Below are 115,415 nucleotides of genomic sequence, written 5' to 3'. Positions count from 1 at the left end.
AACTCATTCCTTTCACGATCGGCAGCGTAGCTTGAGTCCAGACGAGCGCCGTCATGATCTTGCAGGAAGGAACAGAGCGCGTTACAACATTGAGGATGATCGCGAGAATCGTCGGCGAGGTAACGGGTATTATTCACGTTCCAATTCATGCTATCGTTTTAATCGATTTTCTTCTGGTTATGGCCGTGACAATCTGGAACCTTGTAAGCGCTCTGCATCGGCTGTTTCTCGGAGAAAGAAGGAACGTAACGCACGCAGGTTCTCGACGAGGCGGAAGGATGAAAGGGAGTTTAGCAGTGGACGTTTTTGCGATCAACGGAAGGAGTTTCATGGTGCTGCACCTGCTGGTAGGTGTAAGGAGCAGGGAGGTTATGTTGATGGAGGAAACTTGATTCATAAGGATGGGAGGGAGAGGAACTTTGGCTATAATCGTATGCATAGGAAGGAGGACATGGATGCTATGGGTTATGGCCAAGAAAAGCAGCAAAGTAATAGTGGTTATGGTGGAAAATTGAACGTCCAACGGTATGTATCATTTTATTTCACAAATTTTCCGCCTTTGCTTTCGAATTTTTTCCTTAGAAAGGGTTTTGAGGTATGCGGGATGTTGGAGGACGTGTATGTAGCTAAAAAGAAGAATAAGTACGGCGAACCCTATGGATTTGTAAGATTTTCCAATGTTAAAAATGTGCCTAAATTGACAAAAGCCTTGAATGATGTCTGGTTCGGACACTATCGGGTCCGAGCTAGTGTGGCTTTATTTAATCGTTATAACTCTGGAGAGGACGATAGTCTTGTATATAACAAGGGTGGTCAGTCAAAGGGCATGGATCAAATCCCAACGAAGGATGGTTCCAAAGTGTTAGGGCAGCCAGCTATGCTGAAAGGTAGTGAGGATCTTTTGGTTGAGCAAAAGATACTTCCTGAGAAGGAGGACTATGGCCCTATGGATTGTGTGCAGGTGGGGGATGTAGTCGTAAAGGTTGGGGCTGGACAGAAACGAGTAGCTCGAAATGACGCTCAGAAGAATGGGGGGGGAATGAAAAGCATCGAAGTGGTGAAGCCTAAACTAGTTGCTCAAGCAAATGAGCGCGGTGTTTTCTTAAGCAAGAATCGATCATTGTCAGACGATGTGGAATGGGTTCAAAAGGGCTTGGTGGCAACAGTCCTTAATGGAGAGGCCATTCCCGTGGTGCAGAATAGATTATCAGACGCAGGCTTTAGTGATTTGATACTTATTCCCATGGGGGCTGACAAAGTTTTTGTTAGGAGTTTGGAGGTGGTGGATGCGTTGTTAATTGTGAATGGCGCAAAGGAGTTTTTTAAACTCGTTTTTTCACACTGGGTACGATGGGACCAAGATGTGACGCCTTACCGGAGAGGGGCTTGGGTTCGTCTGTATGGTGTTCCGTTGAATGCTTGGAATATCAACTTCTTCAAGCTATGTGTCCTTGACTGTGGAAGCTACTTACGCACGGATAAGTGTACTGCTGATAAGGATAGATTGGATTTTGCTCGGGTTCTTGTTGCTACGCCCGACTTAGGTACCATTAAAAGTGTGGTGACTATACTGGTGGACGGGGCACATGTAGAGATTCAGGTTGTGGAGGAATGGGGGTATGCTTTGGGAGAGGACACTTGCCTTTTTGAGGAGGAGAGCGAGGCTGAAGATTACTATTCCGATCTTGGAGAGGGGCCTGTTGATATGGAAGCTCGTCGCAATGTTGACGGTTTGTTTGAGAGCCTTGTGGAGGGGCTGAGGAACGAGGATGGCGACGGTCATCAAGATCAGGGGGACGTTGAGTTGGCAGATAAGAAAGAGGTTAGTCAGGACGCCGAGATAGTTGTTGAGAAGGAGTTTGAACGGGTTGCGGAAACCGTTAACTCTGAAGGGAACTGTGTGGAGTCTTCTTTAAAGCACTCTAGTTCTCCTAAAGCGGGTACTATTTTTGGACGTGAAGAACACAAAACGCTCCATCGTAAGAGATCTGAATCTTGTCCACCAAAAGTGAGTCGCTCTATTATCTCGGGGCCATGGAGTCTGGAATGGCTACATGATCACAATTATGGGGATGCGGGGGTTATTTTTTCGGCACGTAAGAGACCTACCTCGAAGGAACATAGTGGAGTGAGGAAACAGAAAGGCAGTCAAATTGACTCTAGGAGAAGGAAAGAAAGAGGGTTGCTTAGTCATCCACTCCATAGTATAAAAAAGGTGGCTAGAATGCCAAGTAAGGATCGTGGAGAGGTTCTAAAAGTTTTAAAGAAGAATGTGAGGCGTCGTCGGGGTGGGGATGAGGTGAATCGTTCTTGTTCGATGAGTCGACGGATTTCTTCTGAGGAGTCTTCTTCATCGCTCTCTGTAAACAACGATTGGCAGAATTGGGTGGCTATGCAAGGTACTGCACAAATGGCAGTGGATGACGTGTGGGGGATAGGAAAATCTATTGGGGTAAAGTTCAATGGTGATAATGTGAATATGTTTCGAGTTTTATCTAGGGCAGGAAAAGGTAAGAAGACGGCATCATGTTCGAGACTGGAGGGGGGAACACATCATGACTCGGAGTGCTAGGTCTGCGAGGTTTTGTGAAGCGAGGGGGGAGTGTGTTTGATGAAGATTATATCTTGGAATATTAGAGGCTTGGGTGGGTTTGAAAAGAGGAAGGAAGTGCGTAAGTTGGTGGGGGACCAGAAACCTTTCATCCTCTGTCTTCAGGAGACTAAGTTATCACAATGCGACGTTTTTATGTGCTCGGCCCTTTGGGGTAGCTCGCAACATGCGTTTTCATATCGGCCTTCAGTTGGGGCATCGGGGGGTTTGCTAACACTTTGGGATACATCTGAGGTGGAGGTGTGGACGTCTGAGACTAGCAACCATGTCTTGTGGTGTCGGGGCAGGTTTGTTAAATCTGGAGATGAGTTTCTACTGGCCAATGTCCATGCGCCATGTGATGATGGTGCTAAGCAAGGGCTTTGGGACTCTTTATCGGCTCGGATTCAATTGATGGGGAGAGAGAGGGTGTGTATTTGCGGTGATTTTAATGCAGTTAGACAACCTGAGGAAAGGCGCTCCTCTAGAGGGAGCCATCGCAGTGTGGATATTGCTCCTTTTAATCGGTTTATTGATGAGAATAATCTTATTGATCTTCCCCTTATTGGTCGCAAATTTACGTGGTTTAAAGGGGATGGCCTCGCAATGAGCCGTTTAGATAGGTTTTTGCTTTCTGAGGAATGGTGCTTGACTTGGCCCAATTGCAAGCAGGTGACTAATTTGAGAGGGCTTTCTGATCACTGTCCCCTAGTTCTTTCTGCAAGTGAGGAAGATTGGGGACCCCGTCCTTCAAGGATGCTTAAATGTTGGACAGATGTTCCTGGTTACAATTCTTTTGTTAAAGAGAAATGGAATTATTTTCATGTCGATGGCTGGGGTGGGTTTGTGCTTAAGGAGAAGCTTAAGATGATAAAGGTAGCTTTGAAAGGTTGGCACCAAGCTCACGTTCAGAATTTGCCTAGCAGAATTGAATCCTTGAAAGAGCGCTTGTCGGTTTTAGATCAGAAGGGGGAGGAGGAAGAGTTGACGGAAGTAGAGTTAACTGAGCTTCATGGGGTCACTGCTGGTATTCACTCGATGTCTCGCTTGCATGCTAGTATTAGTTGGCAACAGTCGCGTTCGCTGTGGCTCAAGGAGGGTGACGCTAATACTAAGTACTTCCATTCAGTCTTGGCGGAACGCAGACGACGGAATGCTATCTCGGTAATTCAAGTGGGTGGGGTTAATTTGGAGGGTGTAACTCCGATCAGGCAGGCTGTGTTCTCGCATTTTGCGTCTCACTTCAAGAATCCAAATATGGAAAGACCCGGAGTGGATAATCTTCAGTTTAAGAAGTTGAACCATATTGAGTGTAGTAGCCTTATCAAACCTTTTACGGAAGCAGAGGTGAAAGCAGCTGTGTGGGATTGTGATAGTTTTAAAAGTCCTGGGCCTGATGGGATAAACTTTGGTTTCTTTAAGGATTTTTGGACGGAGTTGAGTGGAGATGTCATGCGTTTTATTATAGATTTTCATCGAAATGGAAAACTGACAAAAGGTATTAATTCTACTTTTATTGCTTTGATCCCAAAGGTTGATAGCCCTCAACGGCTGAATGATTTTCGACCGATTTCGTTAGTTGGTAGTATTTATAAAATCTTGGCGAAGGTCCTCGCGAATCGGTTACGTCTTGTTATTGGAAGTGTGATATCGGAGTCTCAGACGGCGTTCGTTAAAGATAGGCAGATTCTGGATGGAATTCTTATAGCTAATGAGGTTGTGGATGAGGCTCGGAAGTCTAAGAAGGAACTTATGCTTTTCAAGGTGGATTTCGAGAAAGCCTATGATTCGGTGGATTGGAGTTATTTGGACAAGGTTATGGAGAGTATGTCGTTTCCTACTTTGTGGAGGAAGTGGATTAGGGAGTGTGTGGGTACGGCTACGGCATCTATTCTGGTTAATGGTAGCCCAACTGATGAGTTTACTCTCGAGAGAGGCCTTAGACAAGGAGATCCATTGTCTCCTTTTCTTTTCCTCTTGGCCGCGGAGGGGTTAAATGTGTTGATGGAGGCTATGGTAGCGCGTAATTTATTTGTGGGATATAGTTTAGGGGAGTCGGATCCTATTTCGGTGTCGCACTTGCAGTTTGCTGATGACACTCTTCTAATGGGGGAGAAGAGTTGGGCTAATGTACGGGCACTGAGAGCGTTACTAGTGTTGTTTGAGACTATGTCAGGTTTAAAGGTCAATTTTAACAAAAGTATGCTTGTTGGGGTGAATATTCCCGAATCCTGGTTAGGCGAAGCTGCGTCTGCTTTATGTTGTAAAGTGGGAAAAATACCTTTTCTTTATCTGGGCCTTCCTATTGGGGGTGACTCGAGGCGTTTGGACTTTTGGAAATCGGTGTTGGAACGTTTAAAGAATAGATTATCTGGGTGGAAGAGTCGCTTTCTTTCTTTTGGTGGTCGTCTGGTTTTGATTAAGTCTGTCTTGACATCTCTACCTGTCTATGCTCTATCCTTCTTCAAAGCTTCTTCAGGTATCATTTCCTCTATTGAATCTCTTTTAATTAAATTTTTTTGGGGGGGGGGGGGGGTGTGAGGATTTTAGGAAAACAGCTTGGGTAAATTGGAAAACTATTTGCTTACGGAAAGAGTATGGAGGTTTGGGGGTACGACAGTTGCGGGAGTTTAATTTGGCACTGTTAGGTAAATGGTGTTGGAGGATGTTAGTGGATCGAGAGGGGTTGTGGTTTCGTGTGTTGGCAGCTCGTTATGGGGTGGAGCGAGGGAGATTGAGAGATGGAGGGCGGCGAGGATCTTTGTGGTGGCGAGAGATAGTGAGCATTCGGGATGGTGTTGGAGAGCCGGGGGGAGGTTGGTTCAGGGAGAATGTTGTTAGGATGGTGGGGGATGGTTCAGATACTCTTTTTTGGACTGACCCCTGGGTGGATGAGTCTCCTTTATGTGAGCGATTTGGCCGTCTGTTTGCTTTATCAGAGACCAAATTGCGTACGGTGGCTGAGATGTTCTCGTTAGGGTGGGGGATGGATGGGGCGGCTTGGGTTTGGCGGAGGCAGTTGAGGGCGTGGGAGGAGGACATGTTGAGGGAGTGTCAGTCTTTACTTGCTAACATTTCTTTACAGGCACAGTTCTCAGATAGGTGGCGGTGGCAGCCAGATCCTGACACAGGTTACACTATTCGAGGAGTTTACCAGCTTTTGACTACTCGTGATTCGGTTACTATGGATGATGCAGATCATCTTATTTGGCATCCTCAGGTTCCTCTGAAGGTATCCATCTTTGCGTGGCGACTACTTCGTGACAGGTTACCTACAAAGACAAACCTGGTTATTCGAGGCATCATATCTTCTTCAGCACAGGTGTGTGTAGCTGGTTGTGGGGAGGCAGAGTCGGCTCATCATTTATTCATCTCTTGTAGTTTCTTTGGTTCTCTTTGGGCTTTGGTATGCACGTGGATTGACATTTCTTTGACGGACTCCAGTACTATCCGGGACCACTTCGTCCATTTCACATCATCTTTGGGTGGATCTCGGGCACGCCGGTCTTTTTTGCAGCTTATTTGGCTTGTCAGCGTATGGGTCATATGGACGGAAAGAAATCATATATTGTTCAGAGGCTCAACTAGCACTTCCTTTCAGTTATTGGATAAGATCAAGTTATTTTCGTATAGGTGGCTGAAGTCAAAGAATATTACTTTGGCTTTAAACTACCATAGATGGTGGTCGAGTCCTTTGTTATGTTTGGGCCTTGTATGATTTTGATCTTTATATTTTTCTTTTTGTCTCTTTGTAAACTCTGGTAGCTCATCTAGGCACACCTTGTGCTGAGGTGACTATTTTTGGTTAATATATATATCTCATTTTAGCTTCTTCAAAAAAAAAACATCATTTTATATGCTAATATTTATTTTTATTTATTTGTCAAAAATACGACCAAGACGATATATGTAAATGGTGTATTTGGTCAAACTAATTCATTTTTTTGTACAAACTAGATCATTAAAAACGAGACGGGAGGAGTAGTAATTTGGTACTCACTTATGTGTAAAAAAAAAAAATTAATATGAAACGGTATCTCACTCCATCAAAGGAGAAATCCTATCAGTCACTCTTAATGTGCTGCTCAGCACATCCCATTAAGGGAACCTTTGGCCCAGCGCTGGGAGCAGCTATAGAAACCCTCCTCTACAAAAAGATCATGTTTTCTATTTTCATTCTAGCCTAACTCTCATATTTGTTCAACGAAGGTTTTACTAGCCATCAACTTTCTCTGATCATCAGGTAAGATCAGGCGGTAATATGGATTATGGTGTTTATGGTGTTATTTGAGTATATGAATATTTGGAAAAAAATTACATCAATAATGCAAAAAAAATATGGTCATTTTTCTCTAGATATCATTCCAATATGGTCCAAAAAAAAATTCAATTCGAGTAATAAACTTATGTTTTCAAGAATACAATTTAGTTGATAAGGATATTGCATGTAATATGCATGGATTGAAGTTAGAACATTAATATTTCCACTTATTCATATTAAAAAGTGATATTTTAGTCATTGAGCCACTTATTTCGATCATATTTTCACTAAATTTTGCTTCAATCATTAACAAGGAATTTTAAAGCTTGTGCATTGCATGCGAGAGAAGACACTTGTATCTTAAGCTCGAATATTTGAAAGAGAGAGACAAAAAAAAAAAAAAAAAAAGGAGAGTTAATTGTATAATAAGGGAGTATGTATGGTTTGGAATGCTTTTCTATAATCAAACTTGAAGATTAAACATTGAAATGCTTGGGAAAGGGATAAAGTGTCAAAACTACTACAACCTTCGTCATTAAATAAAACACTTTGTTGAGAGATTTTTTTGTTTCCCTTGTCTCTTTTTATACGGTTTCTTTTAAATTTTAAAAACATTAATTGTTTTTTTACGAATATATCCTAATTATAGTATATATTTTCTTATAATTTGTAATAAATACTCTAAAAGAACATACTCATTCTCTCTTTCAAAAGATAAAATTATAAAAAATAATATTAATTGTCGATAAATTTAATATCACATTTAACTTTCTTAAAATCTATGATTTTCTCCAAGACGGTCTTATATTTAGGAAAAAGGTACTACTATTGCTACTACCAATAATAATAATAATAAGTGTTGCCTATTTTATTTTTTTAAATGTTGCCTATGTTTTTGTTTCCTATTAATATACCAATTTTTGTCTATACCTCTAACTTTTCTGTTTTCAATTTTAGTCCATGTATTTTTATAAATATGTATGCATCATATTTTAAATGACTTTTTTCTTAAGGGTGATGCTAACCGGTGCCCCCGGGGCACTGGTTAAGGAAATCAAAATTAGAAAGTTTTGAAAAGAAAATAACACTTTTTAAACTTTCGAGAAGTTGACTGCACAAATTCCAATGCCAAATTACTATTTTTGCATCCTTAACTAGTGCCCCGGGGGCACTGTTTAGCATTTTCCTTTTCTTAAAACATGTAATTATTAAAATCTTAAAATATTATTAGTTTAATAATTTAACCCTTAATTTTTGTTAATTTATCTATAACTTCAAATTAAAAATTTAATTTGGTAAACTAAAGAATAAATTGTTAAATAATTAAAATAATATTCTAAAGTCTTAATAATAGTAACTGAAAATTTAGAGTTACCGAAATTTGAAGAAAATTTCTGAAGAGATTAAAATTAAATTTTGATATATTTAAAAAGATAAAAAAAAAAAAAAAATTTAGCACGATCGAGTAATACAAAAATTACTAATACTAATGTTGACTTTTTATCTCTCTTGGTTGAAACACGGAACCTATATTTTTGCGGATTGAAGTAAAAGTTAGTGTTATTTCTCAAGATTTTTCCATAAACCATTTATAGATTTTTATCAAGAGCATATTATGTTTTTTTTTTGTCAAATAAGCTAGTGACTATAATTTTTTTTTTTTTAAGGTACAATAGTGAGAGTATCATGATTCGAACTTCAGTCATGTATTTTACATGTAATATTTCAATCAACTGAGTTATGTTCACGGGGACTATCAAAAGCATATTTACCCATCCATCACAAGATCTTCTTCCAAGAATGTAATGACCGTTCTCATTTATGATCTTCTTCCATCTTGTATGTTTTTCTTCCATCTTTAATTGTTAAATTATTTTCCTTCAATTTCTAAGTCAACTACACTTAGGTCAAACATCTTGTATAGTGAAATCATCTAGGATCTACATCAAATGGTGTTAGGTTTTACTTAGTTAAAGTGTTGTTGATTTTAAAATATCAAATTCTATTTGTCATTATAGTTGAACGGTTAATTTTAGATGAGCTATCAAACACCTTACGCATAAGGATCATGGTGTAGCTATGGGTGGTAAAATGGGTCGGATTATATGGTCCAACTATTTAACTTTCCATTTTTTAGAGACTAAGGTAGAGATTTTAAGTGCGATACTTTAAGCTGATTTGTTCAACCTAACTCGCTTTAAAAATGAGGCAAGAGAGTGTTGGCCCCCATACATTTTTTTTTTAAAAAAAAAACAAAACTAATTAGTAAATTCATTTATGATTAGATTCGTAATACAATTCAGAACTTCATCACACTTTTGGAGAATAGTAATATATGCAAGTCACTCATACTAGAGTGTAAGCCACTACATGAACTTTTATCCTTAAAAACTCTATCGAAGAGTTGTGAAAATAAGATGATTAAATACTCATAAAATTTAATTGAATAGGCTTGTATTCATATTGTTGCTCCTAATGGGACTCTTTTCCCTCCGCACTTCAATGTGACATGAACTTGCTTTAGTTGGTCCTGACTCAGTTGTCCAATGAATAACATACAGGGGACTTAGGGCTTCCACTTCAAGCAATTGGAGTATAGGAGAGTGACAACAAAATTTAACTTTGAAAAAAAATGTCCTTTCTTCTCGAGCAAACTATTACCATGAACGATTAGCAGTGCATCCGATTTTTGTGCAATCTGCAGCAAAAATTCAATGTTTTGCCCGCAGTTTTTCACCGCTTTATTTGATTGAATTAAAATTCTTGTACATTTATGAAAGATATCTTATATATTTGGACGAAGAGAGTATTATCATATGCCCTCACATGATAAGGTAACTAAAATAGCTTTTAATGATACTCCCTCCGTACCAACAATATATGTCACTTTAAGGAAAAAATTTGTACCAATGAAACATTTAATGCTATTTTCTTATTATACTATTAACTATTTATTACTCTATCTTTTTAATTCTTCAATTTATTTTTTCCATACCACAAATGAAGGACAATTCTGTAAATCAACTCATAATTTCTCCTTTCCCTACAACATTAATTACATTTCTTAATATGCGTAAAAGTGTCAAAGTGACATATATTGTGGTACGAAGAGAGTATAAGATATTTAATGTTTATAAAGTTGAATACACAATTTTTAAGAGAATATTTTCATATTTATCTCCTTAACACGTGCAATAGGGAGTTAAGATCATCTCCATTTTATATTTTATCTATTTCCTCGATTCCTACGTAGTTTTGGAAATATAAATGAAAAAGTGTGATATTAAATGAATCAAAATCTCTCTCTCTCTCTCTTTTTTTTTTTTGGTATATGAATCAAAATCTCTTTTATATCCCCAAAATATTTAAAAACTTTATTAATGGAAGAAATAAAAATCATAAAAAATGGAGAAGGTCCTTAATCACTACTATATGATACCAGGGCTATATTTGAGCGAGGGCGAAAAAGGCGACCGCTCTAGGTCCATAAAAATAAGTCTAAAATTTGGGGCCCAAAATAATTTTTTCAAAGGGACTAATAGGCCCAACAAAAAATATATACGAAATTCTTAGTTTTATCTGTCGCATCTTATTCTCTTTCGGTAAAAATATGATTGTATCAAGTATCAATTGTGAATTATGAATTTTGGTACAATGATATTGGGCCTGTTTGTTTAAGGTTTAAAAAAATGATTTTTTTTTTGTTGAGATTTTGAAAAAAATTTAAAGCTATTTTTCGTTTGTATACAATCATAAAAATCTATTTTTTTTAGAAAATGGTTTTCAAAAAAATAGATTTTTGAAGAAAGCTATTGAAAATAGTTTTTCATTTTGAAGAAAAGATGAATATTTTTTTTACTAAAATGATTTTCGAAAAAATCTGAAATAAACACAAGTAAAATAAAAAAATTGATTTTATTTGAAAAAACTCTGAAACAAACGGGGTCATTATGCTTGATAATTGATGAATTATCTATGCATATACAATATATCTTTTACTCATATCAAGGATAAATTCCCAGTCAAACCACATTCGTACTACTTTTTCATCATTACACGTATGCAAAATCTTTTTTTTTCCGCAACCTCGCTGCATATCAACACACACCCATCGTCTTGATCTATTTTTCTCTCACAATTCTACAACTCATCAGTCATCCCTAGTTTTCTCTTAGACCATTTACAATGGTTTCAACATTCAACACCAATTTTTTCAATTCCCAACACTCCACATCATTTTCTCTTTCTTCCACCTAATAATTCAACATTCATTCAATTTTTTCCCTCTCCAATGGTTTTTCATTCAACACTCTACCCCACCACTTTTTATTTCATATTCTTATTTAAATTTAAATTTTTGTTTTTATGATTACATAAAACTACAATTATTGATTAAAATTAAATTAAAATAATAAACACTTAACAATTGATAATTGTTGGGATAATTAGAATATTTTTGGGTGTTTAAATGATTATTGAGATCCATTTCACTAAAAAAAGACCAAAACTTCAAAATAAACACTAATAGAAAGATAATAATAAGATTAAGATAGTGAAAAACTTGATTTTTTTCCTGTGTTCAAATCAAATGAACCAAGTCTCTATTTATAGACAAAACAAAATTATGAATTTTGGTAAAAAAAAATAAAAAATTAATTTGCAATAAAATAATTGATTTCAAAGTATTAATGTGATAAAAATTCAGACAGTCAATCAAAATCAAACACGTGGCGCATTCAACTATGTTGAATTCTTTCAACACCCCTCTCCTCCACATCATTCAACACCCATTTTCAACACCCCATTTCCAATGGTTTTGCTACCTTCAACACTCATTCAATACCCATTTTCAACGCCATTGTAAATAGTTATATAACATATTAATGTAAATACAATTATTAGTGAATTTGTCTGATTGCATTTATAAATGGTGGTATGAATTGCTTTGTAAGAGTATTTTGATATCAAATAAAAAATTTAATGTTTTTTGAGAATTCAATTTTTTTATACTACAATTATTAATTAGGGCCAAATTGTAAATTCGCCCTTAGACCATCAAAATCTTAAAAATGGTCTTATATGACACATGTAATAGAGCAAATTTTTTTTTTTTTTTTTATAAGCAGAGCAAATTTTTTTGAAGCAACTAGGTTTGATCTAGTGGTGATGAATTTGGGTAGTATGAATGAGGTCCTAGGTTCATCCTCATGGATCTGGATTGCCTACAATAAAAATATCACACGATTAGCCGCTGTTTTAAATCATGACCGATGATCTTTAATCAGACGACTGTAATTGTGCAGCACAAATTTCTATGATTTTTCACAGTTTAAGATCATAACCACTCAGTTTTGATCGAATGGTCCTAATCAACTACTGCGTGAAAACTATCTGATAATGGACAGCAACCCATCCTCATTGTCAACGTCGTACAAAAATTCCAAAATTTGCCACTTGGTGTTTGATAGGTGACGTGACATAATGTCTCCTCCATGTCATCACAAAAGTAGCCGTTGTCCAACTTGGACCCCCCATATTCACAAACCTCCCGTCATTCACGGAGTCATTCCCAATCTCTCACGCGTTTACCTTTCGCAACATCCGTCCACAACGCCGTTTGCCTCCTTCCCTCAAAACCTGTGCCGCCACTCCTCTTACATTACCCCACCTCATCACCACAAGCGGGACCCAACTTTCACGCGCAGCAATTAAATATTCACTTAATAATTCATTAATTTACCTTTTTAGTTTTTTCCATTAATAAAAATCAGATTTGGAGTATAAAAAAGCGTTCTTTATTAAACAAAGTACTGTACTCCTAAATAAAAAGTTTTTCATCTTTTTCTCTCCATTGGGAAACACGCGCTTTATTATTTATTATTTATGGGAAAGGAAAATGTAACAGCTGGAAACGGTACCGTTTGAGGCTATTTTTATTGAGCGCATTTTAGAAGTTGCACGTATGGAATTACTAACATACGCGGAAAGTGAAGACTAGTGTTTAGGGGACATAATTTATAGGGATGGGGAAAAGGGTTCTTGAATGACACGGATGACGGGATGGTGGATCCCAAGGTGCATAGTAGTACTAGTATAGGTGATGATGATGATGATGCAGACGTTGTATTCGGTGCATGACATGCACGTGAGTGAGTTTTGGTTGAAATCTCGAGAGTAACCATCTTAGAATCTCTGCCGTTCATTTTTCACTAGGATAATTTATCAATGGCTTTCTTGCCATGGGGCGATATTGCTTGTTGTTGGATTAAGTAGGTGAGGTGAACTTGTTACATATATTGAAGACACTGATTAGTGATTACTAACATGAGCTCTCTCAATGTTGAAAATGCATGACCCAAGTTCACTCTAATCCATCAATCACGGCGGATTCTAGTGTGGGTGAGTGCTTCATATAGCTCATCGGTGCATACTAAAATAATAAATCAGGACCGTTCTTTTACGAGGGTACACCATAAAGTGTATGTATTTTATAATTTTTCATTATTCACATTCTCTTCCCTTCCTTTGATGTCTGTCAAGCTTTTCAAGCAAACAAACCATTGCAGAAAAACGTTGAATCAATAATAAGTTTCAAAAATTAAAATCAAAAGCTAACAAAGCACAGAGAACATAGTAATTTGGAAAGGGTTGAAGAAAAAGATAAATGGGTATGTGAAAAAATTCTGGTATTAAAAAATTCTTGTAAATAAAATGATACCCATATTTATTCACCTCATTATCCACACTTTTTGAAGAAAAATATGTTCTTAAATATATGAAATTCTATTTATGAAAATTTCGTAAACCACAACCCAGATCTGGATGAATTGGTGTCATTGTAGAAATTACTGTTCACAATCTTCTTCAACTTTGGAAAAATTCGATATTTAAAAAACAAAAGGAGTATGCTACGGCTCCAATATAACTTTAATATTGTTATTAGAATTATTTTCATGTACTTGATTGACACTAAGATTCATCTTGTTCAACTGCAATTTTGGGGTATTTTATATTTTTTCACTCAATTTTGGAAACTCTGATGTTATATAGCAGTTTCGGTGAGTTTAATTGGCAATAAGATTTCTTTTGCAAAATTTTGGCAATGAGATTTTAGATCTAATTTACTTGATTTTGTTCATAAATCATAACCCCTCTAGTACTTTTTGTTTTTCAATCAAACTTTTGGTGGAAATATTGGGACTTGGGAGTAATCAATCATCCAAATTGGATAATGTTAATTGATACTATTAGGAAAATGCTAACTAGTGCCCCTGGGGCACTGGTTAAGGAGCTAAATAAGGTATGAATGTATTGGAAATTGTGTAATCTACTTTTTATAAGTATAAAAAATGCTCTTTTCAATGCAAAAATTACTCTTTTTGGTATCCTTAACTAGTGCCCCGGGGGCACTGGTTAGCATGACCCATACTATTATGAAGGATGAACTCAGAATTTCTTGGACCCATAAAAAGTGTTACGTGTATATGGTGAACTCATACTGAAGAGAGAGAAAGGTGAACATTAAAATATGACAAGCTTTGCTTTGGTATGAAATCTTCATGATAGTTAATGTGGACATTCTAATCTAATGGTTAAAGTAACTGATGCACCGGTGCACTATATGACCAGGTTGCTCACGCTAGACTGAGCCATCAATCACTAGTAGTAGTACAGTATATATATGCACGGGGAGGGTGAAGTGTGAACTATAAAGAGGTAGTGCTACACTGCTATTGCTAACTGCTAATGTTAAGGGGAATTGAGATTATAATTAAAAAGCATAAAGTTTTCATACAATTTTTAATCTTGGTTGTTAATTACGGAGTATTGATAAAACAGTTTAGATTTATAAAGTTAAAAAATAACATAAAACAATCTTAACCATATATTTAAAGTGATCTACAACATAAAACTTTTATGATTTTCTTCTGATTTCTTTCTTTGACTCGTTGTAAATTTTGGTAGTCTACTTCGATACATCTTATGTCGAGGAGACTGTTTTTGTTAATATATGTATTATTTTGGCTTGTTAAAAAAAAAGTAAAAAATAAAAACTATGTGAAAAAAATCACTTAAAATGATTTTAATCGAGAATAAAAAAATACTCCATTCGTCCCAAATCTTTAGTTCTTTTACCTTTTTAGTTTTGTCCCAAAAACTTTAGTCCTTTTAAGAAACCAATGCACATTTAGTGATATTTTACCATTTGTACACCTTACTAAAGTTAAAACATTAATTAAATATATTTTCTCTTTCTTAATAAAGTAAGGGTAAAAATGATTTTACTTATCATTTTTTATCATTTCTAAATCTCTGTGCAAAACTCCAAAAAAACTAAAATTTTAGGACGGAGTGAGTAATACTTCCTTCTGTTCTAAATATAAGAGAAACTTTATTTTTAGATTTCTTTTTTGAAAATCTAATATATTTAATTCATATTATAGATTAGATACGTTAGATGTTCAATAAATATAAAAAAATAAAATTTCTCTTATATTAATAACTGTAACTTAAAATGAATAATACACACATTATTAATGAACTAATGCAATTTAAAAATGCTAACAAATGTCATAAAAATATTTATTAAGAGGCAAAACCTTAACCTTAACCTATGATGCACAAGTCACGAGTCTTCTACTCCAATTAAGTCTTGAGACTTACCAATTTAATGATCAAAACAAGCATGTATTTATTAAGACTTGTGACTTGTGCATCATAGGTTAAGGTTAAGGTTAAGCATGTATATAATACTTTAAGGGTGCATTTGATTTGTTAAATAACAGAGGACTGGACATGACAACTTTTGTTGTACTCTGTTTGATTTGAAATTGGTTATGAGACTGGACAAATTAGGTAACAAGGGACAGAACAAAAACAAGATTTTTTGTCCCTCGCCAAACCACGGGACAACTTTTTGTCCACAGTACAACTATAAAAAATACGAAAATACTCATTTTATTTTCGAATATAAAAATATTATCGTCCTATATCTTTCCGGTACAGGTTTATCCTGTCCTGTATTATCTTGTTTTGTCCTGGACTGTTCTGTCCAGTCCTTACTGTTTTACGAATCAAACGCACCCCAAAATGACTTGTGACTCCTAGTTCATTCTTTAAATGGCAGCATGCTTTATTCTTTTCTGACTCAGCTGGATTCAGTCCAGGTCCAGCCATTCGCTTCAGGTTTTCATTTGTGGTTTTGGTTGCATTCAATTTTATCCATTTCATATTAATTAAAAATAAAAAATAAAGATGAGTAGGTTTATCCATTTCATATGTTGACAGCCATTACACAAGCAAGGATAGTGTATCCCGCCACCTGCCCACCTTAAGTTAGAAAACTTTTTTTATTAAGTTAGAAAACTTTTTTTATTTTAAATATCTACATATTTAAAATTATTTATATGGTTAAAAAAGTTATGGTTTACTTTTAACGAAATTATATATATTTTTGAAGGGTCAATATCAAATGACACCAACTAGTTTGACACTAAATGTTACACATCTCAATAATGTTTTAACCGATATAAATTTTATAAAATTCACCGTTGGATTGAAAGATTATATCATATAGATCATTTATGTAAAACTTCAGACAAATCCAAAATCATTTGATATGTTATTGAGATATATCAAAATTAACGGTTTGCGTCTTTTTTTATATGTCATTAATCTTTATGTGTCGCAATAGCATATCAAATGATTTTGGATTTGTCTGAAATTTTACACAAATGATCTATATGATATAAACTTTCAATCCAACGTTGAATTTTATAAAATTTATATATATTGGTTAAAACGTTATTGAGAGGTGTAACATTTGGTGTCAAACTAATTGGTGTCATTTGATCCTGACCCATTTTTGAAATAGCCAATCTATATATTAATGTTAGTAGTTAGTATTGTTAATTTTGATCGAAAATGAAAATCGAATCTTTGACCTCTTTCATCGAGTTATCCTTATAAATGCCTTTAAAGAAATTATATTATTAATACCAAAAAACAAAATTATATTGTTTTCCCTTTATTACCGATTCAATATATATTTAGGTTTAAGACAAACTTAAAATGAGGTTTTTGAAGGTATTAACAATGTTTTAGGAAAAAAATTATTTAATTCATTTTGGATCAAGAATCAATATTTTTTTTTTGAGGTGAATGAATATACAAGAATCAATATCATTTTATTTTTTGATAATGAAGAATCAATTAATATCATTGTAGCTATCCTTCGTCACATCATTTTATTGAGGACATGTAAAATGCATTCGAGATACCTCCAACTCATAAGCCAGGTCAGTGCCTTGTGAGCTGTCTTGGTTTGTAGTTTGTGGCCCATTATTCCTTGCTTATATCCCAAGTTAAATGATTGATTGAGCATATACATATATGGAGCTAAATTCATAAATTTAATATCACAAGATTTTTTATTTTTTTTGGATGGAAAATATCACAAGAAAGTTGATGGGTGGTTTTCTTGTCTAACATGAAGACAGATGAAACAGTTTAGACAACTAAAACTTTTGAAAAATGGATCCTTTGGTAGGGCTATATGATCATGCAAGAAGAATGGCATTTTTGCACTAATTTTGTGGGGTTAAAGGTGTGATAATTAATAAAATATAATAATACTATAGGTCTACCTTGATTGGGTTGGGTCCATCCGAGCAAGGGTCTTATCCAGTTGTGTAGACATATTGTAGTTTCCATCTAAAAAAAATTTTGTAATTTTTTTTTGGCGCTTTATGTGTTTCTGAAACATTATTTGCGGACGGTATTTTTTTCTCAAAATTTTTATTATATAACATCCGCTACTTAAATAGTAAATGCGTAAAAATAAGGTGCGCGAGAAACTCATAGGACAAAAACAACTTTAAAAAATGCTAATGACAAAAGGGTCTTATTTACATTATGTATTTTTCTATTAACTTAATTAAAAATATTCATTTTATGAAAATAAGTTTGTTTCTTTTGTTAAATATAATTGAAAAAATTATAATGAGGCTTCCATTGCATCCATGTACTGGTACATTTTATTGACGTGCATTACAAGTTAATTTGTGTACTAAGCGAAACCTAGATCCAATAGTAAATTTACCTAAAAGCAATTTTCAAGACATTATAAAATTCTCATAATATTAGAATATGGCACAAATTTATAACATAATTATAAATTATTAGTAGAAGCAAGATTTGAAGCAATGTATCAATCACAACAACATCGTGTTGTATATGATAATAACTATTACTTCATCCAATCTCACAAAATATAAGTAAAAGTAACTACATGTTGTCTAGCAGTAAAAAATAAAAACAAATCTTATATTTGGATGTTTTGGGTTCCAGCCCCAAAAGCATAGTTGCAATGATTTAAATATGATTTTCTTTGTAAGTGTTATTAAGTTTAATTTCTTTATTTTTTATTTTGTATTAAAGACATCTTTCTCTTACCTTAAATTTTTTATAAAGAACTTACGTTGATACTTATTAAAAAAAAAAAATACTCTGACTTAATATTATAAAATTACTAATACTCATTCAGTTCTAAAACAAATGACTTCACTCAATTTTTAATACAATAGTATTATTTATTTTTTTAATTGTATTTTCTAATTAATACTACTTTATCACTCTCAATTTTATATGAATTGCAAAGTGTGATGTTTTAAGGATATGATATTGCATACCTCGGATTGTTGGAGGAGAACATTTTTTTTATAAATGGAGGGATGAAATTGTTGAAGCATCGAAGAGTAGCCCTTACAGGACGACCCTCATCGATGCCGAGCTCAAATGGCATTAAACACTGCATAGGTGATACAATATAGGAGAATCCTATGATAGCCGTTGAGACTTAGGTTGTGGGGGTCCTTTGGAATTGCTAGGTGCTTATATGACTAAGCGTTCATACTTTTGGGCTAGGCACGGAGCTCGAATCTTGGTTCAGTTCAAAACATGTACTGTATTTTAGTGTTATGTAAAGGGTGTGTGATGGGTAAGGGTTAAAAAAAGTTGGAGGTCCAGAGATAAAGTTTTGACAATGTGTAAAAAAACAAACATAACAAACAATTAATATACTAACAATTTTCTATTATAAAAAAAAAAGTGTTATGTAAAATTTAAATTTTATGAAAAACAAGTGTGTGTAACAAAATAATTTGTCTATAAAAAAAGTAAAGTACCTTTTACAGAGTAAAAATACAACATTTAAGACCATTTTAATGCATTTTAATTTTTGTGGGGGGTGGAAAGATTAGATGTAGGTGTATAAAAAAAAGTATCCTCTACAGAAGCGTAGTAGTCAGATAATGCGGTCCTCTTTTCATTGGTTTAGAAACAAACAAATAAAGCCCAAAAGTTACTAACACCACACCTATCTTAATCCATCCCAATTTTTTATTTTTTTTAAACAACAAAGGATTTAGTCCAACTTTTATTTACTTATATATATATATATATATATATATATATATATATATATATATATATATATATATATATATATATATTCAAGATAAGAGGAGTGCTAGCAACACACTCTTTAACAAACACACTCAAACACACTCTATTTTATTGGTTGAAATTCACATGGGTCCCATAAAAAAATGTGGACCCATATAACTTTTATGGGACTCATATAAATTTTAACCAATAGAAGAGAGTGTGTTAGAGTGTGTTTGTTAAAGAGTGTGTTGCTAGCACTCCTCTTACCTCTATCCGCTAAGTAGCGGACACCTTCCAAAAATACCATACATTTATAACTTCTGCTACTTAAATAGCGGACGACATTTTTTAAAGAATAGTATTTTTATAATGTTCACTACTTAAATAGCGGAAGAGTAAAATGAAAAATACGTAGGACGCGCAAAAAACTGATGCAATTCAAACACTCACCTTAAAGCCTTTCTCTAAGGTATGACAAAGAAAAAGTTAAAACAATGTTATGTCATATCAGATTTTTTTCTTTTTAAAATGTCATCTAAATTGCTGAAAAAAAAAGCAAAGTTTTACTTCATACTAGAATAAAATGAGACAGATAAAATTAAAACTACTATTGCATTAAAATGCAAGAGCTAAAGTTGCATCTTGGATCCCCATTCTGAACTTGTCTTCTCTTTTTCTTTGATTCCTTTTGCCTTTAAAGCCAACTATTTATTCTACGGTGAGGATTCACATGTCACATCACATACAAATGTTAATTTCACACCCATCATTCTTTTTGTTGGCTTATCTTTTATGTTTATACAGAAAATGTAATAAAAATGATGAGCTAGCATTGCCAAATTTGCCTTTAGAGAGTTAGTATTTAATTGGAATGCATATGGCACTCTTAGCCCTCTTGATATGGGAATGAAAACTGATAATCTTGAGTTCGGCTAAGAGATAAACAAAATGTAGCTAATGATTGTTTCAGCCATATTTTGAATTAGAATATTTCTAATCATTTGTCCTTAAGTGAAGCTTATCATTCACTTAAACTCAATAAATTGTTTAACATATGACACATTTAATAGTATGCTCAATTTATTTTAATATTCTTATGTTAATTTAGTTTAAATGTGACATTGCCACACGATTTTATCCAAAACTACGAATTGGAGTTGTGTGCTATCAAAAAATTGTGATTGCAGTGCAGTCACATATATGAACCTTCAAATCAAGATCAAACAACCTAAATTTAAAGTCCGAGATATTTATATTTTTAAACAATTAAAATACAACCTTAAAATCTAAACTGTCTGATCTTGATCGGTTGATTCAGAACTGCGTATGACTGTCCAAATCCCAAAACCTCATGACCTATATTGTGGAAGGCTCTCTGACAATGTATTTAAGCATATAACATGTTTTATAAGATACCAATCCCAGTGCAAAAAGTATAAAAAGAATACATAATATATGTTGTAGACAAATTAAAACATATAAATTTAACATTACATAAGAATATATACTTTAGATACAGCCACATCATTGGTTTATTTTATTTTATTTTAGGACAAAGATGCTTACTAAAGATCAAAGTTTCTTCTTCATTCAAAATTCCAAAACCAAGAGATCAAGCAATTCTCTCTTTTATGAACTTTATCAAAAGCAAGACCCTTATAAGACAGAACCACAGAAGAATAACACCACTCAGAAGCACCAAAATATTTTGTGTCATAATAAGTTCCTTAAGATGCCTTCTTATAGTACCTCAGTTTTGGCTCACTTGTTTGGCATTATTGCCCTCATTCTCATGCTTGTTTGGTTGTTGCATTACCAAGGGGGGATTGAATATGATTCTGATAATGCATTTCGTGTTTTCAATGTAAAACATTATCTTTCTTGTGTTTTTCTTTAATTAATTTTTCTTATCAGCATCTTTAATTAATTAGTTGTTTATACACAACAATTAATCACATTTTACTTGATCTGAGTTTTTCACCATCCTGCAGGTTCACCCTTTTCTGATGTTCTTTGGCTTCATTTTCCTTGTTGGTCAAGGTATATACCGCAAGTTCTACTATAAGTGGTCCATTGTGTACCAATATTTAAAAATTGTATAAAACACCAATGACGATGATTGATGTCCTCTAGAAATAGAAGTTTACGATCCTCTTCGCTCATACGAGTGAAACGGTGAGCTGATTGGTGTTAGTCTGACAAAATTGAAGACAAATTAGTTGCGTTTTGAGGCACACATGTATGTTTTATCTTGTTTTTCCGAACTCACACCGATCAAACCATTGTCTCAGACGTTATAGTAACGAAAACCATGAACTTCTAATTTTGAAGACCGTGTACTATTAAAATTTTAGACGATTTTTAAATATTAGTTGACTATAGATCACCAAAGTGGTCCACCGTAGAACTTGTAGATATTTTACTATCATGTCTTTTATGTTTTATAGCAATTAAAAAAAATCTTTTTCTTTTAATATTTAATTAAGATGGTTTTGTTTGAGAAAACATTTTTGAATATTATTTCCCTACTTTTACTTGTGATTACAAAATTGTCTTGTCTACTCTGTTTTTTTGTTTTCAATTTTTTGTACTTATGCTTTGTTTCATGTATAAATATTTAAAAATATGAAACAAAGTAAAATTATGGAATGTTATTTTTTGCAATTAAAATTAAAAAGGGATAATGTTTTCTCACACCAAATATTTTGCAAACAGAAATGCTAGCCTCAAAACAAATATTTCTTCACTAATTAAATTGTTGTTTTTTTTTTCTTTGAGCAGCAATAATGTCTTACCACACAGTACCAGGCTCACATGAAACACAGAAGACTATTCACATGGCTCTTCATTTCATTGCTATAGTTCTTGGAATTGTTGGTATATGTGCCGTTTTCAAGTACCATGATATGGTGAACTTGGTTGATGTTTACAGCCTCCACTCATGGATTGGCCTTGGCACCTTTTGCCTGTTTGGCTTGCAGGTATAAATATTTAATCACATTTTATAGTATAATCAGGGCCGGCCCAACATAATTAGAAGCCTATGTTGCGAGGCTTTATAAAATAAAAAATATTACGCAAAGTTGTATGAGTTGGGACGTTAAAAAATCTACATAAATGTACTCTCTCTCAAAGGTGTAGTCCAGTCATATGAGTTGGGACGTTAAAAAAGTTTAAAATTCCACTACTAACATTTTCTTATTAAAAAAATGCGCTACTATAATATATCTGATTTTTACAAAATGTTTCTAAGGTAACGCGTGTCGCTCTTTATAAACTATTTTTGCAGTGGCTTTTTGGATTGACATTCATGTTTCAAGGAACTAGACAATCAAGGGCTGCAATGGCTCCATGGCACATAGCTGGTGGTAGAGCACTATTTTTCATGGCAATTTGTGCTGCACTAACAGGCTTGATGGAGAGGACTGCTATGTTAAAATTATTTCCACACCAAAGAGAATCTCATTTGATCAATTTCACTGGTCTAGCAATTCTCTTGTTTGGAGTTTTTGTGGATATGACAGTTGGTTTGGCCCATGCATACACATACACTTGAAGAATCATCATAGATTGGATTGGTCCAATATTCTTTTTATATGTATACATATATATATATATATATTGTGGATTTTGTAATTGTGTTGTTCATTAACATGAAATGGTTTGTATAATATTCCTATTCTCTTAATTAATTTATTGACTTGTGTGAGATATAAGTTGATTAATTCATGCGTTTTGCTTTCAATTCATATCCTCTACAATTAATGTAGAGGATTCGTAGATTAATACAAATATGTATGGATGAACCGCACAATGTAGATCTATTAGATTCGATGAGAAATTAATTTATATTTCTCTACCTTAATCTAATGGATTTACAATGTGTTGCAACGGGCAATTGCAACAAAGAATCCAAATCAAACAATTAATGTCAAAATTAGAGTTAAAGATAATTAAAAGAATAGTTGATTGTTAATTATGAATTAATCAAAATAAAATGGTAGAAATAACAAACATTTTGGAGAGGAATTCTTTTGAAAGAGATTGATGATCACCTTCTTTTTCTTTTGCATCTTTAACTTAAAGTGGTCCCCTTAATTACTTGATCAATTTATTGTCTTATATTTATATCAAACACTTTGCATATTGATTGAACTTTACTAATTTCTCAATATTCTCTAACTACCTACTCCTCATTTCTTCTGCTATGGTATAGTGGTTGCAATAAAGACAAAATTGGTTGCTCCTGCCACATTAGTTGCTTAATCATGTATCTCTTCGATTCCAAAGGCATATAGCAGGTTAGGGGAGTACGGGAGTCGGGGAGCTCGTGAGAAACTGTGGGTCAAATATTCCAGGACTATAAGATAGGGACAATCTTCTTGCAAGTGTGATTTCCCATATCCTACAGTTGATTCAATACTAGGATCCACTCTCGCTCCCCATCAAGCCAAACCAGCCACTTGTTGGAGAGTTCGGAGGAGCTCGAGAGAAACAACTGTCAAATGTTTCAGGACCACAAAAGAGGGAGACGTCACATCTCCACAAAAAACCTTAAGACATTAGGTTAATGAGTTACCATTTTTATAAATCTAACATTCTTTTCATCTATAATCGATCTGAAATTTAATTACTCACATTTGAAACCTTACATGATCAAATGCCTAAACACTGCATTTAGTAAAGTGACTCTAAATAAAGGTGAAAATAACATGTCATATATACTGAGTTTTATATGATGAGTTTGTCTTAAAAAGTTATGGATCTTATGCTTACTAAGATCAAATATTTCAAATCCATTAATCATCATCACCTTGTGTGAGGTTTCAATCTGAGATGTACACTCGTGGTTGAGTCATTGGGCATGATAAAAATAATAAAAAGAATGATAGAATCAAAAGAGTATGATAACATTTCTCGAGCACGATGAAGTTGGGTTCTACTTTACTATGATGGCAAATTGAAACTTTCTTGGTTCCATAAATAATCAAATGTTTGGTAAAATTCACTATTAAGAATTCATCTCACGGAAGATCTCTAATGGAAGAAATTCAGTTTAGTGGTCAGAATTTCATCCTTTAAAATGAATAAATAAAAAATTCAGAATTCAAATTCCGACCCATTAAACTACTAATATGTTCCTAGTGACACATTTTTTAGTAACAAAAATTCATTATTATATTTAATAACCATATTTTGTACGTAGACATCGATGCTTTTAGTTGTCCAATATAAACAAAAAGGCACATTGCTCAAAATGAAACCATGAAAAGATTCATATTCCCTTTCATCATCATCACTTTGGTGAACTAGTTCCAATGTGAACAAATAAACAATTCCCAGAAATACAATCTCTAACCAAAGTGCTTCAGCATTATCCTTTTATGCTCCATCCACCAAAAAGAGTATACCAATAATTTTGAACCAAAATTATTCCTGTCCAACAGTTTCTCAAATGCTCAGAGAGCATTTTTTTGTTCAAAAGTATATCAGGAAGGACCACTCAGTTTCACATTTTTATCAAGTCCTCTCAAATTATGCAAAATATATGACAGAAACATTAAACAGACAAATAAGTCCGACGAAAATACTGTCTTTTAGTGTATTTTCGCAATCCATATACTATGTGGTATACGATGAAAAAGTAAGCGAGAGATAGAGATATACAAGACTGCATGGTATCTAAAATTGTGTTTAAATAACACAGCTCAGTTACTGAGCATCGGTATATAAACAATGAAACACAAAAATCTTGAATCTATAAATTGAAAATCGAAAATTGAAAATCATCCATTCTGGAAACAACCAGAATACCACAGCAGAACTTCAATAAGTTACACATGTTTTAGCAGTATCCTGAGTAAGAAAAACAAATAATAATAATAATAATATTAAAAGAAAGTTAAACCCAATGCTGCTTTGTTGCCTCCATTCTCTGCAACAAACCATCAATCTCATCTTGCATTCTCTTTTTCATTTTAAAGTAATCAATATAGGAATTTTCCACAACTTTCAGCTCATCCAATTTCCTCCTCTGCGATTCCTCGGTCTCATTCAGACATAGTTTCGAAAGCTTTGTCGCATACTCCTCTTCCATCTGTGCAGTCTTTGTTCTGACCATCTTTTGGAACCCTTCAGCCTCTCTCCTCGCTTCATCTGCCTTGGTTTGGAACATTTTGGCTTCTGCCTCCTTTATCCGAACAATGCTCTCCAAACTTTCAATTCCACCTTTGCTTAGTAAAGCCGCCAATTGAAGATCAGCGTCATTTTTTAGTTCACTTAAGATGGAAGCTTTGAGGTCTTTTTGATGAAGATCTTTTGACGGGGCATTGGAATGTGGCCTAGAATAGCTCGAGTCGTAAGCGTATTTTGGTATTGAAGAACTAGATTTCGGAAGAGATAGTATGTCCTTTGGATGGTTGGCTTGAGAGGCTATCAATTCCTTTGAAGAAAAACCAGAGGCTGGAACCGGAAAGTTTGCCATGTTTTCAGCATCTATTCATCAGAAAATTATTCCTCAACAGTTAGATCTCAGATAACACTTTAAGTAATTTAAAGTAATCAAACAAGCCCTCATCACAAAAAGCTTATCAATAATCAACAATTAAAGCTAAAGCAGGAAAAGTCTTTCTACGCAAGAGGATACACTAAAAAAAATCACAGGGTCACATGTAGTTTGAATTGTTTCATCAACACATCCAATAGCACCAGAAAGTAAAACACAATTTCAAGCTCCCCCGTCACTCCTCTCCAAAAATAACAAAATGAATGAAATTAATAATAACTAAAGCTGAGACTCATGTAGTACCGGCAATTTCAGATTGAAGGCGTGTCCAGTGTTCAACACGTGTTGGTATCCGACATCGACACATTTGATTACATTTAACCACTTTATTTTCTCAAATTATTATTGGTGTCTACGACTACGTGCCAGTGTCCGTGTTTGTGTTTTAGTCGGTGATTCATAGGCTACAATTAAGGAACTAACAACATTTCAACGCTTCCTATCTCAATGCAAAATACCAAAGCTAGGACATAAATAGCTTGATCAGGGAGGACAGAATGTGCAAATAGTGTCATACCAAGTTTGTAACATAACACCTATACCATATTAGGCATAAATATTCAATGCAACACATAATTTATGACAATAACTTATTAAACTCGATAAGAAATTTAATATCGAAGCTGAATACTGAAAGTGAATCTAGAGAATAAGTTTTATTAATTCTCAATCAAACAAAATAAAGGTTAATAAAACATCTTATAGAGACTAAAATCACTTCAAACATAACATTCAAATGGATTTCCTTTTGTTTTTGAAAAGTTCATAATCAAAATGTTCAAGAGAGAGATTTTGGCCGTTTCTTTTACTAAAATAATTTAAACCAAATATGCTCATAATCCACTTTAACAGCAACATCAACAAACTTCAATTATCATTCTTAGAATCCACATCCATCCTCGTCTTTGTTTGATTTTCGCCCTTGAACAACCAAACACTAGTTCAATTTACATTTTATCTAGTCTCCTTTACTTCTGAATTGTCTGTTATTTATTTCAGCAATGACTCAATGGACAATTTCTACGACGTGGAAACGTTTAAAGAGCATGATGTATTGAACTTGTTAATTAAAATTAATGTTTTTCTACATTCCTATCAATTTTTTGTCCTCCTCTATTCACAATCATACCAAATCAAACGCTAATAATAGCATAAATTTAAACGTGAAAAAGAAGTCCATATACTTACAGTTGAAAAATTGCACGATGTAATTGCAGGCATCTGAAGGAGATACTATTTTAGTTTGAAGCTTTAATAGCAAGTCATCGGTTTTAAAATGCAATTCCTTCCCTTTGCGATCTTCACTTCCCATGAAAATCCTCCTCACACAGTCAAGCTCTTTCAACAAGGTTTCAACTCCCCAATCCTTTGCACAACACATGAACACATCTTTGACAAATCCAAACATCTCCGAGGCATGTCCACATCCAATACAATGAAACTGCATTTCCGAGGTACCAGAAGGACCCTTCAAACTTGGTCCTGGCTTGATGAGCTTCTTCTGGATGCCACAAACAGCGTGGCACCAGTGTGAACAAACATCGCATCCAATCCAACTACAAGTGTTGTTTGCACAATCAAAGTTCAAACAAATAGGACACATACAAGAACTACAAAACCCTTTATTTCCCAAGCAAATCTTACAGTCACAGTCATCAACAGGAAGCAAACTCTTACAAGTAACATTCCTACATCTCCTATACAAGTAAACCTCTACCATCTCAGATAATTGAAGATTACCGTATAAGAAGCTCGACAGTCCCATCTTGACAGCAACTAAAATCTCTAGCTGAACTTTATTACACTTCGAAAGAGTCTCCTCGGTAAGATCAGACCTTCTCTCAAGCCGGTTTTGAAGGCCGACCAATTCTTCTTTCTTATTCTCAATCAGATTCTTCAAATATTCCTTCATTGAAGCTACAACTTCATCGGTAAGCTCTTGAATTGTCATTGAAACAATAGGGATAGATTCGGAAACAATCTCCCTAACAATTCTCTCTGCTCTTGAAACATTCCTCATCTTACCACCATCTAAACCTTCAAACACTCTCATATTCTCAGAATTCCTTCCCCTAGAATCCCCTGAATGAGCTTCAAATCTAGGTCTAGCAGGCAATTCAGAAGGAAAAAAAGAATGATTTTCTGAACTAGTATTATTACCTTGCTGCATGAATGAACTAAGACTAGTTCCACCACCACCATGATTTGACAAAGCAACAACACCATCTCCAATTGGTTTAAACCTGCTATGAACAGAACCATTAGTCCCTTCACCACAATTCCAAATTTGATCATCTTTGCTAACAGAATAATCAAAATTATCGGTCGAATTGCGAGTTAATGAACAACTTGGATTATGTGAAAATTGGTGTGAATAAGAATAAGACAAAGAAGGTGCTGTATAATCATTTGAATATGAAGTGTGTGTAGTTGAAGGCCTGTTAGATTTTGCTCTAACTACTTGATGTTGTTGATCACCATTGTTGTGTACAGCGTTTGAAGCAGTAAGAGAAAGAGAAACATCAGGTAAAGCAAGAGAGAGATTCAAAGTCTCAAGCTTTGGTTTTTTATCTCTAATATTTTCTCTTTCAACATCTTCTTCAACAGATCTCTTTGAAGAATCCTCTCTTGTTTCACTCAAACTAAGAAAATCTCTTTCAACCCATTTTCCATCTTGATTTGAATTCTCAGAAACCATAACCTCTTTACCCTTTTGACTCATCAGAAAGCTTTCACCATGAATCTCTTTTTCAGCAAGATTCAATTTTTGGTTTCCACAGAGATAGCTGAGGGTTAGTTCTTGGCCACCAAAAGCAGAAGCACCAGCACCCATATGTGAATCTCTGAGAAAAACAACATCTTTGTCATCTGGGTAACGTTTGTTAGGCTCAAAATTGGGTCTTGAAAACTTGTTCCTGGAGGTTTCACCATCAGAGTCAGCAACACCATTACGAAGATCTTTATTTGCAATCATGGCCAAAGGAACAAGAGAGACAGAGAGAGAGAAACAAAGACAACTTCAACTGAGAAAATAAAAGGAAGAATATAACAAAAAACAAAGTTTATTTATGTTATGTTATGGCTATGCTTGGTTTCGGTTTTTCAGCACAACATAGGTAAACAGATAGTAAAAGGGAAATGTTAATGAGGGAATTGGATCTGGTGCAGTCACTTTTTCATATAGCCGTCTGATCGTAATCGGACAGTTTAAACAAATGCAGTCAATAAATAAGTTTTTAAATCATAACCGTCTGATCTTGATCAGATGGTTGTAGATCGTCTGAATGCATGACTGCACCAAAAAGGTGACTGTACGGAATCCAGGTCCGTTAATGAGTGATACTTCTTTAAACATCTTATTTTAAGTAATTTTTATGGAAATAAGTGAAGTCAACATATTAAAAATTAAAATATTTTATTTTTTGAATAGATAATTTTTTTAAATAGAATCATTAATGTCAAGGAACACTTATTAATCGTGGATAAAAAAATTTGATTTCATCAATTGTTAGTTGGTTTAGTCGTAATTAAGGCTAAATTTGATAGGGAAGATTATGGTTCAACCCCCCTATTGCAACTACAATTGAAAGATGATTAAAACCACTTGATTAAACTGAAAAGCTAAAAAACAAAAAAGTTTGATTTCAACCGTTCACACTGACTAATGTACTCTCTCCATTTTTGTGAGATTATGGAAAAGGAAACTGATTTTAAGGCAAAAATTAGTTGTCAAATTGATGTTTATGTAATTTGTGTCTATTTTTAAAATATGTGTAAATATAGTAGATAAGAAGTAGGAAATACCGAGACAAACATATACTATTGATTTTAGCGGAAGACAAATATACGATGAAATATATATTGTTCAAACAACAAAACTTAACAACGGTATATGTCCTATAAATTATTAATTATGTTTATTTTTACGATTTAAATAATGATTTGACTGATTTTGGTTTAATTTAAACAATATAAAATTAAAAAGTAATTGTTTTTGTGAGCTTAAATCAATTGATAGAGACATCGTATATATTAGGTAACAGTTGAAGTTCGAATCTTGGACACATCATTTATCCATCTTTAAAATGTAATTTCTGGCCAATCTAGACAAAAAAAAAAACTCATATTAAACTGACACTAATTATGTCATTGTTTTAACGGTAAAGATAATCAAAGCGTCCTAATTTTTTTATTTAAAAAAAAATTATTGATAATGATTTGAATATTTGATAATTTTGAACACTAAATTCATGACGATGTCCTAATCTTTTATTTTAAAAATATATTCTCAGTCTCAGTTTTTTGATTTCACATCTTATTTCAATCTTACCTCTTAGCCGTAGAAAATTTTGCGTCAAAAAGGAAATAAAAGAACTTAGAAAATTTGGATTTCAACTTTTATCTTTTAACGGTTGACGGAGTCACAGTCACGGGTGTAAGTGTAAGTAACGGCAACAAGAAGCATGACTTTTTCTTCTTTTATGCCAACCTCATCTTCTGCGTTGCTTCTTTCTTTACATTTTTCATTTTTTTTTATTTTTTAATTTTAAATACCATATTGGTTAGTTTTCATTTTCTATTCTACCAAAGTATGAACAGTTCATTATAGGAGGAGAGAATATCTCATTTCACAAACATCATTAGAGTTGACTAATAAGGAGTTAGCATAATTTTCTTTTAAGCAGCTAAATTAGTATCTTAGAATTTAAAAATTTAATTAATTTAACATTGATAATGAAAAAAATATATTTATGCAATCAATTTGCTATAATCATTACATTTTCAGGAAGACCACTCAATCAATCTGTTATTGGGTTTGACGTTGAATTTGGTAGGGAGAATCACGATTCGATTCTCGTAACATCGATTGAGAGGGAGCTAAAACATGATGCCAGAACTGACTCCAAATCTGCATAAATTGGTGGTGAAAGCCAAAAAAATAATAATTCAACATAGTATAAATATATAATATGATAAATTAGTCGTATATATTTTCCCAGCTTATAAGTTGGAATATGATAAATTAGTTGTATATATTTTCCCAGCTTAATTGTTTTTTTTTTTTTTTTGTGAATAAAATCGGCCTAAGCCCTAAGCTGAAAAACTTTATTAAAAATACATCAGCCAAATAAGAATTTGTCTAGCTTATAGTTGTTTAGGATGCATTAGGATGGTAACGGATAGGGCCGGATGCAGGTTTTACACTTTCTAAACCCACATCCGAAATCATCACCCGAACTCGAACCCAAATCCAAAGGTTGTTTGGGTGGCAAAATAAAATCAACACACACACACCCGTTGGGTTGGGGTTTTTCCACCCAAACCCGCAACAAGAACACACATAATTAATTATCTATCCAAACCCGACCCGAATTCTGTTTGATAAAATGTAAAATGTAGCATAGTTTGGTAACATAGTTTGCAATTGTCAATAGAGTAATAACATAGTTCGCAAATGACAACACAATAACAACACAGTCTTCAACATAGGGGTAATTAGGTAATTTAACATTTAATCGGGTGTGTTTTCAATCACCCGAACCCAAACCCAGTTAACTCGGGTTTGAGTTTGGGTGGGCTCGCGGGTTTGAGTTTTCCTACCATCCCTAGATGTATAAGAGTTCTCAATTAATCTTCCTTGATCAAGATTCATTCCCTAAATTTGTACATATATTACAACAACTAAAAGTAGTAATTTTTTTTGTTAAAAAACAACAATTATTTATTAAAAAGTTATGCATTTAATATAAAATGCACAAGTTTCAATGACAACTTACTATTTTTTTTTAACAATATAAAAACTTATTATTTTGAATTTCTTAACATATACAAATTTGCACACAATAGAAAAACTCTTTTTATAATCTCATATATTTTTTAAAGATCTCTCTAAATACATAGTTTTACGCCTCTATATACCAGTCGATTTCTGGCATTTACGATATTCAAAAAGGCTAAATTATAAAGAAAACACCCTTTCTCCAAAAAAGAGCATCTTATTGAGTTTTGACCCGTTTTAAATTAATTTATTTTTGAGTTTATGCAAATACATAAATTTTTATGTATTATTCATAAGTTCATTAATAAGGTAGTTTATGAAAATATAATTTTTATTAACGAGAATTTATAAATTAGATTTTTTTACACAACTCCAAAATAATTTAGAGGTATTTTTCTAACAATCAACGAGAACAAGCCATATTCCCGTAAAATAAAAATTTGTTGTGGATACCATATGCAAATCTATTTATGTGGCTTGTTCTCATTGTTTTGTTCGATAAATACTCTCAAATTATTAAGAGGCGGTGCAAGTCTCACCATTCACTAATTAACATAAAAACCTATTTGTCTCCGTGTGAGCATATCTCAGATAGTGTAAGCCGAGGTTCGAACCCCAAACATCCACTTGTTCATTTATTTTTTGGGGAAACCCATTTATTCATTTTAAAGATGAAATTTCTAACAATTAAATCATTTAATAAAAAGAACATCAAAATTTATATATTTACATAAATTAAAAATAACCTAATTCAAATGCTTAGTCTCATTGATTGTGTTATCATCATCATCAAGGAAAAAGCCGGCTGGTTTTTGATATGCATGAATGGAAACTAGCATGTTAGTTCCTTCCCTCATTCAAAGTCAACATGTTGTCCAACTCTCTCTATCTATCTCTATTCTCTAACACGTTTTTTTGTAAGCATGCCAAAATACGTGACTTGACTACATTCAAGTACATCAAACAAAAAGTCAATCACATGATTGTGTAATCAATGCTCACTCATTTAATTTTTCATCCATTTTTCTTTTCTTTTTTTAGTAAAAGAGGGCTAACGCCCAAAAAGAAAAGAACTATAGAGTTATATGAAAATTTCTAGACATGCAAGTCCCAGAAAAATCATCAAAAAGAAGACTCGAAACCTCATTTGGAGGAGTCTCCATAACATGGATATTAAAAGAATTCAGAGAAAAGCTAAAATTAGCTAGCCAATCAGCACTTCTATTTCCCTCTCGCCAAGTATGATTGAATTGCACCTGCCAATTCAACTTTAAAAGCTCTTGTATACGACGCACCAAGGTAGGCGGATTACCATTGAATTTAACTTTCCCCGTGATCATATCAACCAGACTTTTTGAGTCACTTTCCACCTGAAGATGGCAGAAATCTTGTCTCCAACCAAGTTGATTTCCAAGTACATTCCCCACAAGTTCCTATTTTGCTCGAGTATCCTTTAATCCATCTGTCATATGAATTTCGAAAGAGTCCACCACAACCAGCTAAACCCAAAGAATCCTTGTAGGCTCCATCACAGTTAAGCTTAATCCACCCGATAACTAATAGGCTCCATCACAGTCTTCATCCATTTTTCTAAATAGAGGTGAAATTTGGAAGAAGAAAAGGATAAAAAAGGATTTGTAAATTTTGTACATGTAATATATAGGAGACTTTACGGTAGTTAAGAATTTGATCGTTAGTAAGGAATTATAGATTAATAATTGTTAAATACAGTCCTTCCGTAACTATTTTGTAGTTAAGTTAGATTAAATCGACCAAAATTGAGTTTGAGTGTTGTGGAAGAAAAACATTATATTGCACTGAGCTCGTTTAGATTGATATATTTATGATCGAGGTTATGAAAAATAACTTATATAAATAAATAAAGTTTTATCTTCATTTATAAGTTTTTTTGACTTGATGTTAGTTCATAAGTTATCGCTAACGAAAATTGTATTTTCATCATAAACTAACTTAACAAGCTTATAAATAATACATAAAACTTATTTAATTCCATAAATTATTTTACATAAACTAAAAAACAAAACAATCCAAAGAAACTCAAGTCAAATATTCTATCAACAAGAGTCAACAATAAAATCAGTGAATACTCACACCAATAATATAGTTACAAAATAAATTAACCAAATTGTCAATGCGATGTATTTTTTTTAACCATGTTAATTAATAGTGCAAACTATCTATATTATTTTTTAATCAATCAAAGAGCCAAATATATTAATAAACACTCAACATTAGCACAAAATGTGCACAATGAAAAGTCCAGTCAACAAGCCAAATTACAAAGTGAAACTACAAAAACACATTGCTATTGTGGCTAAAACAAAAACACTTGACGTATAGCTGCCCCAAACAAATTAAAGGGTTCATGTACCACGTATAAATACTACAATCAAATAATTTGAATTTAGTTTTAAACCACCACCAGATATGAAGTTGTTGGAATATTTTATATTATTTAATTATTATATTCCAATAATTATTATGTGAGCATATATATTTATGTTAATTATATTAGCTATTTATCAATTAAGAGTTTAAATTGATTAAGTGATCAAATAAAGTTAAAAAGCTAATAAATTTCTATTTGGAATTAATTAATTATTTAATTAGTTAGATATGAGCTCAAATGAGTGGATGTCGGGATGACTCATTTTAGGATAATGAGAACTCTAATGGGTCATCACCCTATATAAGGCTACGGTCCCCAATACACCGTACATACGCAAAACACTCTCTTCTCCTCATCTGAAGAGACTAAAAGCATTATGGTACCGGTTGAGGAAGAACCAACCCAGCCGCCATCTTTTTGTTTTCCAGGATCACTGCAAATGACTTTTCACTATGAATCAAGGTATTCCTAAAGATCATCTTGTCGATCCTATATATGATTTTATACATGCTTCCATGACTATTTTGTTTCCGCACTAAAATATATGTCATAATATGTTGAGCATGTATATGAATTTAATGTTTAGTAGTTTAATTCTTACAGAAGTTTTATATTATGAATCACGAAAATTGCTTAAAAATAATTTCTGATTAGATAGTGCAAACTATCTATTGGCTTTGCTGATCTCTTTATTATAAAGTTTGGTTGAGTGCAACTTCTCCGTCATCCAAATTTTTTCTCATTCACAAAGCTCAATATATATTTGACAAAACACAAAGCTCAAATTTGAAAACTGGTTTAAGATATTCAAATTCATTTACCTTGAAAAAAATGTAGTAGTTAGTACTACCTCCGTGGCTCCGTCCCTAATTATAAGACCCTGTTTGACAAAAATGTACTATTCATTTACCTTGTTTTGACCGTATTTTTTTAATAATATATAAATATAAATATTAACATATAAGATTTTGTTCAATTTGTTTTGATGAGTATTTTCAAAATATTAAATTTTTATAATTTTTACTAATAGACAATTAAAGATATTAGTGATCAAAATTGTGCATTAGCGTACGTGCAGTGGTCAAACAGAGTCTTATAATTAAGAACGGAGGTAATATATTTTTTTTTGGTATTCAATGCTTAATATATTTTCAATAGTAAATTTAACGATGATTTATTGTGAATAACCTGGAGTTTTAAATTATACATCAAGAATTCAAGACCATATATCCAAACCCGTCTGGTGTTATAATTTCCTATCAATCCCATATAAAGGTAAAGTTGAAAAAACAAAAACCTACACAAGCTTTTTAAGAAATGATGGGGGTGCGAAAAGTATCATCCCCTATACTGATAGTCCAAAGGCCCAGACAGGAAATAAGTTAAATCAGGCTTCTCAGACATCAAAGATAAAATATTTTTTCTTTTCAAGCCCTCAAATCTTGCACGCGCCCTCTAGCCTTTCAATTTTATCCCCTTGTAACGTAGAATGCGAGTGTGTCAATTGTAAACATGTCATGGATCAAACTATGAATAGACTTACTCCCTCCATCCTTAATTATAAACCTTTGACAAAAAATGTTTGTTCCTAAAAATAAAACATTCTACAAATTTTTAGATGCAATTATTACTCGTTTTCTAAATATATCCCTCATTCATATTACTATATAATTTTTTTAATTTTCGCCACAAGTATCCGGCTCACTGGACCGCCTAATTTGATTCAGGGGTCAGTTATGACATAAAGTAGTTCTAGCCCCTAATAATCTCAATTGTGGGGGGATCGAATTAATATTACTCCATACTAATTTGCATTGGAATATAAAAAATCAACATTGAATACATTAAATATAAAGATGGTAACTAGTTCTAAATGTTACCGTTATATTAAAGCATGAATAATCATATTTTGTTGTTGTTTGTTATTTAGTAAATTTAAGCACAAAGTTTAAGTGGCTATATATTTTCAACCTACAATAATAAATAATGGATACAAAATTTGATTAAGGAACTAAGGTAGCCATAACATCAACTACGTGTTTCGAATCAAGCTCAAAAATCACTTTGAAAACTCTAAGGTCTCACGCCAAATTCAAAACAAGTAGCAAACCACACGCCCCGGCCCTCCCTCTCCTTCTTTTACATTAAGAGCACGCGAGAACATGAATAAAACGCCTTCACTACCTAACCTTTATGCTAACGTGTTAAAGGTCGCATCTACATTGCATTTTCTGTTAAATAAGTTGTTTGTCATCTAATCCTAATCTTAATGTAGATTAGAACATAAACGCCCGATGGATCACATGTCTTAATCACACAGTCAGGATGTTGGAGCAAAAACATGCTATGTGTGGTTATGTTTTAATGTTTTTGTATGCTTATATACACTGTCACTCCTTTACCTTTTAATGCAATAGTTAACAAACTTTACATAGATTCATAGTCACATGTGCATCTTCCACCATATGGTCCATAGATTCATTGGCACCCTTTCAAACATTGAAGAGTCTTTGCCAATTTTTTTTTGTTGGAGTTCACTAGATAAACATGGATGAAAAATGAACCTAGGACCACTAGGACTTGATTTGGTAGCAGCATAATTAGCATTTCTGAGGTGAGACTATTATAATGATTCTATATATAAAATTTCATAGATACATTTATTTTAAACATAAAACATAGAACCTGTTTTCCCAAAAAAAAACTTTTTACTAAAAATAATGATATTCATTCTTTTCAAAAATTGATAGAGTATATCAGATGTAAATACAAATTCAACATCGCCAAAAATGAAAATGATGAATCTGCAAACAAACTTACATCATCTGAGTTAATAGCATACAACGGCAAAATGTTTACAAATAATATGATAAAATCAAAGTGACCGGAATATCCATACTTTCGAATCTGTCAAATCATTGATTGAATCTGCAATTGATGTTGATCTTTCAATATGAATTAAACGAACACCGCAACAAGATAAAAAATCAAACAAAAAAACGACAAACAATACAACGCCACACTCACACGACGAACAACATAATGCCGTACTCAGACGACGAAATCACTTCAAAAGAAATTACAAATTAGAAGAAAACATTAATAGTGAAGTTAAAATAAAAAGCTAAAATTGCCATTGGAAATACACATTTCAATCTCATCTCACTATACATACAAATGCAAGCCCTATTAATTAATAATTTCATATCTAAAATAGAACGATATCATAGACAAATAATCTTAAGATAAATGATACAAGCATAAGGCAAAACCTTCATAAATCCATAAACCCATCACAGCAAATATTAATAAATGAGTGATTGAGAAATTTTGGCTTCTTACAACCACCGAAACTCGTTATTTTGTGAAGGGTCTGCCTAATGGTCATTTTACAACTGTTTCCGACTTTCTGATAGTATTTGAACTCCGTCCCTTGAGGTTATATAGTCAAACTGATACCACTGAGCTGACACCTCATAGAAAGGGTTTACCTGTGTTTGTATCATCTCTCAAATCTTATAACTTTAATGTGAGATCAGGAGATGCAGATGCTTGTGGCCGGGGAGGTTCCATCGGAGTAAAACTAGAATTTGAAGTTTGAGGATGCCCTATATTAATACCACCTCCCTGATCCACCTGTCTGAAACTTCCGGGCCAAAAGAATCCTACATCATCGTCTTCCACGTAAACCAACGATCCGAAATGGTTCCTATCAAATTTTGCAGAAGCTCTCATATCAGGAGCCCTCATTGATGATGATGGTTGCACATGACTTCTTTGATGCATTGCAGAATGAGCTTCAACACCAAGGGACCGAAAAGGTGAACCATGAAGAGGAAGAGATGCTAGGCTTGTATACCGCTCAGTGAACATACCCATTCTCATCGCGCGTTTAGCCATCGTTCTCTCCCTTTTGTGAGCATTCTGATGACCTCCTAACGCTTGCGAGCTAAAGAACTTCCTCTTGCAATAATTACAAGAGAAAACCCTTGGAGTTATATTAGGCGCAGCTTGATCTTCGCCAGCTCCTACTTCGCTGCTAGCATCACTTGAACCCTTTAACTCGCTGTCACTAGAACTGAAATTGAGTGTCAAATCAAGGGTCATAGAAGAATCTAGATGATCATTAGGTGCTTCTGACTGATTTTCAGGTTCCAAGTTCAAGTTTGGAGTCATCATTTGTATGAATCTTCTATGAGCTATAACTTCTTTTCTAGAAGGCAATTTGGATAGATCAAATCAAATGTGACACTTTGATTAGCTTATCATGATATTGTCACCTACATTATGATGAAATAATACATTAAATGCTATGTAAAGGTTACTCAATGTCAACAAGTACAACTAAACTGTATAAGGAAGGCCTAAAGTTACATTTTGTTTTGCCAAAAGAGGAAATGGACCTCAAACTATCACATCAGTAGTAATCTGTCTTACCAATGAAGGAAATAGAAACTTAAAGTTGTAACAAATTAGATTTGGTCCTTAAACGAATTCGTGTCGATCGATTAATGCATCCGCGGCAAGGGAATTAGAAAAGTAAGCAAATTGAAAGGGGGATGGAGAGACTTCACACATTTAAATTCAATCTGATTTCTTTGGTTTCATTAAATTATGCAAAAGAGAATATTGGCATGCTTATCGCAGGAACGAAAATCATATTTAACCCTTATTTATATACCGAGACAAAAAGGCTTCAGATGGGGAGTAGAAGTTATTGTCACCCCATAAGTTTGAGAACATTAACACTTCTATGCTTGCAACATCATTCATCAATTGATTTCTTGCAGTGGACTAACTAACCACACTCCTAAATAAAGAAATCAAACATATAATTGAAATATGGAAAGCACTCAAACTCAAGAAGGTACTTATAGTTATGCCTTGGATTGGTTATTGGATTAAGAAGTTGAATAATTATTTAAAATGATTTTTTTTATGCTGTTAACATCAAATTAGACTCCCTATTAATACTCACAATTAGATCTAAATCCCAATACTCAAAACAAGGAAACTTGATTATCTTATCTTTTTTTAGGAAATTTAATTCATGTTGATATAATTAAAAAATATTATAAAAAGCAAGAGAATTATACTTGCAAGGTAAAGTAGAGCTTCAAGAAACATCCAAAACATAATAAAAGAAGAAGAAGAGCAGCACACAACCAATTACAGAAAGAAAGAAAGAAAAAAGTTGGAAACAAAAAAAGCAAACCATAAAGAGTAAAGCATAGTAAGGAGAAGAAATGCATGGAAGAAAGTGTAAATAAAAAAAATGTTAAGGTCATGAAAAGTAGAACTTACATAAGCAAATTAACACAATAGGAAAGAATCTGAAGACAGAGTTATGAAGTGATATGATATAAGCAACTAAGCTAAAGTAGTAGTGTCTGGTATGAGAATTAATCAGCAAGAACAGACTGGTATGGTAGGAAGCTTTTTGTTGTAGTAGTAGTTATTATGATAAAGAAGAGAATGAATGAGTGAGTTGAATTTGATACTTAAAAAGGAGATGATAAGATTACATAAAAAGAGACTTATGGGAAAGCAGAAGAGGGATGGTATTGGTAGTGGTAGGGTTGTCAGATAACATAATTACATAACACAACAAAACATATACAGATGATGAGACTTGTTTTTGTTTCACTAGAGTTTCAGTTAATTTGATGTTGTTTGAGTACGCGCCGAGAACAATAATGAGCTATTAGTCGACGTCTACAGGTAAGAGATCGAGACACCGTATTTTCAATCTAAAATTTTAAGACATTGAAAATATGAGTTCGCTCTCGATCCATTAGTCTATTATTTAATTGACGTACAACTTGTTGTTTTTGTTTTTACACGCTCTGTCCAACAATTCTACTCGTTCACACGGTCAACACTTGATGACTATCATCGAGATTAAATTGGTCAAATTTCAATTTATGATTCATTTTTTTAGCAAAAATTAAAATATCATCTGCTTACAACTTCACTCTTCCACATCCCAAAATCATTGCACGGAATAAACAGAGAAGCCAGAATACGTAGATTTTACGTCAAAGTGAATTTTTATTAGAATTTAATAAAAGCGCAGCAGAATCAAATGAATGGTACATCGTTCAATATTGATTCAACGATCATTTTATAAAAAGGGGAGTTAATTAGCTCAAATGGTTAAAATTATCGAAATTCTTAAGCCACGTCGTGTTTTGACTGGAATTAAAACTCCAACTGTTCCATTTATTGTATGTTAATTTATAATAACTCTGTCATTTCGTTCTGTCTAAAAAAAAAAGTTAACTACGAGATTAGTGAGTGAGTGGTTTGTGTTGTGTGGTTGATTTAATTGTGATTGTGTCCGTGGGATTGTTGTTGTTATCAGAAAAAAGGACGGACGAAACAGAGACAGTAAGAAAAAGCAGTCCCCACTTCATCTTTGCCAACACTTACAATAAAGACGCAACAGTCTCCTACTAAATTAGAAACGTGAGACAAAAATTTATAAAAATATTACTGTGGTTAATAATAATTTTACACAATTTTTAGTATTAAAATTTAATACAAGCAAAAAAAGAACAATCATATTTGATTATATAAATAATTTAGGAAAGACTAAAATAACAAGACAATATGGTGGTATCCCACCTTATAAAAAAATAAATAATGGGGGTATCCCACAACTTTTTCACACTTTTATTCTCATCATATGAGGTTAATTCCAAGTATTTGTGCTCTAGTTTAAAAATACAGACATTAATCTGAATTATTCTTTGTTTAAACCGTGACACTAATCTTCTCTTCCTAAAAAATTCATAGCAAGAGGGAGAGGGGAATGACGGAACTTAAACCAGTACTTGTCTGGCATGACCGGTTTAAGAATTCCTTTTAGAGATAGAGCTAGAAGCATGGTTAAGCTATCATGTTTAGTGACATAAACAAACTCCTTATGAAAGAATCTTTGTCAAACCCGAAAAGAATATATGAAAAAGTAATATTCGATCCAAGAGTGAAGACCTAATTTATAGGTGTGAAGTTTACATTGGTTAGAGGTAATTAATTTTTCTTGAAATAATTGTACAAAAAAAAATTTTGCCAAAAAAATTGTGAAACACATAAGATGAATTATCTTCTACGGTGGTATCAATTGAGTTGTTGTTTTATTTTATTTTTACCACGGTATCCGGCCTACTGAACAGTCTAAGTGTCAGTTCTGCATTAAGTGGTTTCAACCATCTAACCAATAAAATTGAATTTGATTTTTTTTTATCCTAATTGATTACTACATTTACATATACTATAATTTTTCTATCATAAAAAGTATGATGAACTTGATAAAAAGAAAGAAAGAAAAGAAAGATGTATGAACTGTATAGATTTTATTAAAAAAAAGTATGAACTATAGAAGATATTTTTCTTTACCATTTGTTGACCCATCCATTTTGATCATAGTCATATATGGACTCCCATAACTCCCCCATCTTTTTCCCAATTGTGCACTGCATATAGCACTTTTTATTTCTGATTCTTTTCCCTTTTTTGTTGTGGCATCAATAGAGTTGCACTATTAAACTAGTATAAACTTCTATTTGCTTATCATCAAACAATTGTTCATTGAAGTGAGACATGTTAGCATACTCAAGATGAGCCAACAGTTTTATCCAATAATGGTCACTCCAACATGCAAGTTACTTCATTAAAATAATAAATAATGTTCTTGTCAACAGAATTTTTGTATTTATAATATAATCTTACTGTTTGAGCCTTGTACATGAACACCAAAGTTTTCAACGGTATCGTTCAGGGTGATTTTCTGTTTTGAAATTTTAAAAAATCAAAACTAGTTTTTGTTTTGAGTTTTAAATTCAGTTTTAGTTTTTCTTTTTAAGTTAAGTCATTTTCTTGTCAAATAATGTAACAGTTAAAATTTTACTTTTTAAGGTGAATTGGATAAAACGATAAGTGAGTGTATCAGAGTTGGAATCAAACCTCAACCTCTACCTATTATATGCAATATCGATCACCTCACTATGAATTCATTCAATATAAAAAATATTGACAAGTGCTCACCACACTCACTAGTATTTCTAATAATTTTGTAAATAAGTTAATTTGATCCGTTGGATCCAAAATAAATAGCTGAGATTCAAGAATATTGTTTTAAGGGTTATGCTAAACAGTGCTCCTGGGGCACTTGTTAAGCATATAAAAAAAGGAAATAAACAATCACATTTATATTGAAAAGACATTTTTTTTATACTTTTGAGTCTTTGAATGTACATATTTTGAGACAAAATTTCTATTTTAATATGTTTAACCGGTGCTCCGGGGGTGCTGTTTAACATTTTCATTGTATTAAATTTTGTAAAGAAAACTTTAAATATATACAGTATTATATAAACATTTATTTTAGTTTGATACATAAATCTATAGGTACAGGCTGCATTGTCTAAAGCATTGAATATTTTTGGAGTACTCAAACTTTAAATTAATTAACACATGCAGGCTTTTTTCCTTTTGACTTTCATCTAGCAGTAATTTGTAAAAGTTAACTTCATCATGTGGACCTCAGTAATACTACTTTGTTGCTTATTTTGTCCACATATATGATATATATTGTTAATGTCCACATATTCCATAAGAAAAAAGAAAAAAGCTACTCCTGTCTGCCATATATTATATGGTTATTTAATTTGTCATATGGCATTTAATATAATATAATATAATATAATATAAATAATTTAATTTTAATTTTGTTGTGTACTCTATGTATTGAGTTTAATGATTGTTGGCTGCACCCTTTGAATCCAAATGCATGCCAACGTACGATAGATATATTTTTGTTAGTTGTTGACTGATCATTATAGAAAAAGTAGAAGTACCTTCCATATGATCCAACTAACTAGTGAGTGTGATCGAATAATTGAAAGATAATATTTGAATTCCGACCCACAACTAATTAAGTTTGTGTTGCTTTTCTATATCTAGCTATCTTTGCATGGCTGGACCACAAATTGTACATGTGTTTTGGCAAAGGGATATATGATTGTAAACGACAAAAAATGCGGGTTAAATTTTATCATAAGTTAACTATATACTTACAGTAATAAAAATATTTTATATGAATAGTAATGTTGTTCTATGACTTAGAAGAAATTTGGTTTCCCGTAAAAAAATAATAATTTGGTTTTAGGACTGCCTCAAATGCTAGACGCTTGATAGAAAACATGGGGCACTAGAAATTTGGTTTAGTTGGGTCTTCGTAGGTCTGATTGATTGGAGACCTCTTATATCTGTCGCGGATAGGATTGGGAATAGGCCAAGCTTTGACAGGCTTGAGTCTGGCCTACGATTTTTCTTCAAGTCTAAGTCTGGCCTACGACCTATCAAATTCAATTTTTTTGGTCTGGCCTGACCTTATGGCCTATTTAAAAGCATGTGTTTCATAAATGCATCTATATAGTTTTTTTAAATAGGCTAAACATCTTAAAGCCTATTTCACATTTAAATTTTTATAATTTCTACAACATTAAGAAAAAACTATAATAAAATGATTAACACAAGAATTAAAAGCTAATAAAATAACAAATACGATTACGACAAAGTCTATTAAGTATGCCATAATACAATTATTATATTAATAATAATATTATATAAATAATAATTATTAAATATAAACAAGCCGGTCTATCAGGCTTTGTAGGCTTTTTAAAAAGCCCGAGCCTGACCTATTTATGTAAATATACTCTTTTCAAAATCTGAGCCTAGCAATTTTAATAAACAGGCCAGGACAGACTTAAACAGGCCAGATCGAAGGCGCCTGTAAGCTGCATGGCCTATTCCCAAACCCTAGTCGCGGATGAGATTGAGAGGCATGCATGAGAGTGTGGGTGAAATGTGGTGACTAGTTTTGAAATGGAGAAGAGATGGGTTATGGACATATATATGATGCTCTTATCATAGGAGTCCAATAAAAATAGTAATTTTGAGGCTTTTAGGGTTGCAAGAATGTGGAGTTTTTTTGCCACGACAACGACAAGGCTTGCAAGGTTGAAGGTGTGAGTACAATTCATCTCAACATATGAATTTCTTTTTGAGGAATGCGAGGTAAAAACTTAAGCTAAACTAATTGTCGATCTATAATTATATTTGATGGTCTTGCACTAGAATAGAACATGATATGTTAAGAACATTGCATGGTGCATTGGTGATTTGTGGCGGTTTTTAAACCCTACAAATCATTTTTTTTATTTTTTTTTTATTTTTCAAAATGTAGAATTTTGTTTTTATTTGAATTGCTTGTTTGTGGCAACCAAAATGACCATAGATTTGTGTCAACCTACTAAACTTGCCAACAATTACTAAGATACGACTCTCAATTGGGAATAAGTTGAAAAGCCTCAAGTCTCTAATCCCTAAAGTCCTCCCCCCTTTGACTTATAAACATTAGACCACTTGACCTAAGAGACTTCCAAACCTCACCGACATCTTTAGAAAAGAGAGGTAAAATATTGTTAAGGGTTGATTTAGAAGGAATGCTTCATCCCAATATCACATACTTCTATGGCCGAATTCTACATCGTATAGGGCAAATACGTTGCAGGTATTTGCCCTATAGGGAGGCCAAAATACTTGAATAGAATTGTACCGACATTAGGATTAAGAAAACATTTCTCTCACATTCACATAAACGACTTCTCTACATTCACCCTGATCACACTACTTTTAGAGAAATTTGAATACAAAGAATATTCTTAATATATGTGTGTCATTGATGAATAATGTATCATCCACATACTGCAAATGCGATATAACCAACCCATATGCATCTTTACTAATTATTGAAAGAACCCTTAAACAAATTTAAGTGATTTTCCAGCCAAATCACACATATACTAGTATATATCTTGCTCAGCCTTCAACTAACTGAAGGGGCTGATGGAAGAAAATGAGGCAGATATTATAGTTCCTTACTCATGTCCTACATTGTCATCCATCCTTATGGTTAATCACAATATATGCCACCAAATATTGATAGTCACATGTTGCAATTCTAAATATAATATGAAAGAAAATTAATTGAGGCTAGAAAGTCCATGTATTTGATTTGATCTAAAATTGTGGTATATAGATTGATTCAAACACAAAGAAACAGATAGTTCTCGACTTGTCACATATATACATATTATACGTATCGATCGTTTCAATGATCATGCAGATGATTTTAAGAGCACTTACATACACATATTAATGTGTTTGCTTTAATTTGAACCAGAAAAAGAAAGTAATATGTTTTGTTATGCCACCTCCACGTGAAAGCCAGGTGGTTTTGATTTCATATGTTCCCTGACAAAATGACAAATTCATACTGTTCACTTCATACCCCGCCATAACTCTAAAACATGCAGCAGTTGGATCCTCTATACACTCTTATAAATATATCATTATGTCACCATCAAATTATTTCGTTACATTCAAAATTATTATGTTATTTTAAAGACAGAATCATGTGCAGTACTGCAGTTAGTTGTTTTTGTAACTAACGTAATGATCATAATACAAATCATCGCACCGAGAAAAAGTATTTCTTAAATTCAATGTGAATGATTCATCAAGCTTCTCTAATAATTCAACTGTGGTATAGTGTTAATGGTTTGACGAAGGGTTCAACTGATTTCTTGTATTCAAAGTTAGCTTTCTGACAAAGGTGATCAAGACCGCACATTTCCTGTTGAATAAGTGGCAACAACAATGCAAGTATATGGATGACAAGAAAGCTTCCATTTGAGGGGGAGCATACAAATTATTGTCTCACACTTGAAACTTGAAAGAGAGATTGTTGTGACAAATGTAAGACGAGTTATGTCACATGTTACTTGAAAAAGTGGAGGTTGAATACCACGAGTAATGTTATTGGAACAACTCAAATTGAGAGGAGGATAAAGAGTAAAACTATAAAGTGAGAGTAGAAGAGAGAGTAAAAATATAATGAGAGTAACATTTCTCGAATACTTTGTGAGAATACCTACAAACCTAATGTCTTTAGCCTTTGGATAAAGATGTGGTGTCTAACTTACTTATATGTATAGCAGAGCCGATTCAACATGATTAAAGGCCTAAAACAGATTCTATTATGAAGCCTTGTAAAATAAAAACCTTACCAACTAAACTAAAATATTAAAAATTTAATTGTCATATTATATATTTATAACTAAATTAAACTATTTTGAATTTTTTTTTTTTTGTTTAAAATTTTGAGGTCTAAAGCCTTTGTTCGAGCTTAGGCCAGTTATATAGTTGCTCCTTTATGACCCAATAGCAGGACATGAGATTAAACCTTCAATTATCCACTTCTCTGCACTCGGTGGTGTTTTGTGGTTGGTTTGGGGTTTTTTCCTTGGTGAGTGGTTATTGGTTTCTTTTTGGTTTTTGTTTTCTTGGTGGATTTTCTTTTTTAGTTTGTTTCTTTTTAATTTGTTGTTTTAATCTATTGAATACCTTTATATTTTATATATCTCTCTATGTATATTTGTCATTAAAAAATATAAAAAAAATACTAAATTTTTATAAAATATATTTCTTTTTTGTTTATTACAAAAATTGGTAAAGGTTCAATGTTAGAACGTGTTGTGATTTAAATAGAAACAATATTTTGGTTCAATATGTTAATCAACTAGATCGTTATAAGAATGAAAATGGCAGATTAAATTTTAGTGAGAAGACAATTTAAGAAGGTTGTAATTAAGTCACTAGGTTTGGTCTAGTGGTGAGGAGTTTAGATAGTACGTTATAGGTACTGGATTCGATTTTCAGCTCATTGTAAATCAAAAAAGTCGTAATTAACCATAAGAAAGGTGATTGAAAAATGTGGTCAGGCAAGAAAGTAACAGCTTGTTATTGGCAGGTTATGAAATTTCATAATATGATCATTTTTTTGCCGTATGATCATACCTTTTAGGAACGGTTACTTACTAGACTGAATTTAAGTGGTTATAAACTTCCCCTATGACGAATCGTTAGATAGAATTCGAATTCGATTTCTAATAAAAATAATTCTTTTTTGGATGAAAGTTAATACGAAAAATGTAAACTTTCTTATATTAAGTACTGTAGAGTAAATCTTTGTTATAAGATGTATATAACCTGTAAACAGTGACGTTTGTTTGTCTTTATATATCTAAGCTAGCTACTTTGCCTTTTATCAATTTTCTTTTCAAAGATTAATCAACTCTAATTGATCATAATTGATGTTTGTTTTGGCCCTTTCCTTATAAGGAGTTAGTGGATATGAAATGTTCTAAGATTAATGCTTTCGGTTTTCCTTATCCGCCACTATATAACAATCCTCCTCCACTTAGAGCTTAGTTTGATTGATTAAGACATCTATTTGTCACTATCCAAGTTCAATATATCAATTTCTAAGTTATAATAATTATATATTTATATATTATAGTGGGTCTTTTCGGGGGCGGCCCAGGCCATGTGCGACATGGGCCGTGGCACAAGGTCTCTTAAAAATGATGGTCACATTTTTTTTTATAGAATAGTAGTATTAGTAAGGTAAGGGGTGTAAAATTAATTATTTATGTTAGAACATGTTGTAAGTTCCAACCCGTTTTTCTAATTAAGGAAAAAAAAAAGTAGCAGAGAAGAGAAGCATATGCTGCTGCGTATCCGTAATTACTTAGTACGATCAAAAACATCAAAACAAGAAACTAACTTCTCCTTCTATTCTAAAAAACTCCATTAATTCACCACCACCACCACCATCAGACGTCGACCTGCCACCATCATCGGCGGCAGTAGTATGAATCTTTTTTGTTGTTATTGTTAGATTATGAATCTTTTTTATGTTAATTACAAGAATGATTATATTTTTATGTTATTTGCAATTTAAATCGATGATGATTATTTATAAAGAAAAAATTACGTTTTTTTTTTATTTATTAAAAACCCACTTTCATATTCTGCACAGAGAGCCTCCAAAAATTCGGAACGCAACCGGGTCTCTTTCTTCATAATTAACTCCTTTTCCAATCAATGAGCCATATTATGCCCTTTACTCCACTACGATGATATGTAATATAATATAATTCCTTCAAAGAAAAAATGTAATATAATATAAAGTAATTTTGTGATCATTAATCCAAACTATGACATGGAATCCAATAACTGAAACCGTATCTTCGGATTAGTTTATACTATAGTAGTAGTTTATTGTAAATTTGTAACTATAACTATATTTAGTTAGAATCTCTTTGAAGATTTGGTTGGGAGAATAAGATGCTAGATAAGGAGAATAAAACAAATGAAAGTGATCAATTAAGTAGCTTTAGCTTTACCAAGATATGAGCAATGCTACTATTCCATCAAACACGGGAGTTTTATTCTTGTTTTGCTAAAAGAATTAGAACATTTGCTCTCTAGTCTAGTGGGTTTATATATATGGAGTATAACTCATAACTTTAATTACTTCAAAAACAAATATATATCTTTATTGGGATTTTTTTAAAAGAAAAATCTTTATTGGAATCAAGAAGAGACTTGCGGAACCGGATTGTATGCACTCAAAATTGTATGCAATCATGCGGTCAAAATAGATTTGGCCGTCCGATTATGATTGGACGTTTTAGATTAAAATTTTTTTAATCGAAATGTATGACTATTTTAAATCTGAATAATCTGATCTTAATTGAATAGTCAGATTTGTCATGACTGCATGCAATCCAAATTTGAGACTTAGACACCATGTATTCGATTGAAATCTTTAAAACATTAATGGTATAAGTCACCTTGTTTGTTTATCTATGTTGATGTGAAACTGACAACTCAGACTTAAATTCAAGCATTCTTACCCAATCCAAAAGAAATGAATTTGTCTATTCTAGACCAATGGAAATTTTACCCATTGTTTTGAAGAAGGGACTCAAAAAGGAGTTAATCTAATTGTTGACAAGTGATTTGTGTTGCAACACTAGTTCATTCTCAATGACATTAAATTTTGATATGTCATATTCTTCTTAATTTTAATTGCAGTTTTTATTGGGCCTTTTGTAAATAACCACTTTTAATGGCTAACATGCTTTGGGAGTATTTAGTTTTTATTGAAGGTGGTGGCAGACATGGGGTAGTTGACATAATAACTGTATTACTATTGCTATGCCTCTTTTCAAGAAGCACTCTAGGTTTTTATGTATTTGTTGTTTTGGTTATTATTGTTTTATTATTTTATAGTGTTGGTTTGAATAATTGATGAACATGTCACATAAGGTTTGGACAATTGGTGAGTGAAGTGATTTGGAAAATCTTGTATTTTTTTTGTTGATATAAATAAATTTAAGTGAGGTGACAATGAGATCTGATCTAAATAGAGAAATTATTATTACTCACGTAAAATTCTCAATAAAAATATTCAAAATATCAACAATATAAATGTCGTCTCTTAGATCTATAGGTCAATAGTTTTTATAAATTTTATAATATAAAAAATGACTTAATTGATAAATGTCATCAACTGAGTCATTGTTTAAGCCATAAAAAATGTGAGGGTCATGAGTTTTTATTTCTTAAGAGTATCATCGACGGTTATAAGAATTTCTGATAATTTTTTAACATTGATCTACTACATTCAGATGGTCCATGTTAGCACTTGCCTAAGACGTGGTCCAATGTCAGCACTTGCCCAAAACTTAAAGAAAAACTTACATTTACTTTTCTCTCCCTTCAAAGATACTAGCGGGCTTGAATCCGGAATTTATGAAATCGGAACCTTACTATTAAATCTTGTCATATTTTATTCCATGGAATGGTGCCTGCCTGCTAATTTTAACAAAAGTGAAATAGTTTGCAATTTTGATGATAGATTTAATTTATAATTATAGCAGAAGAAATGTAAAGCAAAAATGTGATATGCACAAGGATGTAATGTAAATTAATACTTTATGAGGAATATATTCAATTTCAACTATGTTCTATCAGGGAAAATAATGGTATTTGAATCTGGTGATGATGGTGGTGGTTCATTTTTTATCAAAGTAATATCATCATCATCTACTGAGATATCCAACACCTCAGGTTTAGATTTATATGTTCCATCACTCTGAATATCCTTAAGCCTTTCCAACACTTCAACCATAGAAGGTCTAACATCTTTAGAATTCTGCAAACACTGAAATGCTAACTCTGCCATAGCATTGATCATTTTCCTTATCTTGAAATCTGATTCAAAACCAAGTGTAGGGTCAACAAGCTCATGCAATGTTCCATTTTGAATCTTCTTAATAGCCATGTTAGACAAATTGATATCTTGCCTTTTCCTCAAGATATCGACAGCAGGCATAGACGATATCAGCTCAATCAACACAACTCCGAAGCTAAATACATCGCTTTTATCAGTAAGTTGATAGTACAAATGATATTCCGGATCCACGTAACCAGGAGTCCCTTGTGGAGCAGTTGAAATGTGCGTGACATGGATTGGAAATAGACGCGAAAGTCCAAAATCTCCTACTTTGACACTAAAATGATTGTCGAGGAGAATGTTGGTTGTTTTCACATCTCTATGGATGATGTCGGTGGCGTGAAGATATACCAATGCACTAGCAGTTTCTATTGCAATGTTCATTCTGATATGCCAAGGTAGCATGCCGGGTTTTGCTTTCTTACCATGAAGGTGATCAGCAACAGTTCCATTAGGAACATATTCATATACAAGTAGAAGTTCGCGACTGTGGCGTGAAGTGCATCCATATAGTGACACAAGATTTTGATGGTGTAAGCCGGTTAAGATCTCAACTTCATTCACAAATTGCTCAACTCTCCTATAGTTGTTTTCGTTCATGCGTTTCACCGCAACGAAACGTCCATCTCGCAGTTTTCCTAGCCAAAGAAATATCACAAGGCAGGAACTTAGGTTAGTGATCATTCAAATTAGTACACAAATTCTACTCGGATCGAATTATTAGAACTAATTTATTGGCATAAGTACTCGTACAACTATTTAGAAAATCTAACGGAAAAAAGCTTATGATATGTTACCTCAGGATAACTTATGAAAATAACTTATATGAAAACAGTTTGACGTTATTTGACTAGACTATACATGAGCACTTATATAATAAGTGCTTATGCTTTAAACACTAAAAAGTTGGTTATCTATACAAGACTAAGAGTTATTACCAAAATAGACTGTGCCAAAGCCTCCATCTCCTAGTGCTGTGGTAGAATCAAAGTTGTTTGTGGCTTTTTCAAGTTCACTGTAGGTGAAGAAGTGGACTCCATGATATCTACTTCCATTCTCAGAATTTTCTGAACTAGAACTAGAAATACTATGAGATAGTTTAGTAGATGATACTGCATGAATATTCTTTTTCTTCTTTCTACCATAATATATGTAGAATGCAATGCCTACAAAAATTGCACTGGACACAGCAGCAACAGCAACCCCTATGAGGAATCATTGGAGTTTGCTTTCAGTTAGTATAAGCACTTAAATAACATAAGTATGTTTTGCTGTTAATTGATTAAGTTTATTACCTACACCAAACTTCTTTTTCCAATTCCATCCATTGTCTGTGACAGTTCACACAAGGTAAAGATGAGTGAGAGCATTTTCAAGGCCATAGTTCAATCCAAATCAAGGAGGATAATCATAATATTCTAGTCCAAGTTATTAAACAAATATATTTTTCTTGAAAATATAAGATTAGGTACATAATGGTCAAAGTGATTATATAAGATTGAAGCCACCATTTTGATATAGTCAAGGATGATGTTTTATGAACAAAGCAAAATAGTCAAAGTCAACAAAATACACAATGTTCACACACATCACATAGTATCAAAACAGTATAATTGTTCAAAAAAAAGTATCAAAACAGTATATGAAATATTATAGTATGAACACAATTTTGAGATAGCTTATGGAAACAACTTATCAGATGTTTCAGCTTATTTTCATAATTAAGTCGTTCAGGATAGCTTATGGAAACAATTTGAACTTATTTGATCTTTTGTTATAAAAATAACTTACATAAGCACTTATGTTATAATTGCTTAATTAAGTTGTTTATCCGAACACAGTCTAAAAGGGAAAAAGGACGTACCGTGGAGATGAGAACAATCTAAACCTTCAGTTCCATCAGGACAATAGCAGGAAAATTGAGACCTATCATTCCCTCCACAAGTTCCATTACTGAAAACACATTTTAAGCATTCTTGAGAATTTGAAAAATATTTAACATCAAATCCATTACTCAAAGCTTTGTTCAACTCTTCAATTCCACCACCAATCTCCACTTCCTGTGTTACTTGAACTTCAAGTCGAACTCCGTCACATTTTATACCTTCTGCTAATGCAGAATCTGCATAGAAAGCGCGCTTTTTCTTATCTTCCTTGCACGAAAACGAGTTCACCCTTGCTTTCGTGCCATTTAGAAACTCGATATCGTTAGGACAGTTATATAAAATAGTGATGTTTCTCACATTAGGCATATATTGAAAGTGCCTCAAGTCTAAAGAAGTGTTGGTTAAAGCCGAAGAACAATTATCATAAACAAGGCCTTTTCGAAACATTTTGATGGTGTAACCGAGTTGATCAACGTGTAAGACTTGGAAATTTTGAGAAGCAATTTGAATAGATGTGTTTTGAGAATCACATTTGAGGTTGAATTGATTGGTGTAGCTGCCACAATAATTTGGTCTGTTTTGTCCCCAAAATGGATAGTATACAGATAATTCACCACCACATGTGTATGGTTTGAGACACTCTTCATATTTGTTAAGTTGTTGTTGGGAAATTGATGTTGGCAAAGTAATCAAGAACAAGAACAAGGAGATTATGTGAAAGTGATTATCATGTATAAACAAAGCCATAGAAGAAAAATGAGAAGTGAAACAAAATATGAGTGTGAATGATTTTTATTTGCCATGATGTAATTATAATAGTCTTAGACTATAGAGTTTTTATTTTAGATATGTTTCTCTTTGTTGTTTGACATTTGATTTTTCAAAATTGGCTGATTGGTCTTTGTTTATAATAATAATAATAATAATAATAATTAAGATTAATCAATAATTAGGATGTTGGTTATATGGCTGTGTCATGTGTGTGAATGAGTAGTATTTTATAGTATGAGTATTTGAATAAATGTACAGATTTTGACTTGCAAATTAATTAAATTGTGATGTAGTTTACTTTTCCAGTTATGATTAGGTATATTGCTTAATCAAGTTTTTTATTTCTGATGTTTTATTATTTATTTAGTCTATTTTAAATTATGATATACCGGCTAGTAAAAACAGTAAGACCAATTCAAATGTATTATTATAGATATAGAGTGATGATTTTTCTTAACAAATATTATAGCAATTTTAAAACCCAGAAATAATGGACAGTTATATCAGTTGAAAATGTTGACAGAGGGACGTATCAAATACATCACGCCAACTTACCAGAGTACATTGAGTAAATTAATTAGACCACTAGTATTTCAAATTAATCATAGCTTATTTATTATATTTTTTACATCTTTTTCTCTTCTCACACTCTTTCACAATTATTTATCTCTTCACAATTTTTCTTTTGAACATACATACCCTAAGAAAGTGAGAATTTTGAAACATTTTCTTTAGTTTACCATATGGTCAACCCCAACCCACTTGGGGTTGGTCGAGTGGTGTTAGCTTGAGCCCTTGGAGTATGCTTCTCTTAAGGTCTCATGTTTGATTCCCACTGGTGCCAATTTCGGTGGGCTAAGCTAAGTCCATACAGAGCAAAAAAAACTCTGGCTTTAAATGGGCCCCCCACAAGTGGACGGTGGGATTGGTCCCTTGAATTAGTCGGTCCTAAGACCGGATACCAAGTTTTCAAAAAAAAAAAAGTTTACCATATGGTCATATCATAGTATTAATATTTTTGTAGGAAAATAATTTATGTGAGTAAGTATTTATATATCATTCACTAATGAAATCCTTACATCGGTAGCAAGATTCAAACTTACGTTATTGTGAAATATGAGTTGAATTTTTATCAATTAAATCAATCTTAATTTGGTAACTTTTTTGTATACCATAGATTTCTTCCGCTTCAAGTAATCATATTCAAGACATGCCAAATGTTAATTGTGGATATCCATCTCAGACGATATTCAAATGTTAGTTCACTAACCCAACTTTAAGACTACATTGAACTTGCAAGTAATTTAACTTTAAGGACCTTCATTTAACTTGGAATCTTGGTTACAAGACTATTTTTTGTTAATGTTTTTCCTTGATTTTATACTACTCATGATCCCTTTTTGTTTTCTATTTATTTCAAAAGAAGTAATAAAACACATCTACTACCATTTCCAAGTAATTTAATTAAAATAAAAAGGTAAAAAAAAGTACTTTTGCAAGGGTGGCAATATCATCTCATCTGATCTACACGTATTCTGGTTCAATAGTACAGAAATTGAGAAATATTTAGACGAATATTGAATTGTTAGCGGCATGCAAGGCCACTGGCAGTGGTCCAAACTCACCTTTGTCTAACTCTTATTCATATTCATTGTCAATTTACTGCAAGTGATAATGATGAAAACACCCTTTCAAAGTTTGCATTATTCAAAATCTTACTCCTGTCCTCATCACTGCCTCATGATTTAAATATACTCCTAAGGAAAATAATAATAATAATAATAATAATAATAATAATAATAATTTTTTGTAATCTTTTTGACACGCCTTATACCGTGGAGTTTATTTGATTTTGATTGATTTATTTCATTTTTGCCTTTAAAAAAATAATCGAATATTAATTGACTTAAAAAAAGACACACATTAATTGAATCACTTCACCAAGCCACCAGCCACCAGCCACCAAAACCATCCTTTGTGTCAAAAACAAAAACCAAGTCTCACTTGAATACTAACCCAAAAAAAAAAAAAGTCTCAATTGAATACATTAATTAATTTTTATTTTTTACCAAAAGTATAGTTAATTCATTTTAAATAATTGGGTAAATAGTGTCATACCCCCCTGCAAAATAGGCGAGTTTTGCGTTACCCCCCTGCAAAATATTTTTTTGAGATTACCCCCTGCAATGTCAAGATTCCTTGCGTTACCCCCCTGGCTCAACAAGTGGGCATATGACATGGACGAATCTTGACGTGGCATGACACGTGGAAATTAATTTATTTTTAATTGCCAACTCAGTAATTATTTATTTTTTAATTAAAAAAAATGAAAAAAACTTTTTTTTTTAAAGAAACTTTTTTTTTAAAGAAATCTTTTTTTTTTTTAATTAAAATATTTGAAAATTAGTCAAAGTTTCTTATAAAAATGACCAATTTTTTTCCCAAAGTGTTCCTTATAAAAAGGACCGGATGAAATATTATTATTTTATAATAAGAGGGACAACATATGCAAATATATTAGTTTGAGAGTAAAATTGAAAAGAGTAATTAATTTTTTTTTTGTCAAGTAGGATACTATTAGAAATTACACCTTAAAAATGAATAAATAGTGTCTAAGGTTTGAATCTTATTCTCTACATGTATAATTCAATATCCCCTACCAACCGAGACCTGAATCCCATGCAGTCAAAGCATGCTGCAGTCATGCAGTCACTACATGTAAATCCTTAGATTGAATTTTGATCAAATTAATAATATACTTTAATAAATTTGGAAGGCTGAGATTAATCTGTAGTCAAATAGTAATGACAGAAAATCCATTTCCCTGCCAATTGAGCTAATCTCACATAGACAGAGTAATTAAATTTTATTTTTGGTACATAGTGTAATTTTTTTAATTTTTTTTTTGGTTACTAGAGTAATTAAAATTTTATTGAAGACAAAAGTGATGCTCTTGTTGTAATAATGAAGAAGCAATTAATGTAGTTAATTAAAGAACCTACCCCAAACATTTACATAATCATTTAAAATGACCCATAAAAATGCAAAATCATAGAATCCCCACCAAACAAACATTGGTATGTTATGTTATGTTATGTGCACTACACACACATTCTTCTCTTCTCTCCTTTTTCTTGTTTGTCTTTGTCGTAACTTAAGAGAGAGAAAGCAATCAAGCTTTTCTTCTTTTTCTTCTTCACATATATATTCCTTTTCAATCTTCCATTGCTCATCAATTTCTCCTCTTTTTTCTCACAATATCAAACACTTCAACTTCCTCTTATTGATCCAACCTTTTTCGAATAACAATTTTTCTGGGTCTCGTTCTTTAACAATCGAAAACAATTTTTTCCGATAAAAATTACATTTTGAAATTTGGGTCGTGTTTATTTCAACCAATACTTCCTCCGTTTTCTCGGTGACCAAACGGAGGAGAAGAATTGTGAAAACCGATTTGGAAAATGCTGGGTACTGCACTGCAGTTTGGGGGTGTTCGTGGTGATGATCGGTTTTACATTCCTGTCAAAGCAAGGAAGAATCAGAATCAACGTAAGCAAGCTCAGAAAGCCAAGAATGGTGAAGAGGAAATTGTAGATTCAATTTCTGATAATAATAATAATAATAATAACAATAACCAATCTTTGTATTCAACAACAACAGTTCCATCTGTAGAGTCTGTTAGTAACATTGATAGGTTCTTGGATTCCACAAAGCTATTGGTTCCAGCTCAGTATTTCTCTAAGGTTTATCTCAACTATTTTTTTGATTTGTTGGTTTTGAAATGCTGAAACAATGATTGCAAATGTGTTAACCTTTTTAGTGTTTTTGTTTTGTATTGTTTTCTGTAATTGTGTAAATGATGACAAGTTTAGTTTAGGATGTATTGTTGCAATTTAGTCCCTTAAATTTACGAATTGGAAAATTAGTGGCTTACATTAAAATACGCCAATCAATTTAGATATGGCTTTTGTTGCATATTGTTGCATATAAAGATATAATCTTTGAATTTATGGTGATAAATTTGGAAAAAAGACTAAATTGTCGGATGCGGTTCAATTTAAGTTAAGTGACTAAATTGCTATTTTGTAAATTTGAAGGACTAAATTTACCCGACGTTATACTTTTTAGGATTAAAATGCTCGCTTACTCGTTTTTATTACTTTCCCCTTTTTAAGTTCAGCTGCTTATTATTTATATGATCGGATGGTATAAAGTTCGATTGTTGTGAATTGTTGTTATTTATTGTTGTTGTATGGTTCATTAATTTTTAGTTTTATTTTGTTGTGTGCGTAGACGACAATGAGAGGTTGGAAGACTTGTGATGTCGAGTACCAGTCTTACTTTCCTCTGAATGATCTATGGGAATCGTTTAAGGAGTGGAGTGCATATGGTGCTGGAGTCCCTTTACTACTCGATCAAAGGGAATCTGTAGTCCAGTACTATGTTCCGTATTTGTCAGCTATTCAGCTATATGGTCAACCTACTGAGAAGTCGAATGCCAAGCCAAGGTATTGCCATTTCGTATGTAGAATCGTTGCTTTTTGTTATATGTGCATAGTGCATACATATATAGCATAACAATTGTTTAATTTAATACAACACTAATTGCTGGAAAAATGGTTTAGTTGATCATAGGTGTGACTCCTTTGTTCTGTTGCTCTGTGAATTAGTGATTTGTTTGTCATGTAAATTGGTCAAATGGATTTTATGCTGGACTGTGCTCTGTTGTTAATCTAAAAATAGGTCCGATCTCTCTCCAAACCTAACATGATAGTTTCCCATCATAGGGCCCACTAAAACCCACCCATTGCCCTGGATCCGCAGATTCAGGGTCGCTCGGGACCCATATTCCCATGGTCCCTTCGCTCAACAAAAAGTCCGAACCAACGGCTCCTTTTTCTCCCGATCCCTCATCAGATCTTGATCCCTTTGCATTCAAATAAGCTCTTTCATCCGCCAAATCATATGAATATTCTCGGCATCCAACAGGTTGCTGGTTGACAGAAAAATTGAAAAGCAAATGCAAGAGAAATAAAATTATATGCTTGTGATAGATAGATATATAATGGTTTGTCACTTTCTAGTCCACTTATAAATATTGTGTGGGGATAAAAAAGGCTCAAAATTCAACTTTTAGGCGGTTACGCCGAATCCGCATTTTTTTGCGTTTCAGCCGAAAAAATAGTAATTAATTCATCCGACATCGGAAAATTACGATTCTTTCATGGTTAGGCTTGTTTTAATGTCCCTAACAAGCATAAAAAATTTCGTAAAAAAAATCAGTCCTCTAGGTCCACTTTTAAGCACATTCAAAAACTTATGGATACAGGGAAAAAATGGCAGTTTTTCTACAAATCTGAAAATGACTTATCAAACATATATAGGGGGAGGCACATTGAGGGTAGGCTCAGGTTGCGCCCAAGCCCCCAGGATAGGCTCAGGTTGCGCCCAATAGATATAAAACCGCAGGAGTTCAAAATGGTGAAAGTCGGGAAGACTATTTGTTGGCTTTTTACAATAGATAATCTGATGGGCTTGGCTGTTATCAAATATTTTTATTTTTGTTAACTCGAGAGCATTGTATGAGTAAAACTATCCTCTTTTATACATGTTACTTGGTCTTTTGTAAAACATGTGTCTCAAACATAAGTTCATAGCTAATTTATTTTGTTCTATTTTCTCTCTCCCATTGGTTTTTGCAATTAACTTAAGCACTATTTTCATCCTTTTACTCATATTTTCTAGCAAAGAAAATTGAATAGCATTCTATTGATTATTCTCCTTTTTCTTGAGGATTTAATATAGGATCATGGTTTTAAAAAATGATACTGAAACCACAAATCACAGTTTAGGATTTAACTCATAGGAAACATATCTAGTTCAATTAACATATTTGTTAAAAGAGGAGGGATATTAATTAATCCAGCCATTGATTACTATTTGAATTAAGGGCCAAGATTTCGAGTAACTAAAAAGAGTTACTCTTGGAGTCAATATATCCCTCCCCTTGTTGAAATGAATTGTTCTGAGTTTTGCCTTTAAGCTCTACGTTTACTGAACCCACATTCACTTGGTGATGTAATGCTTTTACTTTCAAACCATTTTTCTGAAATTTGGAAAAAATTGCCTAAGTGTGTTGTTTGTGTGTGTAGTGTGTCTCTCACTGTATATGTATGTATCTTTTGTGTAGAAAAAATATCGAGTTAACTAGTTAAATTCACATATTTGTTGAAATGAATTGTTCTGAATTTTGCTTTTAAGCTCTACGTTTGTTGAACTCAAATTCACTTGGTATTGTAATGCCTTTACTTTCAAACCATTTTCCTGAAGTTTTGGACAAAATTGTTGAAGTGTGTTGTTTCTGTCTCTCTCTCTATCTCCTCACTGTATGCGTGTGTATCTTTTGTGTAGGAGAAAGTCATAATACCCCGAGTTTGGTTACTGCCCAGCCATAGTGTTTTGGAGTTTAGGTTATGGATGTATTGTTAAGAATAAAATAAATAAATACTAATTAGGCACCAAGGAATGGGGAAAATGCAAATAATTATAACTAGCTAAGTAAGAAACCAAGAAAAGAATTTGACAGTTTATAGTCATTAGACACCAAAGCAGGGGGACAAAGTATCTACAGACTTCTTGCTAGAAGTAGGGAATAAAAAAAGCAATAGACTTAAACCCATTGTGTGACGCTAAACATTGCTTATCTGTGGTTTACACTAGCAGTAGTAGCGGTTCAAATTTAGACCAAATAGTCCTTTAGGGGACGCTAAACATTGATTGTATTTGCAACTATCACGTTCAGGTTATCTACCCATTCTCGGCATTGTATCTAAATTTTTGGTAACTGCATAGTGCGAAGACAATGCGGCATCCTACACGATAGACACACTGTTCTGATAGTGATTCTATTTAAAGAATCACTTGTTATTTTGAATACTTTTAGAACTTGAATTGGTAGTTACGTTTTATTGGGTTTTTATTTTAATGTTAGTGACAAATTAGAAACATTAGTTAATTTAATTGTTATTATGTATGGCAACTCTTTTAATTTTGTGAATTTTTCTATTTTTGAGTATTTATGCATACTGTTGGGGTTTATGTTTTTTTTGTATACTCCTCTTTAGTCTTTGTAATAACAGCCATTATTATCTGCTAAACCACTTTAGCAGTTTTGGGGTTGGGCGCTAGGCTATCTATGATTAACAACATATTAATGTGAGATGCATTAAAGATGATGACGAAAAATTATTATTCACAGAGCAAGATATCAATGAAAGATGGAATGGAATAGTTATTTTCTTATAAACATTTTAATGAAGGACACAACTTACAAGTATTCTTTGAACTCTAACATGCTGACTAAACACGACAAAGGAGGATCAAAATTAATATCAAAGAATCTGAGCATGAGGTAAAGGAGGAATTGGAGAGGATAGCAAATGAATAGGTAGTTGGACTAGATGATATACCTATTGAGCTTAGGAGGGGGATAGGAGAGAAAAACATAAGATGACTAACGGTTTCTCCACATGACTATCGGGTCTATATGAGCATGTCAAATTATTAAGAGATTAACTTTCTGAGTCATACTATGAAGCTTAAGAAGAGTAATTTAGTGGGTGATTATGACAAGAGATGAATATCAAATTGGTTTTATATCAAATTATTAAGAGTGATTTAGAAGTAAATGGTCATTTAGTAACCTTTGTGACATTGATTGATTTATGTAGTAAACCCCTAACCTAGTATCTTGTTGTGTTCAGTTCACTTCTTTTGAGCAACTTATCCGAAGTCCAAGCTATTAATAAAAGGCAGGTTTTTGTTGCAATGGATCTAAATTCATAAGAAGCAGTTTTGTCGGGTTGCACGATAGCATGTGGCAATAGAGTTAATGCATTGATGGTTAAATAATCACTAAAGTTCAAGGCAGTTGTGCAGCATCTCATATTTTGATTTGTATTTTAACTGTTTAGATATAATTGGTTGAAAAGTTTGGCTGTCAGCTGGAAGGGTGTATAAAATGTTTGTGAGAGGTAAGTGGAGATACTGCATTTGAGGGTATGTCGAGCCCTCTTCTTATGCTTGATATTGATATGGAGCTTATCTGATCAATATTTAATATCATTCATTTTATTGCTTCAGGTTTCTCACTTTCTCTCTGTATTGTGAAGTGAAACCAGCATAAATAGAGTAGATCTAGACATTTCTCGTCTATGATATCATATCTCACTCCTTCCCTCCTCATTCCATTCAATTTTCACCTTAACCAAGAACACTTCAAAATTTTAGAAACATAAATTTATTGGTTTAATTTGGTCCTTGTAGTCATCGAGAGTTTGGCCGAGATAATAACATATAAATCAGCATTGAATTTTGATGAACTAGTGATTCATTTTAGATCTCAATGTATTGAATATGATAGGTTTTTACCTTTTTTTTACTCTCTCTCTCTCCCTCTCTGTATGACCATTGATTCTTGTATGCAGTCAGTGTAATACAAACTTAGTGAATTTAATTTTGCTATTTTGATATATATATTCGCTTATTTTCCTACTGCTTTGCAATTGTCGTATATATGATCTTTCTAGCTATTAGTATGCATTAGCTTGTAACCAACCAGAAATGATTTTCTTATTTAATTAGGTACGCAAGTGAAGATAGTGATGGTGATTACTACAGAGATTCATGTAGTGAAGGAAGCAGTGATTGTGACTATGGAAAAAGGACCGAATGTTTTACAGCACAGAGAAGCAGTAAACACTCAACAAGTGGTGTCTCTTCTCAAATGAGCACACTGTCTATACATGACAAACACAATACAGTACAGGAAGGTTTTTCTAGCAGTGATGACAGTGAAACTGGGAATCCTCAAGAACTGCTTTTTCAATATTTGGAACAAGGTCATCCTTATAGCCGTGAACCGCTGACCGACAAGGCAATGTCTGATCTTAATTAATTTGTGGCTTTTAACCCTAATCTGAACAGTCCATCTTATACTTTACAATATTTGGACAGATACTAGATCTTGCACGCGACTATCCTGCCCTCATGTCATTGAGAAGTTGTGATTTATTGCCAACCAGTTGGATGTCTGTTGCATGGTGATCTAATGCTTAACTTCTTTCCTTTTTTGTTTTTTTTGTTTTGTTGCTGTTTTGTATAGACATAACAAGGTTAGCTTGATCTGATGCTTTAGTGCAGATCTTTTTTGTCGGTTAACATTTTAAATGTCATTTTCTAGGTATCCTATATATCGAATACCTACAGGTCCTACTTTAAAAGATTTAGATGCCTGCTTTCTAACCTACCATACACTCCATACACCCTTGACAGGTAATTTTGCAACTTCAAGTCTGTGTTTATCTGCAGTGGCATTTTGGCTTTATATAGCACTTCTTTTGGCTCAAAATTTTTAGTAGATATACTTGTCTATTTCAATATTATTTCCATTTGAGTTACCCCTGGTTTTGTTCTTCAAAAGTTGAAAGACACATTATTTTGTCCTTGAAAGATTCTTATCATCAATTATGTCCTTCAAAAATGCAAAGTGGTATCAAAATGTCCTCCAAAGATTTTTTTGCCATAAATTTTTCTCTTAATAATTTAAAGTGTTAAATTTAGCATCCCTTAGGCATGCACAAATCGAAATTATATTTGTCCAACAATGAAGGACCAATTTGATGATGCTTTTATTTTTGGAGGATCAAAACTGGGGTTTACTCTTTCCTTTATCCTCTGTAATATCAGTCAGAAACAATTAACACTTCATTCCTTTTTTTTTCCCGCTAGCTTAAAAAATGGGCATTTTTTCCAATGGCTTGTATCTAACTCTTGGGAGTAACAATTGCTTCCTCGACTTTTATAAATATAAATACCATGTTTTGCTTTATGTGTTAGTGTCATTGTGTTTTAGTTTTGGAACTGAAATAAACACTATAAATTTTGTTTAGGACTGATAATATGTGATCGATTACTTTACAAAACAAAAGAATAGAGATTGTTAGTTAAGCTTGATTTTTTTTTTGAACTGCAAAATTTGTATTAATAATGAATAACAGTAGTACTAAACCCAATATTTGGTAGCCAGTACAAGTGGTACTATACCCACAAAAAGAAAAGTGCTTGAAGGATAACAAAAGTATATAGAATGTAAGTTTGGCTGGAGTCACTTAAAAATGTATCCTAGAGGTGAGTATTGGGGAATATACTACAAGTCTTCTGGTTTAATTATCTTAGGGTCTTTCTTAGAAAATGTTGGGGAAATAGAGGATATCCACCCTAGAATTCAAGCAGGGTGGATGAAATGGAAGAATTCTTTGGAGATAATATGCTGACGCATGTACGTCATGCGCCAGAGATAATCCAAGATACGATGCTAATATAAACTGATCCTAGAAAATAAACTAAGATATTCTAGTATAACTTCCAAGAGTTCCTTACTACACTTTCTTTAAATATAATATCATTTTTCATGTAAATCTAGATACACATGTTTTACAATTACATTGCTCACACCTGCACATGTAGTAGTTCTGCAGAACTTGTCACAAATGGCTGCATCATCCTGTCAGCTGTCAACTGTACAGCTAAGAACAGAATGACTGCAAGTCTGCAACTGATTTGTAACCACGTTTTTTATCGCCTTCTTGTGAAGGAAGCATGACGCATTAAATTGACAAATATGGAAAAACACAAACTGATTCTTACAATGCATTACTCGACTTGTTGGTAGCTGTTATTAAGCAAAAATCATCCATGCTTTAAAAAACATGAAATATAATTTCTGTTTGTTGCAGTGTCGACTGATTTATTTTCAACATATTTATTTTGATTAGTTGCAGGAAGTGCCCCTACTCCTGGTCCTACACTGGTTTATCCCAGTGAGATGGACGGTGTACCAAATATTTCCATACCTACTTTTGCAATGGCTGCCTATAAATTAAAGGGATCTATTTGGATGAAAAAAGAAGTTGGCGACAATGAAGTAATGAATTCACTCTTGCAGGCTGCAGATAAATGGTTAAGGCTAGTTCAGGTGACTCACCCGGATCATCAGTTCTTTAAATCACATGGCACATACTACAAATGAATTTAATGATATGATGGCATGCCAGTTCTGTTACCTTGGTTAAAACTAAGCCTTAATTTCATTGCCTTGGTGCAAACTTTGAAAAGTCCATCCATCTGTAGTGATTGTGATGGCATCATTGGCATGGTGTGGACAGCCTAATTGTCGGTTTTTGTTATACGCCTAAACAGCACAATAGATGAAAGCTGGTCTCATGCGATGAATTCGTTGAGATTGTCTTAGCGAAAATGAAAAAGAAAAAAAAGTGTTTTTTTATAACCGGAACTCCCTACTGAAAAGGGAGAAAAACTAAATATGAATCTAAAGTTAAGTGGGTATGTAAAACAGATTAACAGAGAGGATGTGTGGGTTTAAGCCAGACTGTACAAGTATTTACAGTTCAATAATGGCTATGATCCCCTTAATTCCTGGACATAAATATTTACACATGTTGTGATAATAGAAGAAAATGGAAGAAATACTAGATTTGGCTGTGTGGAAAGGCACAATTTTGGTACTTTGATGATGAACTAGTTGCTCTGATGATAGGATAGATTGTGTATGGTATTTGTACAATTCAAATAAATGTTTCACTCTTAATGTTGTGTTTTGGAATGACAAATGTTTGTATGGTAGTTATATGTTAGTGTTATGTCGCGGGCAGAGATAGAACTCTCGACCTCCTTATCATTTCACTCTTTAATTTTAGAATTCCAACCACCAAGCTAACTTTATATCCTTTTTGGGATTATAATGTCATTCCTTCTGATGCTTTGGTGGGAGAAATGTATTATCTGTCTTGCTGTTGTACTTATTATACAATGTTAATACTAAGTTCGAAGATGGAATGCTAGGTAAAGTATGCAATCTTGTAGTTTTAAATATATATAGAATGCAGGGAAAACCATTTACTCAATCTAAATCGGTGTAACTTCCACCATTAGTGGATATCACATCACATTCACACTTGGATGGTAAATGGTGTTAACTGGATAAGCGTTGTTCTAATGTGGCAAACAAAGCAGTCACACCATCACAATTATAATCACTGAGTCGCCATTATAGTCACACTCAGTTTGAATAATTAGTCCTCTTTTTTTTTTTGGTCATGAATAATTAGTCTTTTTAATTAAGGCCAAATGTGTTTTTCTTCGGATCCGGATTTGCTGCTGTAATTATTACACGCAGTAGCATGCTGTTTTTAATTTCAGCCGTTAATCTTAGATGAGACGGTCAAGATTAAAAATTGTGTTTTTTAGTTACATCAATCTCAGCCATTAAAATGAAATCAGATGGCCCATATACATTACTGCGGCCTGCTGTTACAACATGATATCTGAACCCTTTTTCTTGTAATATTGTAAATTTAGGTTTTAGTCCTTGAAAAAAAAATATTTTCGTTTTGTCCCTGTAATATCATATTCCTTTCATTTTAGTCATTTATTTAGATAAGTTATACAAAAACGATGACATGCATTTGATGATGTGTCCTCTGCCACGATGGCTTGACATATGTTTTTCGGGTAAAGTGTGCTTTTATTTTTTTGACAAAGGCAAAGTGTGTTTTTAGTCCTTGTAATGTGGACGAATTTGAGTGTTAATCCCTAAAAAAAATGCATTTGCTTTGCCATCGTAATATTAGATACTTTTCGTTTTAATTCATAATTTTGACACATTACAAAAAAAAAAGCCGACATGGCTTGTATCTACTAGTTGCACCATTGTCATGTTTGCTATTAACGCTCACTTCACATTTTTATTTTCGTGACTCAGTAATATTTTTTTTTAAAAAAAAAGAAATTGATAAGGCACCAAAATCATAAGATTAAAATAGGGACTCAATATGAAATAAAAAAATTAAATATTTTTCATCTCTTCAACACCATTTTCATCTTCTTCATCCTTCTTAAACTACAAATTCAAAAAGAAGAAAAATAATGAAAACTCAAGGAGATGAGAGAACAATTTATCAAATTTCTTTAAGTCCACCTTCTTCATACCCTTTTTGCAAGATGTAAAATTGCTAAGATCCAATCCACAAATACAAACAGAAAGAATAAAAAACTAATAATTTTTATTAATCGAAAATGAAAACTGTAATTTTTTTTTAATTTTTTTTGGTTTTCACTTTCTGGTTTCTAGGAGAAAGGGCCATAGTAGTCCAGAGTTCGGGGTGAGTTATGACAATAAGTGGTTCCAGTCCCCTCCTAAATGCAGTTGCGGGGGATCGAACCGTAGTCCTTTCTACCAAGTTCAACGTCAATCACCACTGAACCAACGAGTTATTCCAAATGGGTCCTTAATGTATATTAAATATTTGTAAGTAAAAAAGCTAATACAAGATCAAAACTGAGGACCAATTGATTTTGAGCTCGACTCAAAGATAGTGGTGGATAGTTTTCATTCAAATAAGTGTGATGCTACTGAGCTCAGTGATATTATTTCACATTGTAAACAGCTATTCTCTAATTATTACAACAACTCTAGTGTTGAGTTTATTAGGCGACAAGCCGTTGCTCATAGTTTAGCTAAGGCGGCCACATATGCAGCTAGTCCCCGTATTTTGGTTGATATACCACATTGTATTGAACACCTATTGATCAATGAAATGCTATAAGTTCATTTTCTTCAAAAAAAAAAAAAAAAAAAAATCAAAACTGAGTGAATTTAATTAATTTTTTCTTTTCTTGCAACAAAACAATTTGCTTATAAAAAAATAAAAAAATAAAAAAGCACAGATTGAAACTTGAAATCTGAAACCCTAGAGTTGAGACACAGTGTGAAAGTAACCATGAGACGATTTCTGCTGAGAAATGCTTCTCTCTACACTCGCAATCTTCTTCATCACTCTTCTTCCACCGCCACTCCACTCGCCGTTTCATCTCACTCCCGATTCCGTCTCTTCTCCTCCGATGATAAACCCGCCCCACTTCCCTCCACCATCGAAAAACCCGTTCCAGCTCCCTCCATCAAAGAATCCGCCCCTATCGAATTCGAAGACGTCAGCAACAAAGGTTTCTCTCTTCCTTTCAATTCTCATATACACACACACAATGCCAATTACAAATCTGAATTACTTATTATTTTTTTTTTGTATTTCAGATTTTAAAGCTATGATTGAAAAATACTATAAAGGCGACGAAACAATGCTTCCGGCGATCATGGAAGCAGTTCTGAAGAGGAGATTATCAGGAAAACATGAGGATACTGATGATGAATTGATGCATGAACTTTTTATTAAACCTATTGATGATGTGGCTGATGAGGATTTTGAAGAAGATTTTGAGGAGATGCATGAAACTGATGAGGAGATTGATGATTTGTATAATGCAAGAGACCATGTCATGAAGAAAATGGTTAAAGATCCATACTTTAATATGGATGAGAAGAAATGGGATGACATTGTTCAAGATGGTATTAAGCATGGTTTTCTTATGCATACAAAGGAGTGCGAGGATATTCTCGAGGATATGGGTAACTGGGATAAACTTCTCCCAGGTACGCCATTGTTTGTTCATATCTTTATATTATGTTGGTTGAAAATTAGGTTATGTTTGATTGTGAAAGCTAGATAATTTTGGGAAAATATAGGGTGCATTTGGGTATATAGGTTAATTAAGTGCTTATGGAATAAGAGAGAAAATGAGTTTAAACTGTATTTGCATAAGTTGTCGGTTCAGTCGTTTCATAAGCTATCATTTTGAGATTATTGAAATTTCGTAAGATTTTTTGTAAGTTCTCCTAAGCACTAACGCAAGTGCTTGTGTTTATGAGATAAACTCAACTAAAGGTTTTCCGAACGCACTTGTAATCTCCGTGGTTGGTTATGCTATTGCTAAGGAGTAGGTAGTATATTAAATTTGTGGTATGGTGCAGTGGTGTAGGAGTTAGTGATTAAAAGTTAGAGAATATGAGGGAATGTAGTGCTTTTTTTTTTTTTTTTGAAGGAAGGGAATGTAGTGATTTTAATATGTGATACTGGTTGCAGTAAATATCTATTTTTGAATGAATTTTGTTGGTTATGAATTGAATGTCAACCGGCCTTTTTAGTCTTCCATTCAATTTCAATGTGCAAAGCTATCGTTAAGGGTTTTATACATGTTCCGGCTTCACCATGGAAGTTGTCTTCTTTTGAGATGATGTTTGAATAGTAGTGATCACCTTGCAGTAGTTTGAGTACTATTTGTTGATCATTTTCTTTGCTTTGATATCTTATATAGACGATATAAAACAGAAGGTGGAAACAAAATTTAATGAGCTAGGGGATATGTGCGAAAGAGGGGAACTTGAACCTGAAGTTGCTGCTCAAGAGTTTAAGAAGTTTGAGGATGAGCTTGTGCTGGAATATTTGAAGAAGGCGGAAGAAGAAGCGGCCTTGCAGCCTGTTGATAATTCTGTGCCAGACGAGCAAAACTATTCTGATGATCCGCCTGGTGAGGGCCCAATTCTCCGGTGGCAAAGTCGAGTAGTATTTGCTCCTGGCGGTGATGCATGGCATCCCAAAAATAGGAAAGTGAAACTATCTGTAACGGTGAAGGAGCTTGGACTTTCAAAATACCAATTTCGCCGTCTAAGAGAATTGGTAGGAAAACGTTATCATCCAGGGAGAGATGAACTTACAATTACTAGTGAGAGGTAAATGCTATATAAACAAAAGTTGATTTATGCATTATTCGATTTTATAAAACTTATGTCTGAAAACCTTGAAGTAGCAACATTTGTATTTAAAATTTTCTTTTCCATATTTTCAAGGTTTGAACACCGTGAAGAAAACAGAAAGGACTGCTTGAGGACTCTTCTCTCACTCATTGAGGAAGCCGGCAAAGCTAATAAACTAGTGGATGATGCCCGGACTTCATATGTGAAAGGGAGACTCCAGGGCAATCCAGATTTCATGGCGAGGTTGCATGCTAAGTCCATGAAATTGCGAGAATCCAACCAAGTTCCTGCTTGATTTTTCAGGTCTGATGCAGGAATTTCGGAACATGTCACCTGCTTAAATTTCCTTATTGCCCTCAGATTTTTATTTTCTTTTGTGTTTTTTACCCTTTTTTTTGTAGTTTTTTTTAATCTATAAAAAGTAGTTGCAAACACGGGTTCAAGTTGTAGAAACAACTCTGCATACTGGTGGGGGTAAGGCTGCGGAGATCTGATCCTCACCCCAAAATGATAGGAGACTCGCAAAGGGCTAATCTTTAGTTATATTTTATATATTTGCACTTGGCGATGCTGAAGTTGTTTTTACCTGTAGCCAGTGGTTTATGCTGGCCGACATTTAGACATGCTTTGGAGAGTTACTTGTCTTTTTCACCAATAATATGATTTAATGTACATAAGTGATGCTCACTGGTCACTGCAATGCTAATTACTGACAGTTAAAAGGTTGTTAATCCATGAGCACTTTGTTGATCAGTTTTTCTGAACCGCATACCTGATGCTCAATGTGTAGCAAGAATGTTGGATAATTTAAATCACAGCTTTAAATTAGGAGTTTGTTGATCAGTTAAAGTATTAATCACAGCTTTTGTTTTATCAAGTAGGAGTTTAAATCATTAAAAAAGAAGTTTAATTATGCACTGTATGTTTTGAGAATCGATAAAAACAAAAGAGCGAGAAACTGAAGGAAGACAATGCGAAACATGTTTATTTGCAAACTACATATTGTAGCTTGTGGCTTATCAAGTTAAAATGGCATTAATTGTACGGTGGCGGTGAATCAAACACACATCCAAACATAGGCTTATGTACTCTGTAACAGAAAAGAAAACATTTTTTTTGATGTTTTACATGCAAATGTTAAAACAAAGTATGTAGATTGATTATTTTAAAACAAGTAGATACATGCTGCATAATGTTTGATTATGCAGTAGGTGGTATTGTTTTCAGTTTTAACATAAGATGAAGAGATATTCTGGAATTTCGTTGTGTCTCAAGCAGGACTGGCGTTTTTATAACTAAGCATAGAAATTATTATTGTGATTGCAGTACCTTCCAAGTCTTATGCATGTTACTGCTCCAATCAAATCTTGACTACTATTAGAACTGTTTTTCATTGTAAAAAAAGCAATACTGTAGTAAACTTAGTCGCTCTTTAAAGTATACTAATTTCTCTCCAACATTCTCTTTTCCCAAGTGAAGACAATGATTGTATTTTGTACACAATACATTTTGAGACAAGTAGTTCCTGCCTCTGTTTATTAAAGTGGAGTTCTAATGTGCAAGGAAACCATAACTCTGGCTAAACAAGATTGTCCCAATGAAGGAATCCACCATGTCCCCTAGCATTTGTGAACTTATAAGTGGCACCTGAAACTGTTAAATGAAATACCTTAGTGTTATCAGACTGCAAACACATTAATTTAACCAATCTTTTCATGAAACCCAGTTGAGTATTACAGTATACATATACCTTCATAACCTTCCAGAACTGGATCTTCTGATAGCAGAAGTGGTGTGTCTAGGTCAATAAACCTACAAAAGAGTTTGCAACATTTAAATGAAAGAACATATATAACAGCAAAAACTTAGGAAAAAAAAAGGCTCAAACTTACTTAAAACATCCTAGGCCAGCAGCAAGGTGACCAGCAAATCCCATAGCCAGTCTTGTCTCAACCATACCACCAATCATCAAATCCAAGCCTGCTGCTCTTGCTTTTTCAACAATATCCAATGCACCTATAACTCCAACTTTTGCAAGCTTTATGTTAATGACATCTACAATATTCCCTTCCACTATTCTGTAAACATCAACTAAACTTCTGCAGCTCTCATCAGCTGCAACAGATACTCCATATCTTTCTCTTGCTATGTTACTCACATATCCAAGACCATCCCAATCATCTCTATGAACTGGTTGCTCAAATAGAATAGGGGTCAACCCCATTTCTGTAATACAAAACAAACTAAGTTCCTAACTGAATCGGCAAAAATAATGCAATAAGGTGCATGTGTGCATTTTCTCGTGCGGCAATGACAATAATTTGAATCATAGATATGTAGAAAAGAATTCAAGTATGTAGGTTTTAACCGTGTAATTTCTGAAGAACTTCCACTGCTTCGTCAGAGTTATACCCTTCGTTAGCATCGAGAATAAACTGACACTCAGGGTGTGCACCACGTATAGCTTGAAGCACTTCTATATCTGCTTTCAGATTCTTGCCAACTTTCAGTTTTAAAGTCTTGAATCCTTCGTTATAGTACTTAGAAGCCAATGCAGCTGCTTCAGCTGAAGAAACAATTGGGATCTGCATATATAATAAGTTGGCTTATAAACTTGTTTTTCCTAAAAGACAATGCTTTCACTTTCTTTTGTAAAACTATATTCATCATAAGCATTTCTGAGATTATATAAGATCTTAACTGTTATATCGGTGACTATGGTATTTGAAGCTCCACCAAATAGCCTCCACAATGGCACACGGATACTATTAGCAACCGCATCGATTAGTGCCATCTCCACTCCGGCCCTAACCTTCAACATTGGAACAGGTAGATTGAAAGTAAGATTTCCACAAAAACAAACATCATATTTCACAAACTTGTAATCTCATGTGAACCAGCTCAATAGCATCTGAAATTGAAACTGATCAGAAACAATTTCATCCAAATAAGTTACAACAATAAAGCCTACTAGTTTCTTACAATAGAGTTTATCAAATTATGTTTGTTCCCTTTTTTTAATCCTTTAACTATGATCCAAGTAACAAATGATTGAAATTGAGATTAACAAAAAACACAAACACTAATTAAAGGTTAACTAAGATCAAATATCACTACTTACTGAAGCAAATTGATGACCAGGAAGAATATCACCAATCTCACTCAACATAGAACCCAATGTTAATGCAGGACATTTCAACAAGAATTCACATGCCTCAGAAGCCTTAACCATAGCAATGTTTTGATCCTCAGCAGTAACAAAAGGCAAAATCGGTGCTTCACCCCACCCTACAGCACCATTACTCAATTCAACTCTAATTGCAACATTTTCTACTTTCTCCAATTTTGAAGAAGCAATAGTAAAAGGGGCAATTAAGGGCACATTCAATGGCCTATTCTCTGCTCTATGAACATCAACAGTGAAAGTTTCTAACAATGTTTTGAAACCATATGCAATTGGTTTTGCTGTAGATGTAGCTGAAGAAGCCATGATTGTGGAAAAAGGAGTAGACTTTTTGGTGAAAGTGATGAAATTTGAGTTGTTGGTGAAAAGGGTAGGAGAAGATTGAAGAAAACTGTTTGATATTTGTGATTTCATTTGCAATTGCAATTTCAATTGCAACCCAGTTGAATCCATTGAAACTTTGTATAGTGTTGTGATTAAAAATGTAATTTTGATCACTGATTTATGAAGATGCTTCAAACCTTCTATGATATGTGTCTTTTCCTAACGTTGTATCATCATGTTACATTATATGACAAATTTATATTTTTGGAATATTAGTTTTTTAACTTTAAACGGTTTTAAAAATATATATATCATTTTTAACTTTGACATAAAGTCATGGAAGGGGCCGGTTTTCATCCCAATAATTCACATCACATTATTAAAAGGTTAAAACAGTATATTCCTATTATTATCAATACTTTTAAGTAAAAAATATTTCAATGCCAATGTCATGGTCACTCTAATTCTTGTTACAACCAATCTTCGTTCACCAATTAAACTTCAATAATTAGGGAGTATGTCTTATAAAAGTGATAATGGTAACACAAAAAAAACAACTCAAGTTCGATTTTGAAGTCGCCTATTTGAGAGATAACTCACTTCTATGTATATAAAAAATCGAATGTCTTACTACTTGAAAATTAGTATTATAACGAATTTAAAGAACTAAAACTTGCGAGAATTATTTGAAATGCCCATTCAAGGATGCCTATTTGACATCTTAATTTTACAAAGTTCGCTTTCTCTCAGCATTCTCATATACTCTCATTGATGAGAATAATATCATCTGATTAGTTTATTTTAAATGTATTGGTTAAGGGTAGTAATATTTTTTTAAGATTAGGTATTGTGCCAATTTAAAGTTTAATATTCTGTATCTGATTCAAGAAGTGACTAATTTGAGAGACACCTATCTCATTGTCCACTTGAGAGAATGTCATTTAAAATCGAACCTTCATTCTATATCAGCTAATCCAACATAAAAAATGACACAAATTTTAAACCTAAATTTTTTAGAAAAACAAACTCCAAAATCTCAAACATCACCGCGGAACCGCCCTAAGTGGTTCGACAATATTAAATCATGATAGTAAGTACTGTACCTTTGTAGCAAGTGGTCTCTTTGTAATGCCTAAAGGACGGGTAGAAGATATGTCCCTGTAAGGCAACATGGGTCAATCCCATGTCCAAGCTGAAAACGTTACATAAAACTACTTTTGTCTTCAAATACAATATAAATTCTGCTTATATAAAGAGGTATCTCCCATTATCTTATCAAAAAGTAAAAACTACCATCATTACTCTATTGGTCTCAAACAAAATCAACTTGATAAGATATTTTTTACATAAGAAAACCAATTTCATTAAAAATCAAGGATCAATATAAAATGGAATATCAAAATAAAGCTTAGAACTAATGTTATATATATGGTACATTTACAAAGTTATGAGCAATCATATCAACATCTCTTATAGAAAACTTGACATGAGTTGTTATGGAAAGGAGATAAAAGACTACGATAACTAGTTAATATGGATCCTAACTCAGTACATTCATGCACCAATGAATTAAAATAGTCCACAGCGTCGTTTGAGTCCAACGAGAAAATGACTTTCTCGAAATCAAATTCTTGCATCCATTCAATAGCCGCTAGCAAACCCGATGCTTCTAAAATGGGAGCTGAGACCATCTTTGCATTGGCTGATGTTGTGGTTGAGTCCATCAATATATGTTGGACAAAAATACACTAAGGTGTGAGAGATATACTCATATTTAATATTCGACTCGCCTCAAATAATATCGCTTCTATTGAACGAACCTATTGAATAATGGGATACTATATAAATTATAAGGTACGAGAGTTGTGACAATAAATAATTGGCTACCACTATTTTTGTTTCTGGGTGCAATAATTGGCTACCACTATACTATAAGGGCATATTCTTTATTTATGTGAATAATTGTATTGTACGGAGTACAAAATATATATAAACTTGGCGTGCAATATTGTAGGAAAAGTCCACATGATTTTTCATAAAAAAAAATAAAGGTCACATAATTGCTTGCCAACCTAACATACTCAATCATATCAGATTCAAGGGATAGATTACTTGCTTTAGGGTGGTAATTATCAAAGATGCAAAATGACCCACAAGTTTAATAAACCCCAAGTCATAAGTCATTCTTTACTTTAGTATTGAGCATAAAATATCCTTTGCTTATGCAAGATTAATATAAAAACGGTTTCATAAATGGCATCATAATGCAACAAACAAATTAAGGGAAGTACTATGGCACACAATACATCCTCTGATTCTGATGATGAAATTGCCAAATCACGACCAATGATATTTTCACATGAAAAGCCAATTCATGAAATTCTTGGTGGAGGAAAAGGTACAATCTTTGTCACTTTCTCTTATATTTTGATTTTGACATGCAACGGAATAGCCCCACATACAAAAATAGCATGAAGGAAAATGAAAGGTAATGAAAAAAAATGTTTAGCAAAATTAAAAACTAATAGTTGAAAAAACTAAACCCTAAACTAATAGTTTTTTCATCTCTTTTAATTTTATTTTTTTGTAAGTAGTTTAGTGGCTAGAAATTTCACCTTAAAAGTTAATAAGTGGGCTTTGTCTAACATGCACAAGTGGAGAAAGTCCTCCATGGTGCACAAGTTAGCAATTATACTATAACGAATACGAATTTTATAAAATCCACCGTTGGATTGAAAGTTTATATCGTATAGATCATCCATAAAAAATTTGAAAATTTTTGAAAATCATTTGATATGTCATTGCGACCATCAATATTAACGGTAGTCAATAAAAACCATAACCGTTAATCTTGATGAGTCTCAATCAAATATCAAATGATTTTCAATTTTTTCCAAAATTTTTATTGATGATCTATACGATATAAAATTTTAATCCAACGGTGGATTTTGTAAAATTTATATTTGTTATAGTATAATTGCTAACTTGTGCACCGTGGAAGACTTTTTCCACTTGTGCATGTTAGACTTGCCCTAATAAGTGGGGTGTCCGGGGTTTGAATCTTGACTCCTACATATAAAATACAATGTCTCTACCAACTAAGTTAAACTCACATAGACTTTCATCTCTCTTTTTTAAAAACTAATTAATCTTATTGCTTATATGAAAATTTGAGAATAGATAATCATTGACTTGATTACCATGATTTGGTGAATAAATGTGTAGTGGCTGATTTGCTATTATGGAGGGACAGAAATGTATCAGCTGCAATTTTGCTTGGGATATCAACAATTTGGTTTCTATTTGAGGTTGTTGAGTACAATTTAGTGACATTTCTTTGTCACACTTCCATTACCACAATGCTAGCAATCTACTTATGGTCTACACTTGCAGATATCTTGAAATGGTACCTATTTTGCCTTAGCACCATACTCATAATTAAGAAGTAATTAAGTATTTTAGGAAATATGCATCACATGCATATATGCTGCCAAAAAGTACCTATAAGTTGGACTCAATTAAGGAATCACTTTTACATCCAAATTACAATCTTATCAGCATCTTATCTTACTTCAACAAGCCATTTTGAACACAAGAATTTTAAACTTTGAAGAAAATATTTTGTCACTTTGGGTTATATTGACCTCCATTCATTAATGTGCTATTATTAAAACACTTGTATTGATGTTAAATTCAATGTTCTTCAAAGTAAAGTTAAATACACTTACCGCTCAACTTTTAGTTGACAATTTTCAAGTTTCAATCACAACCACAAGAGATCTATAAATTTTTTCCAGCTAATTTAGTTAGAATGAACGACAATATCACATACGGTTCATACTGACTAAATTGATCGGAAAGAATTTATAAATCCATATTGGTTGTAATTGAAAATTGTTAGATAAAAGTCGAGCTATTAAGCGTGTTTAATTTAAAGTAAAAATCTTTGAAATTAATATAAAAGAAGTTAAATATGCCTCCAACTAAATAAATTTTGCATTAGAGTGAAAAATTTACATGAAGTTTTGTACTCAAATCATTCATTCATTTTAAACTCAATTTTATCTTTAGGAATGGACCTCAATTTCTTGAATCTATTTTAGAGGAATCATTGTTCAAAGATCTTGCATTCATCATCCACAGAAGATTGAACCAGTTACTAAGAATATTCCTGCACATATCATGTGGAACAGACCTACCACTATTTCTTCTGGTATCACACTATCACCATCCAATACTAACCCTTCATTAGACTCAAATTATCAACCAATATAATGAACTTAATTAACATTTCACTTCTAAAATTATTTGCAGGTCATTGTTTCCCTCTATATATTGTCAGTGATTGGAACCTTCTTCGACTTTATCAATCTACTATATATTGGTAAGAACTTCGGCACATTGCTACTAAAAAAATTGAATTAATGACGAAAAGTAGAGATCAAAATTTTAATTGTTTCGTTACTAAGAAATTTACATACATTTTTTTTATTCGTAATATTCATCACTAATTCAATTATTTTGAATTGATTTGATATTAATTAGTGTACTAATTAAATTGTTGTCCTTTTATGGTTGATAAGGTTTTCTTTGTATACAAACACTGCCAATTGTGTATGATCGATATGAGGAAGAAATTAACAATCTGGGTGGACATATGATAGTAGATTTGAGGAGAAAATATAGATGGTTTAAGAAGAGATATCTCAACAAAATTCCCCGAGGACCATTGAAGGAAAAGAAGATCACATAGACAATTATTTTGAAATCGAATCACTTGCCTAAGGAAAAAGCAGACCATCTAATGTAAACATGTAAATGTTGTATATAGTGCTGTAATAAAAAATAAATAAAAAAAGGAAAATGCTAATTATATGCCTCGAATCAATTACTTGTTTTTATTTATTAAATTAAAATTTTCAGTCAATTCAGTTCTAGTACAAATATTTGATTTCTCATATTGATAGGCTGACAAATTATTATTATTATTATTATTTTTTTTTTTTGTATTAGTTAGTAATTTCTGGTTTCTAGAAATTACTACTAATATCATCACATCTTCTTTCACCTTTTCATCTTATGTTGATCAACTAAAGCACGCAATTATTGTGAATTAGCAATTTTCTCCTCCCACAAGCTTAATATTGATGAATCATATATGAGTAGTATTGAGCTTACAACTTTCATTAATTATATGTTATCATCTTCTCTTGCACTTTGAATTTTGGGGTCTTACTCTTGCCCATATTGTAAGAATGACTAGTAGTTTGAATTTCTCTCTCGTCATTGTTGACATGGACTCTCACATTGCAGTTAAGATGGCTATATATCAAAACACTCAACCTCCATTTGCTCCCCCTTCTTCAAGAAGTTTTTATCTCTCATGATAGAATTTCCAACTCTCCTCCTTTATTTTTATTGCTTTCTAACAGTATGATTGTAGAGATAGTTTTTTATTTTAGGGTATGGTAACTTGTGCCCTTAGGGCACATGTTAAGCTACCTAAAAATAAAAATATAGCATTTAATGATACAAAGCATTTAATGTTTAGAGAATTGAATATATCACAAGTTCAATAATTTTTTTTCACATTTATCTTCTTAACATATGCCCTATAGGGCACATGTTAACGTTCTCCTTTATTTTATAATAAAAACATCAGTTTTAGAATTTTTTTTTTACATAAACGAAATGACAAAACCATCATAAATTTACACAAAAGTGAAAAAGTCAAGGTTCAAACCCAATCATGACGTCAAGCTTAATTTCAACAATTTTTACCAGTTTAGCTACGACTTATATACTATAATAGTTTTTTTTTTAGGGTTTACAATGATCTGGAGATTAAACTCATGATTTATATCATACTACCCAAATCTCTCACCACTAGAATTCACTCACTCGAGTGTAATATTGATAAGATTGAAATAGTTTTTGCCTAAGAAAAGATTGAAATAGTTTTTGCCTTGCCTCAAAGAATTGAAATAGTTATAAAAAATCTGAAAATATATACACGTGAATGAATCTAATTGGTAAGTGAAGCCATAATATACGCCAAAGTTTTACTAAATCTTTCATTTCGTAACAGATAGTGAATATTACCGAATAATAACACCATAACAACACCCAATACTCAAATATATCTATCAACTCACTCAACAAGTCTTTTCATTTTAACACTACCAACCAAAGCTTAACTCTTCATAATAACCTAAACACAAAACAATTACCATTATAATTAACTAGCGGGCCAGGCAGGCGCGTTCCGCGCCTGCCTGTGTCTAACTTATGTACCCAAAAAAAAGATACGCCTTATGTTATGGTGAGTTTGTTAATAAAAGATTTTTGTTGCTACTAAAAAAAAGTAAGGGTAATATTGGTATTATGAAAATTCTACCCAAAACTCATGTATTCTTTTTATATATTATAGTATATAATAGATATAGATGAAAAAACCATAAAAAAAAAAGAGAGGAAGTTAAGGGCAATTATGGAATAATTAAAAAACCATAAAGGAAGTTAAGGGCAAAATGGACCAAAAAAAATCCAGCCCAAACTCCCTTATTCCCTTTATATATTGTTATAGATAAGGGCAATTATGGAATAATTAAAAAACCATAATGGAAGTTAAGGGCAAAATGGACAAAAAAAAATCCAGCCCAAACTCCCTTATTCCCTTTATATATTGTTATAGATAATTAAACACTTAAACCATTCATTGGTTCATTCAGATTCAACAAAATGGCAAAGAGAAACACATTCGACTTAGTTTCAGACGATTCAGATCACCGATTCATTCAGATCGCCGGTAACTGCTTCAGAGACACTAAAAGTTCCATATACAAACGCATCATGAAAGAATGGAAAATTCTTGAAAAGAATCTTCCAGATTCCATCTACGTTCATGCTTACGAACGCCGCATCGATTTACTCCGCGCCGTCATTATCGGCGCCGCCGGTACACCTTACCACGACGGTCTTTTCTTCTTCGACATTCAATTTCCATCCGATTACCCAAACAACCCGCCGAAGATCCATTATCACTCATTCGGGTTTCGTTTAAACCCGAATCTTTACACAAACGGCGTCGTTTGTTTAAGTTTGCTTAATACATGGAGTGGTAAAAAATGTGAAAAGTGGGACCCATCTAGTTCAACAATTCTTCAGGTTTTAGTTTCTATTCAAGCACTTGTTCTTAATGAGAAGCCACTTTTTAACGAACCTGGTTATCGTGTTTTGAAGCGTTCAATTTTTGAAACTAAGTCACGTGCTTATAACGAAGAAGCTTTTATTCTCACGTGCTATTCTGCTGTTAATATTATTCGTAAACCGTTGAAGAATTTTGACGAATTCGTAAAGGAGCATTTTCGTGAAAGAGGACATGTTCTTCTTGCTGCGTGTAATGAGTACGCGAATGGGCGCGTGAGGGTTGGATATTACGGTTACAACAGCAACGAAATCGCGTCGCGTTCATCGACGGTTGTGATTAAAGTTTCGGATTCTTTTCGGGAGTCGTTGAAAAATGCTTATAGGAATTTGTATAAGCAGTTTCTTGAATGTGGTGCTGAGTTGGAGAATTTTGTTGAAGAATTGGAGGTGGAAGTTGGGAAGAAGAAGAAGAGATCCAACGGTGTGAATGATTCGATCTTGAAGAAAGCTATGGGGAAGATTAAACAAGCTTTGGGATTGAAGAAGAAGAAGAAGGAGAAGAAGAATAGTACGTAACGTAACACAGTGAAACAGGGTTCTTTTTTTACTTTAGTTAATTAATAATTAATTAATTGCATGCATGATCATGAATTTAAGTTTTATTTTTAATGGAAAAAATAAAACTTATGATTAATTAATTAGTGTAAAATGTGAATGGACCCATTCTCTTGTTAGGTTTTTAGTTATAAGGAATCTCTTTTTCTTTTTATGCTTAAAGAAAGATATGGTGGGATTTGTTTCTGGTCTATGAACTTTGAAATGTTAATTTCTAGCTTCAATTAATTAATAAAGTTTATTTCTTAATTTTTTCTGTGTCGTGGTTAGTTTTAATTTTTTTATATATTTTTTTTATAATAGGTTAGTTTTAATTTTTTAGCAATATGCTAGTTGTTACTATAAGGTTCACTTATGGAAATTTGAATATTGATATTTCAAATGTGTGTGTTGAAATTTGGTTTCCCTATTGTGCCTTCATAATTTTTTATGCAGATAGCAATTCCTGAAGAACTTATGAACCAAAAATTAAATTTAATTATTAATTAGTAGGAGAGTAATACAAAACATGACTTCAATTGACAATTTAGACTGAATATGCCTACAATTTGTGAATGATGAATCTATATCTCATTCTTAATCTGAACTGATGATTTCTAATTACCATACACTAATCATGGGATGGGCTTCATCCGGTTGAATGATGGGTTAGGGGCTTCCTAGGCCAAGAATTTTCTCAAAAACTACATTTTTTGGAATTATACTAATTTCGATCGAAAAAAACACTACTTTTGGGATAGGGGTTCAATGCAGTCAAAAAATATATTGACTGCAGTGCAGTTGGCCACTTGTAAACCGTCTGATCAAGATCAGAAAATCTGATCTTAAAATCTGAGCCGTCTGATCTTGATCAGTCGGTCCATATTTACTGATTGCATGCAGTCAACTGCATATAGTCCAAATCCCTACTTTTGAGTTAAGTATACTTCGAGATGACAGAAAATCGTGTTTTTTTGGTATTCTGAAATGACTTTAGTATTGTGGTCCTTGGCTTTATTTATATAAACAAAAGGCTGGACATTATATTTTTCCTTTATATGATGTCTCTTTAAAAGACTTGCAAGATAGAGCTCATATAGGTTTAAACTTAAACACTAACAAAATAACAACTAATAGCAATTAACATAACATATGCTCTTAATTAAAAAAAGGTTCACTTAAATTGTGTTAGCTAGGGATATACTATAGTTGTGGTTTCGATCATGTGCTTACATAGGACCTAGAACTAGAAGCACACTTTTCATTATATTAAAGATATGGAAGCAGGAAGGAAGCACCATATTTCTTCTTGCCAAGGAATGTCTCTATCCATGGCAGAGAAATAAATTCTTATTTAATATGTAGCACTTACTTCAGTAATATATAGATTGATTGCTACTTCTATAAGAGTTATGCCCACCTACTGCGGCAAAGTATATTATTGCATTGCAACACCTATTAATATTATGGATTGATCAGTTTATATTACGCCGGTATTTTATTGGATATGGTTCTATTCTATCCAATTCGAGGACTCCAATTTTTATTTATCTTTTTATTTAATTTTACTGTAAAAAAAAAAATTGAATCGGATAAAATAGCATGTATAATTAAACTAAGCACTGTCTCAAAATTTTAATATTTATATTAATTTTAAGTTTCAAAATCGATTGGTGTCATATTACCCAAACTGCATTGATTTATTTTATGCACGTTTTTTGTATTTGTGAATAAAATGATAAGTACTATGGAAAATGGAATAAGATTCTTTACAGTTAAGTAAAAATTAAGAATTCCTACTTATATAATGAAAGTACTAAACTACTAACTATCATAGAGTGAGTTTGTCCTTTAACTTATTTTTGACAATATAAAAACTCAAATGAAAACTTTACACTAGGTAAATTGAATAATGTGACCATGTCCATGGCCACTAGCTGGTTGTCATTGACAAGAGTTCACATGCTGCAAGCCATGTTAGCTCTAGCAAAATTTAGCTTCATGACAAGAACGAATGATAAAGTCACAACAGCTTATACTTTTTCCTAATAAATCAAGAATATCTACAAATTACTGATTAAATGCTAATTTAATTACACTAGTTTAGATTTAGACATCATGTAGATCCCTAGCTGCACTGCACTGCACATACTCCTATATAGGAGATAATGAACCGTTTAATGCAAGGCTCACATATAGGCTAGCTTAAATTTCCCACTTTTCCTTGCTATTTAATTAAGGAAAATGCTAACCGGTGCCTTCGGAGCACTGATTAATGTAACTAAAGATAATAATATTATCTTGAAACTTGTGAAATCAACATTTTAAAAATTTAAATTTTTGTTTTTTCAAAGCAATTTGTTTCTTCTATTTCCCTTCTTAGTTCCTTAACTAGTGCCCCGAGGGCACTAGTTAGCATTAGGGGTGGCAAAGTGGGCATGCCCGCCCCGTTTAGGCTCGCCCCGTTTAAGCCCGCCCAAAAGCGGGGCGGGGCAACTTAGGTGTTCGGGTTCAACAACTCAAGTCCGTCCGTTTATTGGCGAGTTGGCGGGCCGGCCCGCCAAATACTCTTTTATTTTTTTTAACTATTTGAATTATAACTTCACAATTCTTACCTCCTAGTTGATGTTAAAAAAAATACTAGCAGATTGCATTGAGAGAATATTGTGAAGTTAAGCAGGTTGAGCTATAACTTCAAATTCCTTAAAATTCTGGATAATTAAGAGTTGAGAGAAGATTGCAGCAGAGAATAGAGATAATTAAACTAACAAAAACATTAATTAAGTTAATAAGTAATTCCTTACAATTACCCTTAATTAAACTAACACTTACAATTACCCTTAATTAAACTAACAGAAACATCAACTAAGTTAATAAGTAATTCATTACAATATAAGATAAAAGGATAAATACTAGCAAGTGATAATTCCCATTTGAAACAAGCAAACAGCCTATGATGCATCCGGTTCCACCAAAACATGGCTCAAAAAACTATAACTATGTCAATACCAAAAAGCCAAAGACCACAACATAGTTAAGGAAATTCAGGGACACAAAACATCAAAAAACTAGCAGCAATTAATCAATCTCAAAAGCTCTCCATCACAAACACTTCATCAATCATCTTCATCATCATCTATGTCATAAACATATGAAGCTTCAGTTGATGTCGTAGTGATAGGCATAGGCTGAAACCTTCCACAATCCCTCTCCTCATCGTCACCCACTACAGCTACATAAAATAAAATGCAAAAAAAGTCACAACCATATATTTTATGTAGCCAAACAATGTAAATGACATAAATCAATTAAAAAGCATGATTAAATATGATTATATACGTGAACTATTAAAACCGTGAAGCCAATTGCGAGTGCAAATCAAAGCCTCCACATTTTCCGACAATAAACGACTTCTATACTTGTTAAGAATTATTGAACCAATGCTAAAAAAAATTCAATAAAAGTAAAAAAATATAAAAAATTTAAAAGCCCGCAGGCTAACCCGCCCTGCCCCGCCCCACCCCGCCTCATTTTTTAGGCGGGTTAGGCGGGGGCGGGCCACCTTAAGGTAGCGAGCCGAAAACCTCAGCCCGGCCCGCCAAAAATGGCGGGTCAAACGGATCGGCCGGCGGGCCCGGCCTGTTTTGCCACCCCTAGTTAGCATACCCTTTAATTAATTAATTTTAAGTTAGCAAAATGAAAATTTTCTACCATAAGGTGTCACTTTGTTTTGTTTTGTTTTATTTTATTTGCTTTTTAACACTCAATTACACACATCTTGAGGTAGTAATAAACATAGGAAAAAGGCATTTCCCGTTTTTGGTTAAAATCCACTTAGCAGAGGTAATTATGCAGTTTAGTAATTCATTAAACAAAAAGTCAAGATGGCCGAGTTGGTTTAAGGCGCCAGTTTCAGGTACTGGTCCGAAAGGGCATGGGTTCGAATCCCATTCTTGACAAATCTTTTATTTTTTTATTTTTTGCTTAAATCAGCATAATATGTAACTAAACATCATAATATATTATCAAATATATACAGACTTATTTAATTAATATAATCTCTTGACGTTAAAATTGAGCTATAAGCCTATAACAACATCAACAAAACTAAAATCGAGTTTGGGCCAGCTACAACCAACTTAAACCTTAATTTAATGGTTGAATCTGTTTTTGCCTGCAAGTATACTAGTTAGGCTTAAACTTAACCTTACCTAATGCAACATCTTGATCAATGTCAGAAAAAGAAGAGTAATCTGCAAAAATCCTATTCTTTGATCCAAAACAACAAGCCCATCCAAGTACTTTCTTAAAGACTCTGCATGGTAGCATGAGGCAACAACAAACACTGGCTAATGGACAACAAATACATAGCATACAACAACTACAAAAATATTCAACCAATTTTTCTTTGCATTTCCAACTCTTGTCTCTTCTTGCAGCATTAACACAGTATTGTTTCTTCTTCCTATTCAAAAATTCAACTCTTCCTAATTTTTCTTCATGAACCTGTTTGTTTCCCATTTCACAGTACTATACTATCTATATATGTATTGCTCACCATAACAAAGTTTGATCATGCAGTAATAGGTGCTGTGTGAACATTTACATGAAAAAACTCCAGGAATGATTTTTTCGATCGGTTAAACAGTATACAGAGATTGTTTTTGGAAGAGTATGTTTTATGTTTCTTCTTTCTTCAGTTTCTGGTTTGTTTATTACTGAGTTAAGGAATAATTGATAAAACAAGCCAAGAATGTTTTCATGTTCAAGATTCCAAAATTAAATAAAAGGACCATGTCCATGTTTGCTACTCCCAAGACTAGACAACCTCAAATGCCTTATTTCATTCCAAAAGTGCAAGGTCATATGTTATTTTTCATTTTTCGGCGATGTATATTAAACGCGCAATACTAAAGTGAATCACACTTTACAATTGTCATATGCCACTTTCTGACTACATGAATTGTAGTATTTGAAATTCTTACAGTGTTTTATCAAAATTGTAGTCTCACATCGCCAAAATATTCATTTGGACACTCATTTTTAAGCTACTGTTGAACTTGTACCAGTGGCGGTGTTTATACGCGTGGTACAGTTATTGCTTGAATCAAAAGATCGGTCGAAAATAAGAGGCACCTCTCATCATGTTGATCCCCTAAAGTGTCCTATATACATGAATTGGTAAGCTAAGAATGGAAATAAATCATAATATCATTGACCATTGATTAAGGCTAATAATATTTACATTAATAATGCAGACATCACAATTTCCAAATTAAAGCAACTTTTAGAGGAAAAAGAACAATGCATTTTGCAGCATAAAGAACGGGAAAAGAAGCTTAAACATCAGATCTTAGATGATCATTATATAAAGCAGGATCAGAATACAATTTGTTAGAATATAGAAAATATTATATTATTTGTTGAGAAAATATCTCTATGATTTGGTTTGTTTATTCTTAGCCCTATAATAAAGGGATTTAGTTTAGATTTAAGTTTATTCACTTGGTTATAAATACCAAGGTAGTCATACTATTTTATTCATGTAAATAGTAATGTAAATAGTAATGTAAATATTGTAATTAGGGTTATTGACAAGTATCAATAATATTCATTGTTCCTTATTATTTTCTCCTATTCTTTCACCTAAATTCCCCGAATTTCAACATGGTCATGGTATCAGAGCCATGGTATCCACCTTGAAACATAATTCCGCTGCAATTTTCCCCGAGATTTAACTCTCGATTATTCTTCGTTTTACTCACCTTTTTGTTCATATATGCTTTACTTAACCTTTTTTTCATATAAACCCTAGCCGTCATTGAAATTTCTTTTTATTTTTTTTACCCGTTTGTGATTCTTTAATCCGCGGGTCCTGTTACCTTTAATCCTTTACCCGTTTGTGATTCTTTAATCCGCGGGTCCTGTTACCTTTAATCATGTTACCCGTTTGTGATTCTTTAATCCGCGGGTCCCCGTTACCTTTGATCCCTTAATCCGCGGGCATACCCCGTTTGTGATCCCTTAATTTGCGGGCATACCCCGTTTGTTATCCCTTAATTTGCGGGCATACCCCGTTTGTGATCCCTTAATTTGCGGGCATACCCCGTTTGTGATACGTTAATCCGCGGGCATACCCCGTTTGTGATACTTTAATCTGCGGACATTTTTACTTAATTTGATATGGATTCATCTCTTCGGTCGCTGCTTTACTACTTCTTTGATTGCTGCTCTTTATGGCTTGCTATCAATGGATTTAATTTATTTTTAGGGTTAATTTTGTAACAAGCTTAAAGCTTAGTAAGCTTTAGCTTGAGGGGGAGTGTTAGAATATAGAAAATATTATATTATTTGTTGAGAAAATATCTCTATGATTTGGTTTGTTTATTCTTAGCCCTATAATAAAGGGATTTAGTTTAGATTTAAGTTTATTCACTTGGTTATAAATACCAAGGTAGTCATACTATTTTATTCATGTAAATAGTAATGTAAATAGTAATGTAAATATTGTAATTAGGTTATTGTCATCATCATCAATAATATTTTATTGTTCCTTATTATTTTCTCCTATCCTTTCACCTAAATTCCCGAAATTTCAACACAATTGTTAAAGCGTCTAAGAAAGGTGCAAGAGCCGAAATATGATTTGTTATTTTATTTTCTTCATTTGCTGATATACTTGTTTACATTACATTACATGTAGAAAATATTAAAAATTATCCTGAACCATGAAGTAACAATCAAAGTATTGGAGAGGGAATTTCAAGATAAGTTTCAGAAGCATGAAAAACATTTCTCAGATGTTTCCGTGCAAAAAGACAAGGTTAGATATGATAGGAGGAGTATTAGTATTAGTCTTAGTCTTTGCAGCAAGCACTTACTTTCCACCGACAGACACATTTCTGACTGATTTGAACCATCGGGCTGTCAAGGCTTTTGCAGAAACTGAGGAAAGGTGTCGCAAAATACTTGCAGATTGCAGTGAAGAATCAACAAGGCAGCAGTTGATGCACATTCCGGAGCTGGTATGTAAAATTATTGACTTGTTAAAATTACTATAGTGTTTCATCTTCTGTTTTATGTGGATTATAAGTTGTCTTCATGTCCAATTTACTGGTTACTCATATGCAGCAAGGTCACAGTGAACAGTTAAAGCGTCTGAGAGAGGTGCAACACACGCGCGCGCGCAAAACAAGACCTGAGCTATGATTTGTTAATTTATTTACTTAATCTGTCTGATAGACTATTAGCCTGATAATCGATTGTATTACTTGTAGACAACAAATGCAGTGTGGAAAAAATTTGATAGAGTGATTCAAGCATGGAAGCTTTACTTTGAAGGTGGTGGTGAGATGCTGGGACAGGAGATGGAATAGCTGATGGGAGACTATGAAAGCTCTGATTCTGATTAAAGTACGGGGGTGCAAACTTAAAGATGAGGGTCAGAAGTTGGAAGAGGAGTTGCTACTGGCTTTTTGTTCGATTTTAATGAGATCATGCTTCTCTGGTATTAAGACGAAGACAAAATAGTAGAAAAACAGTACTGTTTGTTTTTGTTATCATTCTCTTAGCTCCACCAATCAAGTTACATTACTATTTGGACTTGAGTGACGATTTACATTACTATTCTCTTGCTTCGGAAGCAAATATATTTTCGGCTCATTATTGGCACCTCACTTATCCTTAATAGTTATTAACATAACAAAATATAAGCAAAAGAATTCAAAAAGTCAAATGTATTTGCTTCAAAATTTGGATGAAAACTATATTACTTTTTTCATTCATTTTGCTTAAAATTTATTACGAAATGAGTACTATACACTTTATTGGGGCCATGACCTGGATGAGATTACATGAATTTCGAATTTCAGCTCATTTTTATCTTAAAATTATTAAAAGAATAAGAATTCACATCAACCTAGAGGTTCCTAGCCTAACCATCTCAATATCTACACTCTAACAAGTTCAAATCACATAAATAGATTGCAAAAAGAATAGCTCTCTCCCCCATCACTTGGCAAAACAAAATGAGTGAGCCTAATCCTGCATTGGACGTTTCCCTCTTATGTCTAATTCAGCAGTTGCTGAACTTGTACCAGTGGCAGTGTTTGTATGCGTCGTACAATTGTTGCTTGAATCAAAAGATCGAGAATAAGAAGCACCACTACCAACTGTAGAAGACAAAGCAGAATGTCCAGGAGGTCTTCTATATCTACTACCTGGTATTCCTGGTCTTGTTGGTTCTTCCATGTGGCTTTGTGGTGATTTCCTTGAAAGCATCACCACTACTCGTCTCATTGTCGGACGTAGATGTGGATCTCCTTGAGTACATAGCAGAGCAAGCTGAATGCACATTGCTACTTGTTCTGTTAACACTGTAGATGCTAATGCAGAATCTACAATTTCTAAGCTCCTGCCTTTCTTGTACATCTTGTATGCCTATAAATAACCAATACATAGATGAATCCTTCCTTAATTAAGAATGTTTTATATGGACTACTATTTGAGTTCTTTATTTAACCTATGTTTTGTATCATGGTGGATATGTCAGAATCACAGTGATTTTCCAAAGGCTACACTGTGTAGCTTCTAGAAAATGACTCTATACTCCTTTTTGAAGTTAAAAGATAAAATAAAATCCATACCCAATCAAGAAGGCTATGGTGCTCCACATCCAAATTAAAGGAAGAGTTTCGTTGGCCAGTGATCAACTCCAATAGCAAAACCCCATAGCTAAACACGTCAGCTTTGACGGAAAGTCTTCCATGCATCATATATTCAGGAGCCATATATCCACTGCATAATTCTAAAATACTTTTAGTTTTAAATCAAAACCAGGACTCTACCAAATACTTTTAGTTTTGAATAACAAACAATAGTAATAATTTTGTAAAATGATGACTTACTTGGTACCAGCCACACGCGTATTGACTTGGCTTTGATCTTCGGGGAAGAGACGTGCCATTCCAAAATCAGCAATTTTGGGTGTCCATTTGTCATCAAGCAATACATTACTGGCTTTGATGTCTCTATGGATTATGCAATGGTGTGAGTCTTCGTGGAGATAAAGTAATCCCTTTGCCACACCTGTGATTATCCCAAACCTACGTTTCCAATCAAGCTGCTCCCTCTTATCTGCAGTTTCTGCGTCCATCAAAATAATTTAGTGTTTGTTATGTTTCTTTAGTATATATAAATTCATTTTCAGCTTATTTTAACTTTAGAACACCCAAAAAAAAAGAAGCTTAAATTAACACTCGCGTCACGTTAGTTTTATTTCTTCATTTTTCGTAAGTTCTCTTAACTTGAGATAATCATATCTGAGACACTATTTGACACTAAATATAGGTTTTATTTGCCGAAATTTGAACCTAATTCGCCGTATGATAGAATACTAATCCCTAGATCCAATTTTAATTAATTGTGTCACTCTCACATTAGTTTTTTATGAGAAAAGAAATAAAAAGTCACCACATAACTGTATACCTCAACTATTTGAATTTCATCTCATGGTATATATGGTGGAATTAGGCTATTTCACAACAACAAATAGAACTTAGCTCAGGTGTGTTTAGTTTCCATGATCCTTCTTAAGAAGTGAAATTTTGGGTTCTAAATGCCCAAGCTACCTTTATTTATTGATAAGGAAAAGTGAAAATGGGAGGATGCTTCTTCTTGGTAAGAGAAGACGGCTTTGGAAAGATGCGTGGGATCAAATTAGGTGTTTTTGATTGCTAGATTTATGTTTTGTGGGTAGGAAATGTATCCAACTGATCCATTAAATGAATTATTTTAAGGAAAATGCTAACTTTTTTTTTAATAAGCATGACACTTATTTTAATTATGTACTATTAGTATATGCTAAAGTCAAGGTCAAAAGTGCAGTCCCTTTCATAGTATATAAGTCATAGCACTCCAGGGTCAGGAAACACTTTTATATTTTAATTTTTTGAAGAAAAGTAAGATGGTTGGTTTGGCTGGAGGTCCACCATGTTGTTGATAGCACATGCGAATATGATATCATCATAAAGACAGTGAAAAACTTGTAGCAGTTCTGTAATAATAGTAGGTGCTTCCTGTAGTAGGGAGGAATATTAGCAAATAAAACATGTTTAAAATCCCAAATTGTATACTAGTACTTGGACCAGGTATATATGTTTGATTTTTATATATATACTTAGATAACAAGCAACTGCATAAATCAATTCATCAACCCAATTTGGACTATGTAGAAGGTAAGATAATAATAACTTAAACATAAACTAAAATATTATTTTTGATAATAGACTCTGATACCCTTTATCACAAAAAGAAGAAGACCCTAATACAAAACAAAGCTAACAAAGTGAAAGAACTAAATGAGCCTTATACTAAAATAAGCAAAAAGAGCCAATAAACTAAAGCCTAGGTAAAATTAATAGCTAGTCTCATAAGTGTAGCTCAGTTGGTAATTACTAGAAATATTATTGGAGAGGCCGGAATTTGAACCTCGGTTCTCCATTTCTCCACACTTAATCTGTGTGAGTTTAGCCACTGAGCTACTTGAACAAAAAAACTAAAAGTTAGTGTGTCGAAAGTGATTTAGAAGTTTCACATGGATTGTTTTTTGATGCAAACTGGACTAGTTCATGTCATTAATAAAAAATTGTTTAATCATTATAGGAGAATCATAGAATAAGATATGCTTACATTATATGGTAATTTGATCTTGAACAAGATATATCTAATGTCTTAAGATTTTAGGTAAAAAATATAATGTCTCAATTCCAATGTGATGATTATTGGGTCCCCTCTTAACAAAATATGGTACACCAATGCATTACTTAGTAATGATTACTATATTATACTGTACTATGATGACCTAGACCAGGATTTGCTGCAGTAAAAGCAGCACACAGTTCAATGCTGTATAATGTCCAAAGAATGGGTACAAGTTGAGAGTTTCCAAGATTTCATTTCATCATAAGCAAAGGGTAAGTACGGAAATCTCACATTAATTGGCCAGCTGGACCAGATCAAAATTAGGTGGAAGACAGGAAAGGAGGAATACTAATTCACAACATCCATTAAATTTCATGGAAAATATAACATAGACTCCAATACTTATCTTAATTGAATTTGAGATTATTATAAATTTAGATTAATTTCACATCTTAGAATCTAATCTAATTAGATGAAACTTGTTAAAAAATGTGAGAAAGATGATATATACAAAAAATAGGCAGAAAAAGCACTTACTGAAAAGAAGCTTGTCAAGGCTTTCATGAGGAACATACTCATAAACAAGTAACTTTTCTGCTCCATGAACACAATAACCTAACAAATTCACCACATTCTTATGCTGCACACGAGCCAACAACTTTGCCTCATTCATAAACTCTTTCTTCCCTTGATTTGATGTATGTGATAATTTCTTCACTGCAACTTCTCTCCCATCAATCAATTTCCCCTGTAATCACAAACCAAAATTTGAGAAAATTTCTGAAAATTGATCAAGTTGTTGAGTGAATCCATTAATTTGGAAGAGGGGTTATTTACCTTGAAGACAGGTCCAAAACCTCCCTCACCTAACTTATGAACAGCATTAAAATTCTTTGTAGCAGAAACAAGGGTTTCATAAGAAAATATCTTCTGCTCCTGTGAAGCCATTCTTTGTAAATCAGCTTCATTGTTTCTCTCTGATTAAACAAACACACACACAACCAATAATTCAGGAAAAAAAAACATACTTTTTATGAGACAATTCAATTCATGAACCAAAAAAAACAACTTAATGTTGTGGAGTAGGTACCTGTGGTGGAACCGAATTTGAAGTGTTTGATAAGACTATGAAGAAAGCTATTTGATTTGTCCATGGAAATTGTGTCTTGTTGTCTATGGTTCTCAATTCTGAGACTAAGACATCCCATGAAATACACAAGAATTGATGAAGGAAAGTTTTGTTATATGGTAAATGAGAGATTGAGAAGAAAGAGATGAATAATAATGAGTTTTTTATGTTGTTTGGGACATAGAAAAATATAGATTAGAAATTAGAAACGTAGAAAAATCTGTGTATGCTAAAAAACAATAACAGAAGCGTGTATCTGTTGACCCACTGACGCTTGCTTGACTAGTAGGAAATCACGACTTACATTATTAAATGCAACTATCTCTAAATTACTCCACGTGTATATATATATATATATATATATATATATATATATATATATATATATATATATATATATATATATATATATATATATATAGAGGAGGGTTATATTGACTCCAAGAGTAACTCAAAAGAGTTACTCCACATCATAACCCTTTATTTTGTTTTAATCTAATGGACCAATATTAATCATCATTAGTAATTATGTGACCTCATGTTTCTTAACTATTCACACAATATTTATGGATTCCATTTTATTTATTTCAATTTATGGTTTCCATTTATTACTTTATGTATATTCATTTTTTCCTAAAATATTAATACAAGAATCCAAAATTAATTATTGGTAAAAACAAAAACAGAAAGAAATGGTGCTGTTTTTTCCCACATTTTTTTCTTCTTATTTTTTTTTTTATAAATCGGATATTTTCCTCTTCCAATTTACTTTGATCTTGATCTCTTGCATAAAAAAATAAATTACTTTGATCTTACACTAGGACGTATGACAATCATGAATTTCTTTTGGTTTTTTTGGTTGATAAATAAGAAGAAATGGTGAATGATTTTATGATAATCAATGGAAAAGAAAATAATGATTTATTTTTTTCGAAAAAAAAAGACTTTTTTTTTGGTTTACGATGACCGTGGATCGAACCTAAGACCTATAACGTACTACCCAAATACATCATCAATAGACCAAACCTAGTGACTTAAAAATTAAATAAATAATACTTTTGATAGAATAAAAGGAAATGTAAATATAGAGTAATTAAAGGAATCCATAAATATTGTGAGAATAGTTAAGAAACATGAGGTCACATGATTAGTAATGATGATTAATATTGGTTCATTAGATTAAAACAAAATAAAGGGTTAGGATGTGGAGTAACTCAAAAGAGTTACTCTTGGAGTCAATATAACCTTCCTCATATATATATATATATATATATATATATATATATATATATATATATATATATATATATATATATATATATATATATATATATATATGAGTTTTGCTAACGTACACCCACTTGTTTTTTTAGAAGGTGTGTATTAGCAAGTCATAACTAAAAAGTGGTAACATACACCTTGAGGTGCATGTTGCTAAAACACTCCTTCTAAAAAATAAGTAGGTGTACGTTAGCAACTCCTATAAGCATTTGCTAGAATACACCCACTAATTTTTTAGAAGGTGTGTTTTAGCAACTAATAACTAAAAAGTGATTAAATACACCCTAAGATGTACGTTGCTAATGCACACCTTCATAAAAATGGGTGGGTGTGTTATAGCAAATCTATATATATATATATATATATATATATATATATATATATATATATATATATATATATATATATATATATATATATATATATATTGTTTGAACTACAAGCCTTTTAATCTATCACTTAAAAATTATTACACGTGAATGAAAGAAAATGGATCAATCATGTTTATATATTATGATTGATGATTTGAAAGGAATCAAATGGATCAACTATGTTTTTTTAGAATGAAAAATCGTGCTTCTTTCTATACGACAACATTTGTTGTCGTATAGAAGGAAGTATGTGAAGTTCTTATTATTTTAGTCACAAGTTCATCAATTGAAGTAGTTGTTCTGGCGGTCGATTGATCTAGTTGTTTTAAGATTTTTTTACAAAAAAAACTAGTTCCTTAGTATTTTAATACTTCTTCCGATTCTATATATAAAAAAATGTTTATTTATATTTGTTCAAATACATCACTGTGGTTATTTAAATTAGATGTTTATAACAAGTAGAAAATAGTGTTATACTTATTGTACAAGTTCGTTTTTATGGCTGAATATTATAGAATATATATTAAAATTTGTATGGGCTGGCAGCAACTTTTCCCTATGATGAAAAAATAGACTTTATATGCAATTAGAAAAGAGAAGAATGATAAGAAGAAAAAAAAAACAGAGAAGAGAAAAGAAGAATGAAGAAAAATATAAAAGAAGATATTTCTAATGTGGATGTATGTCATTTCTAATGTCATGGGAGACGTGTAAGTGAAATTGACAAAGTCCATATGTTGATGGACTTATTAAAACGTTAAATGCACCTTCATTGCAAAATGGACCCCCTTATCTATTTTCTTTTTTGTCCCTAGCTATTTATTTGGATCTATTGTAAAAATTAACCCATTCTAGGTTGGGCTCAAATAGTAGTTAATTAAAAAAAAAATTACAGTCAAATTGATTTCTAATTTTTCTAACTAAATTCCACGAGATATGGAGACTTAAAGACAAACTCTTTTGGTAATTGTTCTTTTAGAAACTAACTCAAAATCTCTTTCATTTATCAGAAGATATTTTTCGGTAATATATTTTGCATGGGTGAGCAAAACTGGGAAGAGACATTATTTTCTTTATAGAAACTCGAAAAATTAGCTTAACCTAATATCAAGGGCACTTTGAGAATGCGACAGCCTCCTAACAGGTCATCTTTGATTGACTATAATATCGGTGCATTAGTAGCATTACTAAAATCCAAAGGATGTAATTGTCAAGATTGACAAGGATGTAGATGTATATAGACGAGAGAAGAAAATATACTTATCTTTGTCTCATGGAAATTATATAGTAGATGTCTTAGATGGAGACCTTCTATTTGTTCCTCTCAAACACGTTTAAACTTAGATTAGTACCTTATTACATGTACGGATGAAAACATGCTATCACATTTGAGTCATTTCTAAGTACAACACTACCCTCAATAGTTTGTCTAGTAAGTACGGGGGTTAGAAGTCTCACATTGTTTGAAAAAATGAATATTGATTAATATATATATAAGTAAACTGGACTTACTTCAAAAAAAAAAAGTGAACTGACCCATAAATTTAATGTATTAAGATTTTAGATTGTACATGAATATTATCTCAGGGATCACCAAAAAAAAGAATATTTGTCTCTTCAATAATCTAGGCTTTTTTTTTTTTTTTAGCAAAAGCAAACTCAACTCATAATTACTTAATCAAATGTGTTTAATACTAGGCTTTATCAATATTCAATAAGCTTTATGCCCCTTTAGCATAATATCTTTGTGCTGTCCTATAATTTTCAGTTCACTATATTAATATTTTTAGTTTACTTCCATTGTTTTCAATCTATCAAGAAGTTGCAACTAGCTTAAAACAAAATCAATTGTGAAAGCTGCATTTCCTTCTCATACTATTTTTAATTTCTTTAAACATATCTAAGTCACAAAGTCTTCAAAAAAATATAGTAAGAGTAGTAAATTCCAAGAAGTATATAAACAAACACTCACTTTTTTATAATAATTACAAATGAATACATACATGAAGTATACAAGTTACTCAGCTTTTTTTGTCATAAGAAAAAAACAAACCTCATAGGATACAATAATGCAAAACATGAGAAAGAGGCTACTTACCTCAATCTTCACTCTTACCTCAAAAATATTTTTAAAAAAATGACAAAACTAGTGGCCCTAATTCTGTCTCTATAATAAACAAAATTCTATGTACCTGGCACTGGAATCATTTTTTATGAATCTCTCCAGCTTTGCAAGCCAAGTTTTTTCTTCACAAAATACAACTGACAGCATGGCTTCACCTCACTACCCTACACACACATATGCTCATCATCTTCCTTTTTCATAAAGGCAATTATGATGGACACAACCCACAAAAATTTGGGTCCACTTGGACATAGAAAATGTAACATGAAAAATATCAAAAGGTAGACTTAATTTTTGTTGTCTACCACATTGTGTATCAAACTGACCATAGCAGGATTCTCCCTTCTCCATTAGGGAACTTCCTTCCACTGATTTTTTTTGTTAATATTGAAGTTATGCATTGTTGTCTTGTCTTGTAGAACACTGCATTGATGGTGCTAATTGCTCTTGTATGCTTGGTTTGCAGCATGTTGATCAACTACAATATAGCAAATCCGCATTTAGAAATAACCTAGTTAACCGATTATAGCATAAGTTGAAATAAGCTATAAGATATTTTTATAAGCTATCCTGGAGAATTTATGAAAATAAGTTGTTTTCAGAGTTTTCTTAAACAGTCTATTTATGTTATTAAGTAAGCTCAAATGAATCAATGCAAACATGCGCAAAATAATTTCGAATACATGAAAAACAGTTGCATCTTACCTATTATATCTTTGGTAGAGTTGAACATGTAGACTTTTTACACTGCAAGATCTCCTATATTCCTGACTCGGAACTCCACATTCCTTAGATCACGTAGGTGTTGTAAAATTTCTTGGAGAAGATCCAAACCTTTATCTCCTTTTCTCAAGGAACTGATACAATGCTTTAGAAACTCTCTATCTGCTTCAAGCACCTGTAGTCGCTCATAAACATGATCTACCTCTTCTTCTAAACCAACCTTTTTCTTATCCAAACTGGTCTTGTCAGCCGAAACATTTTGTGATTCGGAAAAGTCTAATTCATTTTCATCTCCACTCAACTCTACATCTTCTGTTTCTGTACTAATTGCATCAAAAAGTGGTAGAAGCCTCTTTGGTTTTGTGGCCATGATTTTCCTCCCTTGATGATGCTTTCCATTACCATTTACAAATCCATTTACCTGGCCTTGTTGATCATCATGTTCGTGATCGTGATCATGATATCCATTCCCGTTCTCTTCACGAAGATGTTCTACTTCTATCGATGTAGTATCATCAAAGAAGTGTTCTTCATCTTCATAATTCAATATAATGAGCTTTTCTTCCAATACTTTCAGCTGTTCTAGTATTGATAACCTCTCTTCCTCAAAGTTTGATAATGATTCCTCCAAATATAAGACAGCATCAACAGGAGTGTTCTGGTTGCTGTGAAAACCATTTTCTTCCTTTGATTCTTGATTGAAATCAATGGACAATCCATCACTATCCTCAGCATTACTACAAGAGGGAGATGAAGTTCGGCTTCTCATGCTATCTCTTCTTGACAATATCATCTTTTCTCTTACCTCATATTCAAGAACCTTTTTTCTATATACTTCAAGCTCTTTTTCTAGCTCATGCTTCTCTTTCTCCCTCTTCATCATAAGATCATTCAGAAGCTGCATAGCCTCTTGGTCATACTCGGATTGTTCGTCCATCATTCGTTGATACTGCAAAGCTTCCATCTGCATTGCTGCTTTCTCTTCTTGAAGCCTATTGATCATCGCCATTGTTTGATTGGCTGCTACAGCAGATGCATTTCTTTCTTCTTCTAGTTCTGCATATAGAGTTTTCAAAGCTTTTCTTTCGGATTTCAATGCTGATTTTAACTTCTCTAAGGTCACCTCGCCACATTCTATGTCGCTTCCATCCAATGAATCTTCTGTTCCTGACTCTTTCCTCTCAAGAAAAAGTAATTTCTTGTGTAGTTGATGAAGACTCTCCAGAGAAGTCGGCGTGTCAGGAATTTTTTCCTCCTCCTCCTCATTCTCATTAAGCTCTGAATATGATGGCATTGTTGTTGGCATTCTCACTTCAAGTGACATGGTTTTGAATTCTAAAAACTCTTCTTCACCTTTGTCATGACCTAATCATATATTGCAAAATTTTATTTTAAAAATATGAGAAAATAAACTCAGCTTATGACAATAGAAAGTTGTAAGCATAGTTCTAAATTGTAATCCGCAACCGCAATAAAAATGTTTTAGAAGTCTCTAAATCGGCATGGTAATTGTAATTGCAGTCACATTGGCTACATTTACCTACATTACTAAGGTTCGCTATTGCAACTTAGAATCATGGTTGTAAGCATGGCCTAGGCCTCCATCGGTGTGCCCTGAGCCTATCCTGAGCCTATCAGACTTGATGTAAAAGGAGTAAAAGAAATCGAGGCTTACCACTATCATGTTGGACATAAAATCCGACTGAGCTAGTAGATGAATCTTCTTGCATTCTTTGATTTGTATCCAAAAGAATATCTTGGCCTTGACACTCATCAATTTGTTCTTGATCAGGAATTTCAGTACCAATTGATACTTCTGCTTCATATTCCTCATCTTCGCTTTGTGATGCATCTTCAGAAGCTGCAAAAATACATAAAGCATATTAGAATCAATGGTTACATATAAAAAATCACAAGAACAATAATATAAAAAATGAGTGAACTTATTCAGAAGTAAATTAATATCAACCTAGAGAAACATATGAACCTAATTCCCCATCTCCATATCCATTCATCATCATTCTTTCCATGTTTACTTCAACATTATCATCCTTAGCCAAGTCTTCATCTGTTTGAGAAAATCTCACATCATGATAATTCAATTGATCTGATTCAAACTCATTAACCTTGTAGACATTTTTATTCTCTTGACAAGAAAATTCTGCTACAATATCACCAGAAATGTGCCATTTCTCAATCAATGGTTCAGCTTCTGCATCAGTATTCATCATACCAAAGTCAAGAATAAAATCTTCACTGGCTATAAACCCTTCATCCACAACCTTATTATATTCACTTTGATTTCCATTTTCTGTGGCAGTGGATTCAACCGATTCAACAGGAATCAAACTGCAATCATGACCATGAATGAAAAATTCAAGATGCTTGTATGGAATTTCCTCAGTTTTCTCAACTTCAACAACAGTTTTGTCACAAGCTTCATCATCATGATCATCATCTTTAGGCTTTGCAACATTAAATTCCAAGTTTTCATCTTTACCTTTCTCTAAACCAAATTCAAGCTTGTAAAGATCATCAACCATAGTTTCCTTGACACCATCACAAACAGAACAAGAACAATTCTCTTCTGCATCTTCTTCTTTTTTACCTGAATCCTGTTCAACCTCAAACAACATATGAATTCCACTCTTTTCTTCAATCTTCTGTTGATTTTCATGATGATCAAGTACAAAATCTGATCTACTTTGATCTAAGTGATGATCAACTTCTGAGAAAAACACACCTTCTTTGATCAAATTCTGCTTCTGAGGTGAGTTCTGTTCATAATCCAAAATGTTCATAGAAGGGTTAATCACAATGCAAGGAGGGTAAAATCTGTTATCAAAATTGACACCACAGCAAGAACACTTCAAACCCTCTTCCACTTTCTCAATAATCTTTTCATCAACACCATCAATCATTGCTATTTCCTTCATCCATGGAAAAAAATCAAAATTTTGAGAAACTTTACCATAATTTTGTTTAGATGAAAATGAAGAAAAACAATTCTCACACATATCATCTGATTCAGCAAGTTTGTGATGATTTAAACAAAAACCCAATTTTGAAATCTCAACAGCATGATTTTCACACACAAGATCTCTACAAGGATTCAAATTTTTCTCAGACTCTATGATATGATCAATTCTAGCACACCAAATACAGGGTCTTTTTAGACCAAAATAATCAGCATATTTAATAATCAAATAAGAAAAAAGAGAATTTAGAAGAAGGAGGAGGATGAGAATCCATTCAAGGATTGCATAGACTAGAACAAGGGTGATTTTGTTGGTGTTTCTGTGTAACATGGTTGCAAATTTGTTGGTAGCCATGGTTGATTGCTCTGTTTCCTCTGTTTTTGTTTGATATGTACAAATGAAAATAAAGAAAAGAAAGGACGATAGAGTTTTGAGACAAAACTGTATTTTGGTGTGTTTTGTTTGTGAGAGAAAGGAAAGAAGTGTAGATCAAAAGTAGAGAGAGAGCAAGCTGTTTTATTTAGACTTAGAGGGAAAAGGTAAAGTTCTTGAGTCAATACAAATTAAAGAATGTCTCAAAAAAATTTCTTTTTTATCAATGTCTCAAATGTTATTTAACCACCATTTTGATAATTTGTTGTCATATAATAATTCAATAGATTTGATAAAAAAAAAATTGAATATATCAAAATTGTAAAAAATTTACAAATCACTTTTTTATTAGTTATTTTGATCCTTAAGTTTGTTTTCAACCGGTCAATTTAGTCTTCAAATGTTTTTTTTTTGTTGGTCAATTTAGCCTATATTTAATATTATGGTAGAATCAGGGTGATCCACCGTGATTTCATAGAAGCTACATTCTATAGCTTTTGAAAAATCACGATTGATCACTGTAATTCTGACATATCCACCGTAATAGCAAACATAAGATTAATCCATAAAATTACTATATATAATATGAGATATTGAAAATGTCATCTGTATTCATAATTTTGATATATTCAATGTCTAATATGATAATAAGTTACAATTTCGAGAAAATTTGGTAATAACCACTAAAATTAAGTGTAAAATTCGAGTCGAGTAAATTATCAAAACGGTTTTTGTCTTTGTGACTCGCTTTTAACTAGATCAGTGACTCTTGTAATATTTCAAATTAGTTTTTGTCTCTGTCAAATGTTTCCTAATTTGGTCCTAATTTGGTCCATGACCACTTACCGGTAAATAAGATTTAATCTTCATTTATTTTCTATTAAAATAGTCTCTATTCACTTTCTACCAAAATAGTCTCTAACATTTCAACTTCCTGTGTCATAACTTTATCAATTTTTATCAACTTAAGGTGTGATGTTATTGTCCATTTAACATCTAATACCCATTTAACAATGTTGAAATTTTGAGTTTAAATAAATTTGAGTGAAGTTATTCAGCTTAATAACATTCTTACTTAATTGAATCCGGCCTTTTGAGATCTTTTCCGACAGAAAATGTTGAAAAATTTCCTACTCTAGGGGTCTTGCACACATGTGCGAGGTGTGCGACGACATCGGACCTCAAAATTTTGAGGGTCTCAACTCAAAATTTCGAGGTCTATAATATTACTTATATATTATTTATACCTATAAAATATCATATGTGTATTAATAAATTAATTTTTAGACCCTAAAATAATAGTTATATATTGTTAATGTTCATAAAATATCATATGAGTATCAATAGATTAGTTATCTATACTCGTAAATATAGTTCTAGTCCAATTTAATCTTTGCATAAAATTTAATCTTAGATTAGAATATTCTTTTTGACGTTATATAGAAAGATAATTATTTTATATTTCTTGTTCTATTTATTTTAATGCAATTGATTTAATATTGATAATTTATATGTTTACGAGAATCATATACATATATATATATATATATATATATATATATATATATATATATATATATATATATTCAATTTAAATTGATAATTTCTTTTAAAAGAATTATATTTTTTTTATTAAAAAACCGCTTTTATATTTTGCACAACATCTAAAACACAGAGACGGCGGGACTATAGTCACTGCTTTATGTGGATTAGTGTATAATACCTGTATTGGAATGAGTTTTTTCGAAGCTCTGGAAATTTCTATAGACAAAAAATGTTACTTTTGCCAGCTCCACTTCAAATTTTGTATTGAGACAGGGAATGAAATTGGACCCACCAATCCACACACATGAACTGGTGGACCAGTCTCAAAGTAAGGAGGTGGGACCAGTTACGGCTGCAGATGCTTGTGTTGTGTTCATTATGCTTCCAAATAAACTTTGTATTTTATGTATTGTTAATATTTTTTTCCTTCAAAAAAATAATTAATAATATTATTATTGCATAATACAGGCTCTTCCAACCAAAAGATTATGAATTAAGTCGGTTTGTAATGTAAACTTAGCTCAATTGGTAGGATATTATAGGGTAAATAGGGTTTTATCCCTTGTAAAATAAGTCAATTTTGCATTACCCCCTGCAAAAAAAAAACTTGGGATTACCCCCCTGCAATATGAAGATTCTCTCTTTTTACCCCCTGCTTGACAACTTGGCATAGAATCTTTATTTTTTATGAGGTGGCATGCATATGTGGCATTTATTTATTTTTTATTTTTTTACATTTGCACATGTCATTTTTATTATTAAATAAACTAAAAATTAAAAAAATAATAATAAATTCTTTTCTAATTTCCCCTTCATCCCTACCACGATAACTTTCATCATTCAACAAGAACAACAACATCAACACCACTAAGAACAACAACAACATCAACAAAATCATCAACACCACCAAGAACAACAATCCAAAAAGAACCCAATTTTTTTTCTTCCAAAAATCAATCTCGGTAAACCCAGAAACATAATCATAAATTTCTTTTGTTCTTCTATTCTTCATCCCTTTACAACAACCCAATTTCTTCCTAACCCAAAAACATAATTCTTCTTCCCAATTCTTCATCCCATCAATTCAATCTCTAACCCATAAATTCAAAAACCCAGTTTCTGCCTTTATAGGAAATCCGGTTCCTAGTTCCTGCCTTTGTTCTTCATCAATCATTTGTTTCGACGAATTCGGCGGAGTGATTCGGCGGATTTCTAGGTTTTATTTTAGAGAAAAATGATTCTGGGATTCTGAGTTTGTGTTATGTTACGGGAAAAGATTTTGAGTTTTTTTTTTTTTTTTTTTTGCGTTAGAAACAATGGATTAACATATTTTTTTGAATTAACATATTTTATTTTTAATAATTTTTTTTTTGACACAATATTTTTTATTTTTTTAAAAACTAATTAAGTGGAATTTTTTAAATATTTGTCACCAATTTATTTAATAATAAAAATGACATGTGCAAATTAAAAAAATAAAAATGAAATAAATGCCACATATGCATGCCACCTCATAAAAAATAAAGATTTTATGCCAAGTTGTCAAGCAGAGGGTAAAAAGAGAGAATCTTCATATTGCAGGGGGTAATCCCAAGTTTTTTTTTTTGAGGGGGTAATGCAAAATTGGCTTATTTTGCAGGGGGGTAAAACCCTATTTACCCTATATTATATTATATATACAGGAAATCGGGGAAATTCCAATTTCGATTATCTTACTTATTCATCTTAAGAGTGAAATTTCTACTCATTAAACAACTTAAAAAAAAAACAGTTTCTCTTTTTTTTTTTTATAACAAATCAAATTATTTATTCTACAAGATATCTGATTATTAATTTATTACTACTTTGCTTAAATATTTAGTTGGTTACATAAACTAATAAAAGTATAGTGATATTTTTCTATATCAATATTATGAATTTATGACCCTATTATTGACTACTATGTAGTTAGGTAATCCAATAAAGTTATGTTATGTGGCTCCAACAAGGATTTTTGGCTTTTGGGTTAAGGAGTGCACCGCCACTAACCGACTTATTGAAATGGCTCCCTTTTGTTTTCTAAAATAGTGGCATCAAAAAAAGCAAAAATAGTTCCCCATACGTTATTCACATTCATATGTACTTTCCCTAAATAATATCCACATTTTCATGATTAAATAGTATCTTTTTTGAAAGAATCTATAGCTAGCAATATATCATATAGTGAATGTTATGCATTGGATCTCCAAAATTTTCTTTTGCTTTAGTCAATTGAGTCTATGCAAATAAGATTTTCAGTGTCTCATTTGGCCCTACTGGATAATTAACCTAAATTGGGTGCCATTATCATATTTATTTAGTACATATATGCCAGCTCAAAGGAGATTTTAAAAGTAATGTGATCACACTTTTTTCACCTGTTGTTGATAATATATATTTTAATTCATAAAGCATCCGAACATTCAAAACTTACAAATTTTTATGCCAGAAAATAAGATGATATATCAAGCTATCTCTCCCCTTAGATGAGAAATAAGTCTTCTATTAAAAAAAATGACTTATTTGTGTTTACCGGTTAAAATTAAATTACTATTTATTTTGAAAATTAATGTGAGAAATGGTAGAGTATATGGCAATAATAAAATGAAAAGTTAGGATTCTAAATAATCTTATTTGAGACGTGTCAGATACTAAATATGAATATCTCTCTCCATAAAAATGTAAACTTTAATTTACCAAATTATGAGATGAGATCATTTATAATGTAGTGGAAGAAATGAACAAAATAGGGGGGAAAGGGTTTTAAATTCAAAGCTAAAACTATCTTTGGTGGAAAACATCAAAGCTAAACTCACTTTTTAAAGCTAATTACTACTAGTGGGAGCCCTCAATTGCACTTCTCAATCACAACCTTAATTTCCCTTTCATATTAACCAATGGACCATAACCTCTTTTTTATTTCAGTGAAAGAAAAAACCATTAATTATTAACTAATCTAGAGCCGAACTCTGAATACTATTTTTTAATAGTATTGTTTATGTTTGGAATCCTCAAAATTGCTCTTTTAATGCCAAAATTTTCCTTATTTTTTGATAAAAAGTTAATTGTTAGTTTGTTAAACAAAATGAGAGCCTAAAAAACAACAATGTCATTGACTCATTGTCCTATTAGAACACATGACATGTGGTTGAGAAGATGAAATGAAATATTAAGAAAGAAAGAAAATCATGTGAATAGAACAATATATGTCAAAGATTAGGCTTTCATTGGTCCACTCTTAGTTAAAAGTCTAATTTATGGGCCAAAAATCTCCTAAGAAAAGCAAAAAAGAAAATTCAAATTTGGCAACTTTAATCTCAGCTAAAAATGCACGCATTTGTTTTGCTCAATTAGATATATTGGGACCCCATAGCTTCATATGAATGGCTTGCGTGGGTATGAAGACATCAACCAGCAAAATTTATATCATAAGATATTATTATGAAATGAATTAATGTAGAAGTATTTTGCTTAATCCTGCACACTAATCATACACGAGAGACCCTATTAATTGAATAATTTCCCATCTCCAATGATAACTATTAGTAAGAGTACCTTATTCTAAGCCATATCATGAAAATAACGACGTCCTTTAATTAGAATCTACGTCTACTTTTGATTTTTAGGGGAGAAGGGTGGGTTTACAAAAATCTAATTATACATAATTTACTTAAGAAAATATTGAAACTGTTTAAGAGAGGTCTTACATCTTAATTAGCTAGCTATTAAACAACTCATTACCCAAAGTGGGCATCTCTAATATATAATCTAAGTAACTCATTTTGCATAGCTTAAATAAGGTATTATGTAGTGGATTCAATTATGTCACATCACATTTATATAACCCATATATAAATTTGACTTTAATGATATATTTAAACAACTCATAAAGTATTATAGCTCAATTAATCCTTTTTGTTGATTGATTATATATATATATATATATATATATATATATATATATATATATATATATATATATATATATATATATATATATATATATTTTTGTATGAAACGATAGCTTAAATAACGTATTATGAAACGATAGATTTAATTTTTTGTTAAGTAGTTTAGTGGATAGAAAATCTACCTTTAAAATAAATAAATGAGATGACTGAGTTCAAACCCCGACCCCTACATATATATAATGCAATATTCTATTAATTGAGTTAAGTTTACGGGACGTTTGTTACGTATATTTACCCACAATGAAAATAAAAGTTATGAAAGAGTTGCAATGGTGTTTAAAACTTAATAATAAAATATTGTTGGAAGTACTCTTAGAATGGTGCATTTGAGTTTAAAGCCAATTAAATTCACCATGACAAAGTTAGCATGGGATAAATTTATAGATGTTTGTCCTCGTGAGCATAATTCATATGGTAAGTGTAACACCCCGGACTAACTACCCTTAAAAACGTGATCTTAAAAACTCTTTAAAGATAAGTAGCCGGAGCGCTACGAAAAAACATTTTCAAAAAACGATCGTGCACACGACACGAAACGTCGCAGCGGAAAACATAACATAAAGGATTTTCAAAGCAATGAACAAAATAGTTCAAAAGATAATTCATTAACATAAAACATAAGTTAAGATGTTCGCATCGATATACGACAGAATACAAACGATCCCCGACTCGATGTTACAACATACCAGAGCACTAATATACATCACAACCAAACTAACTTAACAAAACTATACAAAGGTAGCCTACACTAGCTCCTCACCAAAAGTGCTCCTCACCAAAACGATCTACAGCTAAAGCTCGATCGAAACCTCGACCTGAATACCTGAACCCCCAAAGGTCCAGCACATAACAAATAGGTAGAGAGTTAGTAAACATAATCACATACATACGAATATAGAACGCACCTATATTCAACCTATCATGTAATACTAACTCACACACATGCCTCCATAAGCAACACACCAGATAACACATACTCACAAATACACAACCAGATAGTTTCGCGTCGTTTCGGACCACACAAAGAACTCACATAACACATAACACATAATTGCACATTTACTCAAATGCGACTAATGCCAAACATTCAATGTCATGCCAACCTAGACACGACTAATGCATGTGGTACCATCGTCTTTATCAAAGAACCTGACCTTTGATATCCTCTTTATTGGGCAAGCCCAATATCCTCTTTATCAGACAAGTCTGAAATCCCTAAATAATGCATGAATGTATGAATGTCATGCAAATACCAAACATATGGTAAACTCACAAATGGATAACCTAATCCAACTTACTTCTTTATCAGACAAGCTGATATCCCTCTTTATTAAAGTATACAAACCTTAATATTCTTCTTTGACATTTTATATAAATGCCATTACACAACACAATTATTAAACATATAATAATTCCAAACCAAAACGAAACCAAATACATGGATACACACACTTTACAAACATTAACAAAAATTGCTGTCACAGAGCTGTTCGCTGAGCGAAGCCGTAGCGAACCCGTAGCGAACTATTCGCTGAGCGAACAGGTAGCGAACAACATCAGAGGGTTACAGGTACATGGCGAACAGGTAGCGAACTCGTAGCGAACTATTCGCTGAGCGAACAGGTAGCGAACCACACCAGAAAATATCTGTTCTTGAGTTTCTAAGGCGGTTTAACATTGATTCCACTCAAAAATACATCTAAACATGTTATAAATGCATAACAAGTGATCAATCATGTATATACCATACATATATACATGTATCAACAATCAAAAACACCAAAACACATCACACATACAAAATCATGTCAATTTCTTGCAAAATAAGCAAAGTTGCATAAACATGCAAAACCATCATCAAACATAAACATATTCCCTCCTAGATGTTCATTAAGCATACTAAGATGAAAAGACATGTTTATGATAAAGAAACTTCACCCAAACCCCAAAGAAATTGGATGAGAGAGTTTAGGAATGGAGGCTAGACACCTCCCCTCTCTTGGATCACCCAAGCTTATGCTTAACCACTCTCACCTTAGATTGAATGATGATTCTTGGCCTCTAAATCTCTTCTCCTTGCTCGTGTTCTTCTTCTCTCCTAGGGTTCTTGCTTTGCTTCTAAGCTTACAAACCTCACTTCTCATGAAAAATGAATTGTGATCCTATTCATGGGTTTGACTTGGTACTTATACTACTCTCCAAATCTCTTGGTTCAAGCCCAACTTGCCTAAGCCCACTAAGCTTCTATCTCACGCCCAAGCCCACTAACACGACAAAGGTTTCGCTCACAAACTTATGTTCGCGATAAATAATCATAGGTCGCGTAAATAAATATTTAACACTAACCCAAAATATATGCAAATATATAAAATATCGATTTACTAAAAATCGGGTCGTTACAACTCTACCCCCCTTAAAAGAATTTCGCCCTCGAAATTACCTAAGAGATAAAACAGAGAACGAACCCTCAACGCGGCATCTTCGGTTTCTTGCACGCCGGACTCTTGTGACCTTCTTCGCCACAATTGAAACAAACAACCTTCGTTGCACGACAAACCTCAGCCTTGTGCCCTAACTTTCCACAGTTAAAGCACTTGTCATCCTTAAGCGGACAGCCGTAAGAAATATGACCCCTCGCACCACACTTGTAGCATTGACCATTTCCTTGCTTCTTCCTACCACTACTACTACCTCTTTCCACGATGTCGTAGGGCTTACTGCGCTCCAGTCCTTTACCTTTCCTGTCCTTCATGGCCTTGTAATAACTGGACTTGGCCTTGCCATCTTCATCACCCAATGCAAACACCTTTCCGACGACCTGTTTGGGCTTCTTGCATTCAACACTCTTGTGGCCATCTTCACCACAGTCGTAACAAGTCAACTTCCCCCTGCACGCTTCCGTTTTGTGGCCCATCCTTCCACACCTGAGACACTTGTCCAGCTCCTTCGGACACTCAAAAGGCTTATGACCTCGCTCGCCACACTTATAGCAATACACATATTCTTGATTCCTTCCAGGGTCATTATCCCGTGCCACTAAAGTAGTCAACGTAGCTAAAGCTTCTGCGATCCACGCGTTGGTCCTAGCAGCAGCCATGATTCCTGAACGAACCACAACTCGACGTTAGAATGTATTAACAGTGTACCCAACACATGCTTCATACAAGAGAAAGAAAATCCTAATGGCTCACATGAACCGACCTGCTCTGATACCAACTATTGTAACACCCCGGACTAACTACCCTTAAAAACGTGATCTTAAAAACTCTTTAAAGATAAGTAGCCGGAGCGCTACGAAAAAACATTTTCAAAAAACGATCGTGCACACGACACGAAACGTCGCAGCGGAAAACATAACATAAAGGATTTTCAAAGCAATGAACAAAATAGTTCAAAAGATAATTCATTAACATAAAACATAAGTTAAGATGTTCGCATCGATATACGACAGAATACAAACGATCCCCGACTCGATGTTACAACATACCAGAGCACTAATATACATCACAACCAAACTAACTTAACAAAACTATACAAAGGTAGCCTACACTAGCTCCTCACCAAAAGTGCTCCTCACCAAAACGATCTACAGCTAAAGCTCGATCGAAACCTCGACCTGAATACCTGAACCCCCAAAGGTCCAGCACATAACAAATAGGTAGAGAGTTAGTAAACATAATCACATACATACGAATATAGAACGCACCTATATTCAACCTATCATGTAATACTAACTCACACACATGCCTCCATAAGCAACACACCAGATAACACATACTCACAAATACACAACCAGATAGTTTCGCGTCGTTTCGGACCACACAAAGAACTCACATAACACATAACACATAATTGCACATTTACTCAAATGCGACTAATGCCAAACATTCAATGTCATGCCAACCTAGACACGACTAATGCATGTGGTACCATCGTCTTTATCAAAGAACCTGACCTTTGATATCCTCTTTATTGGGCAAGCCCAATATCCTCTTTATCAGACAAGTCTGAAATCCCTAAATAATGCATGAATGTATGAATGTCATGCAAATACCAAACATATGGTAAACTCACAAATGGATAACCTAATCCAACTTACTTCTTTATCAGACAAGCTGATATCCCTCTTTATTAAAGTATACAAACCTTAATATTCTTCTTTGACATTTTATATAAATGCCATTACACAACACAATTATTAAACATATAATAATTCCAAACCAAAACGAAACCAAATACATGGATACACACACTTTACAAACATTAACAAAAATTGCTGTCACAGAGCTGTTCGCTGAGCGAAGCCGTAGCGAACCCGTAGCGAACTATTCGCTGAGCGAACAGGTAGCGAACAACATCAGAGGGTTACAGGTACATGGCGAACAGGTAGCGAACTCGTAGCGAACTATTCGCTGAGCGAACAGGTAGCGAACCACACCAGAAAATATCTGTTCTTGAGTTTCTAAGGCGGTTTAACATTGATTCCACTCAAAAATACATCTAAACATGTTATAAATGCATAACAAGTGATCAATCATGTATATACCATACATATATACATGTATCAACAATCAAAAACACCAAAACACATCACACATACAAAATCATGTCAATTTCTTGCAAAATAAGCAAAGTTGCATAAACATGCAAAACCATCATCAAACATAAACATATTCCCTCCTAGATGTTCATTAAGCATACTAAGATGAAAAGACATGTTTATGATAAAGAAACTTCACCCAAACCCCAAAGAAATTGGATGAGAGAGTTTAGGAATGGAGGCTAGACACCTCCCCTCTCTTGGATCACCCAAGCTTATGCTTAACCACTCTCACCTTAGATTGAATGATGATTCTTGGCCTCTAAATCTCTTCTCCTTGCTCGTGTTCTTCTTCTCTCCTAGGGTTCTTGCTTTGCTTCTAAGCTTACAAACCTCACTTCTCATGAAAAATGAATTGTGATCCTATTCATGGGTTTGACTTGGTACTTATACTACTCTCCAAATCTCTTGGTTCAAGCCCAACTTGCCTAAGCCCACTAAGCTTCTATCTCACGCCCAAGCCCACTAACACGACAAAGGTTTCGCTCACAAACTTATGTTCGCGATAAATAATCATAGGTCGCGTAAATAAATATTTAACACTAACCCAAAATATATGCAAATATATAAAATATCGATTTACTAAAAATCGGGTCGTTACAGTAAGAGACATTTTTATATGTAGGAGTCTGAATTTAAATCTCATATACTTAATTTATTTACTTTAAGAATGAAATTATAGCCATTAGACTATTTGACCACACAAAAAAATTTAAAGATGTTGAATTTTTTGTAGTATGCCTTGAAATTGCTAAATGGCCTTACAAAGATTGGAAGTAGGAAGTGGAGTGATAAAAAAGATGACTTATTAACCGAAATAGATGAAATAGGAAGTGGAGTGATAAAAAATCAAGTTTTCAATTTCCACCCACAATAAAAATTAACAATAGTAGTTACTAATTACTATTAATATTAGTTGTTTCAAATAAAGAGTTTTAGAGCTTTTTTTTTTTGTTCCATTTACCTAGTTCTATGATCTTTCTTAAAACATAAAACTAGCTAGTACTTTTATGATAAAGCATGATCAGTGTCCTTGTCCTATTATAGATGAGATAAACATGGGTCATGGGGTGATGGTTAGAATGTCCAAATCTATGATTCGACAAGAATGATGAAAAATATATTTTTTTAAAAATGTAATTCCTATTTAGAAGAGAGTAACTATATTTTAAACATGAATTATAATTTTAATTTGTCAATGTCATTCAGAGGTAAGAGTTAAATTTTGTAACATTAGATGATAGATTTTTCAGTAATCTTCTTAAGAACGGCAATAAAAATATGAGTTTAATGGATATGCACCGACAGTGAAAAATAGTTTTATACGATCGTTTAATAAACATGGTGTGAAGTGCGCTGATGTGGCGGAAAACATGATTGATATTGGTTGACAACATAAAATTATTTTACATTGTCAGTGCATATTTTTTTTTTCCTCTAAAAATATTACTATTAGTTACATTTTAATTGTCGATGTCATTCATAATATTTGATTTATTTTTAAATTTTTTTAATTAAATAGACAAACTTTGGGCTTAATTTAATCCAAAAATTTATGTATTTGCGCGAAGAAATCAATGGGCAATGAGTTGCTAGTGTCCATTTTTTTACTTCATCAGGATTTAAACCTGAAATTTTTTATTTTTTTTTAAGGAAAACCTGAAATTTTTATCATTAATTTCTTTCATCCTTAACTCAAACTAGCTAGTTGAGAACTCACTCCATTTGTTGTTATATTAATAATAAATAATCAAATAAAAAGCTAGATTTAACAAAAGTGAAGAATAATCTTCATGCAACAAACCATCTTAATCTTTCAAATCATAATGCAATAAATTGTGCTTTGATTTGGTTATAAAAGATGGCTTGATGTTATCTGTGTGCATCCACAGTATCAGTATTAGTATGCATAACAACCCAATTAATAAACAATGAAACTTTGATTGATATATATTTTATATTTCTTAATTTCTTTATTGATTTAATTATTTATTTTAGCCATCGAATATCATGAAATTGTATTATGTCGACATCATGTCTATAAACAATCTCAAAGGAGTTAAACTGTGAAAGGACACATCTACTGATCAATGGAATTAGAATGTGCCATTATATTAATATTACCATGTATTTATGATTTTAAATGTTAAAAGTCTCACATCGGTCGTGAGATAGCCTGAATAAGTATTTATATACTAGAGGCAATTCTCATCTTATAAGCCGATTTTGTACGGATAAGTTAGGCCCAATACTCATTTCTAAGATGGTATCAGAGCCTCTCCACGATCCGTTGGGCCACCTGTTATCAGATTTCCGCTATCGGACCACCCACCTTTTATATCCACGCACCAAGCCCAATAGTGCTAGGCGTGAGGGGGTGTGTTAAGAAGTCTCACATCGGCTGTGAGATGGTCTGAATAAGTGTTTATTTAATAGAGACAATCCTCACTTTACAAGCCGGTTTTGTAAGGATGAGTTATGCCTAATACCAAATTCTAAGATTAAGATTAAAACTAAATTGTTTGAAAATGAAGTATAATTACATTAATTATTCCTACAAATCAATTACATACCATTTTATTCTTTAAAATCTTATTCAAACATACTATCAGCAAACTACTCTTGAAGGTCATATCATTTAGAAGGGACAAAAGTAAGTGTTTGGTGGAATAAATTAGTGGAAATATAACAATAAAAACTCAATTTTATTATGTCATTTTTTATATTAAAAAATCGGCGGCGATTAAATGGTGTCAACATAGTTGAATTTCATAATTTGTCATATTATATAATTGCACATTTTTATTTAAAAAATAAATTTTAAAACAAAATGTCAGTTTAAGAAATTAACCGATTTTCAAAACCTTTTGATATAGATTTAAGACTATAAAAAATGATTTTTTTTTTTTGACAGTATAAAAAATGATAATTTTATTTAGCTTTTTTTTTTTTTGAACCAATTTTTTATTTAGCTTTAGTTGTACTTTTATTCTTTTATCATGGTTAATATACAAATTTGAATGTATCTTAAATACAACTGCAAGATATTTTATCTACTGAATTGTTCAAACCTATAACTTTTTACTTCTCTGCACTTAGTATGTGTAAGTTTTACTACCAGACTTTTAAAAAAAAATATATATTACAATTTGGATTTTCTCATAGGCCCTTCCAAAAAAACCATAACCATGCACATGTGTTTCAATGACTATGAGGACATCCAAAGGGATCATGATCCACAATTGTAACTCTTTCATGCAATTACACGCAATAAAAAAATCTTTGTAAAAAAATCTTTCATGCAAGTAGTTGTATATCTTAGCCACTCATTTTAATCGGACGGCGGTCACGTAGCAATTGTGCTAAATCCAAACCGTCCCTACCTAATGACTTGTCCTAGAGGAAAATTAATGTCATTGAAAAACATATATAGGTCATAGGTCACCACTTCATTGAGTTGTTGAGAAAAAGATGCATGCATCAATGTTGTACTTTTTTTTAGACTCTTGGATAGCTATGCCTATAGGGTGTGGTTTTTATCTGCGATGAAATGGTGTTTTGGGAACTTGATGTCTACCAGAGTTTCTGGCGAGGTACTACCACTGACCATTCTATATATATATACCTTAAACTATCAAAATGACATTTAAATAGGAACAATAAACCTGAATTTGAATTTTTCTATTATTACAACTAGACACTAACAAGTTATAATTTTAAATGTGTCACCGAAAATGTTTACAATAATTTTAATTATAGCTGTGTTAATATATGAGCTATCCAATCTATAGTTAATACTAAGTGTTTTATTACCAATAACAATAAGCAATCTCAGTCCCAATGAACATGTACACGTTGTAATTTCTTTTTCATCTTTAGGCAACAAAGGTGCATTAGGAACACTGTCCTTTTCTTTTATTTAAAACTTAGGATTCTGTTACAGTATTAAACACTGAAGAAGAAAAAAAATACTAATAGAGAAGTAAGAATAATTGAAGCACTGTTAGCTAGCTAATATATAATTGGATTCTATTCATGGTTCCTTAACCAATAAATAAATATAAAGATTAGTAACAAAATTAAGGAAAAAAATAACACAAAAGAGAAATCTAGTAGTAAGTGACATGAAGAGATGTGTCTGTAATGATGATGACTTCAAAGTGTTGGAAGATGTGGGACTAGAGATATTCTCTATTGCTTTTTCCTCCCTTCTTCACCCTCCACTTAATGTGCTAATTTCTCTTTGTTTTGTTGCCTCCCCCTTCTAGGCTCTTTATCTTTCTTTTCTTTTTTATCTAAGATATCCGGTAGAAGTCTCGAAACTAATCTTTCGATGCACGAGATCCACTTAAAGAGTTAACTTCAAAATATATTCTTTTATACGTACTGGTCAGAGATCGAATTCATAAGAATCATAACCACATATTTACAAGACTATGTTATGTACAAACTGTCAAATACGGGTACCCTCTCTTTATCTTTCAAAAACCTTTTTATTATTATATTATCCCTTCACTTCACACTTGATGCCACCCACAAAACAAAACACATATATGCAGACGCACGGGGACATAACTTTTATCGTCATGAAAGTATAATACATATCTGCAAATTCATGTGCTCAAGTACTTTGTTAGGCAGTATCCCTAACAAGTACTAGCGGCTTGATATAATATTACAGTAAAGTAACATAATAATATACAATGATGCATATCTCTAAATAGTATCCAAATTAAACTTCTTTTAACGGCAAAATCAAAATTAAACTCGTTATATATAAAAAGTCACACATTTGAGAATTAAAGTTAAATGTACCTTAACAACACTCACATTTCATAATCCAACAAAAAACCTCATATAAATGACATAATTATATCTAAAGAAAACAATATCTTAAATATACAGCATGATGCATTGCTGTTGTATTTAGTCATCCAACCACATACCTAAATTTTCTTAGCAATGGACAGTACTTTTTTTGGTACAACTTTAATTTTCTTAGCAATGGTCATTTAAGGGTTCATTTCAATTTGGTGACAATTTAAAGGAAATCAAAACAGTTTTCGTCTATTTATAAGTCATGGCCAAGAACTACAAACTTATCATATATTGGCACTAAAATTTTAAAAGTATGGATGAAAATTAAATGCAGCATCCAATGTGCAATTGATTAAAAATGAGCCTTATTTTACAAAAAGAGGGCAAAGCTCAAAATAAATAAATAAAAACTACTGAACTAAGAAAACACTATGAGGCATGCAAGTGACAAAAATGCGATAAACATTAGAGAATTTGGAGCTTTCCAAAAGTTCTGAAAACATGCAATTCAAATACTTTAAATTAGACTAAAATTAGCTAACCAAATGTGGTTAAACTAACTTGTCATGCATATTTTTTAGGTCACGAATGCTGCTCCAAATCAAAGTAAGCACATATACTATTAGATTTCTTTTTAGTTATAAAAGAAATGAAAAATGAGGTTAAAATACTAGACAAGAAAGGTTAGATCAATTGGCAGAGACGACACTATATATGCAGGAGAAGAGCAGATCCTCTCAATTTGAAAATAAACCGCAGAGGGAGCAGTTCAGATCCACACCATTCACACTTTATCTTTTTTGTATTTTTATTGTATTTTATTGTTTAATAAAGAGACAAGATTACACAAGGAAACATTAATGGGTGAGGATCTGCT

At 32.7% G+C, this 115,415-nt stretch overlaps 12 protein-coding genes and 1 non-coding gene across 15 annotated transcripts; 6 read left to right on the top strand and 7 right to left on the bottom strand.

The window, feature by feature from the left end:
• The first annotated feature begins 20,970 nt into the window (after positions 1 to 20,970).
• Positions 20,971 to 23,009, top strand: LOC123913775 (probable transmembrane ascorbate ferrireductase 3). The gene is made up of 4 exons (XM_045964625.1): positions 20,971 to 21,162; positions 21,290 to 21,338; positions 22,080 to 22,279; positions 22,588 to 23,009. The coding sequence occupies exons 1-4, from the start codon at positions 21,031 to 21,033 to the stop codon at positions 22,852 to 22,854; spliced, it is 648 nt and encodes a 215-aa protein (XP_045820581.1). The 5' UTR covers positions 20,971 to 21,030; the 3' UTR covers positions 22,855 to 23,009.
• A 2,026-nt stretch (positions 23,010 to 25,035) lies between these two features.
• On the bottom strand, positions 25,036 to 29,004 carry LOC123913774 (protein OBERON 3). The gene is made up of 2 exons (XM_045964624.1): positions 27,052 to 29,004; positions 25,036 to 25,793 (listed from the first exon to the last, which is right to left on the bottom strand). The coding sequence occupies exons 1-2, from the start codon at positions 28,835 to 28,837 to the stop codon at positions 25,201 to 25,203; spliced, it is 2,379 nt and encodes a 792-aa protein (XP_045820580.1). The 5' UTR covers positions 28,838 to 29,004; the 3' UTR covers positions 25,036 to 25,200.
• Positions 29,005 to 37,158: 8,154 nt separating this feature from the next.
• LOC123916618 (zinc finger protein 4-like) lies at positions 37,159 to 39,718 on the bottom strand. Its single transcript, XM_045968124.1, has 2 exons — positions 39,357 to 39,718; positions 37,159 to 38,332 (listed from the first exon to the last, which is right to left on the bottom strand). The coding sequence occupies exon 2, from the start codon at positions 38,229 to 38,231 to the stop codon at positions 37,569 to 37,571; it is 663 nt and encodes a 220-aa protein (XP_045824080.1). The 5' UTR covers positions 38,232 to 38,332; positions 39,357 to 39,718; the 3' UTR covers positions 37,159 to 37,568.
• A 10,083-nt stretch (positions 39,719 to 49,801) lies between these two features.
• On the bottom strand, positions 49,802 to 52,975 carry LOC123919080 (LEAF RUST 10 DISEASE-RESISTANCE LOCUS RECEPTOR-LIKE PROTEIN KINASE-like 1.2). Its single transcript, XM_045971303.1, has 4 exons — positions 52,136 to 52,975; positions 51,567 to 51,602; positions 51,210 to 51,476; positions 49,802 to 50,909 (listed from the first exon to the last, which is right to left on the bottom strand). The coding sequence occupies exons 1-4, from the start codon at positions 52,902 to 52,904 to the stop codon at positions 49,996 to 49,998; spliced, it is 1,986 nt and encodes a 661-aa protein (XP_045827259.1). The 5' UTR covers positions 52,905 to 52,975; the 3' UTR covers positions 49,802 to 49,995.
• A 3,007-nt stretch (positions 52,976 to 55,982) lies between these two features.
• LOC123916121 lies at positions 55,983 to 64,734 on the top strand. Of its 2 annotated transcripts, none has more exons than XM_045967494.1 (6): positions 55,983 to 56,671; positions 57,222 to 57,436; positions 61,572 to 61,863; positions 61,944 to 62,029; positions 62,170 to 62,261; positions 63,764 to 64,734. In XM_045967494.1, exons 1-6 carry the CDS (start codon positions 56,390 to 56,392, stop codon positions 64,015 to 64,017), a joined length of 1,221 nt encoding a protein of 406 aa, XP_045823450.1. In that variant the 5' UTR covers positions 55,983 to 56,389; the 3' UTR covers positions 64,018 to 64,734. The 2 variants fall into 2 exon arrangements, with proteins under 2 accessions (XP_045823450.1, XP_045823451.1); XM_045967495.1 differs by having other exon boundaries at positions 55,991 to 56,671; positions 63,770 to 64,734.
• Positions 64,735 to 66,723: 1,989 nt separating this feature from the next.
• LOC123915770 lies at positions 66,724 to 69,408 on the top strand. 2 transcript variants are annotated; one of them, XM_045967007.1, is made up of 5 exons: positions 66,724 to 67,010; positions 67,099 to 67,494; positions 68,217 to 68,631; positions 68,749 to 68,958; positions 69,057 to 69,408. In XM_045967007.1, the coding sequence occupies exons 1-4, from the start codon at positions 66,788 to 66,790 to the stop codon at positions 68,948 to 68,950; spliced, it is 1,236 nt and encodes a 411-aa protein (XP_045822963.1). In that variant the 5' UTR covers positions 66,724 to 66,787; the 3' UTR covers positions 68,951 to 68,958; positions 69,057 to 69,408. The 2 variants fall into 2 exon arrangements, with proteins under 2 accessions (XP_045822963.1, XP_045822961.1); XM_045967005.1 differs by having other exon boundaries at positions 68,749 to 69,408.
• A 384-nt stretch (positions 69,409 to 69,792) lies between these two features.
• LOC123915769 (L-Ala-D/L-amino acid epimerase) lies at positions 69,793 to 72,445 on the bottom strand. Its single transcript, XM_045967004.1, has 6 exons — positions 71,777 to 72,445; positions 71,357 to 71,467; positions 71,024 to 71,240; positions 70,548 to 70,881; positions 70,406 to 70,467; positions 69,793 to 70,308 (listed from the first exon to the last, which is right to left on the bottom strand). The coding sequence occupies exons 1-6, from the start codon at positions 72,290 to 72,292 to the stop codon at positions 70,235 to 70,237; spliced, it is 1,314 nt and encodes a 437-aa protein (XP_045822960.1). The 5' UTR covers positions 72,293 to 72,445; the 3' UTR covers positions 69,793 to 70,234.
• A 1,985-nt stretch (positions 72,446 to 74,430) lies between these two features.
• On the top strand, positions 74,431 to 77,090 carry LOC123916408 (reticulon-like protein B9). The gene is made up of 5 exons (XM_045967861.1): positions 74,431 to 74,561; positions 75,389 to 75,569; positions 76,235 to 76,376; positions 76,478 to 76,547; positions 76,747 to 77,090. Exons 1-5 carry the CDS (start codon positions 74,456 to 74,458, stop codon positions 76,914 to 76,916), a joined length of 669 nt encoding a protein of 222 aa, XP_045823817.1. The 5' UTR covers positions 74,431 to 74,455; the 3' UTR covers positions 76,917 to 77,090.
• Positions 77,091 to 78,255: 1,165 nt separating this feature from the next.
• LOC123916430 (putative ubiquitin-conjugating enzyme E2 38) lies at positions 78,256 to 80,312 on the top strand. The gene is made up of 2 exons (XM_045967887.1): positions 78,256 to 78,404; positions 78,858 to 80,312. The coding sequence occupies exon 2, from the start codon at positions 78,905 to 78,907 to the stop codon at positions 79,886 to 79,888; it is 984 nt and encodes a 327-aa protein (XP_045823843.1). The 5' UTR covers positions 78,256 to 78,404; positions 78,858 to 78,904; the 3' UTR covers positions 79,889 to 80,312.
• Positions 80,313 to 83,784: 3,472 nt separating this feature from the next.
• On the top strand, positions 83,785 to 83,865 carry TRNAL-CAG. The gene has a single exon. It is a non-coding gene; the product is annotated as a tRNA-Leu (tRNA).
• Positions 83,866 to 87,657: 3,792 nt separating this feature from the next.
• On the bottom strand, positions 87,658 to 92,016 carry LOC123918343 (putative receptor-like protein kinase At4g00960). The gene is made up of 6 exons (XM_045970366.1): positions 91,698 to 92,016; positions 91,445 to 91,584; positions 91,145 to 91,355; positions 88,813 to 89,050; positions 88,552 to 88,702; positions 87,658 to 88,345 (listed from the first exon to the last, which is right to left on the bottom strand). Exons 1-6 carry the CDS (start codon positions 91,813 to 91,815, stop codon positions 87,944 to 87,946), a joined length of 1,260 nt encoding a protein of 419 aa, XP_045826322.1. The 5' UTR covers positions 91,816 to 92,016; the 3' UTR covers positions 87,658 to 87,943.
• Positions 92,017 to 95,345: 3,329 nt separating this feature from the next.
• Positions 95,346 to 99,814, bottom strand: LOC123918342 (myosin-binding protein 3). The gene is made up of 4 exons (XM_045970365.1): positions 98,206 to 99,814; positions 97,912 to 98,097; positions 96,219 to 97,601; positions 95,346 to 95,991 (listed from the first exon to the last, which is right to left on the bottom strand). The coding sequence occupies exons 1-3, from the start codon at positions 99,566 to 99,568 to the stop codon at positions 96,256 to 96,258; spliced, it is 2,895 nt and encodes a 964-aa protein (XP_045826321.1). The 5' UTR covers positions 99,569 to 99,814; the 3' UTR covers positions 95,346 to 95,991; positions 96,219 to 96,255.
• A 6,446-nt stretch (positions 99,815 to 106,260) lies between these two features.
• On the bottom strand, positions 106,261 to 108,217 carry LOC123914594 (DNA-binding protein HEXBP-like). The gene is made up of 2 exons (XM_045965795.1): positions 107,678 to 108,217; positions 106,261 to 106,335 (listed from the first exon to the last, which is right to left on the bottom strand). Exons 1-2 carry the CDS (start codon positions 108,215 to 108,217, stop codon positions 106,261 to 106,263), a joined length of 615 nt encoding a protein of 204 aa, XP_045821751.1.
• Between the last annotated feature and the right edge of the window lie 7,198 nt (positions 108,218 to 115,415).

The sequence above is a fragment of the Trifolium pratense genome, linkage group LG3, assembly GCF_020283565.1.
Source record: "Trifolium pratense cultivar HEN17-A07 linkage group LG3, ARS_RC_1.1, whole genome shotgun sequence".
Classification (NCBI taxonomy): domain Eukaryota; kingdom Viridiplantae; phylum Streptophyta; class Magnoliopsida; order Fabales; family Fabaceae; genus Trifolium; species Trifolium pratense.
Note: the sequence above shows the minus strand (reverse complement) of the source record. Positions and strands in the feature narration are given on the sequence as shown.

What these genes read in the sequence shown, in the direction of transcription:
- LOC123913775 (XM_045964625.1), top strand. Translation starts at nt 21,031, where the DNA reads ATGCCTTCTTATAGTACCTCAGTTTTGGCTCACTTGTTTGGCATTATT. An exon ending in CATTTTCCTTGTTGGTCAAG is followed by an intron (nt 21,339 to 22,079) that starts GTATATACCGCA and finishes TTCTTTGAGCAG; the next exon opens with CAATAATGTCTTACCACACA. An exon ending in TTTGCCTGTTTGGCTTGCAG is followed by an intron (nt 22,280 to 22,587) that starts GTATAAATATTT and finishes CTATTTTTGCAG; the next exon opens with TGGCTTTTTGGATTGACATT.
- LOC123913774 (XM_045964624.1), bottom strand. Translation starts at nt 28,837, where the DNA reads ATGATTGCAAATAAAGATCTTCGTAATGGTGTTGCTGACTCTGATGGT. An exon ending in CATCGTGCAATTTTTCAACT is followed by an intron (nt 25,794 to 27,051) that starts GTAAGTATATGG and finishes TCTGATGAATAG; the next exon opens with ATGCTGAAAACATGGCAAAC.
- LOC123916618 (XM_045968124.1), bottom strand. Translation starts at nt 38,231, where the DNA reads ATGATGACTCCAAACTTGAACTTGGAACCTGAAAATCAGTCAGAAGCA.
- LOC123919080 (XM_045971303.1), bottom strand. Translation starts at nt 52,904, where the DNA reads ATGGCTTTGTTTATACATGATAATCACTTTCACATAATCTCCTTGTTC. An exon ending in GAAAAAGAAGTTTGGTGTAG is followed by an intron (nt 51,477 to 51,566) that starts GTAATAAACTTA and finishes GATTCCTCATAG; the next exon opens with GGGTTGCTGTTGCTGCTGTG. An exon ending in CTTTGGCACAGTCTATTTTG is followed by an intron (nt 50,910 to 51,209) that starts GTAATAACTCTT and finishes TTCTTTGGCTAG; the next exon opens with GAAAACTGCGAGATGGACGT.
- LOC123916121 (XM_045967494.1), top strand. Translation starts at nt 56,390, where the DNA reads ATGCTGGGTACTGCACTGCAGTTTGGGGGTGTTCGTGGTGATGATCGG. An exon ending in AGTTGGATGTCTGTTGCATG is followed by an intron (nt 62,030 to 62,169) that starts GTGATCTAATGC and finishes GTCATTTTCTAG; the next exon opens with GTATCCTATATATCGAATAC. An exon ending in ACTCCATACACCCTTGACAG is followed by an intron (nt 62,262 to 63,763) that starts GTAATTTTGCAA and finishes TATTTTGATTAG; the next exon opens with TTGCAGGAAGTGCCCCTACT.
- LOC123915770 (XM_045967007.1), top strand. Translation starts at nt 66,788, where the DNA reads ATGAGACGATTTCTGCTGAGAAATGCTTCTCTCTACACTCGCAATCTT. An exon ending in CTGGGATAAACTTCTCCCAG is followed by an intron (nt 67,495 to 68,216) that starts GTACGCCATTGT and finishes TATCTTATATAG; the next exon opens with ACGATATAAAACAGAAGGTG. An exon ending in CTTACAATTACTAGTGAGAG is followed by an intron (nt 68,632 to 68,748) that starts GTAAATGCTATA and finishes CATATTTTCAAG; the next exon opens with GTTTGAACACCGTGAAGAAA.
- LOC123915769 (XM_045967004.1), bottom strand. Translation starts at nt 72,292, where the DNA reads ATGGATTCAACTGGGTTGCAATTGAAATTGCAATTGCAAATGAAATCA. An exon ending in CCATAGTCACCGATATAACA is followed by an intron (nt 71,241 to 71,356) that starts GTTAAGATCTTA and finishes TTATATATGCAG; the next exon opens with ATCCCAATTGTTTCTTCAGC. An exon ending in AGTTCTTCAGAAATTACACG is followed by an intron (nt 70,882 to 71,023) that starts GTTAAAACCTAC and finishes TTTGTATTACAG; the next exon opens with AAATGGGGTTGACCCCTATT.
- LOC123916408 (XM_045967861.1), top strand. Translation starts at nt 74,456, where the DNA reads ATGGCACACAATACATCCTCTGATTCTGATGATGAAATTGCCAAATCA. An exon ending in ACCTACCACTATTTCTTCTG is followed by an intron (nt 76,377 to 76,477) that starts GTATCACACTAT and finishes AATTATTTGCAG; the next exon opens with GTCATTGTTTCCCTCTATAT. An exon ending in TATCAATCTACTATATATTG is followed by an intron (nt 76,548 to 76,746) that starts GTAAGAACTTCG and finishes ATGGTTGATAAG; the next exon opens with GTTTTCTTTGTATACAAACA.
- LOC123916430 (XM_045967887.1), top strand. Translation starts at nt 78,905, where the DNA reads ATGGCAAAGAGAAACACATTCGACTTAGTTTCAGACGATTCAGATCAC.
- LOC123918343 (XM_045970366.1), bottom strand. Translation starts at nt 91,815, where the DNA reads ATGGGATGTCTTAGTCTCAGAATTGAGAACCATAGACAACAAGACACA. An exon ending in GTTTTGGACCTGTCTTCAAG is followed by an intron (nt 91,356 to 91,444) that starts GTAAATAACCCC and finishes TTGTGATTACAG; the next exon opens with GGGAAATTGATTGATGGGAG. An exon ending in ACGCGTGTGGCTGGTACCAA is followed by an intron (nt 88,703 to 88,812) that starts GTAAGTCATCAT and finishes AGAATTATGCAG; the next exon opens with TGGATATATGGCTCCTGAAT.
- LOC123918342 (XM_045970365.1), bottom strand. Translation starts at nt 99,568, where the DNA reads ATGGCTACCAACAAATTTGCAACCATGTTACACAGAAACACCAACAAA. An exon ending in AGGTTCATATGTTTCTCTAG is followed by an intron (nt 98,098 to 98,205) that starts GTTGATATTAAT and finishes GTATTTTTGCAG; the next exon opens with CTTCTGAAGATGCATCACAA. An exon ending in TTATGTCCAACATGATAGTG is followed by an intron (nt 97,602 to 97,911) that starts GTAAGCCTCGAT and finishes ATATATGATTAG; the next exon opens with GTCATGACAAAGGTGAAGAA.
- LOC123914594 (XM_045965795.1), bottom strand. Translation starts at nt 108,217, where the DNA reads ATGGCTGCTGCTAGGACCAACGCGTGGATCGCAGAAGCTTTAGCTACG. An exon ending in AGTTAGGGCACAAGGCTGAG is followed by an intron (nt 106,336 to 107,677) that starts GTTTGTCGTGCA and finishes TGCATTATTTAG; the next exon opens with GGATTTCAGACTTGTCTGAT.